This window comes from Blennius ocellaris (assembly GCF_963422515.1).
Source record: "Blennius ocellaris genome assembly, chromosome: 21".
Taxonomy (NCBI): Eukaryota; Metazoa; Chordata; class Actinopteri; order Blenniiformes; family Blenniidae; genus Blennius; species Blennius ocellaris.
Window position 1 is genome coordinate 1,728,935 of NC_137670.1, and position 138,033 is coordinate 1,866,967.

A 138,033-nucleotide genomic window follows, 5' to 3' on the forward strand; every position below is an offset into this window, starting at 1 on the left:
AAATGCATGAGGTTTTTCAGCCTATAGCCCCAAACTAAAGCCCTTATTTGAGCTGAATGTCTTTTTTAATGATCTTACAAAGCAGCATCACTTAAATTGGAGCGGAAAAGAAATACAGCAGCTCTTCTTTCCTGACGTTTATAACAGCCGACTTGTAAAGTCGCCGCTCTCGGACCGCCGTGGTCGTTGTTGACGTCGTGTCTGTTTGGAGCCGTCTTCTTGTTGGGACGTCCCGACGACGTCTGAACTCCCCGTTGAAGTGTTTGTGTTGGATATGTGGCTGTTGGCGAGCTTCTTCATCTCTACATCCTGATTGTTTATGTCGATTGCAGGCCACTGTGCGCTGTGCCAGACACCTGTCGATGTCCTTCGTCCCCAATAGAGGTCGATAAGTCAAGTCTCAGATTGCTTGCGCCCCTTTAACCTCCATGTTTTCCGTACATTCTTAATAATAACGGGCTGAAGCACCTGCATGTTTGATAATCTGTGACCGGCAGCGTTTAGGTCTGTGTCCTGATTTGAGTCGTGTCTCCGTCGTCTGTCCCGTCCGTCCATCGTTTTGACAGCCATCACACTCGCAGCTCATGAGATAGTCAGAGCACCAAGCTGCCACCGAGATGATGAGGATGAGGATGATGAGGAGGAGGAGGAGGAGGGGGGGATTCCCCGCGTCACTCGCCATCGTTGTTGCGGCAGTTGGCGACAGTTCAGATGTGCATGATGGCAAAGCCCCTGTAGCCAGACTTCACCACAGTGAAACCGGGACAAAACATATGGAGGCTCCACTTTGCCAAATCTGACACAGTGAACCAACTGAACCACTTAAAGCAAAAAAAATCCACCCCGAACCCTTTGTTTTTTTTAAAAAGTTCTTGGCGTTTCCACTGAAGGCGACGAACCGGGCCTCCTGATAGCGTACCGATCGGTCGAAGGTCAGTTAAGCCGCGGGAAATCCAAGACAATATTCCGTTTCCGCGTCTTGATCTCGAGATGAAAGACGCAGGTTCTTCTTCTCAGTCCAGGAAGGAAGAGGTTGCTCTCTTACGAGGCAGTAGCTTGTCTCTGCAGACGTTTGTGGCTTTTCTCCCCGTTAAAAGAAACGTTTCCCTCCAAACTGGTGCAAAGGTCCAGTTTCATGAGGACCGCCGTACTGTAGTGTCCCAGATATGTCATGTACGAGTCGTCAAATTGATCAAACTCACCTCTGTTTTTGCCAAACTGTAAAAAAAACCCCAGAAAATTCCAATTTACTGCGTGTTTGTCATATCGTCTCTAAAATCCCACTTTGGACTGCAGCGCTCGGCGTGAGACGAGCTCCTGCATCCCGACAAACACGTCCAGGTGTCCAGCGGTGGAGTTTTTCCTTTAAGACGTTCACATTTAGCCGTTAGCCCTGGGCTGCACCTCAAACTGGGCTCCACTCCATTATCACAAAGTGGCAATGATCTTGACCTCATGTGATGCACATCCAAGCCCGCTCCGTTCTGCGGAGGACCTGCGATGCGAAGAATTCACAGAGTGTATATTTAGCCCGTCTTTCATCAGCCTGCTATTCCCACATGCATTCCCAGTGGCTAAATCGAAAATGTGGACCAGCTCTGTGCTAATTCACACATGTGGACTTATTAGCATTGCCAGTGGCGAGATTTTCTATTATTGCACGTGTCTGTCACATACTGGAGTTTTCACGCCGTTCAAATCCTGTTAAGTTGTCAGTGAAATGAGACACAAGTGACCAAAGTTTACTCGTTTCTCTGCCTGTTTCCCCACAGCGTGTTTCTGAGGACGAAGCCAGTCTCATGGGATAGCCATGTTTTGTCTCCATGACAGCTGTATCACCCAGCCCTCGCTGCAGTGACCCCCCCCCCCCTGCAACGGCTAAGGATGCTGGGAAATAACGAGCACTTTTATCCCGGTCAGGATGACAAAGATGGGGAGGATGAGGAGGAGGAAGAGGAGCAGGGAACAGAAAACAGACACGAAGGAGGTGGCCGTGAAACGGAGAACGGAGAGTTAGAGGGTCTGGGGGAGCAGGAGATGACGGGAGGACGGCAGTCCTGGGAGGGCAAAGGCGGCGAGGGGACGAAGCCGGCGGCCATCGTGGTCGGCAGGCAGAGGGTGGACCGGCCGCTGAGGCCGGGCAACCTGGCCAACCGGGGCATCAACTACATCTCCAACCTGGCCTCGCTGCACCACCAGGCCGCCTCCAAGCAGCAGCAGCAGCAGCAGCAGCAGCTCTTGGCGGCGAAGAGACGGGCGCTGATGGAGCGCAGCATGACCACAGTGGCGCCGCTGGAGGACGTCTTCCTCACCATGATGGTGTTTCGTATCGGGATCCCCGACATCAAGCAAACGGTAAGCGCTGCCTCTTCTGCGTCAATCAAACTCATTCAATCAGTCAAACTTTATTTCTATAGCCCTTTACAATCACCTAGTGGCGTCCAAAGTGCTCTACAACAAAGCTGTATATTAAAAAAAACTAAACAAAATACAATACATTAAGAAATAAATACGAGAATAATACATAAAAACAATAAATAAAACACAGGTGCTGACTGTGGGAGGTGAAGCCTTCCAGAGATTCATAAAAACAGAGCATACAGAATAAAACACACTGCCCTAGACGGAGTTAAAAGCCAACTTAAAAAAAAGAAACTCACGGAGGGTTTCCACCCGTACAGTGCAACCGAACTCCGTTCAAGGAAGTTGCGCAGAAGAAGAAGAAGAAGAAGACCCACATGGAAAGAACCTATATAAACATATATGTTTTAATATAGGTTTTGATATAGCTTTTTAATATATGTGACATATATAATATTGGCCGTTTTCCTATATTATATGTGCATATATGCACACATATGTACACATATGTGTACACATATACAGGTACTTGTATAGGTACATATATGCACGTATATATGTGTGCATATATGTACCTATATGTTCTTGCATAATTGTGTTTTAGTTAGTTCTCAGTTATTGCCTTGATAATGTATGACAGTTGCCAATGAGAGATATATAGGGTGTGTGTGTGTGTGTGTGTGTGTGTGTGTGTGTGTGTGTGTGTGTGTGTGTGTGTGTGTGTGTGTGTGTGTGTGTGTGCGTGTGTGTGTGTGTAAATAAAGAAGCAGTACAGGAGACCTATATGGCCTGTATATTCACATATATGCACCTACATTTTGCCTATATGTGGCATATATATGCATGTATGCAGCATATATATTGTCATATATGAGCATATATTGTCATATATGTGCATATAAACTGCTTATATGTTTCATATATGCGCATATATCCTCATATAGGTTCTTTCCATGTGGGGAAGAAGAAGAAGTGTCGGGTGTTTGCCTCTGCACTCACAAGAAGCTCTCAGTCTGTCAGGCTAGCAGCACGGTATCGTAACAACCGTCCCTCACCGGCCGGAGACTTTCCAGACGAGGAAGTCGTTCCAGCAGAGTCTCGCTCAGATTACTGCCCCAGAAAGCAAAAGCTTCTGTTTTGACAATCTTAACTCGGAACGCAATCGAGTTTCACGCCAGTTGAAGATTTAAAGTCGTCCTGCGTTTGCATGACGGGACCGTTGCTCCTGTATGTGCGAGAAGAAAGCAGAATGAAGCCTACGAATGTTATTTCTGTGTCCGTGGAGGAGCGAAGGTGGAATCCTCTGCAGCCAGTCCCATCACATTGATGCAATCTTCCTAAAAGCAGCAGTCATGAGGAGCCCATCCCGGTGATTTGTTCTCCGCTTTCACAACGAGAAACCCCCTCAAACCCCTTAATGTTCCTCTTCTGTTCAGCAATCCTCTGCTCCCTCTGTGTCTTTAAGCTTGATTTACCTTTTCTCATAAATACTCAGACGAGCCAAGCGCCCTCCAAAGCTTTAGGTCGACGAATTAAAACAATTTGAATCGGTTTTTTTTGCCGCAGCGCCGATTTCGTATCTGTTTCAAGTTAGTGTGTGAAACGAACCCAGGGGTGTTTTCTGCAGTGTTTCGAAAACCCGTCCATCTGAACACGCCGGCTGCGATACGACGGCCTAACGTAGCTGACTGGTCCCCCCAGAGGAAGAAGAAATCAACACAGACTTGACGTGTAACATTCAGTCGCACAACAACATGGCCGAGGTCAGGTCCGTCGTAAATTACTGAAGTCTGTATTAATTCACACAGCTGCTGTCAGCGGCAGGTGAGAATTGGCCAACCCACACTAAGTGCATCCAGGTGAGAACTGGTGTCCACTGTCACAACCCCCCCCCCCCCACCACCCCCACGTCTTCATTTCTCCGTCTTCAACTCCCTGAACATGCCGACTGTTCTACATGTCAGCTGATCTGCCCTCAATACAGCAGTAATTGCTAATTATCTAATAGGGTTTTAATGAGTTTGGGGAGAGCTGCTGAAGTCTGACACTCTGGAAAAGGGAAGGGATGTGTGTGTGTGAGGCGCCGGTGTTGTTCTCATACGAGCGTCACGTTGGGCTCCCGGCACCCCGAGACCCCCCCCGGACCCCCCGGACCTCGCAGCCCAGTCGTTATCGAGCCGGAACGAAGGGAGGGCGTGAATAGTGGGAGCTGGTTAGAGGAACCCAGGGAGGAAATGAGTGTGATGTGCAGAGGGGTGGGGAATAAATAAATAAACAAAGAAAGAAGGGGGGGGGGGAGTTAAATATACGTCGTATAAATTGTTAATCCTGCTCGCTGAAGGTCTGAATGAGACGAATTCTGCCGGAGCGATCCGAGGAAATCCTCGATTGTGTGAAACGGAACATTGGGGAGAGAAGTGTCGGTGTAAAATACAGTCGACATTACATTACCCTTCCTTCCCAGGGATCAGACACTCCATCGCTTTTACACACACACACACACACACACACACACACACACACACACACACACACACACACACACACTCATTGGCATCATATGGTTTACCTCCCCGGGACCACCAAGACATTGCTACGGCAACGGGTGCCTGCCTCCACTAATGAACCGGTTGCCATGCCAATACAGTTGGCTACAGTATCAAATAGTGCGTCCTAGTGGGGGTTAGGGGAGGGAGGGGTGGAGGAAGGGATGGGGGGGGGTAGGATGAGGAAAGTGTGCTGAGCTGTGCAGTTTCACGATCCGTCCTGTGAAATGAAACAAAAGCACGGATGCACACATCCCATTCTGGCCACCTACCTTAAAAAGCTCACACTCCATTATGAACGACAGAATATATATATATATATATATATATATATATTTTCTCGTCGGGAAAATGGAATAATATCTGCATGCACAAATCACTGTGGACTCTAGTTTGGCGCACCGTGCACATGGATAATACATCCAAGGTATTATATTCTTTGTGACCATTGAGCCCCCAGAGAGGGTAACACACACACACACACACACACACACACACACACACACACACACACACTGAGATGCTAAATGTTTCCCCTGCAGACTAGTTATTTCCTCTCCCCGTGAATTATGGAGCAAGTTTTTATATTTTCCTCGAGAAAATTTGGAAAAGACATAATTGTTACCTCTTAGATTTAAAAAAAAATGAAAAAGTGTTGGCTATAGCCTGCAATCTAAAGAAAGACTAAAGGGTACAGCCCATGTCATCTCATTTCCACGCATGTGGCAGGTGATCAATTATTTAAAAGTAATGAATTCATATTCTGCACACAGCACTTTCTAATACATCCATCATTCAGCTGGTGATGAATCCGTTACAGTAAAATACAGTTTGCAGGTAAATTTAACCAACCCGACACACTAACTCTAAAAAAAACCTGTAAAAAATCAGACACGATTGAATTAGTTGTTGCACTTGGAAGTAAAAGTGTAACAAGCTGCAGACGGAGGTGAAGATTTGAGGTTATGGTCGAAGCCTCCAGAGCAGATGTGAATGGGAAGACGTTTACCTGATCTCCGTCTGGTCTCTCTGCGTTGTGTGTGTGTCAGAGGTGTCTCCAGTTTGACCAGGACTGCACGGTGTGGAACGCCAAGCAGCAGATCGTGGGCTCCCTCAGCGAGTCGCTGTGGGACGCCCACAACTACGGCCTCTTCCAGCCGGCTGGAGAAGGACGCGACGCCAAGTTCCTGGAGGAGGAGCGGCCCCTGCGAGACTACGCACAGTCCTTTGAGAAAGGGGTTCCTTACTTGGAGGTATGGCGGCGGACGAACGTGACCCACTCTGGGACTTGAGTGTTGCATTAAAAATCCAGGCTTGGTCAGATACCGTGAAGGTCTGTCAAGTTTCCCGCCAAGTCTTAAATGTTACGTTTGGTTAATTTTATTTAATTTAATTTAATTTAATTTAATTTAAAACTATTTAAAACTATTTAAAACTATTTGATTTAATTTAAAACAATTTAAAACAATTTGATTTAATTTAAAACAATTTAAAACAATTTGATTTAATTTAAAACAATTTGATTTAAAACAATTTAATTTAAAATAAAATAATTTAATTTAAAATAAAACTATTTAATTTAAAACAATTTAATTTAAAATAAAATAATTTAATTTAAAATAAAATAATTTAATTTAAAATAAAACTATTTAATTTAGAATAAAATTATTTGATTTAAAATGATTTGATTTAATTTAATTAATGCATGATGTAATCAAACTTTGCTGTCTGGCTCACACACAATTCTACTGCATGCAAGTGGAGGAATGGACTAAATGTTCCAAGGCAAAGGAAAAAAACAAACATTTACTCAGCTATGGCTAGTTTGTGACGCTTTGCTCTATAAAATCAAATTGTTATCAGTATTTCTTTTTATTGGTTAGAATAGTGTAATGTAATGTGGCCGTTAGCATTTGTGCACTTCCACATGATCAAATCCAGCTCTCACTGATAAAAACATTTGAACATCACATTATTGTTCATTACGATTTCAAGTAGGGATCCACCGATACCACTTTTGTAAAGAATGAGTACAAGTACTGACATTTAGCTACCTTCTGATATCAAGTACTGACGCAAGTACTTATTAAATGCCATTAAGCCTAATTCATACTTCGTACGCCAACAATGCATGAAGGCTATGCGACACAGGAAGTCACATGATACTCGCTGGGTTATATCAGGGATTTTTCACAGGAACAATGACAAGTACTCAGCGAGGTGTCAGACCTGAGACCTGATACTGGTATTGGTGCATCCCTAATTTCAAACAAGCTGAAAGTTCTGATAAAAATTTCCATTCAGGCGTTTCCAGAGACCGTCACTGCGACACCGTCTCAAAACTTGTTCTTAACTGAGTTAAACCGCCTCAAAACGGGAGGCGCTTGCAGAGAAACATATCAAAAGTTCTGCCTTTATTAAAATCCCCGTGCCCAACGCAGTAAATGAACTCTAAATGAAGTCTTTACAAAACTGGATGGACTTAATTGCATTTTGTTCATTATGCAACCAGCAAAATTGCATTACATCCCTCCTATTTTTGGTGAGACGTGAGACAACGGTCAGGTTCTCTTGCTTGTGGTATGACTGTGTCACAGCGCCCTCTGGTGTCCGGCTGCTGCAAGTGCCGCTTCGCTGGGTGTGGCTGGAAAAGCGTCCTGCACTCAAAAGAGTTTGGCTCCAAATCAAGAGCGTTTGCATTTTTTGACAAGGATCCCGATGAGAGCATGTCTGCGTACTCGCGACGCCTCGTAGCTAAATATTGCTCCACAGCGGAATGTACGGCATCCAGAGGGCTCGCTAAAATAATACCACGACTTAATAGTTACAAGATGCGAGATGTTCCTGTCAAAAATCATTTTTCTCTCCAATCACACACGTCTGTAAATCTCCTGCAACACTGATGAGAATCTACGTTTTTGAAGTTTCATTCTCATACTTTTAAAACGACTGCATGACTTCTAAGTTAGTAACTCCAGGAAACATTTGTCTCATTGAATGTTGTAGATTTTTACATCATGAGGCCGATGACTCTGTTTACGTTCCCTCGATATCTGAGGCGTGACGCATCATCTGCTGATTTACTCGCCGCCACAACGCGGAACTGACGTGTCGACTAACAGGAGCCACTTCAGCTCAAGCACTCTCATATTTTAAATGGGTTATATTTCACAACTCTCGAGTTTTGGCACTAACACACAGTCATTGATAAATCACAATCACTTTTTCATTTTCACAGCTGTTTTTTGTTTTTTTTTATTGTTTTGTTTTTAAAATGCCGTCAAAGTGGAGTTTGATAAATACTTACTAATAACACACATTTGCACTCTGGGCCACTAAATAAGAATAACATTTACAGAAGGATGTGTGCAATAAACACACAGTTTCTAGAACCCTCACATAAATCCTGCTTGTCCTGCTAAATGTTTTTTATATCAACCAGATTGGATGTATTAGCTGTGAAATGTTGTAAATTATATGTAGGAGCATGTCGTACATAAGCGCCTTCTGTGTAAATCGCCTTGTATGGACATGAATTGCTTTGCTGTTTGAATATAAATATAGAAATGAGTTGGTACACAATCATAAACCTTCTATATTAGACGATAAAAACACACAGAATGGCCCCGGGGAGCCTCTCCGCTACGACAATATTTACATTTTCCGGATAATTCATGCAGTTATTGCAGCGGATGTGTGGGAGAGCGGCAGCTGCTCAGATTTGGTCGATGCTTTTTTTTTTCACGCGTACGTTTTTTTTCTGGTCTGGTCTTCAGTTCCGGTACAAAACCAGAGTGTACAAACAGACCAACCTGGACGAGAAGGCTCTGGCCAAGCTCAGCACCAAGGTACCGTCTCCTCCTCCTCCTCCTCCTCCTCCTCCTCCTCGTCCGTCCGTCCGCCTTCAGCCCTGTTCACTCCCTTCCCTCCCTGCGACCTTCAGGCCAGTCTGAAGAAGTTCCTGGAGTACATTCAGACCGGAGCGCTGGAGAAGATCGTCAAAGTCCTCGATAAGGGTCTCGACCCGAATTTCCACGACCCCGACAGCGGAGGTGAGTTTCTGACCGTCCGACTCCCCCGGAGCCGCCGGATGATGTTAGAAGCAGCCTGAGAACCGTCTGAGACGTTCAACCTCTAACTGTCCTTGACCCCCCCCTCCTCCCCCCTTGACCCCCCCTCAGAGACCCCGCTGTCGGTGGCGGTGCAGGCGGGCGTGTCGGCGGAGGGCGTCAGGGTGCTGGTGCAGGGCGGCGCCCACCTGGACTTCAGGAGCAGAGACGGCTTCACGCCGGTGCACAAGGCCGTCCGGGCTCACAACCACGCTGGGCTGCTGGTAATACCTGGGGGGGGGGGCGGGGGGGGGGGGCTATGTCTTTATTACAAAGTAAAAGCACATCAGAATAAGTGCCTCTTCTTGTAACTTTGGAATGAATACCTGATCACTTCAGCGGGTAAAACTTGACTGAAGGACAATTCATTCTGATTGTTTTAAAACATTTTCTTTGATGCTCGTCACTTTCGATGTCGTGTTACGATTTTAGACGTAACTTTAATTGCGTGACGACGACAACAAATGTTAAAATGTGTCTTTTCCCGATAATCCAGGTGTAGAGACACAGAAACACGAGCGTTGTGTGGTTTGCGCCCGGTGTCTTCCAGACCCTGCTGTCCCTGGGCGCCTCCCCAGACTACAAAGACGGCCGTGGCCTGACCCCGCTGTACCACACCGTGCTGACCGGGGGGGACACCTCCTGCTGTGAGACCCTGCTCTACTACCGGCCCGGCTGGGGACGAGGGACGAGGACGGCTGGGACGAGTCCCATCAGGTAGTCCGGGCGTCTTCGGTTTCCCGCGTGGTTTCATTCATGTTCATGTTTTCACGTCAACTACCTCCGTCAACCCCCCCCCCGTCTTGTCCCTTGGTCGTGTCTCGTGCCGTCCCCCTCTTCTCTCACGCCGGTCTGCCTTCCTCAATCGCCTCTCCATTTTCTCTCTCCTTCCTCCCCTCCTTCTCTCTTTCATAGCACAGAGATGAAGAGGAGTTTGGAATGGAAGAAATCCATAAGGTAACCTCCACCCTCCACCCTCCATCCTCCACACCTCCAACCCTCCACACCTCCACCCCTCCACCCTCCACCCCCCCACCCCTCCAACCCCTTCACCCCCCTCCACCCTCCAACCCTCCAACCCTCCAACCCTCCACCCCCCCACCCCTCCAACCCTTCACCCCCCCTCCACCCTCCAACCCTCCACACTCCACCCCTCCACACCTCCACCCTCCAACCCTCCACCCCCCACCCCTCCAACCCCTTCACCCCCCCTCCACCCTCCAACCCTCCACACCTCCACCCCTCCACACCTCCACACCTCCAACCTTCCAACCTCCAACCCTCCACCCTCCACACCTCCAACCCTCCACCCCCCCACACCTCCAACCCTCCACCCCTCCACCCTCCACCACTCCACCCTCCACGACTCCACCCTCCACCCTCCACTTCACTGTAATGTAATTGGTCCCGTTCAGAAGGAGCAGTGATGGAGTCTCTTGTCTCATTGCCGCCACGAGCGCGTTGCATCGTCGCGTCTCTGTGACATTCAGGGAAATTCGCCTTTCGAGCCGCGAGCCGGTTGTCATGGTGTTTTATTTTGGTTTTGCCATTGCTCTGCGTTTTCCCTCTTTACTTTGCATGAATCTTGCGATATTTTAGACCTCGCGGATACAAATAAGAGAAAATCTCTCCGACTGCTGAAAGCTTGTCCCGGTTGTTGTAATGGGGTTTTGTGGGGTTTTTTTGTACGTGTGTGTCTTTCTCACCTCAGCGCAGCGTTTTCAGCTGATGGGGCGACGTTAAATTTCCACGTGAACGTTTCTCTTTGTCTCTGTTTCCACCTCATCATCTTTCACCAACAACCACGTCTTTGTTTTGTGTTAATATAACACTGACTTCCTTCTGAATGACTCCACGGCGCTCTTGGCGTCACAAGGCCTGCCAGAACGGCTTTGCACAGCACTTGGAGCATCTGCTCTTCTACGGGGCCGACGCCGCCTCCCAGAACGCCTCGGGGAATTCTGCACTCCACATTTCCGCCCTGTACAACAAGGTGAGCACGGCGGCGGCGGCGGCGGCGGCGCCTCGCGTTGAAGTCGACCGCCGCGTTAATGACTGTTGTCCTTTACGTCTCCTCGTGTAATGACCAGGAAAGCTGCGTGCGCGTGCTTCTCTACAGGGGGGCGAGCAAGGAGGCCAAGAACAAACACGGTCAGACCCCCTTTCAGGTAAACTGGACCCAGGAGTGCCGTTTGAAAATTGAAAAATGCAATTAATGCAAGACGTAGAGGAATAATATCTGTGTCTGTTTGCTTGTAGCTGGCTGTGATGTCGGGTCACTTTGAACTCGGGGAAATTATCAAAAACCACAAAGATTCGGACATTGGTAGGTCCGTCAAAGGTTTACCGTATTTTCCGCACTATAAGGCACCTAAATACCTCAAATTTTCTCAAAAGCTGCCAGTGCGCCTTATATATGGAAGAATTGCTCTACTCGAGACTGCTATTTGACAGCTGAACAACCAGAAGCTTTTATTTTGACAACTCTAACTTGGCAACTGGATCTTCAGAGCGGACGACACTCCACACAACACCTTCATCACTCATGGTTGCACACCAACATTCTAACAAACCAAAATAAACTAGATGAAATAATGACTCCCTAAACTGGGGGACAAAAACACATAAACACAATCAACACAACACCAAGCCCAACAACAACCCACAATAACCTCCAACAACACAAAACATGAATTCCCATCATGCCTTGCATCCTGAGCTCCTCAGTGCAGCCGGTAGCTGCAATGAATTATGGGAGTTTCTGTTTGTGGTGTTTTAAATGCAATTATTGGGGGTTCTATTTGGTTTGTGGTGTCGGTAATAATTGTGTTGTGTTGTGTTTTTGTTGCTTAGTTCATGTAGTTTAGTTTATTAGCGGTAGTTGTAAGTTGTCAACCAGCAGTGAAGAAGGTTTTGTGTGTAGTGTGGTACTGGCATAGGCTGCAGGTAGGACTATCAAAATAAAGTGTGCACCTCTCTGGGTGTTAGAATCAGTGGAAAATGTAACCTAATGGCTTTGAGCTATAAAGGTTGCTGACCACTGGTCTATTGCATGCGCCTTGTAATGCGGTGTGCCTTATATATGAACAAAGTTGTAAATTATGTCAATCAATGTAGGTGCGCCTTATAGTGCGGAAAATACGGTACTCTGATTTCTCGTACTTGTCTGCCTCGTGTTTCCCCGGATTCCTCTTGAGAATTTACCGACGTCCCTTGTTTTCACTTCCTAATTGTCCCTTTCTTTTTTCAATCCCTTCACGTCATCCCCCGCTCCTCCTCCTCCTCCCCCCCCTCCTCCTCCTCCTCCTCCTCCCACCACCTCTCACGTCCTCAGTGCCCTTTTTGGAATCGCCCAAGTTCGTCCCCAAGCGAAGAGAGAGTTCCCACACGCTGCCTCTCCCTGCACTGCACTCCCACCCCCTCCTGCGTGCAAACAGTGATAACGTGGTGACCCAGTCCGACCCCCTGGCCCTGCCCATCAAGGCTGCCACCAATCCCAACCCGGGACAGGTACTGCAGATCGCAGGGCGGTTTTCACCCTCCTGCAAGATCTCTTGTGACATCAGATGGGGTTTTTTCCCCCCCTGATGTTGCTCAGCTTTAACGTGTTACCGGACGCGCCCTGACACTCCTGTCCGCGGCGATGTGTCCCTGCAGGGACAGCGCCGGGCCTCGGTAGGTGTGAGGAGCTCCAGCAGCCCCAGGACCCGGACTCGTTCCCCCTCCAGGGGTCGAGGAGGCCAGAGCGACACGGAGGAGAGGCACCGGCAGCCACGAGGCAGACAGGGGTGAGGAGGAGCTCCAGCTCTAGTTATTTATTTATTTGTTTGTTTGTTTGTTCATGTCATGCCATTTCACAATATATATATATATATATTTGTCATCCATACATGAAGAAAAAGGAACAGAGAGAAGATTAATCTTGTGTTTTCTGTTCCTATTAGCAACTTTACAACAAAATCAAATCAATGTGATTCCCCATCGTCCTCCCCCCCCCCCCCCCCCCCCCGACTGTGATCCCCCCCCCCCGACTCACCAGGTCACACAACATAACAAAAAACAGCCTTTTGTCTTACAGTTCTACAGTTACAGTCAATTATTTTAACATTTTTTCATCGTCTCTCAGAAGTTTCTCTTTGTACATTTTCTTAAATTTGTAAAACACTTAAACAACATTTAAATTCCACACTTAAAGAGTTCCACAGTTTTACTCCATAAACAGATGGAAGTTTCTGTTTCAACAACGTCGTGCAAACATTGTTCTGGAAATTATATTTTCTCCTCTGGCAAACGGTTTGTGCAACAAAATAATTTTGAACATCGTTTGGCAATTTTTCTTGTTTTGCTTTCCACATAATAATCAACATTTTTAAGTCGACAAGGTCCTTAACTTTAAGAAGTTTATTTTCAATAAATAAAGGATTGGTGTGTTTTCTATAATCTTTCTTACTGATGATTCTAATTGCTCTTTTTTGCAACAGGACTGAGGGCTTAGTGGTACTGGTAGAAGTATTAGTGGTACTGGTAGAAGTATTAGTGGTACTGGTAGAAGTATTAGTGGTCCTGGTAGAAGTATTAGTGGTCCTGGTAGAAGTATTAGTGGTGCTGGTAGAAGTATTAATGGTCCTGGTAGAAGTATTAGTGGTCCTGGTAGAAGTATTAATGGTCCTGGTAGAAGTATTAGTGGTCCTGGTAGAAGTATTAGTGGTACTGGTAGAAGTATTAGTGGTCCTGGTAGAAGTATTAGTGGTACTGGTAGAAGTATTAGTGGTACTGGTAGAAGTATTAGTGGTCCTGGTAGAAGTATTAGTGGTCCTGGTAGAAGTATTAGTGGTGCTGGTAGAAGTATTAATGGTCCTGGTAGAAGTATTAGTGGTCCTGGTAGAAGTATTAATGGTCCTGGTAGAAGTATTAGTGGTCCTGGTAGAAGTATTAGTGGTACTGGTAGAAGTATTAGTGGTCCTGGTAGAAGTATTAGTGGTACTGGTAGAAGTATTAATGATACTGGTAGAAGTATTAGTGGTACTGGTAGAAGTATTAATGATACTGGTAGAAGTATTAGTGGTCCTGGTAGAAGTATTAGTGGTACTGGTAGAAGTATTAGTGGTACTGGTAGAAGTATTAATGATACTGGTAGAAGTATTAGTGGTACTGGTAGAAGTATTAGTGGTACTGGTAGAAGTATTAATGATACTGGTAGAAGTATTAGTGGTCCTGGTAGAAGTATTAATGGTCTTGGTAGAAGTATTAGTGGTCCTGGTAGAAGTATTAGTGGTACTGGTAGAAGTATTAATGATACTGGTAGAAGTATTAGTGGTACTGGTAGAAGTATTAGTGGTCCTGGTAGAAGTATTAGTGGTACTGGTAGAAGTATTAGTGGTACTGGTAGAAGTATTAGTGGTACTGGTAGAAGTATTAGTGGTACTGTTAGAAGTATTAGTGGTACTGGTAGAAGTATTAGTGGTGCTGGTAGAAGTATTAGTGGTACTGGTAGAAGTATTAGTGGTGCTGGTAGAAGTATTAATGGTCCTGGTAGAAGTATTAGTGGTCCTGGTAGAAGTATTAATGATACTGGTAGAAGTATTAGTGGTGCTGGTAGAAGTATTAATGGTCCTGGTAGAAGTATTAGTGGTACTGTTAGAAGTATTAGTGGTACTGGTAGAAGTATTAGTGGTCCTGGTAGAAGTATTAATGATACTGGTAGAAGTATTAGTGGTGCTGGTAGAAGTATTAGTGGTACTGCTAGAAGTATTAGTGGTCCTGGTAGAAGTATTAGTGGTCCTGGTAGAAGTATTAGTGGTACTGCTAGAAGTATTAGTGGTCCTGGTACAAGTATTAGTGGTACTGGTAGAAGTATTAGTGGTACTGCTAGAAGTATTAGTGGTGCTGGTAGAAGTATTAGTGGTGCTGGTAGAAGTATTAGTGGTACTGCTAGAAGTATTAGTGGTCCTGGTAGAAGTATTAGTGGTGCTGGTAGAAGTATTAGTGGTACTGGTAGAAGTATTAGTGGTACTGGTAGAAGTATTAGTGGTGCTGGTAGAAGTATTAGTGGTCCTGGTAGAAGTATTAGTGGTACTGGTAGAAGTATTAGTGGTGCTGGTAGAAGTATTAGTGGTGCTGGTAGAAGTATTAGTGGTACTGCTAGAAGTATTACCCCAGACTTCAGCACAATAACTGAAATAAGGGAGAATCATTGAGGAATAAATAATATTCAACAGGCTACAATCAAACAAATCTCTAACTTTATATATAAAATGCCGATACTTTTGCTGATTTTTCTTTTTACATAATCAATATGAGCTTTCCAATTAAATTTTTCGTCTACACCACCTAGAAACTTAACGTCCTTGACTCTTTTTATAATAACTTTTATACTTTTTAATACTTCACATTATCAGTTTTGCTGTGATGACTGAAAATCATCTAGTTAGTTTTGTCCCCTCTGATGAGGCCCCGTCGGTTCATCCGCCAGCGTGGACTAACCCGTGGGGTTGTGAATGTGCATTGTTTTGCACAACAAAGGGGAAATCAACAGGATATTTACAGCCACAAGTTAGATTTTTCAAATGTCACGCGGCGGTACAATCGCTCAGCGTCTTTAACTTGGTGATAAACGGTACGAGACCACAGCGACGCTGCCGTCAGGCTCAGGCCAGCGAAATGCCACTGTCAGCATGTTGACCATCAGACAGAGGGAGACGTGTGGACGGCCGCTGTGTTTGATTGTGTTTACTCTGTAATTCCGTATTTCGCCAACTCCAAAGCCAAATACGACGCGCACCGCGATCCACTTTGCTTTGCAGTGAACGGAATAATTAACAACGGTTCTGAAAGTGAACATTTTTACGATCCCGGAGCAACGGATTCTTTAAGAACGATCGTCTGAGAACATCCGTCATGGATATATTTAAAATTCTCCATCTGACCAAAGAGCCACAGCCAAATGTTCCAGGTAGTGAATAATCACCGGTCGGCTCCATGTTGGATTGCAGTCTGGGACAAATGCATTGAGAGAACATGCAGACACACATTAACCTTAAAGTATGTCGACTTTGTATTGTATGTTGCCGTGTTATGTGTATTTGTAAATATACATAACACATAAAATCAGTGAGAATGTATAAATATGGATAGAGGTATTTGTGATATCTGCATATGAAGTGAAAAATTAACACTGATAACTTAAAAAAGCAGTAGACCATGACAATAGCTAATGTATAACTACCTGGTGTTATTACTTTTATTTAATTTCCTTTTTTTTTGTATTTATTTTTCATTATTATTATTATTGTTAATTGTTTGCTTTTTTCTGTGCTAATTTATTAATTTTTTTTATTTTATTGTGTTGGTGTTGTTGTTTTGTTCTTTCTTTGTGTTTACTGTCAAGAAGAAAAATGAAAAAAAATGAAAATAAAGAGTTTAAAAAAAAATTAAAAAATATGTAGACTTGACTGGGATGACTGGACAAATTGGATTTGTGACGCGAAGGTCCAGTATTTGGAATCGCTGCTATTTAATATGCGTCCGACATACTGGATGCCAGACACTGTTAGTAAATACAAGCTTGCGGCGGCGTTCCTTCCTGTTGATCTGACGGGTTTCTGTGACTCAGCCACAGACGGCCTCCGACGCAGCCTGACAGGCAGGATGTCGTCTCGCTTTGGGTTTTTTTTTTTTTTTTACAACTCATCTGCCGGTTTCTGTCTCCTCCTCGCTTCTCCCTTCCGCAGCGCGACGGCCGCGGGCGGCGCGGGAGGTCAGATGAAGCGCATGTACAGCGCCGTGCCGGGCCGGGTGTACGTGGCCACTCGCGGCCACTCGGCCGGCGGAGAGAGGGAGCTCTCCCTCAGCAAAGGGGACAAGGTCAAAGGTGAGAGGCGTCCACGTTTCCCCGCGGGGACGCGGAGGACTGACGTTGGAACGTAAACTTATAGTGCGGCCACGTTTAATTGTGGCGTTCCGAACAGGGTGTCGAGCGTTTTCGCTCTGTTGTGTTTCCTGTTTAAATTCAGCGGAGAAAACCAGAGAAGTACGGGGTTTTTATATTTGTGCCAAAATTCCGAGCGAGCGATGGGAAAATTTGAGCGCAAAAAAATGTATTGTGTAACACTAATAGCATTTTGAGGAAATATTTAAATTGCGCAAAGAAAAACTTGAGATTGCGCTCAAAAGTCATTTCTGCACTCAGATTCTTTCTCTGCGCTCAACCTCTCTCTCTCTCTCTCTCTCTCTCTCTCTCTGTCTCTCTCTCTGTCTCTCTCTCTCTCTCTCTCTCTCTCTCTCTCTCTCTCTCTCTCTCTCTCTCTCTCTCTCTCTCTCTCTCTCTGTCTCTGTCTCTGTCTCTCTGTCTCTGTCTCTGTCTCTGTCTCTGTCTCTGTCTCTCTCTCTCTCTCTCTCTCTCTCTCTCTCTCTCTCAATCACAGAAATTCAGGGCAGGCGTTGAATTCTGATTGGTTACTTCAGTTTCTGGAAGTTCCTCGTAAGAGAAGAAGAAGAGGGAAAAACAAACTGTGAGGGAAAACAGAAATAAGGAAAACTAAAGATAATGATCCTGGATTACAACATGTTTTCCCCCGCAGTTTGTTTTTCCCTCTTCTTCTTCTTCTTCTTCTTCTTCGTTGGTTATGAGGCACTTCCAGAAACCGAAGCAACGTGCGTGAGAGATTTGAGCGAGCGAGAGAGAGAGAGAGAGAGAGAGAGAGAGAGAGAGAGGTTGAGCGCGCAGAGGAAGAATCTGAGCGCAGAAATGATTTTTGAGCGCACAATCTCAAGTTTGTCTTTGCGCAATTTAAATATTTCCTCAAAATGCTATTAGTGTTGCACAATACATTTTTTTGCGCTCAACTTTTCCCATCGCTCGCTCAGAATTTTGGCACCAATATAAAACCCCATAGAGAAGTCGCTTAAACCGGTGATTCTCAACATTTCGCGTGAGGAAAACTGAAGTTTGACCGTTGTAAGTGGAGCTGGCCCTCTACCGCCACACCCTGTACGATTACAAAATAAAAGCAGAGGGAAACTCAGAACACACCGTGTGTGAAGTACAGCTTCTGTAAGGACGACGAGTTTCTCCGAGGATAAAGTGTTTGAGTCTGACTCAGTTAATTTTGTCACCTGATTCAACGAAGCCACATGAAACTGTATTGATGCACTCGGTTTTTTTATTTTAATTCTACTTTAAACATATTCAATTTTCTCATTAGCCGGACACGCCTCTGCTGACTTTGCGAGTTTCCTTTGCGTATATTGCTGCATTCATTAATTAATAACATTTTTTATCATCCTCTCTTAATGTAAACATAGTAGTTTTTTTAAATAATTAAATACTGACTCCCTTTTTTTTTTTTTTTGCTATGCTTTTGGCTTTATGTACTTTATTGCCTGGTGTGTAGTATTTCACCAACTTTTCGCAAAAACCGTCGCCCCGAATTCCGTGAAATCGATGAGATTTTGAGCACGATTGGGTCAAAGGTCAAGGTCAAGAACCGGTGTCGCTCGGTTCAACGCGAGCAATAGCGTAATATCGGGAAGGAGGACGGGAGCGGCTCTAAACAGGCTGATGATAAACGTGTCTAGGCGTAACCAATGTATTTTGTGATGAAGTGTGTTTGTGTCAGTGCTGAGTGTAGGCGAGGGCGGCTACTGGGAGGGAACCGTGAAGGGACGCACCGGCTGGTTCCCCTCCGACTGCGTGCAGGAGGTGGCGGCTCCCGGCAAAGACAACCGACCAGGTGAGGCCAAACCCCCGCCGGCGACGCCGCAGTACTGCGCTCCAGCATGTTCCATCCTGTAGTACTCGGGTATGATTTATTTAACAATGCAAGTCCTGCAAGTTGGAATGTTTTCCTTTCTATTTATTCATTCTCGTACAAACGTGTCGGATTAACGAGCTACCGTTACCGTATTTTCCGCACTATAAGCGCACCTAAATACCTCAAATGTTCTCAAAAGCTGCCAGTGCGCCTTATAACCCGGTGCACCTTATATATGGAAGAATTGCTCTACTTGAGACTGCTATTTGACAGCTGAACAACCAGAAGCTTTTATTTTGACAACCGGATCTTCAGAGCGGACGACACTCCACACAACACCTTCATCACTCATGGTTGCACACCAACATTCTAACAAACCAAAATAAACTAGATGAAATAATTACTCCCTAAACTGGGGAACAAAAACACATAAACACAATCAACACAACACCAAGCCCAACAACAACCCACAATAACCTCTAACAACACAAAACATGAATTCCCATCATGCCTTGCAACCTGAGCTCCTCAGTGCAGCCGATAGCTGCAATGAATTATGGGAGTTTCTGTTTGTGGTGTTTTAAATGCAATTATTGGGGGTTCTATTTGGTTTGTGGTGTCGGTAATACTTGTGTTAGTGTTGTGTTTTTGTTGCTTAGTTCATGTAGTTTAGTTTATTAGTTGTAAGTTGTCAACCAGCAGTGAAGAAGGTTTTGTGTGTAGTGTCCTCCTGGCATAGGCTGCAGGTAGGACTATCAAAATAAAGTACATGCACCTCTCTGGGTGTTAGAATCAGTGGAAAATGTAACCTAATGGCTTTGAGCTATAAAGGTGGCTGACCACTGGTCTATTCCATGCGCTTTATATATGAACAAAGTTGTAAATTATGTCAATCAATGTAGGTGCGCCTTATAATCCAGTGCGCCTTATAGTGTGGAAAATACGGTAGTTTTTGCACAGACAAAGTTGTAAGGTGTGTTAATGAGACGTATAAATATAGACACGTTGGAGGGGCATGCAAGAAAATGGGTTAGATATTTTTCCTCAGGCTGGAATTCTGCTTTAGAACACTGTAACACCCGGCACATGTCACACTCGTGTTTACCAGCAGGCCCTTTCCTTCAGCTTTCACAGCTGCACTGTTCACGCACCGAGCAAACCATATGCCAGCGCCGAGGACTCAAAAAAAAAAAAAAAAAACCAGGGTGTAAATATATTTGATCTGCTTGCATGGCGGCGCCGACGACCCGACACTTCTGGCTGGGAGACGGAGAAGGTGTCGTGACGGAAGCTGAAATCTTAAATCAGACATATGGTTTGCCTTCATGCCCCCCTTTTGCAGAGACGCGCGGCGAGAAAGCCAAAAGGAAGCTTTTTCGTAACGTCACGGTCGGAGCGTACGATGGCACCGACGGCCCAAGGTAGGAAAACCCTCTCGCGGCCCGCCATCGAAAAACAAGAGCAGCCACTGAGCGAGTCAGCGCTTTGAGTCGGGAGTCACAGCTACTTCGCTACCGCAGTAAATCAACACTGTGCCCTCCTCAGTAGAGACTTCTCACCCCGGGATCTTGGTTGGCTGCAGCCACTGACGTAGTTCTAGCTCAGGGGTCGGCAGTGATTACGCAAAAACAATAGCATGAGGAACGTAGAATTGCTGGACAGCAGCTCAACTGGTGTCTGAGGCTGGTAGTTTCCTGTACCTTTCACAGGAAAACTACAGTTTTCTGCAAGTTTATTGCAAACTTGTTGAGAGTGGTGGAATTTGTGGTGGATCACACAACAACTCAACGACATTGAAGCCACACGGCTCACACTCATGGTTCTAACAATCCCAGCTGAGAGCTGCAATGCATTATGGGAGTTTCTGTTTGTGGTGTTTTAAATGTAACCATTGGGGGTTATGTTAGGTTTGTAGTGTCGGTAGTAATTGTGTTTTTGTTGCTTAGTTCATGTAGTTTAGTTTATTAGTTGTAAGTCGTCAACCAGCAGTTTATTCAGAAGGTTCAGTGTGTCGTGTCCTCCTGGCGTGGTCTTCCTGTGGGACCGTCAAAATAAAAGCGTGCGGCTCTTTGTGTGTTGCTTTCAGTGTTAAACGGGACCAAATGGCTCTTTGAACATGAAAGGTTGCCGACCCCTGGTCTAGTTGTCGTCAGTCTGAGGGCCTGGGGCCCGCTCCGGCGACACGAGGCTCTGCTGTGTACGAGGGCCCACTTGTTTCACCTCCTCCACCTCCATGTCGTCTCCCGTGCCGTCCCTGTCTGCTTCCTGCTGATCCCGAGCGCCGCCCGCTCTCCATTGTTGTGCCAAAAACCACGTCAGCGCTTAAAAGAACAAAGAGCGGCCATGTCACTTTCAGCTCTGCCCCCCCCCCCCCCCCTCCTTTTTTGACTCCACCAGATAAATGCACTTGTCTCTCCGATGCCCCCCCCCTCCTCTCTTGTTACGCTGAACACAATAATGTCGTAATGAAAGGAAGAGTGAGTTTCGTGATGCTCTGGGAAGCCGAGTTGTGACGACGTGTCACGTTCTTTTTTTTAGCGAGTGAGCATGTAAATGGCAAAAAAAAAAAAAAAAAAAAAAGGTTGTGTCTTGTGTTGTGCATTATCCTGCTGATGAGTCACGGGCAGACTGAAACACTCTTCAGGTCCCTGGGCGAGTGAGAAAGACTTAAGGTTTTTAGTCTCTCGCACTTTATAGCTGACGTTGCCCCCCTGTGGCGAGGAGCTTTTCCCCGTCATTGGGGAAGATTAGAAGAAGAAAAATAAAAAAAAATGTCATTAATGCGTCAGTGTTCCACATGCAAATGGCAGCCGCTGGGGTTGTATTACCTGCGCTTTAAGTTGGTTAGGCGTAATTGCGGCGCGGTGGTGAAGTGGTGCTCAATTAAGAGCGAGGCGACGGGACGCACGCTCTGCCGCTGCGGCCGGGCATTTGGGAGAATGTCAACGACCGTTTCGGCGAGAGATGGAGTGTTTGGTAGCCCCGAGTGCTGATGACAGAGGAGGAGGAGGAGGAGGAGGAGGAGGAGGAGGAGGAGGAGGAGGAGGAGGAGGAGGAGGGAGCGAGAGCAAAGTTGGCAGTTACGTATGTGTGTGCGTAAATCCAGGGTGGGAATCAGCTGTGGGCATATCTGTGATGCACCGAGCGGCGAATATTCCTCTTCCTCCCCGTGTTCACTTACATTCATACCCATCCCCCCCAGCCGGCAAAATCACCCCCCCCCCCCCCACCCCCCCCCCATTTCGCAATCAAACGTTCTTTCTTTCATCCACCGGCACACTCGCACCATTTATTCTCTCTCTCTCCCCGTGGTGATGATCACTGCCGCTCTCCGTCTTTCCCTTCACATTGTCTTTCCCTCGTCTGAAGTGTGTGCGGTGCAGACCATCGCCCTCTCTCTCTCTCTCTCTCTCTCTCTCCCCCTCTCCTTCCCCTCCTCTCTCTCTCACGCCTCACGCTCCCTCGCTCTCCTCCACTCTCGCGGCTCTCTCCGACGGAGCTCTCGCTGAAAGACCGGGAGGAGGGAGGGAGGGAGGGAGGGAGGAGGTGGTGGTGGAGAGAGAGAGAGAGAGAGAGGAGGGGGGGACATGGCAATGGGGGGATGCGGAGAGAGAGATTTCTCTCTCTCCCTCTCTTCTTCGTGGCCGTCACTGGGCCCCAGAAACAGGAGCGTGTGGTTCATTTACAGGTAGCGGCTGTTTCCTCATTCATTGGCTGGCTATGGATGTGAGGAGAGGACAATGGAGAGAGGGGAGAGGTAGATGATGCTATTGAGAGGCCTTTTCAAAGACAGACTAATAAGCTATGTATTCTTTGCGTGTGTGTGTGTGTGTGTTTGTGTGTGTGTGTGTGTGTTTGTGCAAACGTCTGTCTGAAATTGCTATTTTTTTTCCTTTGCATGTGCAGATCTGTGGTGCGGAAGTAGCTGGTGAATGGAGACTCTGCAGCATGTTTATTTCTGTGTCTTCCTCCCGTGTTTTTGAATGCAAAGTGTGTGTGTGTGTGTGTGTCTGTGTGTGTGTGTGTGTGTCAGTGCATGAAAGAGAGCACATATTGATGCATTTCAGTCAGACAGTGTGGGTGTATTTCATTCTCTTTGAGTCATGGTTTCTTTAAGCAGATATTTTTAATTCATCAGGACTTCCCATTTACCCCTGTCTTTCTTTCTTTCTTTTTTTTTTTGGGGGGGGGGGGAAATGCTTTAGTCCTATCTCATATTTTTGATGTATTTCCTTGTATTATTAAAAAAAAAAAAAAGTGTGATATTCTGACTGTACAAGGGATGAAAGTGAATATGTCAGTAAGTGGAAAGAGTGTGGATTATGGATTTCTGTTCCGCTTTAATTTAAGATACCAGTCATGCATCTGCATCTGTCTCTGTGTGTGTGTGTGTGTGTCTGTGTGTGTGTGTGTGTACAAGCATTTGTCTTGTCGTATGTTTGCATGTGACTCTACACTAAATAAAATATATGTGGCTCTCTACATCTGTGTATGTCAGAGTTCTTAATGAGGGAGTGTCTCTCCGTTCCGTGTATTTGTGTCTTCGGTCTGTAGACCACGTCTCCATCCACAATGTGCATCGCTAACATCTGTCAGGCGCTTCACTTGTGATGTGTGGGTAACGTCCGCACGCAGCCGCTCTATCTGCATGCACGCTCAGCAGGTGAATAGTTAAAAAGCTGCCCTTTTTTTTTTTTTTTTTTCCCCCCTCAGTGATTGTGGATAGAAGAGAGGATGACTCAGGAGGGTACATAATAACTCTCGTCTCTCGTAGGCTTAACAGCTTCATTGCAGCCAGTTCAGAGAGAGAGAGAGCCTATCCTGCCGGCCGACGGCGATCAACCACCGGCGACACGTTTACGCGTTTTTATGTTCCGTCGCGGCTGGACGGAGGTGGGCACTGTAGTGACGGAGGGAGGGAGGGAGGGAAGGCACCGTGAGTGCGTAAAGAAAATCAGGTGTTAAACTGTAAGCCGGCCCTGAAAGTTGGGATGCACCCCCCGAGGACCAGCGGGGCGGCCATGTTTCCCCCCCCCCCCCCCCCCCTCCCCCTCGCTCTCGTACCCGTAGACGGATGAGGAGCCTGATGGATGCGTCCACCCACTCCGTGTTACTTTGATCCCTCAGAGAGGGAAAGCATGATGGAGGACAGGGTGAGAGAAAAAGGAATGAGGTGTGAGGAGCAGATGGCTGGAAGGCGGCCGTGCGTTGGCGAAACAGTAACATTGGTGGAGAACACACACGAGGGACGGACCTCGGTTGGGGAAAACTAGCGATCGTCTGTTCGGCGCTAAAGTTGCGCCGTTGGAAGTCTGGAGGTCTGGAGGTCTGGAGGCCGGCGCTCACGGCTTTGTTGTTCGTCTGTGATTCCGCTGCCACAGACTTCTTTATTGTATCACCTGTTGGATTGATTACACAGGAAGCGGCTGGCTCCCTACTGTAAGAGACGGCGTGGAGGATATTTTCATTCTGCGGTGGTTGCTTTATTACCATTCAGTGGTTGAGAGAACATAGATGGACAGAGTCATATTGAATATACCGCGGCGAGCTGAAGAGTGTTTCTATTAACCTGCAGGCCTGATCGGCCAATCCAAAGTTTGGCTGTCAGTGACCATTTATTGTGAATTTAGCACCGCTACTGGAGTTGTGGGTCTGCTTATTCAAGCCATTGAGGCAGAATGTCCGTGCAGCTTTGCAGCAAGCAATGCCTGGCAGATCATTTAAGTCTGAGCCAAAAAAAAAAACAGTTTCTACTTCTCACAAATGTTCTGGTTTGAATGCACATATAATTTCGCCAAATGTTATATTTAGAAGATGGAAAAGCAACAAAAAAAAAAGAAAAAGCTTCATCCCGCTGCAGCCTGCGCTTCAGTAAACCGCAAGCAGCTGCACCGCATTGTTTCAGCAGTCAGGCTTTCACTGTATGTAGAGGAAACTCCTTGATTGGGCAACTGGTCCTGTTTGCTCACAGTGTCGCGCTTCTAGGAAACCCAATCCCTTGATTCGATTGTTGCCGGAGTGGCAGTTTGTGTTAACCCGAGGAGCACAAACCCGACACAGAAATGAGCTGTGGAAAGGAAAACATGTGGGATTTCTCTGGAATCGTGCGTCGTCGCCGAGGGCCCCCGGGGGGGGCTCTCTCTCGCATCGGCACGGCGAATTGACATTGTTAGAAAGTCAAGTTCCGAAATGAGTCATGGATGTTGGAGTCCATTTAACCGGGCCTGTGTCAGCGAGCGGCTCGGCCAAAAGTCCCAGACGCGGCCATTGAATAATGAGCGTAGCTTGTTCTGCAGCTTCTCCGATTGTCTCTTGATTGTTGTTCCTAGCCTCCTCTAACTGCAGCATCTGAGCAAGACAAGGGGGGGGGGGATTAGAGGCCCGTCCAACTTCTTCTCGCACGTAATTCGAAGTGTCACGTATGACCGGTCGTGGTGCACAGGAGTGGGCTGAAGCCGTCCTCTTGCAAAAAGCTGCCAGAGGCAGGCGAGCGCTAATGCGGCGATTTAAGGTGCATTTGGAAGTTTCCATTATCAGTGCATGTGCACATTTTTTTCCTAATGTGCCGTTCCTGCGGCCCTGGCGCTCGTCGGCTCGAGCTGGATTAGTCCACAGTATGCAATGTGCCATCTCGTACACAATTCCTCCCATTGTGACACTCACTGTATCCCTGCCATCAACCCCCTTTGTGCACCGGCCCCCCTTTTTTTTTTGCATGACTTTCTCAAGCCAAGCTATCTTTTTGCTGCAGTGTGATTTCATAATGTGATGCAGTGTGGCTATTTCTTACATTTAAAAAAAAAAAAAAAAAAAAAAAAAAAGCATTATTTGCATGTCAATAAGGCTTTTTTTTTGTTGTCGTCGTTGCTTGTGAACTCATACAGCTCTCCTCCTCTCCAACCGGCTCCGTTTTTTACTCTGTCTCTCTTCATCCCCATTTCCTCTTCTCCTCTGCTCCCTCGTTACTCTCCAAGTGACTACATCATTAAGGAGAAGACAGTGCTCCTGCAGAAGAAAGACAATGAGGGCTTTGGCTTCGTGCTTCGGGGAGCCAAAGGTGAGCAAAAATGTCTCCAGTGTCTTCTGTCTGTCGTCCAGCCCCGTGTCTCACCTGTCCCGTCCCCCCCCCCCCTCTTCTGCAGCTCAAACTCCGATAGAGGAGTTCACTCCAACGCCAGCATTCCCCGCGCTGCAGTACCTGGAGTCTGTCGATGAGGGGGGCGTGGCCTGGAGAGCAGGCCTGAGGATGGGGGATTTCCTCATAGAGGTGCGTGTACAGCGTACAACTAATACACTAACCAGGATCAAAAACACCAAAAAAACAAACAGTTCTCAACCATTGTGGATTGTGTTTATATCGTGTGTATAAGTACTCGCTTCCTCTGGTCAGATCGCTGGAGACAAAGTGTGAAAATGCAGCATGTTTGGCCTCCTTCCGTCACCACTTGAGCAAAAGTAACAAAGTACTGAAGATGTAAATCAGACCGGGTAGGAGTATTTGGGGCGCGCCGCATATATTTATAAGAATGTGATAGTGGTTCGTTCCTGCGGTCGTTCTGCAGGTTGTGATATCAAGATGGTTTCATTGAAAATACTCTTTGTTAGATTTGTTTTGTTTTAGGGACTGCGGCACGTCTCACTCCTGTTCCGCAGAATCAGAGCTTGTTTTCCACCTTCTACCTTTTAAAGTTCCCGTCTGCTGCTTTGGAAAGCTCACCTCTGAAAAGGGTGATTGTCAAACCTCTGTCAGAGCCGACACATACCGCTAATTGGTATTCAACCTAATATGAGTCACTTGTGTAGCTGCCTGAGCTTTTTGTAACTGTGATTTACTTGAGTTCCTGCCTGAGTCACTGCTACGCCAGGAGCAGGCCCAATAAAGTACTTCACTTCAATCGAAGCCTTCAAAAAGATCTGCCATTGTGTGGCGAAGACGGGAAAGCGCCATTGTCAGAGCTGAGCCAGTAATCACCGGGAGAGTCCAGCCGAGGCCTCGTTCCCGAAAGGGGGCCCACTATTTGTGGCGCGAGTGGATTTCTGGATTGAATTTTGTTGCGTCGCTTCTCACTCTGCACTCTTGGTGTCCGTCAGGTGAACGGCCAGAACGTGGTGAAGGTGGGCCACCGGCAGGTGGTCAACATGATCCGCCAGGGCGGCAACAGCCTCATGGTGAAAGTCGTGATGGTCGCCCGGAACCCCGAGCTGGAGGACACGGCTCGCAAAAGAGGTAGGACTCAAACTTTCCCCCACCCTCCGATGTCACTCCCACCCCGTGTTTATGGTGTGACGATGAAGTTGATTGCGTGTTTACTTCGCCCCCGAAAGCCCGCTGCAGTGTGGTTGTCATTGGCGACTGCGTGTTTATACAAGAATCTGAAACGTTAAGTCTGCATTTGGCCGGCTTCCCTTGGCAGCTCCGCAGCAGACCAAGAGACTGACTCCTCCCGCCATCGCCCTGCGCTCCAAGTCCATGACGTCAGAGCTGGAAGACATGGGTGAGAGGAGACGTTACACAAAAAAGCCTTTTTCTTTACGTCTTTATCTGTATAATATTGAGGTGGACTTCGCTGCAGCTTTTCGTGGGGGGGGTCACACTGGAAAAAGCTCGTTTAAGGCGGACCGGGCCTTTTCTGCAGAAGTTTGATGAATTATTTAATAAAAAATCCAAGTAAAAATAAGTCATTCAGTAATGTTGCAATATCTTTTTTTGTTTTTTTAAGGTGATAACTGATTGAATAAGATTTTTATTTTTTACTATATATACTAGTAGTACTATGTGGCGATGGCCACGGTCTGGAGATTCTTTAAAAGTAACGACAGTGACAAAAGTAAGACGGACTGTAAATTACTTTCTGCCAAAATATCAAGAGGAGGAAGTTAGTTTGTACAACAGCAGCAATTGGGTAAATTAGGATTTCATGGATTTTGATTAGTCCTTTGTAGCGTCGGCAAGCAGCTATAAACGCTCGTATTCATACTCGTCCTTAAAAAAGTGATATTGGTGCATCCCTAGTATCTTCATGGTATGCACAAAAAATAAGTAAATGTGGTTACTAGACAGTAGGGTTAAAAGATGATTTGTGAAATGTTGAATTTGACCTTTCTCAAACTGCCGTGTGTTTGTCTTTTCACTAAATGCGCCGCGTGCAGTGGACAAAGGTGGGAGAACCATGGATTTGTGTGGTCTCGTGATCATTTCAGTCCCCCGTCACCTTCCCCCTCATCACACCTGCATTCACACCATCACGTGTGTCCGAGTATGTATTTCATCCTTTCGCCTGCCTTCCATTCTTCAATATATATATATATGTATATGTATATAGTAGCCCTGGTTACATCTGATTTCTGTTTCCCAAATTATGTATGCAACAGCGGCCTCTCCCTGGAAAAAGAAAGCAGGTGAATATCTTCCTTTATCGTCACCTCCATCAGCCCCCGGGCTTTTAATTAAAAGTCGGCCTGTTTGATGCTCTTTTTTTTTTTTCTCCAATTGTTCCAGAGTATGAGTCCGCTCAGGGTGCTGATAAGAAGAGGACAGTTTATCAGATGGCGTTAAGTAAGAAATCACTCTCTCCACTCTTGTCATATTTCAAGAGGGTGTTTATACCTGGAGGGTACAGGGGGGGGGGGGGTCTCACCAGAATCCTCCTTTCATGTTTCCTAATCGTGCTTCATTTCACTACCTCTGTCTTTCCATGCCCTCTCTCTCTCTCTCTCTCTTCTCTGTCTTTGTTTCAGATAAACTGGATGAAATCTTGGCTGCAGCCCAGCACACCATGACACCAGACAACCAGGGCCAGAGGGGTCACGGAGGCAAGAGGGACCGGAGCAAGAGCATCGCTCCCAACGTCCCCAACGAGGTATTATAGCGAGTTGACTGGGGGGAAAAACAAAAAAAAAAAACGTGGAGCTGTAAACTGTGGTTTCTGTTTGCATTGCAGGCAGAATTACTTTATAATATATACAGCATAATGCATAATATCCACAAATATTGAACAGCGATCGACTACCCTCCCTGTGATGACGTGCAGCTCAAAATATACAACGGAGATACTCAGACGCTTTAGGAAAGTGAATATTTCACTGCTAGATGTGACTAATCCAAGCAAAAATGTAGCCTTTGGTAAAGAAACTTGGAGCTTACCTATTTTAGCTATGTATGTTTCCTTCCCTCACAGTACTTTAGATAAAAATGACTGACGGTGGACCACCCACACGATCCATTCGTTTAACTGTGAGTCAGGTTGTGCCCATTCATTTAACGCGCCGCCGATGCACAATCATACTTACCGCTTATATCCACATGATGTTTTTATAGCTTAGGAGCCGATCATTTCTCTCTTTACTCACTCTGTGTTGTTCTGCTTTCTAATTTTACTCCCGCTTTTTTTGCTCACCTGTAGCAACCGTATGAGCAGCAGCCCGGACCAGGGTTCAGCTACAATCAGGCTCACTTCCAGCCGGGCCACGGTCCTCAGCACGCCGTCATGATGCGCCAAAAGTCTATAGGTGAACAGTGAATCTCCGCGCAGAATCTGCGCAGGCTCAACGTTTGTGAGGTGTTGCTAACTTGCACGTTTTGTGTCCAGGCGTCACCGAGGAGGAGAGGCAGTACCTGCACCCACCCGCCATGAAGTTGGCCCGCAGTCTGTCGGTGCCGGGACCGGAGGAAATCCCCCCGCCCCCTAACACATCAGCCCCGGAGCCACCTTTGTCCGCAGGCCCTCATCCCGGGAGGGGGCCCGCTATGCCCATACCGCCTGTATCGCAACCCCACTACCAGCTGCACTCTCAGCAAGGGCATCCCGCTCCAGCCGGGTGGGAGGTCAGCGGACCCGGTGGGATGAATCAACCGGCCATGGTTCCCACGCTCCGCAGACAATCGGACGGCGTGTGCATCAGAGAACCGGACGTGCCCCGAAGAGGTGGTGGCAAGATGGGGGGGTTGAGGAGAGGCTACAGCAGCGCCACGCCGCCAACGAGTGCTAAGCCGAAGGCGCCGCCGGCCCCCCAGCATCACCCGCACGCGCCCAGCCGGGAGCAGGCTGCCGCCGCTGGCAGGGGAATGGCCCGGAGGGGAGGCCGGGGGGCCTTGATGAAGCAGTCCAAGGTTGAAGACGGGCTGAGGCAACCTCGGGGGAAAGGAGGCGCGAGCAAGGAGAAGAGCTCCATCCCCATCCCCACCATTATTGTGAAAGCGCCCTCCACTAGCAGTAGTGGCCGGAGCAGCCAGGGCAGCAGCATGGAGGCCGAGGCGTCGCACGACCCGGAAGACCACGCCCCCGAAGACGTCAACTCGGAGAGCCCCAACGCCAGCCTGCCTTCACCGCTCAGCTCCGTGCCGCCTCAGCCCCCGACATCCGCCTCCGTGCCTCCGACGAGTGTCGCTCCCTCCGTTTCCTCGCAGCAAAACCTGGACAATTTGGATTATACTTCGACCTATGGCACTGCGTTTGGAGGGGGCGGGGGAGGGGGAGGGGGAGGGGGAGCTCGCAGGGAAAGGGAACGGTTCAAAGAAATGAGGAGAAAGAGTGCTTCGTTCTACCTCTCGTCTGAAGAGGACATCCAAGGGGAAGCAGGAGGAGGAGGAGGAGGAGGAGCAGGAGAGGGAAGCCTCCCTCCAGGAGTAAGAATTCAACCTTTGCAAGGCTCACAAATGGAAGTACCCACTCCTCGACTTCGGCCCTCGAAGTCCATCGACGAAGGCATGTTTTCTGGAGACAACTACGTGAACTACTCCAGCAGCATGCCCCCCGCCTTCGGTTTGCCCGAGTATTCGTCTGCCGTGCTCAGTCAGGACGGCCAGCCCAAGTCGGCCCCGTCGATGTATGGCTCCCAGCCCACGACCACCTTTATCCACCCACTTACGGGGAAGATCCTCGACCCCTCGTCACCGCTTGGCCTGGCCCTCGCCGCAAGAGAGCGGGCGCTGAAGGACGACCGCAGGACGCGAAGAGACGAACGGCATTTCGGACGGCAGATGTCCACGGTGGGAGCCTTTCCCACTCCCGTCCAGACCCCCACACCTTCCCTCTTTGCCACACCGACACAATCAACTTACACCTCTCCGGTGTCACTCCACCTGAGCTCCCCCACCACGACCACGTCGCCTGCATCTCACAGCCGGCCACAGTCACCAAGGATATTGCGTTTGGGAGGAGGAGGGGGTGGGGAGAGGATCGAAAGAGAAAAGGAAGGAGGACCCAGGGAGGGTCTCAGAGTTCGCTTTTCCGAGGACAGAAACAGCCAGTATTCAAGTCAGTATTACCCGCAGAGTCCCAGGGAGAGAGACAAGGAGATGTATGACAGCAGGCCTGCTCCACCCATACAGCCCCCGCCCCCACCAGCTCAGCCAGCCCCTCGCAGACCTTCCTTTCTGCAGATGGACAGCACTCCTAACACCAGCTACGTTCCTCAGTACACTGTCCCCACAGCCCCGGCACAGACGCAGGAAGCGATGGGAGAAATGAGAGGTGGAGAGGGTGGAGGCCTGGGGCTGATGGTTTTACCGCCACCGGCTCCCTCAATAGATGTGGATGATGAGTTTGTCTTTGCCGATCCGCTACCCCCTCCTTTACAGTTTGCAAATGGTAAGAAGGATCGAGCGAAGGAGTTCGCTCACCATCATCACCATCACCATCACGGTCAACATCCTACTTCTGCTGCTCCGCCTCCTCCACCCCCGCTGGTGTCGTCTAAGTCCCCGAGCGTTCCCCAGTCCTCATCACAGGGTGGAGACTCCGCTGCTTCTAGCCTTACTTCTTATGACAGCGAGGTGGCAAACCTCACACAGTCTGCCCTCTCACCCTCTTACCCATCCCCACAGATATTTCCTCCACCCTCCGCCAGCCCCTCCACCACCCCTGCTGCTCTGCCTGCCTCGTCGTTGCACAGACCCCAGCCAATGTCCCAGTCGCAGCCCTACTACGGTAATTCTGACCTCTCGGGAGGGGTTCACGCCCAGGACAGAGGTACGGCTGCCCTCACCACCACCATGACCTACGCCACCACTACCATGACCGCAAGTGCAGCTGCTACCACCACCACGACCTCCCCGGCGTCCTCCGACTACGGCATGACCACGGCGGGGCCCAGATTTGCAGCAGGCACTGTGGGAAGGACTGCCGACCCCAGTGCCCATCACACCGCCGTGTCGTCCAAGAGCGGAGACTGGCAGGACGCCGTGGTGGACTCTGGGATTGAGGAGCTGGACAGTCACAGCAGCAGCGACCATCATTTGGAAATGCTGGGGCTGACCGGGTTGAGAGGCGAGAGGGGAGGGGTGGGAGGAGAAGGCCGGGGCTGCGACGCAGACAGAAGCGGCGAGCATCAGGATCCACACACAACCTACTCAGGTGGGCCAACAGCTGAGGTTCATGCGACCAAACTGGCAAACCCCGTGTTTCCAAAGATGACTCATTACAAGGACGGAGGGGGGAGGGTCCCGCCCGTTGCACTTCGGCGGCAGAACAGCACCAACCCTGCGCCACTGCAGTTACATAGGCAGAGTCTCCCAGAGGACCCTGGGTTCGACGGGACTCTTGTCGACGAAAGGAAGCACAAGCAGAGCCGATCCAGGATGGAGGATGGCTTCAGCACCGCCCTCGCCGCCTGTCTAGACAGACCCATGGACAGTCGGTCTATTGGCTGGGGTGAGGTCGGGGAGCACGAGCAAGACCTGAGGGGGGCTATGGTTATGGAAGGCCGCAGACTTCACTCACCCCTCTCAGGTGTTAAAGCGAGCATCATCAACGAGCTGAGCTCCAAGCTGCAGCAAATGAGCGGCATGAAGAGCATGGACGACTGGAGCCACATTCCGAAGTCGCCAACCATGCATAGGTTTGTATGTTTCCCTCATGACGTCAAATAAAGCCATTTTTTAACCATTTTTTATAATGATGATGCGTATTGAAGACCACCTCTTTTTTTTTGTGTGTCTTTCAGATACTCAGCCGACTACACAGACGTGTTCAACAGCCCCCCGACCGGCCGCTCCACCTCGCCCCTCCCCACTTCCTCCCCACAGCATCGCCAGGTCTTGACCCCCAACCTCTCCGCCACGCCGTCCGTCTCGCCGTCTCCTCAAGTGCAGCGCAACTGGACTCGGTCCCCGTCCCCGGTGATGCCCTCCTCTCCGGTTCACTCGCACCCCCCCCACTCTCCGACCTACTGCCCTTACCCGACGTCACCCAAACACAGGTCCAAGTTTCGCAGGCAGACTTTTGATTTTCAGTGCAGCCCCACCAAGGAGATGCGCTCTTCGGTTTCCCGCCGCCGGGCGCCCAGCCCCCTCATCTATACCACCGAGCAGCCGAACCCCAGCCCCCCCAGACCTTCCTCCCTCCCCATCCTCCCCAGTACCCCTTCCTACAGCAACCCCTTTGAGTTCCCGGGGCCCCTCACTCCCCCTTCTCCTGGCCTGCCCTTAGGAGACCCGTACAAGACCTCAACCCCTCCCCTGTTTTCCCCATCCGGTATGACCAGTCCCAACCCTCTGCTCGTCTCTCGCTCTCTCTCCCCCACCCATTTTCTCTCCGGAGCCTCGTCCCCGATGCATCTACCCCCAAGCCCATCCTGCCTCAACTACCCCCACCTCAATCCTCCCCCGCCTGCAAAACCGTTCGCCATCAAGCCGCTACCCTACTGGACCAAGTACGACGTGGCTGACTGGCTGGCGTACCTGAACCTGGGCGAGCACAGGGAGCGTTTTATAGACAATGAGATAGACGGATCGCATCTGCCTTCACTTACTAAGGACGACTTCTTGGACCTGGGAGTGACGCGTGTAGGACATCGAATGAACATCGAGAGGGCGCTGAAGAAACTCACTGACAGGTGAGGGAGGACTAATAGACTCTGGAACATCTAAAGGCAGTGGAGTCAAAAGGTCATAAAGAAAAACCCCCCGAGTGATCAAGAGAGTCAAAGTGACTCATTGCATCATCCCACGTTAGCTCAGCCATGCTCCCCCCCCCCCTTCTTTAAACACATAGAGTTTGATAAGTTGCCTCATCTCGTCCTCACCCCCTCTCCCCTCCCCTTTATCACCCCCTGTTTTATCAACCCTGTTTAGTTTGCTCCACCTTTTTCTTAATTTTCACTTGTTCTCATTCTTTTTAATTTGGCCTCCTTTTCTCCCCAGGCGACTCTCCTCTCCTTTGCATGTCACTGCTTCTCCCCGAGACACAGACTGAGGGAGTGAAGGGAGTGATTCAAACATGACAGGAAAGGGGGGGGGGGAAACAAATTGACAGAGATGAACTTTAACAGAAGATTGGCAGGAGAAGAAAAAGGTTGGACATCAGCAGGTTGCGCCGGACTGACGCTTGAGGGATTCCCCGTGTGCGGAAGCTTGTTTGCAAAATGTTTGTTGTCCCTGTCGAAGGATCCCGGTGAGAAAGTGACGGGACGGTGACCGGTCAAGAAAAAGAGTTTCTAAAGTGAAAATGTACTTTATAACTTTTCATGGACAGGCATTTAATTAACACCGTTTTGTGCTGTAAAAGATTTAACACACTCTCACACACACACACACACACACATTGACAGATGGATTATCACACCATCTGCTGCTTAAACAGCAACGAGAAAACTCAAGTCTGACTTCAAAGAAAAGTTGCTGCTTAAAGGGTAAAGCCTCCCGCCCCCCCCCAAAAAAAAAAAAACAACTTTATTTATCGTGGCTACGCCAGAAACTTTGGTGAAGAAGGAACCATAAAGGCCACATCACATCCTGACGTGAGTCTTGTAGCTTTAAGCAGATCTGAGAACCAGAGCCAAAGTCCAAGAGGATTTTGTTTGTAAATGACAATAGAAGAAAATGATAGACAATAGAATTGTTTTTTTATATATATACATATATATATATATATATATATTTGCCATATTCCCCAAAAGAATGCCCCAGTAAGCTTTGTATGTATGTACTTTGCGAGCGCTTAATATATCTTACATGTTTAATCGGGATTCACTATTAGTAGAACCATTTGTTTTGTACTAAGTGCTGATCACAATCATTCATTCCAAACTGGTCAGGGTATTTATAATTGTCGAAATCAAGTTGTGAATAATGAGGATTTAAAAAATATTAAGAAAATATTGTGACATGAACCTTTTTTCCTTTTTTTTTTTCTTGACTATTCTAAAAAGGGGAGAGGGATTGGAAAAAAGAGCATGTGGTTGGAGATCATCTTTTCTTAGGCTTTATGTATGGGTGTTTCTGACCACAGCGGAGGCGGAGGCGTGGATGCACACCCCCCCACCCCCCCCCCTCCCGTATTGCCATAGCGTTGACGGCTCTCTCTCTCTCACACAGCAGGTGCAGTGATCAAAAAAGGGCTTTTTTACTGCGTCTCTGTCTGCCTGAATTCCTCAACCTTCAGCCTCCGTGAGTCAGTGTGTCTGATTTTTGTGCGTGTGCGTTCGTCAGCCTGCCTCCGTGGTCAAACGCTTCCCCCTGACTTTACACCTTCCTCTTTCTAATGCCTTTTCAAAAAAAACACATTTATAATGGTGAGAAAGCATCATTCAGTTGGAGTTTTTTTTTTTTGTCTTTTTCCCCACCAAGGTGACAATCCCACTGTTTCAGTTTCACGCGAACTCTCAAGATGGAACGCTCTGACCCACTTTTGAAGATTTAGTTTTTTTCTGCGTTACCGCCAGGTGAACGCGAGCATCCTGGGGTTTTTTTTTAACGTTTTGTTTTGTTTTTCCTTCGCCATTTCCTGCAGTGGATTCAACTGTAAGGCAAAACACATCATATATAGCTCTGTATGTCATGGTGGTGGTGGTGGTGGTGGTGGTGGTGGTGGTGGTGGTGGTGACAATGATAACATAAAACTATAGTATAATAAAGATTCTAATATTAAGTATGTAAACATTTTTAAGAATCTCCGTCTTCCAACTCGTAATGGCAAATCCTTTGAATCAATGTTTACTTTGGGTTTTTTTGTTGTTGTTTTTTTTTTTAATTCTTTTATTTTGGGTTCTCTGTAAATGCTTTCTCTACTGCTCGCCCTGTGGTGACCCCCGGTGAAACTGACACTTAAGTTAATGCATATTTTTCACATGTGTGTTTCAGATGATGAACCTCTATTCTCATGCTGAGCTGCCTCAGCGCTCTCTCGCGATGGCTGATATTCAGGGAAGTGAAAGGACTGAGCAGTAGCGTAGAAAGCATTATTCACTATGATTTAAAAGAGTATTTAGGTCTAGTAAATTGCATAATGAATATGACTACATACAGTATAAGTATGCAGAAATGAAAGACATATATATATATAAATAAATAAATATATATATATATAAAAGATATATAAATTTGTTTAAAATAAATGCAGTATTTACGAATAAACTATGATAGAGGTACAACTAAGGTGTTGAAATAAACGCTAAAATAAACTGTCGTGATTCTCGTTTCTCCTTTTAATTCGGTCTCCTGACAAATTCGCATAATGACCCAATTCAAAGTGCTGCGTTTGAATGGAGTCATTTGGCAGCAGCTCGTCTCCGCCCTGCAGTGGCTGAAGGCAACAGTGGGTTTTTTTTTTTTCAGGTCCTGAATTGTTTTCCCATCAGGCTCGGTGAGCTAATAGGACAAAAGTTTAGCGCTCTCGGGGAGGAGGAGGAGGAGGAGGAGGAGGAAGATGAGACGACTTAATTCGAAGCAGGCAGCGGCTGCAGTCATGCAGCAAACCAGGAGACGCCCGCCAGGCACAGAGAGCAACGTTAAAAAAACAAACTTGAATAAAGATGCATGTCGGGCCATTTGCCGGCGTTGCGACAGGTTTAATGTTTAAACGGGGAGACGTTTGTAAACGGGATGCTGTTTTTGGGGTCGGTGCCGCTCGTTCTCCTGCAGGGGTTCTTGCTGGTGTGTTCAGCAACGACTGCAGAACATCTGAGAACCGTTTCCTTTCTGTGGAAGGACATAGAATGCCTGGATTGCTCACAGAGAGGTTGAGCGTCGCGTTAAGAAGTGGGGATAGTTTAAAGCGCGCCTCATGATTTGTTGTTTCCATGGTGTTGGAGGAGGGAGATGTTGAAACACTTGGAACATCTGGGTGGTGTAGTGGAGGCCGGAGTGTATCTGCAACCATGCTGACATCAGTTTTTACATCGCGTTGCTCTGGTAACTGCAACTTAAAACTTTAAAAAAAAAAAAAGGCTTGATTCATTTTCTCAGGTGGAAATTCTTCACAGCCCCACACACAATATTAATAATTTACAGTAAAGACGGTGAAAATGGAGAGAATAATAAATATGTAAATTATAGAATATAATTTAGAAAAGAATTGAATAGTATATTTCAATATGTACTTGTTAAAGGTTGAAAATTAATTAATTAGTTTAATGTTTACACAGAAAATCGCTTGATGATAAAAAGATGATTTGGATGGATCCTTGAGACCAGCGACTTAAACAGACCACTGATCCACCCACAGTTATCGTTTAAACGTTAAAATGTCGTGAACACCACAAATTGTTTGGAGATGACAAGATCCTATCAGACAACCATTTCCACAAAGAAACAAAGGAATTAAGATGAAATTACTCTTTAATATTATCTGTTATATTTCTAAGTAAATGTAAATTCCCGGGCAAAACAAGTGCTTGTGCAACTATGGCTAAAACATAATCGTTAATTCTTCTTTAAGAGGTAGTTGAAGTTGTTTGCCGCATATTAAAAAGTGTTCATACGAATCATTGTCCAGCTCTTCGAGTGATTTCCTTGTTCAATTAGAGAAGACGCTCGACAATCTGCATCTCCGTAGAAAAGAAAGAAAATCTATGAGCGAGAACAAAACGGTGATTCTGGAGATTGTCGCATGTGAATGTTTGGGGACAGTCTGTGGTCTTTTGAGCTCGATGAGTCCAGGATTAATGAAGTCGCTGCTCTTACCTGCAGACAATGAGGATGTGGAACCAACAAGCTGCTCTCACTTAGAACGTCGTGAGACGTTGAAACTCACCGTAGCCGAGTCTATGATGTGTCGCTGCCTTCAAGTGGTGCTATCACACGCCTTCCAGCTCTTTATTCACAGCACTGATTACAGTCTAATGTCGCCTCGCATGGAAACATTCACACACGTGTGAATCCCGTCAAACTTGACATTTGATATGAAAAGAGAAATAAGGCCGGCGCCACAATACTCAGACCACAAATCAATTCTTACCTGGTTTGAATTGTACTTTTCATTTTCTTTGCTTTTTCCGTTTACAGTTTCAAGCCCAGTCGATGGTTCTAATGAAACGATTCCCATCCCGCGAGTGAATTTTGATTAACGTCAGCAGAACAGCGAGTGGCCCGACGGCGTTCCCGCCGGTGGAGCGTCGGCAGCCCCTACGTTTCATCGCTGATGTTCAACACGTGTTTCTTTCGCTCCCAGAAGGCCCGGCGAGAGCAGAGAGAGGGAGAGCGAGGCGGCGGCGGCGGCGGCGGCGGCGGCGGCGGCGGGTAAACGCACGGCGGCTCCGGACGACTCCGCCGAGCTCTTTTTTTTTTTCGGGGCTCCGGGGCTCGTTTCCAGCGGAGGACAGGGCAGAATAATAAGTAAACAGTGTGTGTGTGGGTGGGTTTGACGTGTGCTCGTCTTTCCAGGCCTGCAGCAGAGAGAAAGGCAGGTGACAGAGGAGGGCTAAAGAGGGAGTTCATTGGGAACCCCCCCCCCCATTCCCCCCACCCCCCCACCTCACACTCAACCTCCTGCCGTCACACAAAGTCACTAATAAGCTCACATGACGGTGTGCCACACTGACACGGTTCCGTGAGCAGTGGCAGTGAAGGTCCAGCATCTCATTAGCACCATATGGAGAGAGGCGGAGGGAGGGCCGGGCCGCCGGGGGGGGGGGACGGAGGGGGGGGGGGATTTCTTCCAGCTGTTTGTCTAATAGCAGAGTTGGAGAGAAAGTGAGACGGTGAGAGTCACTGAGAGCTGCAAGAGCTCGACAACCTGATAGGGGGAAGCAGGGGAGTGTTAAGGGAGCGAAGGATGGGGTTAAAGTAAAGGAACAAGGGGGGGGGGAGGAAAGGGGAAGAAGAGCTCAGCCTGGCATGACTGCAAACTAGAAGAGAGGGGGAGGAGAGCGAGAAAGGTAAGGTTCCTTCCTCCTCCGATGTTTTTTTTTGCCCTGGGGCCAATTGGAATCAACGTAATTACCGCGCAAAAGCTCATATTTGTCTTCTCTCCCGCCGCCGGCGCGCGTTATCTCAGTGTCGCACGGCGGCGTTGACATCAGCAACTTATGTGCATGTAACTTTAAATACCAGGGGAGAAGTGGGTCAGTGAGAGAGGAGAGGAGAGAGGGGAGAGAGGAGAGGAGAGGGGGGGGAGACAGACATGGAGAGGAATCCTCAGCAGCCCTTGAACACTAACAAGTGGTCAGTTGAGTAATCACTGGTGATTCAGAGAGAAAATGTAAGTGCTGGTTCTCCCAGGCATGACCGCTCTGCTGCCACATTCTGGCTTCTTCTGGCTTGTGAATGAAGTTTTCGCAGAATTAAAAAAAAAAACCCTTCGATGGTGCTGAAGTGAAATCTGGTTTGAAACTGGCTCGCGCTCTCTTCTCTTCCTCTGCATGGACGGACAGAGGCAGGACAGAGGCAGGACAGAGGCAGGGCAGAGGCAGGACAGAGGCGTCCGACACACAGAATCTAATCAAAAGTAAGAATTTATAGCACGACTTTAATAACAGAAGCCAGAAAGGCGGCGTTGCAGCCGAGGGAGAAGCAGAGTCGAGGTGAGCCTGACTCTCAGTCATGCTCGGTCTTGTGATGAGGTGTGGTTAGTCACTGTCATGTTACCCAGCAAGCAGTGTGACAACACGTTCGCCAGACACAAATAGGCCTGAATGTGAGCGTCTTTTTTTTTTTTTGCAAGTCTGTGCATGCGTCACTCTTCTTTTGTTCAGCTTGCCGGCTCCCTCTCGCCTGTACGACTTGCCTTGATTGAACAGAAATGCCTGCTATGTGAGCAATTTAGTCCATTTTCAATCTCCCATTTGTTGCCGGTTCACAAATCTGCCCCCCCACCCCACCCCATTGCGTTCCTGTGGCCTCAGTGTGCCTGAAATGGAGAACGGCGAGAGTCCCAGCAGAAGACAGTTGGTTCTAACCGGCCTTGTGTTAGTCAGAGCAAAGGGAAAGATGACCTTTTGCTGGTGTTTATTTTGGGAAAGCAACAGGAAGAATGCTGGAGCAGCTGTTCTATTCCTGCTGGCAGATCCCACCCCTCCCGAATACCACCCTGCCACTGGAACGACACTCCCCTTCACTCCCGCAGGAGGCCTTTGGGCATTGTGCACTGTAAATAACACCTCGTCAGAATAATCTAAGGCCGCGACGGCAACGCACCAGGCGACACACTGCAAGGCTGCAGCCTGCCAGTAATTTACACTTAACCCCGCCGCCTGCCAATAGAAACTGCCTTGTTATGCATCTGAACCAGTCGAGCAACTATCCATATGACGCGCAGACGTCTTCTGCTTTGCAATGACAGACGCGTTCCCGAAAATGGCGAGTCTCCCCAGAGAGCCGCCGGAGGAGGACAGGAAGCGGAGCTTCTGGATGGTGAGGATGAAACCGGTGACGAGGTCCTCGGCTTGTCGGGGAGCGACTGTTTGGTGTGCGAGTCGGGGACTGAGAGGTGTTTTCTTTGTTCCCTTCGTCTGCCCCGTCCCAGCCGAGGAACTATGTGCGGACGGTGCGTCGAACCGATCAGTCCTTCCAGGCGTGCAACGACCTCGTGGCGTGCTTCACGGAGAGGGCCAAGGTGGAGAAGCAGTACGCCCAGCAGCTCAGCCAGTGGAGCAGCAAGTGGAAGTCCATCGTGGATTCTCGTGAGTACGACGCTCAATTCATTGTTTTTTCACGAAATAACAACGTCTGGATTTTTCCCCCCACTGAACATTACTGCTTTATTGGTATCGTGACTCCCCGTTCGTTCCGTCAGTCTCTCTTTGCTTCTGCGTCCGCAGGGCCGCTCTACGGCTCCCTCATGAGGGCGTGGCAGTGCTTCTTCACCTCCACCGAGCGTCTGTCCGAGCTGCACTCGTCCATCTCTCAGTCGCTCGTCGGCGAGGACGGCGCCCGGGTCAAGACCTGGCAGAAGGAGACTTTCCCAAAGAGGCTCTTCTGCGGATTCAAGGAGAGCCACGACAACAACAGCAGCTTTTCACGTGCGCAGAAACCCTGGTCCAAAAAGCTGACGAAGGTCCAGCCGACACGCGTCGTTGCCATTTGTACACGTGTGTCTGCACTTACTAACAGAGCTGCGTGTTTTCAAGTTGCAGTGCGGTGAAGGACTGACGGTCTTTAACCGACTTTGACTCGTGATCCTCGTCAGAAATTGAGGAAGACGAATTTCGTGAGCATTTCAAAGGCTCGTGGAAGAGGCTCGGAATACCTGTGATATTTTCTCAGCAGCCAGGAGACCGTTTTAACACAAACACTTGGCAGGGGAAAACATTTTTTTTTTAAAATCTGCAGAGAAGCAGCCAGCTTTTTGTCCAGACATAACAGAATCTGACAACCGGCAGCTCTAAAGCACACAAATTAACATGTTGCACCACATTTCTCACATTCTTGTGATGTAGTTGTTGTTTTTTTTTTTTTTTTTTTTTTATAACAGTGGGTAATCACTTGCAGATAAAAGCTTCATGTTTTATGAACAATAGAGGTGCAAGAGTGGTATTGATTTTCTCACCTCAATTACAGCAAGACATCAAATAAGCGCATACGTGTCAAAACAGCATTGTTTTTCCACCGACTTTAAGAAAATGCAGCTTCATGCTTGTGGCCTGTCAGTGTGTCAAATTGATGGACGGTGATTTGAAACTAACTTAAAGGGTAATCTTTAAAGAAAAACTCAAATTTTAATCCAAAATAGAAATATGTTTCTACTTGGAAAGGAGAAAAAAGGGAATGTGATGTCACCCTAACCCTTTAAAGGACGAGTACTAGTACTAACCTGCAGACCCAGGGACCGACCTCGCTGCTAATGAGTGTATCACTTATATGTTAATCATATTTAGCATGTAGCATCGTTGGCGAGTGAGTGCCAAAACTCATTGGCATGTAGCATGTAGCATGTAGCATGTTGTGCATCTATTGGGGAGTATTTCTTTATCCCTATTCAAGATGGATTCAGAAAATGAGCTTTCTATGTCAGGATGTTTCCCGAGATCATTTTGAGTTTCCATTTTTGCTGATTTTTCACCCCAAAAAATTATTCTTTCCCCCGCAGCTGGAGAAGGTCCGAGCCGATTACCACAAGTTGTGTCAGAGGGAGCAGGCGGCGCTGGAGAAAGAAAAACAAGCAAATGAAAATGTGCAGATGAGTGAAGAGAAGAAGCAGAAGTTCGTGGAGGCCAGAGAGAAGGCCTCGGAGGAGAAAGAGAAGGTGAGAAGAGAGGCGGCGCTTTTTCTCCAAGTGAACCAAACGTGAAGAGTAAAGTAATGGTGCCTGCTTCCCTGGACGCTGCGACCGCAGGGAACAGCAGAGCATGATGGGTAAATCCATCGTGGTGGAGAACGATTACAAATTCTGGACGAAGCATCCAAGTGGCACGAGAGGAGCTCCGCTTCCTTATTGCCCACAGCGTCCGACATTATTACCTTACGAGGTGGAAAAGATGAAGAAGTCTGACATTCAACCAAAAATGACTGCGTTTTAATTTTATTTTTTGTGTGTGTCTGTCTGGTTCACCGGTCGGGGCTCGTCTTCCCACACTGTGACGACCCTTGAAAAATATGTTCCGCCTTTCATGAGTCAGTCCATTCGAAGGAGTCCGAACCGTTACGTCACAGGAGTTTTGCGTCATGTGGCGATTGTTTATTCACTCGGGGAACTATCGGCTGTAAACATGAGTATCTGCTGGGAGCACTTCCCTTGTATGGCCGTGTGCGACCGCCACCGTCCTCGGCGTTTGTGGAAACCCAGCAGGGGTCCTTCCTGGACGTGGCAGCCAGTCTCTCCCCACATGGAAAGAACCTATATAAACATATATGTTTTAATATAGGTTTTTAATATATGTGACATGTATAAAATTGGCCGTTTTCCTATATTATATGTACATAAATGCACATATATGTACACATATACGTGCATACAGGCACCTATATAAGTACATATATGCACGTATATATGTGTGCATATATGCATCTATATGTTCTTCTTGCATAATTGTTTTTTAGTTAGTTCTTAGTTATTGCATTGATAATGTATGACAGTTGCCAAATTGAGATATTGGCTTTATATATGTGGAAATAAAGGAGTACAGGAGACCTATATGGCCTGTATATTCACATATATGCACCCAAATTTTGCCCATATGTGGCATATATACGCATATAGACAGCATATATGTGCGTATAAACTGCTTATATGTCTCATATATGCGCATATATCCTTGTATAGGTTCTTTCCATGTGGGTTTTGTCATTTTTTTCTTTTTTTTCTTCTTCCTGCAGCATAGAGATCGATACGAGAAGATGCTGGAAGACGTGTCGTCCTACACGCCTCGCTACATGGAGGAGATGGAGGCCATCTTTGAGAACGCCCAGGAGGAGGAGAGGAAGAGGATCAGCTTCCTGAAGCAGACCTTCCTCTCCATCCACAGACACTTGGACATCACCAATAATGAAAGGTGGGCCTGTCCGTCCGTCCGGCCGGGCGTCGTCTCGCTGTGTCCCCGGCGTCCACGCGACTGACTTTTCTGCTTTGTGTGCTCAGTGTGAAGGCAGTTTACAGCGAACTCCACCAAACTCTGATGTCCATCAATGAACAAGACGACCTCAAGTGGTGGAAGAATCACCACGGGCCCGGCATGCCCACCGACTGGCCCAAGATTCAGGTACGTGCAAAGATTTATGCAGTGAGTCGGATGAAAAGACGCTTTCAAAGACACATTTAGAGTTCAATTAAAACCATTAAAAAAAAATGTATACTCAATTTTTATTAAACAGTTTTACACATAGCACTTACAGCAAAGTCGTCAGCATATAAACATTGATCAACATTAAGCAGCATTCATGTAACAATAATCTTGTATCTGTTGTAATGAACCACTATGGAAAGTAAATGGGTAACTAGATGATCTGCATTTCCCGCGTCAAATGCATGGTAGTGTGAATGCTGGTGGCAAACTGTAATGCACAATTTTCTAAAAATTGCACGATTTTCCAAAAATTGCACGATTTTTAAAAAGTTACACAATGTTCAAAAAAGTGCACAATAAAAAAAATGGCACGATTTTCAAAAAGTTTTACGATTTTCAAAAAGTTGCACAATTTTCAAAAAATTGCACGATTTTCAAAAAATTGCACGATTTTCAAAAAATTGGCACGATTTTCAAAAATGTTTACGATTTTCAAAAAAGTTGAAATAGTTGAAAAAGTTAAAAAAGTGTCAAACAGTTGAAAAAGTTGAAAAAGTGTCAAACAGTTGAAAAAGTTGAAAAAGTGTCAGTTGAAAATGTTACAACAAGTTGAAAAAGTGTCAAAGTTGAAACAGTTATAGCGAGGTGAACGGGCGAAGACTGCCAGAGTTTTAGCGATTCGAAAAACGTCCAGAATAAACAGAAACAGAATCTCAAGAGTGTGAAAGTCTTGCATCACACTAATGAGGTGCCAGCATACATCAGTTATCTAGACATGATAGCAATTATATGTTGGGATACACTGTCCATTTTGTCCATTTTGTCCATTTTGAAGAGTAAATATCCGTCTGCAATCTTAAAACAAAAGTCAACCTTTCCATCTCGTGTATGTCCTTAATGATTTCAAGCCAATTATCCACTGTGGGGGGGGGGTTTAATTTTAGGACAATTCCAAGAAAATATGATAGTGGTGTGCCTCGGAACCACCACAGGACCTCCAACATTACATGTTGTTTGATAAAATGTCAGTTTTTGGAGATATGAAAAAAAACGGACCAGGTTTTTCCAGCAAAATTCACGCCAGTCCGCAGAACGTGAAATTGAAACCATTTTTAAAAGAAAAACAAGTAAGAAAGGTGGCGGTTTGCACCACACTGACTAATCTCCAATTGTAACGTCAACTTCCAATACTTTCATACGTCAATGTGTCTTCGTGTGGTTCCTCCTTGTTTTTAAGACGTCTTGTCTCGTGTCTTCAGGAATGGGTCCCGCCAGTAAAGAAGCTGAAGAGAAGGAAGAGAGACCAGAAGGGTCAGGGAAGCCGACCGTAGGTCAACCGCAGGGGAAATAAATATAAAAAAATAATATATATATATATCTTTATAATGTTTTCTAAGTTTTTTTTGTCTGTGTGATCAGTGTGATGATTGGCGGCGTGAAGGTGCGAGCTCTGTACGACTACGCCGGGGAGGAGGGCGACGAGCTGTCCTTTAAAGCAGGTGATGCTTTTTTTTTTTTTCCAGTCCTCAAAATCTAAACCAGCGATAATGGAAATTGCATTCTTTTGGAAATAGAAACAAGCGAGCGGTTTATTGGCGTTTCGTTAAAAGATCTCGGCGTGGCGTCGCTTTCTGCTCCAGCAGCGTGAATCTTCAGTAGCAAATGTCAAGACCTCCACATCCTCGCTGCACTCTCGCCTTCGGCACCGATGCTGTGGGTTTCCGTGACCTTTCTGCGGAGAGCTTGTTCTTTTCTATACCGCAGCTTGTTCCCACGACCCAGACATGCTTTGTCCGTTGAGTCGGTGACTCTCCATTCGAGGACTGTGTGTGGGTGACGGACCGTCAACCTGTCTGGATGCGTCCGGCCCTTCACCAAACGCTCGCCACGATAAGTCGCAGAAGTATCGACGCTGATGTAATATCTTCACCTGCTTGGCTTGAGTTCTTCAGTATCGCTTGACTTGGATGGCGTGCTTTATATATATATATATCTGCCAGGGCGTGTCCAACAAATACAAGAGCCTTTCTGCTGCAGCTATTGGTTTGTGGGTACAAGGAAAGCAGAGCTTCGTTCTCCACGATGACTAAAGAACTGATGGTATAAATCAGCAGCAGTAAACTTTTCTTGTTTGGACTGAACATCAGTCAGAATTAGTGAGGTCCAGAACCTAACCTCTCTTGCTCAGAGGGGAGATATTCTGCCAGCAGAACTTGTGTTTATGTCTGTCTCTTTCATTTGGCGTGACGTGCCGGAGCGTTCGTATCTCGCAGCAGAAAATGAGACATGGCAGCTGCAAGGTTTCTGAGGGGGAATGTTTTTGAGGCCTGGATTTATCTCTTGGCTTGGAGCCAATTGTTTGAACGCCAGAAAACCCATATGTGGACAACTGGGTGACGCCGGGGTGAGTGTAGCAACGATCACAGTCGATTAAGGTGAACAGAACAACCAAAGGCGAAGCACGTCTCCAAACATTTTCCAGAAAGCAAAACAAAATCCACCCTAACTTGTGTGAAACGAGCGAGGGGGAAGTGAACGCGGGTGGTTTGTTGGGGCGGACGATTATTTTCACACTGATGCCCGATGGAAAAACAAAGACTGCTCTTGAGGATCGAGCCTTTAGGTTTTAACTCAGTTCAGCTCAACATGTGTGAACAAAAAGTTGCACGCTACTTAGTTTTGACATCGTTTTTCCTCTTGCAACAGTCAAATTGTTGTATTACTTTTGTCTGATCATGGTGATTTTGGAGTGGAATCTTCCAGCACGACCCGCCCAAACTGGAAAACAAAGATGGAAACAACCAGAATAAATTAAACGTATCTCGAGTTAGGAAGTCATGTTTAAAGCTGAAATTATCTTGAGCGCCATTTCATTCAGCTGCTTTGACTCGTGGAGGACGAGTGCAGCTTTGGCGCCTGTGGGGGGAGGGGGGGGTCGAGTTCCGGTCAAGGACAGCCACCATCATGCATGACTGACCGACTCCGCCGCGCCCACATGTTGTGATCCGCTGGTTGTCAGGATTTCTACGCTGTTTGATTTTGACACAGTTGGTGAAGCGACGCCGTTCCGTCGGGATCGAGGGTGTTTTGCCGTCTTGTGACCAAATACTGAATCGAATTAGTTCAAATTCAGATTTAAAGTCCAAGTGAAATGAAAATTCGACCTCCAAAACACTCTGGCTGTTGCTTCTAGGGACATTTTCATGCTAACTGGCCCGAGGGTAAAATGCTAAAACACGACAATCTGCGAGAAAATAGCCGATAAACGGTGCTATTTGAGGCTCCTGACTTTTGGCAGAACGACCGGCTTCCTGGATCCAACACGTCGAAGGGCTTTTCCCACTGCGCGGAATCACCAAAGACGAGTCCAGGTATTACTTGATTGTCTACTAGCTGCCCGAGCTAGCGGCTCCCGCTAGCGGCCCGAGCTAGCGGCTCCCACCGCCCGTGCTCCTTTCCTCCTCTCTCGGTCTCTTCCAGGCTCAATCTTTCATCAAGGCTCAAAAAACGCCGACTATAACTTCAAAACACTGTTAAAACTTGGATATTTAACAGGGAAACAAGCCGATATAAACACAACAGATCGAGATCTGCACAACTCGTGACGTCACACATAGGCTCCGCCCACAATGGCCCACGAAGGAGAAGGATTCCCCCGACTTCCTCGGCTGGAGATTCAAAATTCAAATAACTTTGTTATGCGACAACAGTGGCGGGGCAGAGTCGGAGGAACCTTACAAGTAGAACCCCAACTATCGTTTTTTTTGCAAAGTAGTGTGTTACATTTCACTGGGACTTTAAGTTATGCCGACATATACGCTGATAGTGGTGTTCTTTATAAATCACGGAAAGGATTAATTTTTACAGGCTTTTCTTTTAGTGTGAAGGCGACTAAACTGAAGCCTTCTTGTCTGTGACGGCAGGCGAAGTGTTCCTGAAGGTGGAGGAGGAGGACGACCAGGGCTGGTGTCGAGGAGTGCTGAGCGGCGGGAAGGAGGGCTTCTATCCAGCCAATTATGTGGAAGTCGCTGAGTGACGTCGCCCAGCGCCGAGCGTTATGTGCTGGACTTATTTCCCCACAGTGTTGGTTTCTATAAACTCTTCCGAGAATAACAAGTATTATCATTTAATGTCTGAGTTGATGTTTGTACCCAGCCTTCTTTTTCTTTTTTCTTTTTTCTTTTTTAAATGTACAATTTCCGAGGCCTTAATATTCTAACCTATCTGGTTTGAATACATCTACAATTAACTTGTGAAAGACTAGAGTGTACCGTTTGTACTGAATGTGAATATGTCCGTGGGTGTTTGCATGCAAGTGTGCATGTTATTACAAAACAAAAGAGAAGATATTTATTTACTGCCTTCCTGTCTGAGTCACTGCGATGAAGATAGATTGGAGCTACCCTGGCAAAGGTTTACAATGTTGTGTGCACATAAGGTTAATGTTTACTTCTCAGTTAATATGTAGAAGCACACAAAAGCTGCTTTGAATGAGGAAAAGGCTTTTCGAAATAAAAAAAAACCATAAGTGTTTGGGCTCCAGCTCTTCCTGTTGGTACTTTCTTTATGTTTTCAAACCTTCGGCTTTGCCTCAGCGACGTCTTTTGTCTTCCCATCCATCGAACGCTCGGCCTTCAGTCAGTTTTCACATCCTTTTGTTCGGGAGGGAGCTCGTGTCTTTGAAATATTAACGTTAACCCCTTAAGGCCTGTCGTAGGAGATCCGTGTAAGTTATTTTAAATGGTCCCCTCTTATATAAACCTCCACGCCCAGTCCGCTGCGTTGTGATCCGATTGGAATTACATCTGAGAGGAGACACACTCACAAACCTTGAGAGCGATCATTAAATGACACACGCAGACTGGAGCCTGTGGCTTGAATGGCTTCGGTAATACGAGGGGAACTTAAGCCTCCTGGGCACACGTGCTGAAAATGGTGCTTTAATTGCAGATAATTACATATTTGCACAACTACTCAAATGAACTATCTTTAAAACTAAAATATATCAATGACTGACAAACACGTTAGCCATGTTTTATAATGCTCCGTCCAATCGCGGGCTCGCCTGAGATTCTCTCTTCATCGGGTCAGAAGATTATATATATTTATATACCATTCATATTTTAGATACTTCTGAAAAGTTGGTGGTGCTTATAAGAATTTTCAGGATTTTCAACATGTACATTTGTGATTTACAAGGAAATATTTAATCCCTTAGTGGCGAAAAAATGAAACAATCTTTTAGAATGTCCATTATTTTTATCCATTTAAACTGCTGAGACACCATGATGACGCGTTTAGAAAAAGCACATTAACTAAGTATACTATCTTAATTTGTTGATACTGGAGAATGAGCTAATGAAACCCTGCGTGGTCCGGGGTTAACCGACCCTGAAGTCGGTTCAATGACACTTCAGCTGCTTTGGAATTCAAAAGAATCCGACTTTTTTTCATTTGTAATTGTGATTTGCTTTACATTTTTCCCTGTCAATTTCTATCGGAGCACGTGGTTGACCGAGTGATTTCACGTTGACGCCTTATTATCGATTAATCACTGTGACCTTTATTCTCAGACCTGCTCTGCTCAGCCCACCCAGTTCACTTAAAGCCATGAAATGTTTAACCAGAGTTGGGCAACGTGCAGGAAACGTGTCTCTGACAGCCCGAGTGCATAACACTGAGCTCGTTTACCGAAAGACCGTGGCGAGGAGATTCTGTGGAAAAAGAAACCTGTTGGATGGGATGTTTGTGCTACAACTTGTGAATGGTGTGACGCCGATCTGCGGCTCGTGAGACCTCAGAAGATTTCATGTTTATGGCTGAAGTCAACATTCGCAGGACGGCGTCACGTATGTAAGTATTTGTTTTGTTTCCGACGCTTATATCTTGATGGAACGGTTCAAGTTGTGTTGATCCCACCGGGCTGTGGATTTAAAGTGGGGAATTAGGAATCTTCCTGACGTGGCTGGATGGAGGGGAGTTATTTCTCCCTCGCTACACCGTCTGCTTTCTGTCACCGGCAGGAAGAAGAAGGATGGAGTTTGCCTGCGGGTTTGTTTACGTGCCGCCGTCGTCGGGTCAGAAGGACGGCGATCGGTCGGCCAGAGTGATCAAAGTCTCAGGTGTGATCGAATTCAAACACTGCATCAATGTTACATCAAGGACGGCGCAGTTCTGACGCCCGTTCATGTGCTTGCAGACGTTTTCTCCCTCAGTTCCACAGTTCACCGAGCAGGCGGCCGCATACTTTTCCGTTCCACTGACGTTTGATAAAAGAAACTATTTCAACTCTCCAAAGCAACAACATCAAACTGTAAATTTCTCTGTCAGCCAGAGACTCAAGTAGCTTCTTTCATGACTCACAAGATGAAAGAAATCCATCAAAGAGGCACAACGCTGTCGCTTTTAGGAACGTCTGGCACGGGGAAATCTGGGAAAAGCGGCGAGTCGTTAACGTCATGACGCGACGTAAATAAGATTAAAGTCCTGTTTCGAGATGTATTTTTTTTTTCTCTGACTATGAAAGACCGATGATGCATAACTATGAAAAAAAAGTATCTGTAGGTGGATTTTTTTTTTTTTTCTTTCATCTGAGCTTCCTGGGTTGCTGTTTGGTCAAGTACCATTATCCATTATGTAATCAGTGACACACACAGCTTCTCCCGCCTGTCTTCGACAGCGGAGACATTCCTTTCAGATACTTTGCTTTACTCAGTAAAAGCCATCTGCCACCTGAGTCACATTTTCTACACAGCACAAAGGTCATCGCTGCACCAGTTGTTTTGTCTCGACTCGCCTCAAAAAACCGCTCTTGAATTAACAGGCCATGCATATGACTTCTTTTTTTTTTCCCATGCTTTTTAGCCCTCCTTCCGCCTGCTAGGCGGGTCCGTCCTCGCAGTCCTCCTCCTCCACCCCCAACAAACCCAGCAGGAGACAAGATGTCTAAATCCATCAACGCTGTCCCCGAGATTATCCTGCAGTTGGAAAACAAAGACGTGAAGAAAGTCACAGCGCCGGCTCCCTTCTACCAAAACGCCGAGTTTCATAAAAAGCTGCTGGAATCTTCCTCCGTCAGCGTCGCCCGTCAATGCACTCCCCCTCCCCGACGAGCAGGTGCGGTGGACGTTCCCTTGTTTATGTGGAAACGGCGCTAAAGCGTCGCATCTGTTTACTACGGTACCTTCATGTGCCACATCCAGGCCAACTCAACACTGGGGATGGGAGCCGGCAATGCCCCTCCGAGTGTTGGGACCCGTTTACTAAATTTGCCCGCGATTCCCTTATCCATCCCAGTGGGCGCGAATGACATCATCGCGTACGTTGCCTAGCTTGTATAAGCTGTAACGTGTGTGGCGACGTCATTCACAAACACTCGAGTGAGTGTGTCCATCAGTGTTTGGCTTCACGGCAATGTTTTGGTCAATTTTGCACAGGTACAAACTGTATTTACATCCCTTGGCGTCATTGGATGGTGTGATAACAACACACTCAGACAGTCCTGGTACGCGCCATGCATTTAAAGTACCGGCGGTAAATTTAGACCTTAAACTCTGTAGAAGAGCCAACTGTCTGTCTGTTCATATTCTCTGTGCTTGGCATCTGAACCAGTTGATTCATTTATTATTCTTGTACATTTGTCCAAATATATTCCTCTGACATTTCTTTGGTTTGTTTTTTTTTACCAGCTCTCCTCCCACCTCATATGAGGCGTCGATCATCAAGCCAGCCCCCTTCCTACAGCCGGCCATTTGCTCCCCCCAACACCAACGGTCAGCTATCTACCTATGACCTTCCCAAAGATGAGCCAGATTTAAATACCCAACCCACAGATCCAAACTACTCCTACAACACACCAGAGGGCTGCGGGGGTGACGTGACGCTGCCGGCGGGCCACCACAATGCAGCCTCAGCACGTAAAATATTTCCTTTTTTTTTTTGCATTTCCACTTAATTCCATCTGATCAAGTCACCCAAATTTCTCGTGTTTGCACGTCGGCTGATAGTCCCAGCACTCCCTCCCAGACCTTCGTTTATGAGATTCCTGCCGGAGTACCTGGTGGTGTTGCCCTCGTCCTCCACCTCGTCCTCCACCTCGTCCTCTGCAGGTCAACCACCTGCCACATCAGGTCCGTTTAAGATTCCCTCCCAATCCATATCAAAACTTGAGAATGTGATCAAATTGTGATTTTGACTTGTCTGAACTCATGACCAGTGGACAAGGGTCCTCTGCCGGGAAATCCGAACGTGGTCCTCGTCAGTCTGGGGAAGCTGCTGTCAGATGAGAAAGGTCAGTGAGAGTTTAGACTTTACTGTGACCACGTGCCTTCAGAGTGTCACTATCAGGCACTTCACGTGTTTTCCAACGATGTTTTCCTCCAGTTGATCGGATGGAAGGGGAGCCGACCTGCTGCTCCCACTGTGGCTCTCTGCTGGACACAAACTACGACAATCTGGTATCGTGTGGATTTTATTTGTATGTTGAAAAGCAGCACCAGAAAAAAGGACTTAATGATTAATTAACTGTAATATAGTCACAAAATGATAAACTCCTCCAGGCAATCTAACAGTAATATCACTGATGAATCGACTGGTTGCGGTTTGATTCACTCTGTCCGCAGGAGAGTTTCCCATCAGACTCACCTTGATTCCCTTTGCCGTGTTTCAGGTTAATGTGTGTTACTTCTGCCAGTCCCGGGATTCAACCGGCGGCCCCGGCGTGCTGGACGACCAGCTCAGGGGTTACGAAGACGGCCTCTTTGTCCTCAACCCCGGTGACAAACCCACGTGCGCCTCCGACGCTGTGCTGATCTTCTGCATCGACGTCTCGGGATCCATGAGCATCACCTCGCAGGTGCAGCGCCGCTCCACACACTCCCCAGCGTATCGTGGCGCCACTGTGAACCGAATGCATAAATACAGGCTGGGGCGTTCAAAGTGATCAATGTGAGTTCTTTCAAGGTGTCGGAGGGAGAGCATGTTTCCTACAGATCGCGTCTTCAGGTAAATAATGTTGTGACACGTGCTTTGTCACCCGAACAAGTGAAATAAGGTCAAATAAATGCCTGTTTTCCAACTAGTCTGTCCAGGAGGCTGTGATACAGTGCGTCCACAAACTGAGTCAACGGCAGCCTGGCGTACGAGTGGGACTCATCACCTTTAACTTTCAGGTACAAACTGGGCTGTCGAGGAGACGTCACCCTGTGTCCGGGTCATAAATCACATGAAGCCATAACTCCTTTTTTTTTTACATTCCAGGTGACGATGCATGGATGTGAGAACGTCACATCACGTGTCTTAAGCAACGCAGAGTTAGTAGAGAGCAACTATCTGAAAAGAGCTGCAGCCACTTTCCCGACTCCGCCTCCACTTTCACAAACCAAAGACTACTTAGAGAGACAAGTTATGGAGTAAGAACCAGCGTTTGATGCGCACTGGCCAGCATCTGTGCTTCATTGTATGGATTCGCTATGTTCTGTCTAGTTTTGATTTCTCCTTTTATTGAAAGATTATCTGCAGACGGAACCACAGCTCTCGGTCCAGCGGCTCTTCTTGCCATCGCGTTGGCCTCCAGGCAGTCAGGCTCCAAGGTCGGCTTCACCCGTCATCATACGTGGACGTAGAACGTCTCACGATCGAGTTAACAGGATTATGTGGATGCCATTCAATATAAAACCACAACTACTCTGTGCCAATTATAATGTTTTAGAACATATGAGATGAATGACGGTAACACGTCTGAGTTTTTAGTAAGAATGCTAATAAGGTGGATATTGTTTCTGTTGTTGAGAACGAAACCTCCCGGTCCTGATCCGCTGTTCCTGTCGCTCTTGAAGGTGATAATCTGTACGGACGGGAAGGCCAACACCGAGCTGGGGAATCTAGAAGTGGAGGACAACGACGCCCGGACACTTGTTTCATCCGCCATCTTCTACGAGGAACTGGGAGAGTATGCTGCCAGTCAGGGGTCAGTACATTTCTCCAAATCTATTGTTTGATTTTAAACAAGAAGGCCGTTGCTCGGCTAATCCCCCGCCGGAGGGCTTTATATTTTCTCACAAAGCCAGCTCTAAGGCAGCACACTTGGTACACTAGAGGGTGTTCCATGGGTCCTAGTAGATAATTATGTAGAATCTGAAAGGTCTTCTTCATAAGCTATGTCAAAATACGTCTCCAGAGCCCAAAAGGTGTTTTTTATGCACTTAGTGACCCTGTGACCTGATATGCAAATTAGGTCATGGTCACCATGGTGCCCCTTCTCCCCAGGTGGAGTGTCCATGTGTGAAGTTTGGTGACTGTGGGCCCAGGAACTGCTGAGAAATGAGGAGAAATCTTTATATGAAAATACATGTATTGTGCAACCATGACGAGCAAACTTCAGACCCTACCAATCTTCAAGGTCAAGGTCAGGTCACTTGGTGTACTGGAGGTTATCCCTGGAGTGTGTATCATGTGTGTATAAAATTTCAGAGCCCTAGCTCAAAAACCTAGGCCTCCAGAGCCCAAAATGTGTTTTTAAGCACTTCGTGACCCTGTGACCTACTTAATATGCAAATTAGGTCAAGGTCACCATAGTATCCCTTCCCCCTCTGAGATGTATCCACATGTGAAGTTTGGTCGCTGTGGGCCCAGGGGTTGCCGAGATATAGGTAGAAACGTTCGAACGGACGGACGTACGGACGTACGGAGACTGTTTCAAGATCCCCCTTCGGGGTCTATCAGCCACGGCGGGGGATAAAAAATAGGCCACAATGGAACTTGCAGTTCCACATATGAGGGTGGAGACAGGGACAATAGGCTGAAGGACAGTCGTTGCTGAACCGATGTCGATGTGCTGTGACGGGACTCATGCTGATAAATCATCCCTCCGTCAGTGTGACGGTGTCTGTGCTGTCCATCGAGGGGACAGACTGCCGGCTGGACGAGCTGGGAAGACTTGCTGATCGCACCGGAGGGAAGGTAAGTGACCGCATGACACCGCGACGTGAGTCACGTTCATTCGTTGTGCCCGTTACTTCATCCTGCAAAGCATTGTGTGTTGTCATTTCGGGCCTGCAGGTGTTGATCGCCAGCCCCGACCGGCTGCACCAGGAGTTTGAACAGATCATTGAAAACAGGACCATCGCGACGCGGTGTGCCGTGACGCTGCTGCTGCCCCAGTCACTGTGAGCTCATCACACTCATAATACCAGTATTTGCTCCGTGAGCTTCTCTCTGGAGGTTCTCGGGCACATGAAAGGATTTTAAGCACTTTAAGTTACATTAATAACGCACACAGCCCACGGCGCATGACTCATGTTCCGCGTTGCTGCAGGCGCGTGAGAGGAGAGAGGGAGGCAGGACACAAAGCCAACAGGGAGGTGGGAAACGTGGACCCGGATACGGAGATCACCTTCCGGTTCGGAGCCGCTGCACGAGACGCAAGAGGTGAGAGCAGAGGGCTGGTGGGGCACCACCGCTTTGGAGGTGTTTTTGTCTTTTCCAGTTTGCGTTACAGCCGTACTGATTATCAAAAAAACCCACAAAAAAAACAAGTCGATAAATAAATAAATAAATAAAAATCCTCTGTGCTACTCGATCAAGAGAAAACTGCAAGATGTGTTGGTTATTTCTGATGCCAAGAAAATCTTCAATCTGAAATCCCAGGGAAACACGAAAACACTGTAAAAATGAGTCATTTCATTCAAACACGACTCGTCCACTAACAAGTGAGGACAAGGATGAAGTGAATCATGCAAAAAAAAAACAGTTAGACGACAGCAGAGGTTCACAGAATAACGTCCACCTGGATTCATCAGTCTGTCGATTAACTGTTACCGCAGAATCTGAGAAAATAAAGGAAGGACGACACACAAACGTTTATGTAGCTATCAGAGGAGTAGTAGAAAATATGATTTATAGTCATCACTGTAAATCTCAACCCCAAATGTCAAATGAACATGCCTGCGAGTCCTGTGAGGACATGCTTGTTTTTCTTGGAAGAAAAACTTGAGTGGCGGCCAAAACTTCGCTTCGCACAGAAAAAAGTTTGGAAACGATCGAAGTTCAGTGTTGATCCAACTGTGAAATGTTGCACACATATTCATTCCCCCCATCAGAATTCAGTTATTTGAACTAATGAAAACGTCAGGTTGGGTTTTCATAGTTTGTCTGATTTTTAGCATGTATTTAAATGTAAATACTGCAGCACTGGATTACTTCTAATATAAGACATGAAATATTTAGGAGTTTTCTTAAAGCTGTTTTGGGTTCTTCGGGACATTAGTAATTTTTTTTAACTCCCTCTGTAAGATTATTTTTGATGTCCTAAACAGAAGGAGGAATTATTTCTGTATCATATTACTTTCGAAGCTATTTTAATACCATTGATTGTCAAATGGAGAAAATCCTCAGCATGTTGAATAACCCCCCGCGGGGCCGCTGTCTCAAGGGCAGACCAAGTGTCCTATTTTTTTTTTTTTGTGAAATTTAAAATATGGCCACCGCAGAGAAAAGAGCATCAGCTGTTTTAGAAATGGGTCATTTCAGCCAGTTTGACCACTGAGTCATCATACATACGAGCCTGTTGGACCTGTTTTACCGCCACACTATACAATATGTTTGCTTAGACTCTTTCCTTTCATAACAAAACGTAAAAAAGAGTCATCTTCCATCTCTGTCCCTTATGTGTCCACGTGTTATAAGCAGCCTAATGATGACTCAACCATCACCACCGTGATTAAAAACAACGAATCCAAAGAAACCGAAGCCGAACCTTGTGCTCGTGGCGTGTTTATTTGCAGCGGCGGCTCCGGCCTCCGGCAGCCATGTTTCCATCCAGCTGCAGCTCAGGTACCAGAAGAGGAACGGACAGAAGATGCTCCGAGTCCTGACCGCCCAGCGGGAGGTGACCGGCGACAGGTGAGGACGACGCCGCCGCGATCGCGACATCAAAGACTTTTCTGCTTTGTTGCAACGAACCATCTCCTCGCCTGCGGCCACTCGCATAATCTCAAATCAGTTATTAGAGTCTGACATCTTTAATCGCTCCTCACCCCCCCCAGGCTAACACTTGATTGGATGTATTATTTTACACTAATCTCAGAAGCTCAAAGCAAAACGTTTTGGAAATCCAAGGACACCGCCTGTTCGCGCATAAGCGGTTGCACCGTGTAAATATGTTTTTTTCCCCCTCTAATATAGTTACACAGTTTAATGAAGCACTCGGCTTGATCGGGCTGCTTTATACGCCGAGTGAAGGTCACCAGATTCATCGTCGGAGTTGTGTGTGTGAGTGTGTGTGTGTGTGCGTGTGAGTGTTTGCCGAGGACGATGCTGTAAATGTCTCAAAGCGGCGGTGTGATAACGCCGTGCCCTCCTTCCTCCCTCAGCTCGGCGGCCCTGTCCTCTCTGTCCGTGGCCATCATTCAGCTCAACTCGTCGCAGGCCAGCGCCGCCCTGGCCGTCAGAGGACGGCTGCTGGACGCCCGGGGCGAAGGAGAGCTGCAGAGGGAGCTGATGGAGCGAGCGCTGTGAGTAACGGGGGGGACGACCTCTGACGAGAACCCTGAGAGCTGCTCCGAACGCAAGTCTGATGAACGGTTGAGAAAAATCAAAGAAGAAAGATCTGGAGAAACACTTGGCATCCAAGGGCTTTATGAAAAAGACAAACAGAACAACACTGTGTAGTTGTTGCTTTTAAATCAGTTTACTTTATTATTTGGTGAAGATTTCGATCTAAAACTTTATATGAATTTCAGCCTGATTTTTCTGCTTGATAAAATAAATTATCGAAAATAAGATTTCCTTTATTGGTCAATCGGAGCGGGAATGTGAGCGTCACAGCAACACATAACAATAATATAAATAGAAACAGTGCCTCGAATTAAAATATTGCAAGGAAAGACATAGTTTTAATAAAATGTTCTTTTTATAAAAGTCAAATTGACAGAGGATGTGTTCGGCACCTCTGTGGGACGATTCACTGGCTGAATGTCCACCAGCCACTAAAACTCTATTTAACTTGAATATATGGGCATGTTGACTGCAGACTCCTGTTGCTCGATCGGCGTCAGTGAATTTATGCATTTGCGTCAAATTGCAGAGAGCACAACCGCAATGCAGAGGACAACGAGACGTACCGAGGATGGGTCAAAGCCATGGCGCCGCTGTACGACAACGTACACAACTTCACCAGAGTGAGTGTTTGCACTGCTTCTTTTTTTTATTGGATTCAGTCTCACCTGAGAGTCACGACATCAATTCACTTTCTTTCCAGAGAAAAACCGTCACGTCCGACTCACAGGTAATTTGTTCTCCTCCTGCCTTCGGACTGTTTTCGCGTTCTCTGATCTCTCTCTCTCTCGTCCCGCCAGTCGCTAACAGACGCCGGTGCGGCTCTGCTCTACGCCATGAAGAACAGCAACAGGAAGTCCATGAAGAGTAAACACAGTTCGTAGCCAAGCGTCCCCCGCTCCGCCTCTCTGGAAGCAGACCAAGTCAGACCAGGCCCAATTCATACCCTCCCGATATTTCACAGTGTAAACAATGCAATGACTTTACAGCACATTTCTCACGCCGGGGGGGGGGGGTTCTTGTCTTGCCTTGTCTGCTGTTGCATTTGAAAACTGTGGAGGGAGTGTACAGTAAACATGGGCGTGTGTGTTCTTCACGCTGTGGTACATTTCGTGCCCAAAACACACAGAAAAGCCTGATTCAGAAACACCCGTCATGCAACGCTAACTCAGATCCTTTAGCGTCAGCAAAAAATTTTTTAAAAGGCTCTCACAACATACGTGAAGCGATGAATTTGAAAAAAAAATAATTCCTAAGTGAAGCCAGGAAAGAGGCTTTGGGGTTTTCTCCATTTTTTGCACAAATACCTCAGTGATGTTACCGTCAGATACGTCATTGTGACGGTTTTATAACTCCTAATGGCATATAATGGACGTATCCTACAACTTATGGTCATTTCAGTTTATTATAAAGGTGAAATATTGAATGACAAATTACAAGGGAAGATATCCGATTATATTCTGGGGTAGTTTTTTTCCAAAAGCATTGTAAAATAAACTTTCCACTTTTAAATGGTTTTGTTCATAAATCTGAACTGCAGACACACACAGGAAACATAAATAAAACCCTCAAGCGCTTGTATAACATGTCACATACTGTATCGGCCAATTATGCAGAAGTACGACACCTTTCGGTTTTAAAATGCCCCATGTAGACATTTACAAATGTCACAACAAATACAGTGTTTTCTGTGTGTGTGTGTGTGTGTGTGTCTTGATGTGCTGTAACCACTCACCTCTGAGAGCTGCAGCGGGCTAATGGAACTGAATTACTCTGCTTTGCATTCGGACTTTTATGGATGCTAGAAATGTCACCGTCATCAAATATACACATTACATCTTTTTGTGTTCGTCTGACTTTGCGGCGTTCAAAAGTGCCACAGTGCAGCCATTGATCCACGACGGGAAGTCGTCTCTGCTTAGAACGGCTCGTTTTATTCAAATTAAAACAATTAGAAATGACAAATCATATAATATAGAGAGAAATTGTTACGAGGGACTGTAAATTCCAAAAAAAGACATTCAGCTTTAGCCACAAGGATTCATTTTATTGGTGATTTACAGTGGTCATTATATATTTTGACTACAACAGAAGGGACACAACATGTACAGTATATTATAATATGAGCAATATAAGTAACATACAAAACAATGACATCGTATAACGTTAATAATTTACATGACGCAATTTCATTTTCTTGGGAAGTGATTTTGAAAAATAACATTTATCCACATGGAAAACAGACCCGTGATCTAAAAAGATTTAAGGCCACCGGCTGAATGTGATTAAAAGGGCAGAAGAGTCATTTAAAAAAAAAAAAAAAAAAAAAAAAAAAGAGCTTAAAGAACCTCTTCCTTGACGAGGTACCCTGGCAGAGTGTGAAACGTCGTCACGGGAACCGTGAGGGATATGGTGCCGGGTTCCACGGTGGAGGTGGGGGCGTTGCCGCCGCCGCCGCCGCCGCCGGGCGGGGGAGGGGAGGGGAGCGGGTCGGTGTGGAGGATGTTCACGTCGGCGAGCGGCGTCGCGGGCAACGCGGCGTCGCCGTGGGTCCGTAGGTGCTTGCGGAGGTAGGCCGCGAACAGGAAGGCCTTGCCGCAGTGCGGGCAGCAGTGCGGCTTGCTGCTGGAGTGGATCTTCTGGTGCTTGCGCAGGCCCGACTTGTTGAGGAACGCCTTGCCGCAGTCGCCGCACGCGTGCGGCCGCGGCTTCGGGTGCTGCTTCTCGTGCTCCCGCAGCTCCGTCAGCTGGGCGAACTCGGCGGGGCAGGACTCGCAGGCGTGCTGGCCCAGCGGCGCCGCCTTGGCGGCGGAGGACGCGGCCGGGTCGACGGAGTGCAGGCTCTCGTGGGCCTGGACCTCGTCCCACGTGCTAAAAGTGGCGTCGCAGTGCGTGCAGGAGAACTGCGGGAGGGTCGTGTGGGCGGTGAAGCCCGGGGCTGATCCGGCCTCCGTCTCCTGCTGCTGCTGCTGCTGCTGCTGCTGCTGCTGCTCAGCCTGCTCCGCCAGGTGAGTCCTCTCGTGCTTGCGCAGACTCGACGACACGACGAACGACTTCAGGCACTCCTCGCACTTGAAGGGCCTCTCGCCGGAGTGCACGCGCCGGTGCTTGTTGAGGCTGGAGCGCTCGGCGAAGGACTTGTCGCACTCCGTGCACGAGAAGGGCCTCAGGCCCGTGTGGACCAGCATGTGGCGCCGCAGGTCCCACGACGCCACGAAGGCCTTGTCGCAGCTCTGGCACTTGTAGGGCCTCTCCCCGGAGTGGACGCGCTCGTGCACCGCCAGGTCGGCCGGCTGCCGGAAGCGCTTGGCGCACTTGTCGCAGGGGTACGGCTTGAACCCCTGGTGGGCTCGCTGGTGGCGGCGGAAGCTGGAGGGGTCGGAGAACATCTTGCCGCACTGCGGGCAGAGGAAGGGCTTCTCGCCCGAGTGAGTGCGGAGGTGAGACTGGTAGGACGACAGCTGGGTGAAGCCCTTGCCGCACTGCTCGCACTGGTAGGGCTTGTTCTGCGAGTGGATGCGCTGGTGGCAGGCCAGGGACGAGGAGCGCGAGAAGGCCTTGCCGCAGTCGGAGCACAGGTACGGCTTCTCCCCGGTGTGCGAGCGCTCGTGGTTCTTCAGGTCCTTCAGCTCCGTGTACGTCTTGCCGCACTCGTCGCAGGCGTACGGCCGGTGGCCCTGGTGGTTCCTCCGGTGCTTCCGGAACACCGACGGGTCGGCGAAGCTCTTGCCGCACTCGGCGCAGAAGTACGGCTTCTCGCCGGTGTGAGAGCGCATGTGCACCTTCAGCTTGGACAGGGTGGGGTAGCTCTTGGAGCACTGCCGGCAGGAGTAGGGCCTCTCGCCGCTGTGCTGGGTCATGTGGATCCTCAGGCAGATGGCCTGCATGAAGGCCTTGCCGCACTCCGTGCACACGAAGGGTTTCTCCCCCGTGTGGGAGCGGCTGTGGTTGCGCAGCTCCGTGGGGGTCTTGTACGCCTTGTGGCAGTCGGGACACTGGAAGGGCCGCTGGGCCGAGTGAGTGCGCTCGTGCTTGGACAGCTGAGCCTTGCTGGAGAAGGTCTTGCTGCACTCGGGACACGCGTGCTGCTGCGGACGTTCCTTCGCGTGCGCCGACGCCTTGTGGCCGCGCAGCGCCGACAGGCTTTTGAAGGATTCCGTGCAGGCGCCGCACTTGAAGACGGGTTTGGCTTTGGGAGGCCGGCCGCGGCCACGCTTCTTCACGGGCGGTTCCCTCGCCGCCGCCGCCGCGTCCTCCTCCCGTTGGCCCTCCTCGTCTTGTGCATCAGGGGTGTACTGCTCTGCAAGAGGCGGACTGCCAGGCTGAGGCGAGGCCATCTTCGTATCTGCAGGGAGAGAATGTTAAAAAGAGACTTTAAGAAAAACAAATAAAAGAAGGAAGTTATGACACGGTACGCACAGAGATACCTGGGATACCTGGACTCAGCAGAGTCAACGCCAGAACAGATGGACAATCAAACCACCAACCTCCGAACTGGAATACAAATCAGTCTGAGCAGGAAAGCGCAGGCTTAAATTGGCTTCACACACACAAAATCTTTGAGAGAAACCAGAGTTTCCAGAGATGTTTTGGGAATAATTGGACTAAAGGGTTGCGTAACAAAAGTATGCAACACTGGATAGTAAAACAGCTCGTGGCTCCAGCTGTACCCTCATGAGGTTCCACGTCTGGACCGTTTAAAAAACAAAAAAAGAAAGGGAACATTATTGTTGCCAGGGGAACGAAAACGTTCTTCCAGACGTAAAGACAAGGAGGTACAAAAAATTGCACCGGCGTTCAAAAGGTTGACTGTACCCCGCTGGGGTACGGCTGCGGCGACAAGGTGTCTGTGCTCAAGTTGGCTGGTTGGAAGTTCGATTCTCCATCGATCTCCACATCCAAGTCCACGAGTTTAAGTTCCCTTGAGCAAGACTATGAAAAGCACCACGTGAGTGAGATCCCTTTCCCAAGGTACATGTCTGTACTGGGATTTCTTCGTGTTGTGGCGAGAGCCCGGTGTCCGGGTTTCGCTTTAAAATCAGACCGAGTTGATCTGGTTCAGACTGCTGGGTGGAACGAAGAGGACCGATTCGACCAAGGCACCATCAGTGGGATTCAATCAGGAGGTATTCTGGCACCAGGAGCTGGTTTGATTGGAAGCTGTTCCACAGAGGAGGCTTGTTGGGTTTCCTCGGTCATTGGGGAACCCTAAAAACGTGGGTCTAGGGTGCAGGGTCCTGCCTGTGCTGTCACCACAGCCCTGCCACACAGGAACAAGAAATATGTGGGTGTGCATTTAATCACAAAATGGCTGGCATTAGGACCTCAGGGACAATAAGCTAACCGCCCCGCTGTCAGGGGAAGTTCGATGCCACCGATCGCAGGCAATGCGTTCGACCGGAGACAAAGATCGGGGACCGCGGCTCGCATCGGCCCCGGCTCAGTCCGGATCCCACGGCCACGGCGTGTAAAGGTAGAGCCTCCGGATCGTCGCTCCTGACATGTTTTTTTTTTATTATTTTTTTTAGTCCCTCTCTCAAAATGGCTGGCTTTAGGACCGGCTGCGGCTAGCGCTGCCTTCATCATCATCATCACCACCACCGCAAACACGCCGGACGGATTCAGCCGCCGCTCGCGACACGCGCGCCCCTTCGTTCGGGAAACGAAAGCGGGTTCTTACCGGTGCATTAACTGTGGGGGGGGGGGACGGCTTCGGTGAAGCCTCGGTGCGGCTGGTTGCTGCCGAGAGTCGGGGGGTTGCTGTTGACTGGCTGCGGGCTGCAGCAGGACGGCGCTAGGACCATGATGACGACAGCTTTCACACCGCCAGCACGGTGCAACGTGTTCAATGCATTCGATTGGGGGGAGTGGGAAATATTGACCCAGCACATAATATAACAATTAATGCACAAAAGTTACGGCGACACCGGAAATGTTTTCCCAACTGATTGCGTGTAATATTCACGGCGATCCTCGACTGAGTCCGCTAAGCAGCTCAATGAAAGCAACTTCCCAGTGGTTCGGGAGGCCCGCAGTAGTTTGGTTGAATTTTATTTGCTTCTGTTGTTTATTCTTCACCTTCTGACCGGTGGTCTGTTCGCAGTATTCCCTCTGAGCCTACGATCATCAGTTATACAATTTAGCCGAACTGGGTTAGCCAGTCGGAGGGGGGAAGTATTTCACTGTTGCACATTTCCTGTTTCCTAGCAACAAGAGCAATGTGGAAATGGGGATGGAATAAAAAAAGACAATTGAGAGAAGGGGGTTGCCCTTTTTCACACAGAAAGAACCTTTCTGTAATGATGAACAGATATATACGTCACCGGGATTTATTCTGAATGAGCACGGCAGCAGGTACTGCGTTTTCGGGCGTTAATTCTCGGCCACCGGGACTTTGTGCTGCAATGTTTGTTTAGCTGGGTCGATGCTAGCTCCTAGCGGCTAGCGTTAGCTCGCTGGTGGCTTGTCGATATTCTCACTTCACTTCCTCTCTCTTCCCGAAACACCTGACCGTTTGACATACGTGCGCCTCGTTTCGGCCAATTCTAACCAATGCGGAAGTCTTTGCTCTGACAGTTTATTCGGAATCGTGGACTTCATTCGACCGGTTTATTGACACAGCTCGCGCTGTTAGCCGGCTAATGCTAAGACTAGCGCAACATGTCGGTGTGTTTACCTCCGAAGACTCCTATTATTCACTTTATGGTTCATGTGAGCTCATCGTCTTTAGAATTAAAATACAGCAAAGCGACACGAGCGAAACTACTGCGTTTATTAATGTTGTTGAATCGGTACTTTCGCTATGTGACTCGCCCGTTTCAGAATTCTGCTTGTTGTACTCGTGAAAGTTGAAATAAAACATTTGATAATCATTGTTATTAAACAATTAGTCTGTGCGATATTTGTTTACTTGTGCACAACTTGACCACATATTAGATTCCAATAAATACTGCCAAAACGTTATAAATGCCAGCAATATCCAATGCTAAAACTGGAAAAATGCATATGTTGCTTTAATTATGCTGCCTAATATCAGATTGAACAAATCGTTGCTCTTTTGTATGTTAAAGTATCGGTGGCTCTTGCCTGTTATGTAACATCCAATGTAATACAAGTTACTTATCTGTAAATCTAATCTTTGTGTAACAAATCACTTAAACTGTTTGATAAAAAAAAAACTTATCTATAATCCTCCCCTTATTGTTAGGTTCTTAAACAATATAAATCTTTTTTACTGTCTTGTTATCACTTGATTATACAATATATAATCGGCAATTCATTATTTGCCAGAAACAAAAGGTGCTGAATTATTCACCCTTCAATTAGTTAAACACGCATGTATTCAAAACTTTTCATTTAGATTTCAGAACGTTTCCAACATTCTAATACTTTGAGTTGAGATTAATTGAATGGTACGATCGACACTTGATTTCTTTTCTTCATGGTTTCCTAAACAGAGAAAATTAAGTCAACCTATTTTTATTCAGTCTGAAAGAAGATTTAATTGTTTACTGTTGATGAAGTACGGAGTCATTGTGTCACAAATTTCAGTTACCGGATGGCTGAAAATACTTTTTGTTTACATTTCACTCTCATGACACCTGTAACATCCTACAACAATGAGATTAGTCACACCATGGAATCAAATGTTGTTTTAAATTATTTGAAGTTGTCATTTGCAGCGCTCGCTAATCTTTGTTTTCCGTTCTCAACAGCCAAACTCAGCAACTCCTCCCAAACTGAAGTCACTCTCCCGAACCTGGATCTCGACGTTTTTTGTGTTTTCGCCTCACTGGACATTCCTCGGACCACATCGTCGACGACTGTTTTCTTTTAATACAAACCGCAAAGTCATCTAATGCCTTTCTGTCTTGCACATTCCCACGCTTTGTGTCTTGTGCACTCGATCCCGTCGTCACCTTCTCATGGCCGTTCAGGACCCTAGCACGGCAGCAGGATTCCCCTGCCAGCACTGTGGCATGGTCCTGTCCGACATGTCCAGTCTGCTGGAGCACATGGACGCTCATCTACACCAAGAGGACGAACGCAAGTTCAAGTGTGACGAGTGCGGTCGCTGTTACAGGCACGCGGGGAGCCTCGCCAACCACAAAAAGACTCACGAAGTAGGCCTGTTTGAGTGCGACATATGCGGTAAAGAGAACTCCAACGCCTTGGCCCTGAAAAGTCACCTTCGGATCCACACCTCTCAAAAGAAATACTCCTGCGCCGAGTGCGGGAAAGCTTTTCGTCTGGCAACGCAGCTGGCGACACACGAGAGGGTTCACCTCACCAGGAGGGGAAAGCGACGCTCATCCGGGAAGGGAGATCTGGACGGCTCGGCCGACGACGACAGACAGGAAATGGAGGAATATCATCCACAGTTTCAGAGTGAGCGCGTGGACCAGGTTGGGATTTCTGCAGACTGTAGTCCATCCGACGACAAGGCGGAGGGCGTTTATAACACGCAGTCTGAGGCGTCCGACGACGATGCCAATCGACCATTCAAATGTGACTCGTGTGACAAGTCGTACATACATTATCGGAGCCTGACCAATCATAAAAAGACTCACCAGGTGGGGAAGTTTCAATGCAACGTGTGCTTCAGACTTTTCAACAACATGGCCACCCTCTGCAGCCACCAGAGGACTCACAAGGGTAGAAGTGGCACCGACCTCAGTCCACAAGACGAATCAAACACAGAACCGCCAGCGGATCAGTTTTCCCCTCAGAACCAGGATGCCGCAGTCAACTTCTGTCACTTGTGTCAGATACTTTACACCACCGACGAGGAGTTCCAGGAGCACATCCAAATGCATAACTGTTCGTCTCTGACATTCGAGCCCGAAGACACTTTGTTAGAGAACCATAACGCGTCATATCACAGTAGTATCCCTTCCCCCGACTCTAATTTCTACCTATCGCCCACAGACAATATTCCTTCTGTATCGTCACTCGATCCGCATGGAAACTACGAGCGCCCGCAGGAGAAGGTTCGAGGTAATGGCCAGACTTACTCAGACTACTTCAATAATCAAACCTCATCGTCCAATAGCTCTCAGGGAGAACCCCAAGTCATGGACACACACACAGTCAGTCCGAACCCAAGTTCCACGGACAATGCTACTGATCTCGACGAGACTCCAGCTGTAGGTTCTCTTGACCGTCCCTTCAAGTGTCACACCTGCGGTAAAAGCTACAGGCACTCGGGGAGCCTCATCAACCACAAGCGGTCCCACCAGGTTGGGATTTACCAGTGTTCCATTTGCAGGAAGAGTTATCCTCACCTGGCCGCGCTCAAAAGTCACCTCCGCCTCCACAAGTCTCAGCCCTCATCCTTTGGCCTGGATGCTGAGGGAGACTGGCTCTCCTCCGAGCCTCTGACCTTAGAGGCCCAGCAGGGCGGCTTCTCCCCCCACGAGGACTTGAATCAAGAGATGAATGAGGAGGAGGAAGAGGAGGAGGAGGAGGAGGAGGAGGAAGGGGAGGACGCCGCCGTGCTTGGTGAGGTTGAGGGGAACCAACTGGGCCACAGCAACGGTTCGCTTTACCACGAGCAGTTCAATCAGGGCTTTTCCCAGGACATGACTCTGGACCTACCTCACGACGAGCACCTGATGCAGCGGCACATGTGTGCGGACTGCGGCGAGACGTTTCCCGACATTGCGGGGATTAAGTCTCACAGTTGCCCACTGCTGCGGCAGCAGCACGACGCCACGAGTGGCAACTACGACGGTAGCTTAACCTACGAGGCCGGCGGCAGTAGTCGTGCCGCCGGAAACGCGGAAAGGGGCGTGGAGTCGTACGGTCTGAATGGAAGCCACAACCAAAGTTACTTTGAAGAGAATTTCCACGACAACGCGAGCAGTGGTCAGCTGAATGGCGGCGCGGGAGACGACGAAGCCGAGGAGGAGGAGGAAGACGACGACGGGGATCTGTATCAGTGTTCTATATGTGGCAACAGCTACACGAGCATGAGGGCTCTCAGGAGCCACCTCCGGGGACACACGCACTCGCACGGCACTCCCTCCAGCTCAGGGCCTTCGTCCATGTCCTCCCACGAAGGAGCGAATGACGATTCCGCCGAGATCACCATCTGCAGCACGTGCGGCGAGAGCTTTGCCACTCGACAGGACATGAATACTCATCAGCTTCTACACAACAGTCACCAGGCGGACGACGGTGACCCGTTGCTCGCGGGCGTCGACGTCCCTCATACCAAGGAGGAGGCGGAGAACATCATCTGTGGCGGCTGCGGGGTCTTCTGCTCCAGCTCCCATCACCTACAGAACCACGGCTGCCCGGCCGAGAGGACGGAAGAGCCGCCGCGCGGCGAGGCGGAGGCGGAGGACGACGCCGCCGCCGCTCCGAACGAAGACGCCACTCCGGTCAGAGTGTCGGTTCACGCGGAAGGCCGTCAGTACAAGTGTGACCAGTGCGGGAGGTCTTACAGACACCCCGGTTCCCTCCTCAACCATAAGAAGTCCCACAAAACCGGCGTGTTCCGATGTCTCGTCTGCCAGAAACGCTTCTACAACTTGTTGGCGCTTAAGAACCACCAGAGATCCCACTTTGACATCAAGAGGTAAGTTCACACATTTCTAGTCGCTCCTGTTTTTAATGTATTTAAACAATGTCGGTTCTGACAGATGTGTGTCTGTGGCGTTTCGCTAATTCCGATGTCATCGCGTGTGTTCTCTCCTCCTCCAGGCATACGTGCCACGAGTGTGGGAAAGCCTTCAAGATTCAGAAGCAGCTCTTGACTCACTTGAGGAGGCACAAAGAAAACCAAGCCAAGATCCAGGAGCTCAATAACCAGATTCAGGCTCTCATGCAAATGAACGGGACTCGGCCGGATGGAGGAATGCAGCCCGTGACTTCGGACGCCAATCAGGATTCCACCGCCTCTCGGCGGCGCCGCACGCAGCGCCCGCCGCAACCAAAGGCCCGGGAGATCAAAGAGGAGACGCCGGTCAAGTTGGAGGACTCGGGCGACCAGCGTCCTTTTGCCTGCGACCAGTGTGGGCGTACGTATCGCCACGCCGGGAGTCTGGTCAACCACAAGAACTCCCATAAAACGGGCGAGTATTACTGTTCGGTGTGTAACAACACCTACTCTAATCAGCTGGCGATGAAGAACCACATGCGGACCCACTTTGCGTTTAAGAGACACCCCTGCCAGAACTGTGGGAAGAGGTTCCGGGGGAAGAAGCAGCTTTTGTCTCACGTGTGCGGAAGCCTCAGGAAGGACCGGGCGGCGGGGAGGAGGCTGCTGAAACCCAGGTCCTTCAAGTGTAAAGCCTGCAGGCGGGTGTTTGTGTCCAGTGACCAGCTGGCCGCTCACGCCTGTGACGGACCTCCGGCCGGCGGCGGCGGCGGCGCCCGGACCGGCGCGTCTCCAAACAAGGAGGAGCGTCCGTTCACCTGCAACCTCTGCAACCGCTCCTATCGGCACGCCGGCTCGCTGCTGAACCACAAGAACACCCACAAGACGGGACACTTCATCTGCACCTTCTGCTCCAAGCCCTTCACCAACCCCATGGCGCTGCGCAACCACACGCGCATCCACACGCAGAAGAAGAAGTTCGTGTGCCTCACGTGCGGGAAGGCCTTCCGCCTGGCCAGCATCCTGCACAACCACCAGAAGGTGCACAACCGCGCCGCCAGCCACCTGACCTGCGCCGAGTGCGGGAAGAGCTTCCTGGGCCGGTCGGGCCTGAAGAGGCACCGCTGCCGCCGCGGGCGGGAGGACGGCGCTCCGCAGGGGGTCCTGCAGCCCGACAGAGGAGACAAGTGCTTCATGTGAGTCCCTCCGGACGCCACACGACCTCACTTACTGACGGACACGTCGTCTGTAATCTGAATGTGTTTCAGCTGCTTGGAGGAGTTTGTCGTCACACGTAGCAAAACTGGTGAACACCCAGTTAAAGTGTAATTTTTTATCTAGATGCTTAAACATTAATCTTAAATCCGTTCATGGATGGAGAGTCTCACTTTGTATCTGCTTCACTTGCAGCAGCTGCTAGTTTTTATGTCGTCGATTAGATTATTCAAATCATTTCCAGAGCAAAGCCCGTTTGAGAGAAACGCTTATTGTTGTCTGATGTTACACAACCGTTGTGGTGACGCGTAGGACGGAATACAATAGAAACACTTTATTAATCGCAGAGGGGGAAACAAGCGTTCTCATTCCCGATCACAGATGTGACAACTGCATTCATATTAGAGTCGTTGTTTTTGGTGAAAACTAGTTTTTAGAGTTCACGAATCGCCACATGCATTAAAAACCGACAGTGTGAAACGGTCGAATCGTCACAGCCTCCTCAGACTTTCTGAGTCCGAATCTCTGTCTGTGCTGCAGGTGTGACCTGTGCGGCCGCTCGTACCGCCACGCCGGCTCGCTGCTCAACCACAAGAAGACGCACTCGGAGAACCTCCACCACTGCGCCCTGTGCCTGCAGACGTTCCCCGACGCGCTGACGCTGCAGATCCACTCCCAGATGCGGCGCCAGTGCTGCCCCGAGTGCGGCAAGACGTTCTGCCTGCTGTCGCACCTGCAGAGCCACATGGAGGTCCACGCCAAGGACCGCGCCGCCGCCGGCGGGCTGCCTCCCTACGAGGACGACGCGGACGAACCGGGACCCGACGGCCTCGGCTGGGACTCCGACGCGGCGCCGTCGACGGACGGCACGCAGCACGGCGACGTCCCCCCGCCGCCGCCGCCCCTGTCGCACCTCGGCGAGTCGCCGAAAACCGAGGAGGCGCCCGGCGCCGAGCCCAAGAGTCACGTCTGCGAGCACTGCGGCCGCGCGTACCGCCACGCCGGCTCCCTGCTCAACCACAAGAACAGCCACAAGACGGGCTCCTTCTTCTGCGGCGTGTGCCAGAAGGAGTTCAGCAACCTCATGGCGCTGAAGAACCACCGGCGCATCCACACCGAGCCCAAGCGCTACCAGTGCCAGGAGTGCGGCAAGGCGTTCCGCGTGTCCACGCAGCTCATCTGCCACCGCAGGATCCACACCAAGGAGAAGCCCTTCGCCTGCCTGCTGTGCGACAAGAGCTTCTCCAGCAAGTCCAACCTGCGGCACCACCAGAGGATGCACCAGAACCCGCAGGGCTTCGACTCCTCCTTCAGCATGGACGCCGGCGCCTTCATGGACCTGGACATGGGCTCCTTCCTCTGAACCCCGCCGCTCCTCCCGGGACCTTTTTATTTATCAGTAATTGTAAAACAGGTGTTTTTTTGTTTTTTTCCCCCACGACTGAAGTTCCTTTCTTGATTAATGAGCGTTTAATTTCTGACTTCTAGTCTTACCTCCTCCAGCAGAAACATCGCTCTGCTTTTTAATCCCGTTTATTTTTTTAGTTTCATTTAATTTTTTCCGCCGACGCCGACGAAACGACTCGTCCGCTCTCGTCCCGGCAGCCAAAGCGAAGAGAAGTAAAGAGCGTCAGCATCTTCTTTACTCCCAACTCAAAACTATTTATAACGGCGTTCAGTGCCTCTGTAAGCGAAACGTACACGACTTGTATTAATCTCCGGATCCTCGTTCGTTCGCGTCGCCGTCAGTATTGAAGGACGGAGGCTTCAGAGGACGAGCCCGTTTCTTTTCCCGCCGGACGCCGCCGAAGGTCATTTAGTGAAATATTAATAGGTAAATAGTTGTACTGCTAATAATATTCAACTTCACGCTGAGTGACATTGTATTCTGCTGAAATGGATGTATTTATTAATTTATTCCTCTTTCACGTGCACATTTTATCCGAAAAAAAAAAACAAAAAACTATGAATGTTGTATAAAGAGAGAGAGAGAGAGTGTTGTTGAACTCATGTAGCCTTTAAGGAACTCGTGGTCAGTCGGTGTGGAACTCGTGGGTCCAGGACAGGAAGTTCTCAGCAGCATTCAGGGTGAACACCTTTAAAAGGAGCCTGAAACATCGGAGGTGAATCGGTTTTCTCTCGCTCTGCTCATGCCGTCGTGACGCTTTGCTAGTTTAAATCTGGGTTTGGTAAAGGATCCGCCGAACCGCTGACAAATATCAGTTTCGTTGAAGTGCCAGTGCCTCAAATTGAAGTAGATTGTAGCATTTTAATGTGAACAAACCTCGTCATACTGTAAACCACTGAGATGTGTGTATATATAAATATATATATATATATATATATATATCTTCAGGTCTGCATCTTAGTCACACTGAAAATGGTTTCTTTGGGTTCTTGTCTCCATGGAAACGTTTCCTCAGATAGAAATCAGGCGTCGCGTCTCATATATGCTAAAGCACAAGTGTTAACACGAACTACTCAGAGATTTATTCACAAGGAGAAGAAAAAAAGAAGCTGTTTCATCATCACTGTGCAACATTAACCACTTGATGTCCTGTTCAAAATGTGCAATTACTGGAAAATCAAGGACGACCCGTTTTCAGTTTATGTTTGTTTTGCCAAGTCGTGTAACGTGCCTGCAGAAGTGGACACTCGGCCTTTGTTCTTCTCCTTCCTCCCCCCTCCTCCTCCCTCCTCCCTCCTCCCCCCCTCCCACATGTTTGTTTGGCACCGCTGGAACGTATGAAATACCTCAGAAGCCCCGCCTACCTAAGCAACCGCTCCGGATGCCTCACGCAGCTTCGTCGTAGGGAAACACTGTAAATCAAACCAATCAGGAGACGCGGAGGAGAAAAGCGTGACTTCATCCGACATGAAGGTCGGCGGCGGCTTTTTTGGAAACGCTCGCCTCCGCAGCCCGACGAGGACGAGCCGCCGCGCTGTTTGGATTTTGTTGTTTTTTTGTTGTTGTTGTTTTCGTGGGCGTCGACCGCCCGACACTTCACCTCGGACAGTTTGCGGGTTCTAATATTTGAAGCAATACTTTTGGAAGTGTGGTTTCACTGGACGGTGCAGATCAGCGGGGGAGGGGGAAGAAAGTGTCACCATGTGCCATTTTTTTTTGTTGTTACATCATTTACACTCTGTACCCACGTTGACGTCATCGCTGTATTTAAATGTAAAAAAAAAAAGAAGAATGAGACCCGTCACGTCCGCCCCTCCCCCCCCCTCGTGTGCTCACACTCCCGTGTCACTGATCACTGATCAGCCGCCGGCGTTACGGCGTACGTTGTACATACTGGGAACCAACGTGTCGGTTGGACCTCCGGACATTCTTGCTGCAGGATTTTTCTTCGGCAGGAGAAAACTGCTAGATTAGCTATTGTGTAATAAAAAATGAAAATGGACGCATACCACACTTTTGATTTCTTTGGGTTTTTCAGTGCTGGAAAATATCGGACAAGTATTTAATTCATATTTATATAACTATTTTGTCACTCTATTTTGTTAGAACTTTAGGTTTAGGTTACGAGAAAGTTATTTAAAATAGTTGACCTTAATTAAAATACTTGCAAACTACAGCGTGTTTGGGTTTTTTTTGTTTTTATAGGTGTGTGTGTGTGATGGATGATGCCCCAGGATCACCAGATCACAATCCTTTACAGAAGAAATGGAAATTTAAATTACACAATAAAAAAAAAAAAAAGACACAGTCAAGTATTTTTCTATGTAAATGAAGAAAATATTCCGGGTCAGTTTAATTTATTAGTGTGAGAATTAATCCTAAAACAGAAGTTTTGAAAAGGACGTCAATATTGTTCTTGTATCTATATTCACATACAGAGAGGGTTTTTTTTTTTTTTTCCAGTAATCCAGATTAACGACACGTTAGAAGATAATCCAAGTTGTCAGTTTTTTATTGTGAAAATACATTTGGTACAAAGCAGTTTATAAGATTGCGTCTAGTAAAAGAAGCCAGTGCATGTACAGTATATACAAGAGGTTAAAGGAGGCGAGAGGAGGAAGCAGAAGGTGTTAGTTTAGTTTAGTTTCGTTAGTTATTGCTCAGTAACGTCGTTGGCTGGCCTGCTGGAAGTTTGAACAAATCTTCACTGGAGTCCCTTTTATATAAAAAACAAAAACATGTGCTTGTTCCTCGCGTCGCATGGCGAGATACTAGAAAAATAAATACTATAAACATCTCTGGAAGTAAAAAACAAAACAAGATGTGTGTGACGTGATGTCAGCAGAGTGAGGAGGCGACCTGGAGCGGGTCGAACGGCGGGAAAACAAACTAAACAAGAGTTTTAAAAACAACACGAGAGTTCCTGCTGCTGCAAAAACTTTTTTTTTTTTCCAAATAGAATAGAATTGAGACTAAATGATTGGACTCTAAAAGCAAAAATGTTTCTGAGGTAATCATCCTGGCAGTTGTTTTTTTTTTTTGTTGTTGTTTTTTTCTAAAGGTATTGGATATTTGTACACGGAGCGCGAAGCCGCGGCTTCCCCTCGCAGAGCATTCCACCCAGCATTCCCACATGTTAACAGTTTGAGATCGGGAGTCTAGTGTTTCCTGTCCCTCCGAGCACCAGAACAATCCTCAGTGGGACTGAAGGAGGAGGAGGAGGGTGGAGGAGGGCGGAGGAGGGCGGAGGAGACCCGGGACGGCGGCGAGGAAGCAGCTACATTCAAAAGGCCTCGATGTGCCGGACAGGCCGTCACCTGACGGAGGCCGTCTGTGGCTAATGGCCCGTGAGCCGGGATCCAACCGGGTTACATTCACTGGAGTCCGGGTGTTAAATGTCAACGGGGGGGTTGGGGGGGGGGGAACTTAAGGCGCACGAAGACGACGCCACGGGTTACGATGCAGGGCGAGAGGCCACACCCACAGCGTGAGAACCGAGCTCCACTCCGCCCAGCTAATAACTTCAAATGGTCCGATATGTGGTCCGGGTGCGACCCCCCCCCCCCCCCACGGGGGTCAGAGAGTCCACAGTTCCTGGTCCAGAAGGTTTCCTCGTCCCGGCGGCTCGCCGGTCGCTCCGTCGGGTCCGTGGCGTCTGCGTCCAGAGGAAGACGAGGCTGCGGGAAGGGAAACGAAGCTTCGTCGTTAGCGTCGGCGCAAAGACAGGAAAAAAAACAAAAACAGATTTCAATGTTTTAACAGAGTTTTTTTTTTTTAGATGGATCGGGCCGGAGGGGGGAGGCGTCAGCGAGGCAGAAACAAAAGGCGGGGGTTGGGGGGGTCGGGGGAGGGGCGTTAAGTAAACCAAACTTTAACACCATTAAAAATTCTGAATCGTTGTCAAAAGTAAATCCACGGAAATGTGAGTCTGAAGCCTCCACAAGGAGTAATCCTGAATGACCCCCGTCCACCTGACTCATCACATGACTCATCACCTGACTCATCACATGACTCATCACATTACTACTCTCCAGATCAACAAGGCCGAGCAGCCAGAGCAGTTTTTTTATCCTTTAATCTCAACGCAGCCTGTTCAAGGGTTGATTTATTATTTATACTATGAGTGCTTTTATACTGTAACATATATATATATATTAGGGACGCACCAATACCACTCTTCTTCCTAAATGAGTAGTGTGTAAGTACTTGCCCATACCGAGTACTGAGGCCAATACGTGTGTGTGTGTGTGTGTTAAACAACACTTACTGAGCAGTTTAAGCTTGATAAAGAGGCCCGGCCGTTTCCTCAATAGGTTCTGCAAAAGAAGAAGAAGAAAAAAAGTGATTATAAACCTTTTTATTTCTTAAAGTTCCGGATTTTTCTGATAAAACCAGACCGGCGGCTCCGTGTTTCACGGCAGACAAAACCAGGGCGCCGCCCCGCCGCCACTAATCCGCCCGGTTACAGGTTTCAGGCCGTTTTGGCTGCAGCCTCACGTTCACGTTGCCGACGGCGACGACTCAGCGGAGTCGCCGGCGTGGCGTTTATGAATCGCGAGGGATTAACGGAGTCCCGTCGAGCCCGAACGCGCGCCGGAGGACGAAAGAGGAAGCGGCGTTCCTGCGGAGCTTCACCTCGTAGAGGCCGCTTGTGTGACTTCCTCCGATGCACCATGACGCCGATGATGAGCGCGGCGCCGACCAGGACGATGGCGAGCACGGAGAAGCTGGTGATGGCCGCCAGTTTCCACACGTCACGCGTCTCTTCCACGGCGTTGCCTGAGGAGGAAGAGTGACGAGGTCAACGTTAGAAAACTGGATCCAAACTAAGTGATTCCAAAGAGTCAATTAAAGCAGCAAAGTGATTTCAGTTTAGTCCACATCAACCTGATCTGACCTCTGACCTCTGGAGGGCCAACAAGTCAAACATCACATGTTAAACTGCAGATATGGACAAATGCAAAGTCTTTCCTTCTTTTGATCCTTTTGCAAGAACTTGCCAGTCTATTCTGAAATTTACATATTAAATTTAATCAGATACTATAATAGTTGCAAAAAAAAAAAAAACCCCTCAGTCACCTGTATCTGGATATCGAATTTTTATTCAGGATTAAAACAATTTGTCATCATCTGGACATTTTTTTTTTTTTTTTTTTTGAGTTTACGTGTCTAAAGTATCACTTCACATAAATTGGACACCTTTATTGTGAAAAGTGTTGCGTCATGTGACCTCCACAGATTCTTTAATAAATTCTGACCAAAGGACGGTTTTGAATGTCATTTTTGACAATCTAGTGTTTTTAGATCAGCCTCTGTCAGTTTTCATATTTATACTTTCAAAAAAAAAAAAAATGGCGGCTGGATTAGATCCTCTGGCGGGCCGGTTCTGGCCCCCGGGCCGCATGTTGGACCCCCCTGAATTAAAGTTTCATCTGAGTCCGAGGCCTCTCCGTGTTTTAAATCCTACCGTGTTGTTTTGACTAAAAAAACCAACAGTTTCGATATCAACAGGCAAGACGTGGTCACATGACGTCTGACCACCGACGAGTCGGAGTCTCACATGTGTTGCAGGACGGCGTCTTGGGGTACTGCTTGCAGGACGAACACGACACGCACACGTCCAGATCCGAGTTCCAGAACTCTGTGATGCGACACTCACCTGCACAACGAAAAACATGATATTTAACACAACAACAACAACAACAAAAATAGGATATGAGCAACACGTTGAAGGAATAAGAGCAGAATGACGCTTCACGTTCCCGTTTCCACGTTCATCCATTCACGCCAAACGACACCAAAAACTACTGAAACGGCGAAAGAAGGCGAAACTGTGACGACGGAATAAACGGCGACGGCTCATACGTTCACTCAATTCGCAGTTTAAACGTCTAGAAAAGTTTAAATCCAGTAAAAAAAAAAGGCGGAAAAAGATCATATCATAAGTAACTGTCATCAAAAATCCACAATTCTGAGATTAACTAAATATTTCTATTATATTTTGTGAAACTCTCCAAACGCAACCAGCCTTTGAATGGAAGTAAATTATAAATACAACTTAAAGAGCATGTTGCTCACGGTTTCAAGGTTAAATGTGGATGTAAAGGTTTTGGTACGGTGGCCTGGAAGAGCAAAGCAAATAAAGAAAACAGAGATTACATAGAGAGCGGGATTACTATTCCAACGACACGTCATCGGTACCGTCAAACTAACCGAGTCTCGTCCCGACGGGGGGGAAAATCCAACTTTTCTTTCATTTGTAGTGGGTTTTGGGGGGGTTGTTAGTGTTTGCTCCTCCAGGCCACCGTAGTTCAGTGTTTTTCAACCTTTTTGAGCCAAGGAACACTTTTTTGTTTGGAAAAACCACCCAAAAATGTTAAAATATTTAACTCTGTAGCCTCTATTAACAATATAAAGTCTTTCTCATCAAAGTTTTATCAACAGGAATACAGTAAATCCAGAAAGCAAGGACTTTTTTTAATAGTGCCTCCCTCAGTGTGAAACCTGGATCTGATGGATGAAGAGCTGAGATCCTGGTTTTCAAAAACTTCTCCATCACTGTCACTGACACAGTACTTTGATACAAGATGGTAGCAGGAGGTGGAGATGAACCACACTGACGTCTGTCACTTTACATTTCACCGGCAAAGTTCTGTGCTGCCCTCTAGTGGTGAAGAGTATTTATACATGATTACTCTGCAACACACCGTCGCTGTGAGAGCAAAGGTTTTTTTTTTAGAAAAAAATTTGAAATTCACTCCAATCACATCTGACGAGATCTGGAGGAAACACCAGAGGTTGAAAAAGGAGCAGCAGGAGGAGACAATGGAGGCTCCGTCTCTTCTCCCCCCGCCGCCGTCGCAGGACAGACGAACAATTAAAGCCGGGCACTTCCTGGAGGATGGGAAGCGACCCCGCCCCGGACAAAACAGGTTTAACACTGTTGTTTTCTCTGCAGGATCCACAGATTCACAACATGTAAACAACACAAGCAACCGAATGAAACAACACCAGACATGATTTCACTGCACGAGGAGGAGGGAGGGCCTAGAGACGCTGAATTATAAAACAATAATAACAATAATAATACTTCCCTTCCAGTGGGACACAACAATTCCGTCTAGAACAGTGAGAATACAGAAACCGAGCCGAGCGCTGACTCATCGTCGGCGGCGACTTTTTTTCATGCTCAGACTGGGAGCTGGAAGCAAAGACACGAAAACCCAAAGTGGCTGAATGACTGGGCAGGAAACTGCGACCGCTTCACTGACAACATGAACATCGTGGTGACGTCAGGCTGCAGGAGCAGCGAGGCGAGAGAGAAAAAACTGTTGGAGCAAATAAACAGAAACTGGAAAGTACACGATGAGTTTACTGGCAAACGAAACAAAGAAGTAGCAGGATGAAAGGCTTTGCTGATAGCGTGGCGCGTGTGTGTGTGTGTGTGTGTGTGTGTGTGTGTGTGTGTGTGTGTGTGTGTGTGCAGGCCGGCGTCACATGTTCACAAGTCAAAGTCATAGAACTTTTCGCCGTCGGCAAACAAAACCTGATGGAGTCGTGAATCATTACACGACGCACTGATTCCCAACATTTCATTCATTAATGTCACAAAAACGACTCCGACTCAACATTTACACGAACAGTGTTTTGATTTAAAGACAGTTTTTTGGGGAGAAATTTCAATTTAAAAGTTTTAAAATACTGTAAGGACATGAATGTGAACTTCCTGTTTATATATATACACATACAATTATATGTAATTGTAATAAGAACACCAAGCATAGTTGTTTAACTACTTTATTTCTCTTTGTTTCTTTGTATTCAGACCACCTACACACTTCTATACTACCTGCTGCTGCAAATACAGTTAAGAAATGATAATATAATGTGATCTACGCGGGTAAAGGAAGCAGCAGGAGGGAGAACGGCGGCGAGAGAGAAGGACGATGGGTCACAAAGAAACAAAGAGTGACATAGAATTTGGCTTCTCTTCAAGCGAAGGACAGAAATTAGAGCTGAATGCGTCTTTTGTGGAGGAAAAAAAAAAAAAAGTGATGAATGAAAGTTTGAAAGTTCCAGTCGAAGCGACACCAAAGAACCAGAGAGTTTAATCCTCAGAGGGAAGGAGGAGAAGAAGTGACCTGGAGGTGATCTGTGGTAAGTTAAGGTCGGGTAGCGGAATGAACCCGAGACACTCTAGTTACAAAGTAGCAGAAAGTACTAGTTGACCAGTTTGTTACAAAGTAGCAGAAAGTACTAGTTGACTAGTTTGTTACAAAGTAGCAGAAAGTACTAGTTGACCAGTTTGTTACAAAGTAGCAGAAAGTACTAGTTGACCAGTTTGTTACAAAGTAGCAGAAAGTACTAGTTGACCAGTTTGTTACAAAGTAACAGAAAGTACTAGTTGACTAGTTTGTTACAAAGTAGCAGAAAGTACTAGTTGACCAGTTTGTTACAAAGTAACAGAAAGTACTAGTTGACTAGTTTGTTACAAAGTAGAAGAAAGTACTAGTTTGTTACAAAGTAGCAGAAAGTACTAGTTTGTTACAAAGTAGCAGAAAGTACTAGTTGACTAAAGTACCATTTTTACACCCTGAAACCTCCTCTGTGTTTTAATGAGACGTTCAGAAACGTGAAACTACTTGATATTCATGAGACACATTAGTAAACTCCTGCTTCATCTTCATCTTCATCGTCACTAAACTAAATGAGGAAGAGTCGCTTGAAAACCTTCTACTCACTTTCAATTATGTCGCTGCTCCACTGGAATTACATTCAGTTATAACTGAACTACAATAATGATAATAATAAGAGTTTATGTATCGTAACAGTAAACGACAGAGGATTAATAGATGAAAGAATGAATGGAACGCACAAAACTACCGGGATATGTTGTGGAAACAGTCGGAACTAAAACTTTAAAATCCTAAAAAAAAAAAACATTTTGCCTCTCGTCCAGCATCTTCTTCCAGATGTTCTGTAAAAGAAGCTGCTGGTTTTAAAGTGGTGGGGTGAGAATACCCCCCCCCCCCCCCCCCCCCATTCACTTCAACCTCATCAAAGAACTGCACATACTTTCATTAAAAACACAGTTTATGTCGTCGTTTTAATTAATTGTTGCACTGGAATGTCACTGTACGGGTCTGTTTGGTCCTATGGGGGGGGGGGGGGGGGGGGTCGCAGGTCCTACTGTAGTGGAAATATGTAATATTATCAAAATTAGGTTAAAAAAAAGGTTATAGTAAATATATAAAGCATGAAAGTCATTCTAGAAATAAAACTGTTACTGTTGATTTCCTTGCTGCATTTATGAGCGATAAAGAGCCGCTGCACTACAAAAAGGGTGATTTTAAGCCGCAAAGCAGTTTTTTTGTTACTTGGTGGCAAAAAAAGATCAACTTGATGATCCTCTGAGGATAAACGCGTCTCTAAAGTTTCCCCGTCCTCGTCCTCGTTGATGCTTCAGAGCAAACCGAGCAGGGTGAGTCTCCACTGTGACTTTCTCTCCGCCGGTCATTAATAAAGCTGCAGCCAAAAGCACACCTGCTGGAAAAGTCATGTTTGAGTCACTTTGACCTCCGACTCCGGTCGTGTCGACGCCACCCTCCCCGTCCCCCTCCCCCCCCCCCGTCCCCCCCGCCTGACTCACTCCCTTCTCAGGCCCTGGTCACAGCACAAATGTGTCACAGCCCTTGTAAACATTTGTCCTGGTGATTCCAGCGCTACATCATCCTGCTGGGCTCCGGAGGCCCGGAGAGGAACGGAGGAACTGAACCTTGACCGCCGGTTGACCTCGGCTCACAAAGAAACCTGAGGAGGGAACTTTGCTTTGCTCCTCCAGGGCAAACGGACAATAAATATAATGGATAATGAAAGTGTTTTATTGGGATTCTTCTTGTTTCGTTGCTTTTAACACATGATGTTTTCAGGACCACACACATGTTTTGGGGTTTTGTTTGCCATTACAAGCAGAACATGTAATGGCTGAAGGTCTGCAGAGCTTTTTTTTTTTTTTGCTTCATGATTAGAAGTCAAAAGCTGAGCTCTGACTGTAACAAAGGGTGTTTCTGGGTGTGGGGGTTCTCTGTTTTGTCATGAAGTGGAAGGGGGTGGGTGGATCAGCAGCTGATGGCCAGATGTAGGGAAAAGCTCCACACACAGAGCCAAGAGCGCAGATCAAACGTGTTTTCAGTTTACGTCGTTAAAAACAAAAAAAAAACAACAAATGCACTTGGTGACTTTTAATGCCTCAAGGAAACGATCTGAGCCCATGTTGTGTTACTGGTGCAATCCGAGTCTGTTGGGATTAAATCCAGACTCCTGGGGGATGTGGAAACACAGTGAAATGCTCCTCTCGGTTGTTGTTTTTTTTTTTTTTTTCCAATGCGTAAAAGTGTGTAAAAGTGGACGGGACCGTGCGCCGTTTCCATGCGGACCCGGACAGGGTGAAATAAGGCGATCGGAATGCGGAACCGGTGAGAAAATGCGGCCGGTAAAAGGAAACGGTCCTGTAAAGCAGACCGTCCCGTTATCTGGCTCCATTAGAGGGAATCGAACCAGACACTTTACCCACTTTATCCAACACGAAATAATAATTAAAAAAAAAAGGGGGGGGGACGAGCTGACAAGCGGTTTATTCCTTAGCGATGTTTCTAAAAGTTGCTATAATAGACCAAAAAAAAACTAAAAACCAAAACAAATAAACGTGCGTAAAAGAGCGAGCGGACTTACTTTTCTGTGCGCTCGCGCACTGGAGGCTGGCCGCGGCCGCGAGGATGAGTCCGCACAGCGCGCGCACGGAGTTCGAAGCCACCATGTCTGTCCCCGGCTATTCCCGAACGTTCATCTGCCTTCAACAGAACCGCGAGCTGGCTGGTGTGCGCGTGTCTCTCTCTCTCTCCCTCTCCCTCTCTCTCAGCCCTTGGAAAAGCGGCGGCGAGCGTCGGAGTGAGTCACCCGCAGGAGCCTGCGCCTTGTTTTAAGAGGCGCACACACCCACGCGAACTGTTCGACTCCGATGAGTCATTTCCGATGTGCCGCGGCGCTCATTCACAGGAAACCCGCCGTCTCACTCACTCTCCAGCCCAAGCGCCTCAGGTGGGACACCTCCAGAGTTGACTTTATATTTTTATCAACACCTTAAAGCATGCACTTTTTGTTTTTGGGGGTTTTTTCTCTCGTGCGTATAAGTTTTTGCGTTTTATTTTTCTCTCTCCCCCTGCGTCGTCTGGAGTTAATAGTGTTCTCATTTGTTATTACCACGCCTGTCGACGTCATTCCCCCCGCGGCCTGCCAAGAAACACAAGGTTTCTGGCCACAGTGTTGGTCCCACACACAGGAGAGAGGAGCAGCAAGCTGAGGAGAAAACATATGACATTCTCGAGGAAAACTTATCTGCTCCTGCAAGCCTTTAGGGAAAGAAAGAGAGAGAGAGAGAGAGAGGGAGAGAGAGAAGCTCCATGCTCTGCAGAAAACAACAGCAGTGATGGTCTGACATTTGCAGAGAGGGGTGGTGTTATTAACCGGGGCTGGGTGTAGCCTGCAGAACAAATATGCAATAACAAAAGCCAGCGGAGAGACAGACACACGCTGGCCTCGGCCACCGCCGAGGGTTTTATCACTTCATCCCCGGAGCACAGAGTGAAAAAAAAACCAACAAAAAAAAACCCCTCACTCGTTGATTCCCAGCAGCCTCGGCCCAGGTGTGATCACCGATCACCTTGCAGCAGGACGGTTCCCCCGGCGCCCGGGAAATCTCTTTTTCTGCAGCCTGGAACATTTTCTTTTTCTTTTTTTTTTAATGTGGGCCTTACATGGTGTGAACTGCTTTTCCCACAAGAGCTAACGTCAAACAGACGTTAACCAACCTCCCAGTAAATAGTTCACATCAGAAGGTGGGGGGGGGGGGGGGGTGAAAAAGGAGGGTTTCATGGGCTCAATTAGGCCGAGAGCATGTTGCGGGACAGATGTTTTTGCGCTCGCCTGTCACGGCTAACCTTTAGGACGGCGGGGCCGCGAGGACCCGGAGCCGCTAAGGACACCCATATGAGCCCACTTTCCACTGGAGTGATTTCATCAGTAATGAGGCACTATAAGCTGCAGATGTTGTGTCAGGCGCTCCAGCGGGGGAACCATGGCAACGGGATGAACACACAATCACACACACACACACACACACACACACACACACACTCACTCGCAGGACCTTGCCCAAGGTGATCCAAACACTCCTGTATGTGGCGAGCGGCTGCCAAGCGTCTCCCAGGCATTGTTAATACTATAGCCCGGGTGAAAGACGTCAGAGCTCTTGGCTGCCGGGGCTCCTCGTATAAAAAAAAAAAAAAAACATGTTTGGTTTGAAACATGCGACCGGCTGCGTTTAATCCGGATGTTTAGAATTAAGCCTCGGTGGTTTTATGGCATCTTTTTTTTTTTTAAACGCAGCAGGACAAAACAGTTAGAATAAACACTCCGGGACCATCCAGCTTGTTTTCAGTACATTAGAAAGAAAAAAAAAAACAACAACTTTAAAACTGGGGGTGTTTGTTGAAAAGAGAAGAGCTCTGACATGAACTACATGAGAGACAACGTAAAGAGGACAGACGGTGCAGGAACGTCCCCGTGTGCACAAACAACTGTTTATTAGCTACGACGACACGCGGTCACATGAGTCTCTATCCGTTTGGTCACTGAAACAAACGACGACGCAGTAAAACGAGTCCTTCCGAAGAGTCCCGCGCCGGGGACGGGCGCTCGTCCCCCATCCGCTTCTTAAAAATCCGTCTCCTTTGGTTCTGTCCGCCCCGTCCCTCCCGTCCCCCCGGGACGCCGCCGGCTCTAGGTGATGTAGATGCGGTGGAAGTCGTTGGCGCCGAAGGCACAGTTGCACTTGGGGCACTTCCTCTGCCGGGTGTCGTAGCGCATCTTCAGACACTCGTAGCAGAAGACGTGGAAACACTTGGTGAGGACCGTCTCCTTGTCCCGCGTGTTGCAGCAGGGGCAGCGCAGCTTGGCCTGCAGGTGGACAGACAGACGGGGACAGACACTTTACCGCCGTTTCCAGGTAATCGAGCTGCGGCCGTTAGCATCGCGCCGCGTCTGGAAGCGGTTAGCGTTAAATCAGATCGTCCCTGGTTCCTACCTTGTACTGATTGATCTCCTCCTGCAGGATCTCGTCTGCGTCGGAGTACACCTCCACCTTCTTCTGCTTCTCCAGCTTCCGCCTCAGCCGGGACAGGTCCTCCTGGAAGACAGAAGGGGGGGGGGGGTCAGACGAGCGGAGGCCCCGACGGCCCGAGGGAACGCCGGTAGAGCGCCGGTACCTGAGCTCTCTTCAGGTTGCTGCTCTCCCGCTCGCGGGCCGTGCGGTTCTCGGCCACGGACACCTGGATCTCCTTCAGCTTGGCCTGCGTGTGCTCCAGCTGCACCTTCAGGTCCTCCGCCAGCTGTGCCGCCTCCACCGCCTGCAGCAGGAAGACACCAGTGCTTCAGAAAACGCGACCCGGTGATGAGATTCCCCGAGTTGCACCGCTGAAACAGCAGTACGAGTACGAGTCCACCCCCGCCCCCCGCCCCTCCCCCGCCGCTCGGCCCCGTTTACCGCCGCCTGTGTAAATGTTCCACGTCTGACAGCGCAGCATTTTCCACAGCGGCTCACCGGCTCCGGCTCCTCCGGCTGCCAGAGCTGCAGTTCAGTCGGGAGTTTCTGGGCGGTGGTTTGGACGTGCCGGCGCTTCTCAGGCCTCATGGGAATTTTAGCTGCGCTGTTAGTTAACAGGTAATATTTCTAGTAAGTGCGTGTATTGCCTGCAGGGACGCAGCAGTGAGAGATTTTGGTTCCAGCTGTTTTTTCCCCTCGTGTGGACAGAATCTACCCACATGGCTCAGATCTCAGCAGCAGATTTAGGATTGAATACAACCACATTGTAGGCGACGTGCTTTACTGAATTTAATCTCCATAAAATGTCAAAACATTCGACGCCATCCCGTTTTGTTCACCGGGAGGTGAAAATAATCCAGAATGTTTAGCTGCCAGGGTTAGCGCTCTCGCCTCTAAAGCGAGAAGCTCCTGGTTCAAATACCAGCCGGAGCCTTTCTGTGGAGTTGGCATGTTTTTCCCCTGAGTGTCGTTTCCCTCCATCAGCTGCACCCTAACACTGCCACCGATGACTCCCTCCACCAGTGTTCCTAGTATGAGTATTCCCCTCATCTCTTCCCTCCATCACCTCCTGCCTCCTGAACCAAAAGCCTGAATCACAATCTAATACGCTGCAGCTAATTCAATCTCCAAACTGGGTTTATTTATTTATTTAGTCGTCTTCAGCTGAACGACATCCTTTATTGAGCTTTTGCTCCTTTCACACTATCTACTTTGATCTCTTCGGTGGAATTACAGCAGCAGGACGCTGTGTTTGTGTGGTTTGTGTATTTAAAATGACGTGGCGGAACACGAGCGTCTCATGTCACTGTAGCGTGAGAGAAACCCGACATCAGAAGGCAGAAGACGGCGAGTTGCTCACGTAAACACCGCGAGCTAATTAGCCCACCCTCTCCCACACATCTGCAGCCCTTGAGCAACGCTCGCAATTAACCAAAAGACCTCACAGGGGGCGGGGGGGGAGGGGCCCGGAGCTGCGAGGACCCCCTGCGGTTCTGGAGGACGGGGGGTGTTGATGGCCGCCGCTCCTCACCTTCCTCTTGTTGAGTTCCAGTGCTTGTGTTCGGACCGCCAGCTCCTTCTCCAGCGCCGCCAGCGTGCTCTGCAGGACTCCCTCCTTCTCCTCCAGCTTCTGCACCACCAGCAGCTGGGCGTCCACCTGGAGGGGGAGGCGGCTTATTCACTGTGCTATTGCAGGGGGAGGGGCGTCGCGGCTGCAACGTGCAGGTTGGTGCCTCACCTGGGTTTTGAACGTGAGCACCTGGTCGGCCAGCTCCTCCTTCTCCTCCTTCAGCAGCTTGTAGATCTGGTTGGATTTGATCCGCTCGCTCATCAGCTTGAAGTTGGCGTCGTCCTTCTCGCGGAGCTGCTGCAGCAGCCGGCTGTTCTGCTCCTGCATGTCCTCGAAGGCCTGCCCTGTGACGTCCATCTCGCTCAGCAGCGCCTCCTCCTCCTCAAGAGAAACGCACATGTCAGCGGTTAAAGTGTGTAGGCAGTCAGAAGAGCTTTGCGTCAAAGTGAGGAGCTCCCAATATTACCGTTTCCGCAAAAAGCTACATGTTGGAAAGCATGAGGACGTTTGAACAGTTCAAAACATGTTTTACCGATACAGACAATAAAGACCGACATCCCTTCTCATTCATTTCTTCCTCAAGACGTCCAAAGAAAACAAAGAGACGCATAATAAGGTCCCAGGAGTCGTTAAGTATTTAGCATGAATTTCTGAGTTGCATCACAAAAGGAAAGCGGATCGATCGGCTGCCAACGCGCCTCGATTTAAAATCCACTTCAGTGTTTTGTGATGTTTCAGCAGTGCGACAGGCGGCCCCAGTGCAGAGCGGCGTCCCTCGGTGCTTCCAGAACCACAAACTCCTCTCAGCTGCAGGATCGCTGCCAAAGCTTGACGCTTCACAACGAAGAACCTGGAGACACAGACGTCCCCCCGCTTGGCGGCTGCCGGGACCGACCCGGGAACCCGCCGTCCAGCTCCGGAGCAACGACAAAGCCCATAACCCGGCCGGATAAAGCTCACGCCGTCGTTTTGGCGAACTGTGAATCCTGGCAGTGGAGAAGTGGAAGGAACAAATTACACACATCTGACTCCACTCAAGTGTAGCTGCTGCGCTTTAGCTGCAGATAGAAGAGCAGGAAAAAAAAAAAAAAAGCAACCGGCTGAGTGAGTCACTGTCGGCGTTAACGTTGTTCTGCACGACCTCCCAAGCGTGAGCGGCTTCAGGGCGCCGCGTCTCCACATCTGCTGCGACCCCAAATGAGCAAAGAGCTCGACGCTCCCAGCTTGAATTAGGGGAAGTTGATATGTTTGTAAAGCAACCAGCCTCACAGAGCGACGCCACCGAAGAACAGCAAGTTGCACCGTAGCGTGGGAGCGCTGACATTTCTGGGGTGGGCGTGTCCACTATCTCTGACATCACCAAACCGCCGGACGGATCGGTCTCTCCATCTGATTCTCTGAATCTCCCCGCTCGTGAAATTCCAGGAACGTTTCAACATTTGCATAACGGCACAGTCGCATCGGCGAGCTCGGTTCCACTGATAGAAACACACGTTTCTCATTTTCTGATTCAAAACGTTTGACTGTCGTCGTCGTCGTCGTCGTCGTCAAGGATTTGATCACAACAACGGGACCAGCTGGAGTTTCAGAAAGAATAACGAGGACCGACTGTTTACATACCGTATTTTCTGCCCTATAAGGCGCACCTACATTGATTGACATAATTTATAACTTCATTCATATATAAGGCACACCGCCCTATAAGGCACATGGAACAGACCAGTGGTCAGCAACCTTTATAGCTCAAAGCCATTAGGTTACATTTTCCACTGATTCTAACACCCAAAGAGGTGCACATGCTTTATTTTGATAGTCCTACCTGTAGCCTATGCCAGTACCACACTACACACAAAACCTTCTTCACTACTGGTTGACAACTTACAACTACCGGTAATAATAATAATAATAATAAACTAAACTACATGAACTAAGCAACAAAAACACAACACAACACAATTATTACCGACACCACAAACCAAATATAACCCCCAATAATTGCATTTAAAACACCACAAACAGCTGCAATGAATTATGGGAGTTTCTATCGGCTGCACTGAGGAGCTCAGGATGTCCCATCATGCCTTGCAGCGACAAATTCATGTTTTGTGTTGTTGGAGGTTATTGTGGGTTGTTGTTGGGCTTGGTGTTGTGTTGATTGTGTTTATGTGTTTTTGTTCCCCAGTTTAGGGAGTAATTATTTCATCTAGTTTATTTTGGTTTGTTAGAACGTTGGTGTGCAACCATGAGTGATTAAGGTGTTGTGCGGAGTCTCGTCCGCACTGAAGATCCGGTTGCAAAGTTAGAGTTGTCAAAATAAAAGCTTCTACTTGTTCAGCTGTCAAATAGCAGCCTGGAGTAGAACAATCGTCCATATATAAGGCGCACCGGGCTATAAGGCGCACTGGCAGCTTTTAAGAAAATTTGAGGTATTTAGGTGCGCCTTATAGGGCGGAAAATACGGTACATGTTGATTTAAAAACTCGACAGATGAGAACTTTGGATTACAGCTGACGGCCTGAAAGATGCAAAAGTCACTGGTTCACGTCTCAAAATTCACAATTATCCAGGAAAAATCCAATTAAAAACTAACTTTCGTCAATGTGGAGTTAATCTTAAGCATATATAGTGTATTTATCTGAAGATTTCACTGAGTTCCAGACAACTATAGTGTATTTAAACGCAAAAAAAATCTAAACTAATGTGTTAAATAGCTCAGGGCACAAATAAAGTGAGAGTAAATGTTTGTCGCTGCAGCGAGGGGAGCAGCTTTCACGCGCTTATTGAAAAATCACTGCTAAAAACGCAGCAGCGAGAAGAAGCAGCGCCACGGCGAGCTCCGACGCCGCGGCGGCGTCTCACTTCCTCCCGTCTGATACGATCAGAAGAACCTCCGTCGTCCAGTCATAGCGACACTTTCAGCCTTCACACAGCTGGCGGTGTATTTTTATCTGCGGTGCCTTCCCAATCGCTGAGTCGTGACGGTTCATTTCCAAAAGGCCAAACCAGAGATGATGAAAAAAAAAAAAAAAAAACAGCAGCGTTTACGTTCAGAAAGTATTCGGCCCCGCTTGACCGGCCCTCGGGGCGTCACTGGGGAAATCCTCAATCAAATGAAAATCAGTCATTGTTGGCTTTCATTGCGTTACCGGTCGGGCCTGGCGCCTTACGCTTGATGAAAAAACGTTTTTTTAATTTATGTAACTGAGCTTGAGCTTTAGAAAAATGTCATCAGGACTGAGAAAAAGCGATACAGAGGAACTTGAGCTCAGGAAAAGTGTATTAAAAAAAAAAGGGGGTTTTTATCAAGAGGTAATTCTTGGGATATCGGGGTTGATTTTCTCCGGCTCTTCGCCTCCTGAACAGTTTAGAAGGAAATGAAAGAACGTGCAGGAGAGACGACTCGGTGGATGAGAGTTACAGCCGAGAGTCAAACTTCCTTCGCCTGCCGTCAACGGTTTGAAACGGCATCTCAGGAGAGACTTGAAATCTAAATAAATGGGACGTTTATACAGAAATCTGGGAGACGTTCCTAAATAGAGCAGAAAATATAACTTAAAGTACGTCGGAAATCTGTGAGTGGAAACAAAGATTACAAAAGACCAAGTGTGACGGCAGGAGGAGGTTGGAATTATGGGTATGAGGAGAAATACAGAAAATATATTATTTTAGTATAATACTAACTTACTAATATTTCGTGTGTGTGTTCATACAGTGTACATGAATAGCATTATGATGTGCCTATTTTGTATATTTGTCTTTTATGATATATCTGAAATTATAATTGAAAAATAATTCATTCTTATTGGGCAAAATTCAGCCCGTATGCATGTTTTGTGTTTTTTTAAATAACCTCCCTCCCAGTGGGAATCTGATGCAAATGTAATTTTGTGAGTCAACAAGGCAACTTTCAAACTCGCCGTCACTGAAACGGCCAGTGATTCACCTCGTGCTGCACAATATGTCTTTATCACGACATCAACAGTCGTTTCCATGAATTGTGTGTTCATGTTCTGCAAATTCTATACAAAAAAACCTAATTTTTCATTTGAAGGAAAAGTGTGGCGGCAATTCATTTTACAAAAAAGGGTCTTAACTATTAAAAAAAAATATTTAAAAAAATCTAAAATTAAGGAAAACTGACCAAAACCAACAGAGACTCCGGGTGTGAGAGTGTTGACACACACTGACACACACACACACTGACACACACACACACACACACACACACACACCTGCTTGGTGGCGGCCAGTTTCTTCTGCAGATGCTCGATGGTCTCCTCCGCCACTCGTATCTTCCTCAGAGCGTCTTCATCCGCCAGCTTCTTGCTCTCCTTCCTCTCCCTCTCCTCCAGCTCTCGCACTCGCATCCTCAACTCGTCCACCTGCGGTAGACGAGTTCACGTTTCACGCGTCGACATGACACGCGGGGCCAACGGGCAACGGGCAACGGGCTCAGCCGAGCGGGACGACGCTAACCAACCTCGGCCTTCGACTTCCTCTCGGCCGCCATCAGCTGCACTTTGTCCCGCTGCTCCTTGGGCGCAGACTTGTACATGTCCAGGAGGAGCTTCATCTCTTTCTGAGACTCCTGCGCTTTCCTGACGTTCACAATGAAGGTTAAGTCATGTCAGCGTTCTGCACCGAAAACCACCATGTTGGAAACGTGCAATTCAATTTCCATGTATTAGATTTGGAGGTTTCTTTAAAGCCAGGGGTGCTTCAATACGTCGATCGCGATCTACCAGTCGATCAAAGGTAGTAATAGTAGATCACATGACATTAGAAAAAAAAAAAAATAGACGCTGGTGTAACGAAACTAATTTACCTTTCCTAATTACGAGTACAATCGAACGCAGCATCAGATGACGGCTGAACTTTTCTGACCTTCAGGTCACCGCACACGCGCAAACAACGACGCTAAGTGTGGCGAAGCTAACAAGCTAGTCAAGCGAGTTACCGCAAATTTGAAGCCCCCCAAAAATAAGTGGGGGGGGGGGGGCTGGACCAAGTGAGAAGACGAAGACGCGTCACTTTGGAATGGGAGGTGGACTTTTTTTTTCACGATGTCATTTTCGAAGTGCGTTTGTCTCGTCTGCCCAAAGAAGGTAATCAGAGTAAACTCAGGTAATTACAAAAAAATTTTCATAGGTAATTATGTCGTGTTGCACAATATTGGCTCGTACGGTTTTGCAAGGTACATCATTATACATTGTACATATAAAGAATCCTCAATATATTTGAAAATAAATATATGTTTTGCGTTTTTGTAGTGGGTGGATCACTGTGACTTGGTGGTTTTATAAGGAGCTCGCAGGCTGAAAAAGTGTGGCCACCCCTGGTTTAAAGGATATTTTGCTTTTTTTTTTTACTGGTGTGAGATCCAGTTCAGACGGGGGGGGGGGGGGGGGGGGGGGGGGGGCTAAGGGTTCATCTACACTGCCATGATTTCAGAGGAAACCTTTATGCGTCCTTTTACATGACGGCGGTGCTCAGAGCCAATGAAAACAACACTTTTTGAGAACACTCTGTGTCGTTTTCACCCGTTCGCACGACAATACAGCCGATCTGAACACGGTTCCTCCGTCGTGTCGTGACCGCCAGTCCAGCTTCTCCTGGACTCGCCAGTTAATCACAATAATCACAATCCAACTCACTTTACCCAAATGGACATTACAATTCATCCGTTCACTGTTACCGTCTATTTATTCTATTTTATACCCATACTTTGTCACTTTACTGTTTATATGATTATATGGTGTATATATTTTTTTATTGTCATTTTTTTATATTATTACATGCCTTTTTGCACTGTGGATCTGAGAGGACTGAAATTTCATCTGTGCTGTACGTCATGCATATTAGCACACTTGACAATAAAGCTGAATTTGACTTTGGTCTGCCGACTCCCATTATTGATGTTTAGAGCAGATTGTTCTCTGCACACGTCTGTGAGTTCTATATAAAAACAACTAACAAGGCCAACGACATTGTTTTCACTGTCTCTGCTGTTAAAATGTAAAAAGTGATTGTTTTGGGGTTTTATTCACTTGAGACGTCGTCGTGTGAATGTGAAACTTTCCTGATACAAAAATGCAAAAACGATGCATCTTCCTGTGACAAAGGCTTCTGCTGCCCCTCATGTTTGTTTGTCGTCGGTTTTTGTTGAAGTTCTACCAAAATGTGCGCCGCGGAAGAAATTCTAATCCAACATTGAGTTGCTATGAACGACGGACGTACTTCAGTTCCACCCTGAGCATCTTCAGCGTGTCGGAGTCTTTCCTCTTCAGCTCGTCGCTGCGCTGCCTCTCCCGCTCGCGCTCCCTCTCCCGCTCTCGCTCGGCCTCCCGCTCCCTCTCTCTCTCCCGGGCTCGCTGTCTCTCCAGCTCCTTCCTCCTCTCCTCCTCCTCCTCCTGGTCCTCGTCCTCCTCCTTCTTCACGTCGGCGCCGTCGCTCGCCGCCTCCTCGAGGATGAGGACCAGCGCGTCGCCGCTCTGACAGCGCAGCTGCCAAAGAACAACAGTTGGTGGAAACGGGCCCTTCTCCGATCACGTCGCCAAGCGTTTCCCGGCGAGTCGCCCACCTTGTTGATCTCCACCTGCGTCTCCCGCAACTTCCTCTTGTAGCGCTGCACGTCGCCCTTCAGCTGCAGGTTGTGGTTCTGCAGGCTGCTGATGAGGTGCCTCATCTCCCTGTTGATTGGTCCTGAGGGAGAGGCGGAGGTTATTTGATAAGATAAGCTAAGCTAAGCTAAGAAATGCAAAGCTAAGCTAAGCTAAGAAATGCAAAGCTAAGAAATGCAAAGCTAAGAAATGCAAAGCTAAGAAATGCAAAGCTAAGAAATGCAAAGCTAAGCAAAGCTAAGCTAAGCTAAGCTAAGCTAAGCTAAGCTAAGCTAAGCAAAGCAAAGCAAAGCAAAGCAAAGCAAAGCAAAGCAAAGCAAAGCAAAGATAAGCTAAGCTAAGCTAAGCTAAGCTAAGCTAAGCTAAGCTAAGCTAAGCCTTTATTGATCTCACAATGGACAAATTTACTTGTTACATTCTGCTCTTAAGGACTCATGAGTAAGAAAGACAAGAAATGTGCAAACAAAAGAATATATACAATGACTATCAAGAACTCTAAGGGCCAAAAGTATTTACAGTAAAAAAGTAATAATAAGTAAATAAAATAGGACTAAAAAACAAAAAAATAGATAAAAATCACAAACTATAATAAAGTATAATAGGTTCTAAGGGGAGAAAAATATACAGTAAGATGAAATACAAGGAAAATAAACTATGATGGGGGGGCAAAGTGTAGAATAAAGTACAATAAACATACTATAGTAAAAATAATAATACCAGTGTTGGCAGTGCAGGTTCAGTCCGAGTACAAGTGGTCAATTAAGTGGCGTAGATAAAGTGATGTAGATAAAGTGGCATAGTTGCAGGGGTTATTGCACATAGTGTTGCATGTTACTTTACAGTCTTGTTTACAGTCGCTGATTGGTTTCAGTCAGTCAACATTCGGCAGTGAAATCAAGCTGTCGGTGATTAAACCAACGAGGCTGCACTGTGGCGGCACCGTGGAAATAACTCTTACTGCTCCACATCCCGCTCTCCTCCTGTAATTACTGTTTGCACCGATACAATCATTTCGCAGTCCGAAGAGCACGAGTGGAATCGTCAGGGGGGGAGAAGAGCCCAGCCGTCAGGTTACCTGCTTGCTCATTGGCTGCCAGGTTCTGCTCGAACTCGATGCGCAGCATCTCGTACTCCTTGCGGACCTGGGCCAGCGTGTCCTCCAGCTGGATGACTTCGGTCCGGAGCTTCTTCTGAAGCGACAGCTCGTCGCTCTGCGTGGAGGAAAACCGGAAAAAAACGTTAGCGACGGTGTTGCCAGGCGGGCGTTTCAGACACGTGTCGGAGCGACGCCGTCACCTCCATGTGCTCGATCTGCCGGAGGTGAGCGTTCTTGGCGGTGAGCAGCAGCGCCCGGGCTTCGTCCAGCTGGGTCTTCACCCCGAGGGACTCGTTGTACAGCAGCGAGAACTGCGACTGGAGACACTTGTACTCCAGCGTCTCCTTCACCACCTCTTCTGGAATATTTCGCAGGTCCATCTGAAAACGGACGTCGAGGCGACGGTGACGACGCAGATTCGCGACCTCGACGACGAGGGTTTTTTTAACCGGGTTAGAATCGGGAAACCGCCGCTTACCTTGAGCTTCTCGCTCTCCCGCACCGCCTCCTGCAGCTCCACCTGCAGCTTCTCCAGCTCCGCCATGCGGCTGTTGGCCAGCTCCTGGTTGTGCTCCAACTCCGCATTCAGACTCTCGAACTAAGAAAGAGGCAGAGCGACGGGTCACTGGAATAAAATCGACACGTCGGCAGACTTGGAAGTTGAGGCGAGATGATAAATGAAAGTGATCCATTTCCTTCTCACCTTCTGGATGTTGAGTGTGATCTGTCCTCCGGCGAGTCCACCGGAGCTGCCAGTGCTGCTGTAGCCAGACTTCAGCTGCACAGAGGAAACACACAAAAATGCATAAAAAGATAGATTAAACAAGAAGGCCGTTGCTGGGCTAATCCCCCGCCGGAGGGCTTTATATTTTCTCACAAAGCCAGCTCTAAGGCAGCACACTTGGTACACTAGAGGGTGTTCCATGGTTCCATGGGTCCTAGTAGATCATTATGTAGAATCTGAAAGGTCTTCTTCATAAGCTATGTCAAAATACGTCTCCAGAGCCCAAAAGGTGTTTTTTATGCACTTAGTGACCCTGTGACCTGATATGCAAATTAGGTCATGGTCACCATGGTGCCCCTTCTCCCCAGGTGGAGTGTCCATGTGTGAAGTTTGGTGACTGTGGGCCCAGGAACTGCTGAGAAATGAGGAGAAATGTTTATATGAAAATACATGTATTGTGCAACCATGACGAGCAAACTTCAGACCCTACCAATCTTCAAGGTCAAGGTCAGGTCACTTGGTGTACTGGAGGTTATCCCTGGAGTGTGTATCATGTGTGTATAACATTTCAGAGCCCTAGCTCAAAAACCTAGGCCTCCAGAGCCCAAAATGTGTTTTTAAGCACTCCGTGACCCTGTGACCTACTTAATATGCAAATTAGGTCAAGGTCACCATAGTATCCCTTCCCCCTCTGAGATGTATCCACATGTGAAGTTTGGTCACTGTGGGCCCAGGGGTTGCCGAGATATAGGTAGAAACGTTCGAACGGACGGACGTACGGAGACTGTTTCAAGATCCCCCTTCGGGGCCTATCGGCCACGGCGGGGGATAAAAAAAAAGCCCACAAAAGGACACTCAACTAAAAAAGGCCCCATAAAGTCAACTCTGGAGTGAATTTGCTTAATTAAAAAATTTCTATTCAACTTTTCTCAAATCTTTGATCTAATCAAATAAAACGACAATATAATCGTTTTCCGCAGCGCTTGTCTGTGTCGATCACCGAGACATTAACAGTGCGGCGCGTTACAAACTGTGGAACCCCGAGGCCGATGACATCAGCGGACGATAATTGGACTCAGACGTCAAAAATAATGGGAGTCCAATAGCAGAACGCAGGACTGGGGGTGTGGATTACAGTTACTTCGCTCAACTGAAACACTTCTAACAATTTGCATCTGCTGACCTGAGTCATACGCCAGAACAGGAATTCCCAGAAGGTACGGCAATGCAAATTGTATATTTACACAAAGTCTTACAAAGTTTGGGCTTTAGATCGACAGAAGGCAAAGGTTAATACTCGTTTTTGATCGTTGATCACATCTGAGAGTCCATATACCTCGTCAAGTCACAATACAAACATCTTCAGTTCCTGCCAGCTGGGCCGAGTAACGAAGACACATGTAGAGAGCGAGACGTCTTTCAAAAAGAGCAGCTGACGAGACGCTGCTCGCTGCTGCAAAACCATGCGAGTGAGTTGAAGGGACAGACGGACGACGGGCCGGGTCCCACCTGCTCCATGGCCTCCGCCAGGTGCTTGTTGAGCTTTTGTTCCCTGTTGCGCAGCTTCTCGATGTCCCACTGCAGGTCCTCCACCGTCGTCTCCATCTCAGACACTTTGGTCTCTGAACTGGTCACCTTGTCCACCAGCTCGTTGTACTGCGGGAGGACGAGACGCACAGAGAGCTCCATGTGGCCGCCGGAGGTACAAGAGACAAAGGTTCTGGTACGCGTGTCTCACGCGTGGACGGAGACGAGACGCCGTACCTCCATGGACATCTTGTGGTGTCGTCCCTGCAGGACGGTGGTGAGGTCCCGCAGCCGGCTGTTCTCCTCCAGCAGACTGTGGTTCACGTTGCCGGTCCCGGACTGGCCGTCGTTCTCGAACGCTTGCCGGAGAGGAAGTCGGGACGAATGCGGAGAATTGAGACGTCGAGAACCAAACAATTTCTGGACGGACGTTCGTGGAACAACTGCAGGAAATTCTTAACTGTACATTTGTCTTTGAAATGAAAACTATGGTTTTTTTTGGATGTGTACCACAGAACTGACTGGTAGCAAGCAAAACAACTATAACTAAGAAATGGTTATACCAACTTTAAACCACATTGGAAATCTATAGGATGGAAGAGTCGACTGGTTCATGATAAACACGGTTGGTTTGACGCATGTCGGGGTAAGAGGGCGACACACACCAACGCGAAAAGGCCCAATTATATACTCAGAAGGTAGATTATAGTCAGTCTTTCTTTTTCTCTCTCTCATCTTTTCTTTAACTGAGAATGAATTGTTATCTACTGGTCACTCCCCGTGTCAAAATATAAAAACTCATAAACATAGAGAAGTCAAGAACCCCGTTCATATCCACCGTTTCTGCACAAACACCAAGTGAGGAAATAAAATGTGCCACTGCGTGGTTACCTGTGTCCTGCACCACCTTGCACATGTCGTTGATGCGACTGTGCAGCCGGTCGAAGACGCACACCAGGCAGGCGATGGCGCCTTTGCTGAACTGCATGCGGTCCTGGAGCTGCAGGGCGAGTTCCTCCTCGCTGCTCTGCTCCAGCGTGGTCAAGAAATCCTTGGCCTTTTCACTCAGCGGCGGCGGCGGCGATATTGAATCTGCACGGAATTTGGACAAGGGACCTTTAAAGATTACCGACGGGAACATCAGAAATGGTTCGATTTTAATTTTAATTAAAAAAAAACAACCTTTGTGGCTGCTCACAATTAAGCTGGTGCACCTACTGACTCACAGTTTAGTAAAGAGTAGTAAAGAGCTCATAACACAAACTTCTATCATGAGATTCGTACCAAAAAACGAAGAAACAGCCAGACAGAAATGGCGAGGTTAATGTTGTTTAACAAGTTATCAGAAGTTCTACGATAGAAATCCATCGTGTCTCAAGCTTTACTCTTCAATCTGACAGATTTAAACTAAATGTCTGAGAAAAACATGACAGGCCCCGTTCACAAGACAACGTTTCAGGTGAAAACGAATCATTTTCATTACAAAAAAGTTTCATGTTCAGACGGCAACATTTTAGAAAAGGCAGAAACACTGAAAACTGTCGTTTTTTCCCATTTTTACACAATAAAACCACTATATATGCAGCACGCAAGGAAAAGTACACTGTAACCATCAAAGCTCCTGTAAACTGTCTTTCTTCGTGGTTTTCTTCCACTCAGTATCTGTTTGTAAGAAATAAAATGTGTCTCCACCCATCATCCAGGCGACGATTTAGTAAATGTTCACTTTATTATAGAAGTGCTGTTAAATTCAAGCGCGGACAGGAAACGCACTGAACTCATGGCGGGTGTGCGCGGCAGCAGCATTTCAGAAAAGTTTCCTTTTCTTGTAGCGGAGAGACGGAGTTGTAAAGTTTTTTTTTTTAAGTCCCCATTGGGAGTCATTTTCAAAAAGTTGCATTTCCAGTGGCTCCAAGCAGCACTGTCATGTAAACAGAAAAACTTTGTGGTGTAAACGGAGCCCAATAAAGACGAGAACAGCTGTAATTAAACCCCGAACGAGGATTAGAAAGCCCCAACATATACGATGAGCTTTGTGCCGACCTGTTTTCAAATCTGCCGCCGGCTCTGCTGGTGTCGCCGGCTCCTCGGAGCTGGCGGGAGGCGGCGGCGGCGGCGGCGGCAGCGGCTCCTCCTGGTGCTGCTGCGGCTCCTCGCCCTCCTGCTTCTGTGGCTCCACCTGCTCGGCCTCGCTCTGAGCCTCCGGCAGGGGGGGCGGGGGCGCGGCGGACGACGGCGGGGCCGGGTCGACACCATCCTCCTCCATGGGCGTGGGCTCGGGGAGCGGCGCCGAGGGCGGGGCGGGGGCGGGCGGCGCCGGAGCCTCCGGTTCTATACGTTTGCGGAGAACGCGCACGTTCTCTTCCATCTGCGAGACAGACGCACGGAAAATTGAAAGCGATCGATCTCAAAACAACAAATGGCTGCGGGGTTATATCGTCATTCACTCCAACATTCCTGCAACTTCTGGCATTTTTTGATAATAAATATGTATCAACTGCTTCTGAAAACTGACCTTGCGACAATAAATATCACTAACAGAACAAGATGACTGAAGGCAGAGCTCTTCAACGGGTGAAAGTGAAGGGGGAGCCGTGAAAATGTTGACAATTTTAGATATTTTCTTTTAGTTTCAATTAATTTCTTAAACAATGTTTCCCCTACAAACTAAAATGCTCTTAAACACACAATAACACGACTGCAACACATTACTGATTTGATTTCGTTGGGTTTATGTCCGTTAAAAGCACCGAGAAATGACTGTGTCGTATGTAGTGCCATATAAATAAAGTTGAATTGATTTGCACCGTCTCTCCATCAGTTCGGCGGTGCTTGGCAATAGTACAAGAAGACAAGCAGGAGTCGTGACAAAGGTACAACTTATTTAAAAAGTCATCATATTGTGCCAGACAGTAGCACCGCGAGAAGAACAGCTTTGATTTACTGATTAAAAATATGATGACACAAAGCTGTTCCCCCATGATTTACAAAACAGGTAAGGGGGAAAAAACTATCCTGCATTGCTGTGGAAAACTAAAAAAAGTCTCATTGCCAACAACCAGTGGCTGTCACCTAAGACATGTTTTAGTCGACACCATCGCTTGTCTGTTTGTTTGCATTTAGATCGATGAACTTAAGAACAAGGATTTTTGAAGCTCGGAGAAAAAAAGCTTAAGGAAATAATCCTTTGCAGCCATTTCTAATATGCAGTGTGACTGCTGGGCGGCGTGGTGGAGCAGCGGTGGAGTTTCGTGGTTCAAATAGCTGCCAGAACCTTCTGTGTTCTGCCACATCTTGGGGCACTTGAACGTGCGGCAAGAGAGTAAAGTGACGGGTTTATTTTGACGTCCAGGGTCGTCGACTCAGACGCGTCAGTGTACCTGTGACCAGTAGCGATTCACTATCAGCAGGGTGGTGTCGTCAGTGGCTTGTCTCTTCTCCAGCTTTTCGATTTTCTCCCGCAGCTCGTCTTCCATCGCCTGCCTCTGCTCCAGGCGCTCGCACAGCTTCTTGTTCTTGAACTGGAGCACCTTCATGTCCATTTCCTCCTGCGCAGAACAAACACAAACACAAACACACACACAGGCAGCAAGTGAGCGGCATGAGAAAACGGCGACTGCAGATGGGTGAAAACTCTGAATGGGTTTAGAAAGAGGCCAGGAAGGGGAGTGAACAGCAAACCACTGACCGTGGACGAGATTCCAGCTATTCGTATGGGCTCAATGAGGGTGGTGGTGGTCTTCTCCTCTTTCTTGCTCTTCTTTTCAGGTGGGCCAGGGGGGCTGTCCCCTCCGAGGGGGCGCTTACCTCCCCCGGCACCCGACATCTGAGGGAAATGATAAGACAATATGATGAATACGGAATTTAAAAAAACTAAAAACTAAAAAGTCAAATTCATGACAGGTCGCAGCAGCATTAGCGTGACATTAAACCCGCTCAGTTGCAACGAGTTTCGCGGATTTTCTAACCTTCAGACGCGTCCCCTCGCCCTTATGTATACCTCGTTCTTAATGAACGTCTTCCTGGTGTTCCATAAGCAGTTTTTAATTCGAGATATCTCTCACGATTCACGGACTTTTGCGAGCTTGCTAACGCTAGCTATGCTAATGCTAACGCCTCATCTCTCAGTGAGCTGAGCGGCTCTTTGTCCACAGATTTCTCCTCGGGCTTTTCGTTTTATTTCGCCGGTTGAACCCGCTTTAGAGTCCCCGTAAATGGACGCCACACAGAGACAAACGCATGTAGCTTTCGGAAATGTTTTCACGATACAAACCTTTGCAAGGAGCAACTGAAAATGCAACTCCTGCAGGAAGTAGCGGCAGCGCTTCTTCTTCGTGTGAACCGTGAGGTGTAACCGGGGAACACGACCGCCACCTGCTGGCCACGGCTGCCAGATATTTTCCGATAAAGAGACGAGTGAAAGAAGAATTTAAGATTACGAATCAATTTGATTTCAATATTTCAAACTGAAAAAATATTTCTACAACTTAATTTAGTTTAAAAGAAAAATGTTTTAAAGCGCAACAATCTTCAAAAATATACCCCTGCATACTTTACTCTTACCGCATGGGGGCGCTGTTGCCAGTACTCGAAACAAGCACCGACGGCAGTCGTGTAAAAACGTAAAGCCAAGTAAAAAATTTAAAATAAAATAAAATTCACTTCGTGAACATAACATTATATATTTTTTTTAAATGCTTGTAACTTTTTTTTAATGTTTTAAAGTTTGTGAGTCAACATTTAAATCATTTGTCATACAACTACTCAAATTGAACCTTTGTATTAGAAGTGTATAATTTATCCATATATTCAAAAGCAGCGAGAGAACGTGTGGTAGCTTCTCGGGCTAACAAGAATTAAAAAAAGTGTACCAAAAAGATAAAAACAGAAACAAATATTGGGGAAAAAAAGCAGATATTAAATCTGGTATAAAAATCAAGTATTAAAGCAGGTGTAAAAATTTAAAGTAAAGTGATGGGCAGAATCAGAGCTAAATGGATCTTTTACACCGAAATCACAATTTTAATAAGAGCAGGTGTTTTGAAACAGATGAGTTTTCGGTCGCAGCCTGCAGGGGGCAGTGTTGCTCTGCACGCGGCGCCAGCTGGCGGCTAAAGAGCGCAGGAGAAGAAGAAGACTCGGTTTGGAGGAATGTGAGCAGAATGTAAACAGCTCAGGTTCAAGCTTCAGTCTCACACCGGACTGGAGACCATTTCCGCACCGAGTCTCGGGCCCCGATGGCTTCGCGGTAGACGGACCGAGAACCGAGCTCCGGTTCCCGCACGGGAGAGATTCTCAGTCCCGGTGAGTCGCGGCTTCCTGTCGGGTCAGTGAACCTGCTGAGGCCGGAACACGGAGCGGGTTATCTAACTGTCTGGATGGATGAAGGACACACTGGTATTCTCATTATTCTCATATTCTCACCCGCGACAGCTCAGACTCAGAGATGCGCGTGTAGCACGAAAATGACTCCAGTGATGTGGGAAAGAGAAGCCGAGGACACTCTCTTCCTTGTTTGTACCGGAGTTCCTGGAACCCGAGTCACGTGACAGGCCTTGGTAACGCTGCTGTTGCTGTTGTTGTTGTTGTTATAGGTTTATGTGCTGCCATCATGACTAAAGACATTGTTGTTGGAGAGGAATTACCCGACTGGGTCGGAGCGAAGGAGTTTTACCAGAAGTATGATCCTAAAGAGGTGATTGGAAGGTGAGTCCAGAAAGATCAATGACTGTCAATGTCCTTTTGATTAAAGATCTCCTTTTTCAAACTCCAGTTTCAATTCAGTTCAGCTATATATATATATATATATATATATATATATATAAGCCAAATACAACAGAGTCATTTGAAGACAGTTTTGCTGAGAAAAAAAAGCCCAAAAAGAAGACAGTGGAAAGAAAAGACTCCAAACTCCCTTTTGGTATGATGGTACCTGCAGAACCAGACTCAAAGGTGGAGATGGAAGTAGATCGCTGCAGACAGATGGGATGAGGCTCAAACCAGAGAGAGAGAGGAGGAGAAAGAGAGGGGGGACTATAGAAGAGAGAGAAATATTAGTGACATGTAGTAGTGAGGCATAGTGAGAAAGGTAATACCCTCAGTGTTTGTACACGTTCCCCAGTGCCCCTTTTCACTGCTGTTTGCATGTTCTAATTGCACTGAATTGGAGAACCACAATTACCAGTAGATGAAAGAGTCTGTGTTTCCACGGTGACGGTCATTCACTACCCGCAGTCAAGTCAGTCGCCCGGAGATAAATAAACCTCTCCAGGCGTTCGATGTTTACACGACTTGGTCAGGCACAGGGAAAGTGCAGGAGTGGTGGAATCGCCCCGCCGCCTTTCGCGTCAGACGTGCACGTCGTGAGTTGCCGCTGACGGGCGTGTCGCTCGTCGCCAGGGGCGTGAGCAGCGTGGTGCGCCGCTGCGTGCACCGGCACACGGCACAGGAGCTGGCGGTGAAGATCATCGAGATCACCGCGGAGAAGATGACGGCCCAGCAGCTGGACGAGGTGAAGACGTCCACGCTGAAAGAGATCCAAGTGCTCAACATGGTGAAAGGACACTCCTCCATCAGTACGTCACACTTCACTGCTCGGGGTGGGGGGGGGGCTTTGACTCTCCCATCCTGGAAATTGTGAACTGAAGCTGCTGTGCTGTCGTTTCTCCCTCCAGTCACTCTCATCGACTCCTACGAATCTACAACCTTCATATTTTTGGTGTTTGACCTGTAAGTATAGAATAAAGCCGGCGTTATCTACAAGTTGGTCTCTTAACAACACCGGGTGACGATTTGCCGTGTTTCAACAGCATGAGGCGAGGAGAGCTGTTTGACTACCTCACAGAAAAGGTCACGCTCAGCGAAAAGGAAACCAGGTGAGCTCCAGCATCAAACCTTCGTCCTGCTTCTCCTCGCAATCGATGCAAAATCAACTCGCAAACTATTCACAATATCTACATTTATGTTTCCGCCACATGCTTTTTTAAAAGAATTTCCTTCGTTCCCTCCAGGTACATGGTGCGAGCGCTGCTGGAGGCCGTGCGGTACCTCCACTCTCTGAACATCGTGCATCGGGACCTGAAGCCGGAGAACATCCTCCTCGACGACCACGGACACATCAAACTGTCCGACTTCGGCTTCTCGGTGCAGCTCCAGCCGGGGGAGAAGCTTAGAGGTGCGACAGCGGCTCATTTCAAGTGAGGACTCATGGGGAGTGTTTTAGTTTGTATTACCGGGAAGTGAATATGTTGTTTTTTTTTTTGTTTTTTTGTCCTTGTCAGAGCTCTGTGGGACGCCTGGTTATTTAGCCCCTGAAATACTGAAGTGTTCCATGGATGAGATGCACCCGGGCTACGGACAGGAGGTCGACCTGTAAGCTTTTTGTTTGTTTTTTTGGCAGATTAACAAGCATGAATTCTCCCGTTTCTTTTTTTTTTGATATTTGATATTCTGTGTTGCTCAGCTGGGCGTGTGGCGTCATCCTCTTCACCCTGCTGGCCGGCTCGCCGCCCTTCTGGCACCGCAAGCAGATGCTGATGCTGCGGATGATCATGGAGGGCCGCTACCAGTTCAGCTCGCCGGAGTGGGACGACCGGTCCGACACCGTGAAGGACCTGGTGAGCTCGGCATGTCCGGTGTGCAAAAAAACGGACCACGTTCCGATTCCCGCGCCCCCTTAAAAGCTTGTTTTTTTCCTTTCGTCACTCAAGATATCCAGGCTGCTGGTCGTGGACCCGGCGGCCCGGCTCACCGCCGAACAGGCGCTGGCGCATCCCTTCTTCAGGCTGTACCAGAAAGAGGAGGTGCGGCTGTTCAGTCCCAGGAAAACATTCAGGGTGAGTCCAGTGTGTCTTATCAGGTCTTATCAAGGAAGCTGATTAAAAAAAAAAAAAAAACACCCGACTGACGGTCGCCTCCGCTGCCGCAGGTGCTGATCGTCAGCGTCCTGGCCTGCATCCGGATGTACAGCCGCTACCGCCGGACCCGGCCGCTGACGCGGGAGGTGCTGGCCCGGGACCCCTACTCCCTCCGCAGCGTCCGCAAGCTGATCGACGGCTGCGCCTTCCGCATCTACGGCCACTGGGTGAAGAAGGGCGAGCAGCAGAACCGAGCGGCGCTCTTCCAGAACACGGCCAAGATCATGCTGCTGGACCTGGAGGAGTTCGAACCATAACCACTCGACCTCATTTCCCCGCCGCCTGTTTTTAATTTAAATTTGTTTTTTTGGGTCGGGACGTGTGTGTGTGTGTGTGTGTGCCTCGACGCACGCCAAGTCCCAAGATAAGCGTGCACAAAGTGTTAATCCTTATCTCTGTTCCGATTCCACTTTGTGGCCGTTTGAAGGCCTTCTTGCCGGCTCATCGTGTTTCCAGTGCTCTTTGCAGTAGAGCAAACGTTGCACAATCACTGTTCACGCACGCACACACGTTTATACACTCATACTTATATTATATAAGATGTTTTCAGGAAGCATGGGTTTCCTAGCGCGGTGTAGAGGGAGGAGGGGGAGAAAAAACGAAAGCACTGTGAAAAGTTGTTTAACAGATTCTTAAGACGTATTTTATTGTCACTCGTGACAGAAACTAAATTGGAGCGTGTAAAGAGTGGCGCGTTTGCAGTGCGTTGGAACATTCCTGTGGCGTTCGTGCATGTAAACATTCCTCAATAAGAAAAGCGATTCCAGCTAACTGTGAAGGTCTTTGTTACTGTATTACTTATTAACGCCACGTCCGCGCAGAAGAATCGCGTCGAGGGAGGATTTCTGTGCGAGTGCTACGACGTGACGGACCAATACGTTAGGACTTTTATTTACTTTTGTGAAAAGAAAAGAAGAGAAAAAAAAAGACTCGAAGCCTAAAAGAAATATGCTTTGCCTCTGTCAAGTGTCGTACAAATTTACCTTGTATTGTTGTGTGAGTCTTCCGGGTTTTAACGCAGAAGCCTGTTCTTCCATCCGGTACACGAGGCGGACGACTGTAAAAAAAAAAAAAAACAAACAACAACAAAAAAACTTTCCGAGTAGACGCCATCCGATCACCATTCCCATTTATTTCATTCCTCAAAAGAAGCACCTTCCTGAAATGAGGTCTTTGAGAAATGTACAGTAATTGTACAAATAAAGGTGGATAGAACAGCAGAAAAGTGATTATAACAAAGGAACAAATGTTATATTTGCCCGATTTCATTTGAAGTTAATTTAACGCATGCTGTATATAAATAAAAACAAATTTAAAGGTGGAAAAACAAAAACACGTGTGTCCTCTTTTATTTTGTGGGTTTTGTGGCTGGACTGTGACGAATCTGACGTGTCGAGACGTTACTTTCCTTCCTCCGCTGATCCAGTTGACCAGAAAGGAGAAAAAACTCGCTGTCGGACTTCTTGCTCCATCAAGGAGAACCTTGAAAAGGAAAAAGTGTTGCATGTGCAGTAAAATAACAACCGCTAAAGGCAGTGACGTTCAAGCCATTTGTCATTTTTCAAGTTCTTTCTTTCAAATACTTTGCGCTTGACGTTTTTCTCAGAAACCCGGACGCCGTTTGAACAATTCAAAACATGAAACCTTTGAGCTTTATGCTCGTAAAACACTGAAATATTTACCCGCCATCGAGGAGTCCTTCACGTCGGATGGTTCCTCTTCTGTCGTTTCAGGATACGTCAGAGACAAGTCAAGTTTAACCTGCTCGAAAAAAAAAGCGGTTAAATACAGAAAGACAATTCCTGTTATTCTCATTTTAACCCAAATCCTCACAGGAGTGAAACGGAACTGAACAAGGAGGACTTAAATGTCATACCTGAGGGGTGAAGACGTGTCTGTAGAGTTTGTAGTGTCTCATGTAGCCGCTGTGGACGTATTCAAACACCCAGTTCACCTCCTGGGAGGTGAAGAGGTCGATACTGAAGGGAGGCCGCTGCAATATGGACCAACGTGTGTTTAGAATACGTCACGACGATGGAAAACTAAGAGTTCCAAAGGGGAACTTACCCTGACTGAGTGGCAGAGCAGGAGCTCCTTAAAGTACCGGAAACACGCGTCCATGTTGTCGAGCGGAGTTCCTGCAGGAAAAGGTTGTAAGTTCAGAGATAAACTGACGTTTGATTTGAAAGCAAGAGGGTCAAACACACTTTCGTGCGGCCCAATGTCATCTTGAGTGCTAAAGTAGTGTCGCAATAACCTTTAATATTAAAAGGTTTTCATTGTTGTGGTGCAGAATAGACCGTAGGTGATGAAAATATTCAATATTCTCACTAAAATCAAACGTTCTGGTGCAAAAATAAAGTGAGGTGTCGAAAAAAATCATCTCAGCCTTGGCGAATTTGTTAAAACATCAATGTTTTCTTGGAAAGTTTGACCATTTGCTTGGTGTTTAAGAAAGAATATAGATTGCAAATGTTCTTTTGATCACAATATTTTCAAAAAAATTGGATTTTTCTCTGAATTATTAATAATCAGAGCATGTTTTGTTGTTTTCTCTCACCAGTTCTTCTTTTATTTCTTTGTTAAAAACCTTAGTTAAACAGTAAAACGGACAGAGAGGCCGTCACTTTTGAAATGTAAAATATAACAAAAGAAAACATGCATGTAATTTTGATTAAAGCATTATTCCATTACTGGCTGGACCTTTCTGTGTGCAGTGCCCACATGGAAAGAACCTATATGAGGATATATGCGCATATATGGAACATATAAGCAGTTTATATGCACATATATACTGCATACATGCGTATATATGCCACATATAGGCAAAATTTAGGCGCATATATGTGAATATACTGGCCATATAGGTCTCCTGTACTGCTTCTTTATTTCCACACACACATATATATATATATATATATATATATAGCCTATATATCTCACTTTGGCAACTGTCATACATTATCAAGGCAATAACTAAGAACTAACTAAAAAATAATCATGCAAGAAGAACATATAGGTACATATATGCACACATATATACGTGCATATATGTACCTATAGAGGTACCTGTATGCACGTATATGTGTACGCATATATGCACATATAATATAGGAAAACGGCCAATTTTATACATGTCACATATATTAAAAAGCTATATCAAAACCTATATTAAAACATATATGTTTATATAGGTTCTTTCCATGTGGGTGGGAACGTCACTTCCTCCAACATGCTGGCGGGGTTAAAAGAGTAATAATCATAATTACTGTACCGATATTGGCCTGGTGAACGGATCTGAGGATGGACAGGAGAGCCGACGTCTGCTCCGGGTTAAAACGTCGCTCTCTGGCGAAGAGCACAGCCTGGACGTACAGCTCCAGCACGACTCCTTTCTGGGGTTCGGGGAGGTCAAGGGGAAACCTGGTGCACAGAAGCCTGCAGACGAGAGGGCGGGAGGTGAGGCTGAGCAGCCAGGGGCGTTTCCTCCTCCTCCTCATCATCATCATCATCATCATCATCATCATCCGCCGGGGACGCCGACCTCTCCAGGTCGGGGACCGACTGCATCTCGTCCATCTCCTCCATGTCACGCTGGCTGAGGTCTGTCCTGGAGACATGGAAACAACCTATGTGAGGATATATGTGCATATATGAAACATACAAGCAGTTTACATGCACATATATGACAAGATATGTGCATATATGACAATATTTAAGTGGCATATATGAATGAATGAATGAATGAATGGTTTATTTCGGTTACAGTTTCAGTATAAGTGCAGTTGATGAATTTTTGTGCATTCAGTTCATATGTACAAGTTCACACACCTGTGATTTTTCACTGTTTCCACAATATACTTGCAACCGAAATGTTTATAGGCTGAAGCCAAGGCTTATTTTAGCCTCTCCCTTAAAAACCCGTGCGGTTACCCCAGACACCAGTGACGCAAAAAATATAATAGAATTTTAAAAAAGCAACTGGAGAAAGAAAAAAAATAAATAAATAAAATAAAAATAATAAACATAGCAGTCGTAATGCGGGAGAAAAAAATAATATGGAACATAACAGAAGTAATACGTGAGAAAAACTCAACCAAACAAAAGGAAGTAACAGAAATTATTGTTCATTGTAAACATTAATTATTTTTCTTTTTACTGTTTCTTTGAAGCAGAGCGGTGATTTGCACAGTTTTAAGTTGTCACTGAGACCATTTATGTATATATGTGTATATATGCCACATAGAGGCAGAATTTAGGTGCATATATGTGACTATACAGGCCGTATAGGTCTCCTGTACTGCTTCTTTATTTCCACATATATATAGTCCATATCTCACTTTGACAACTGTCATATATTATCAAGGCAATAACTAAGAACTAACTAAAAAACAGTCATGCAAGAAGAACATATAGGTGCATATATGCACACATATATACGTGCATATATGTACCTATATAGGTGCCTGTATGCACGTATATGTGTACATATATGTGCATTTATGTACATATAATATAGGAAAACGGCCAATTTTATATATGTCACATATATTAAACACCTATATTAAAACATATATGTTTATATAGGTTCTTTCCATGTGGGGAGACAAACAGAAGCAGGGATCGTGTGCAGCTCCTCACCACATCATGAGCCTCGCTTGCAGAAGTTGTGGTTCCTGCAGAGGAAAAGACAACATCTGCGTGTGACAAAACTGATTTATGACGCTTAATACTTCAATGATGTTGCAAAAAAAAAAAAAAAAAAAAAAAAAAAAAAAGACCGACAGACGCTTTAATGACATTTTTAAAGAAATGAATCGCGTTTACCTTGACGTCAGTATCCATCGTGGGTTTTTTTTTTTTTTTTTTTTTAATCTTCCAGCTAACAGCAGAACAGCTGATAAACACTTAACACACTTACTAAAACCGTTCAAGAAACTTTAGACGTACTTTCAAGCTCAATTCTGATCAGGAACGTCGCTGGACAGCTTTCCGGTTTGTAGCGCGGTATCCTAGCAACAAGCCGCTTTTTCATTTCCGGTTAAAGAAAGCGATATAAAAAAAAATATCTAAAAATTCCAGATGAAATTTTCTGTGCTTCTTGCTGCACATCCTTAACTTTTAGACCCCTGGTCCTGTCTGTGTCTGCAGTGTTTCCATGGCGACAGATGCTGATCTCCTTCAATCTAAGCTACAATATAATATAATATAATACAATATCACATCATATCATATCATATAATATCATATCATGTATATATTTGGAAAAAAAAACCAACAAAAACTAATTATACCTACATATTATTAAATGTTCTATTTTATTATATTACACTTCACTCTCGACACTGCATACCATGAAAACACTCCTCAGCCTCTTAAATGTACATATACTTCAACGGCTCTTTCTCTCCATCGCGCCATGGTGATCGTAACCATGGCAACCGGATACGCCGCATGTCCTGCTGAAAGCCAGCCTCTGCCCGTCTGTTTGTTTGTTTGTTTAATTGTAATGTTTTGAGGGAATTTTGATGAATGGGAATTAAAGTGAGCAGAAGCGAGCGAGTCTCAGGAGTTTCCAGGACGACGTTGCGTCGACCGCCACCCAGCTTCACGGTTTGCCATGCGGGACGTCGGCGCCGCTCCAAATGGCTGCTCGCGCTCCTCCACCACCACCACCTCCACCACCTCCACCGCCTTCCTGTCTGTGCTGCGACAGCAGGCCCCAGCATCTCCATAAAGCACCCTTGAAAAGCCCGTTGAATAGACAGGCCGTCCACTCTGACTGTAGTTTAAGAACATTATCCCCCTGTAATCCACTTTGCCTTCTGCTGCATGCAGGTGGACAGACGGGCAGATGGAGCCGGGGAGCTCTATCAACACATCCACACTTAATTGTTCCCAGTGTTTTTCTCTCCTCTGGACATAAACAAACATTTTTTTTATTTTAATGAGCTTTTTCATACTGAGTCATAAGTCTGGCTCTCATCTGCTGTTGTCAGCGTCTCGTAATTTTCCACCGATTGTTTTGTAATAAGCCGTGCGTCTTCACTCGGACATGGAGGACCCGGACATACGACAACAGAAGCTGGACAACCAGGTAAAACTCAGTAAATTGTGTGAATTCAGTTCTGCCTGTTTCATTTAAGATTTACACCGAGATTTTGAGCTAAAACATACATGTAGGAGGAAAGCTGTTAAGTAAGGCAAATTTTGTGTTTAAACATTTTCAACAAAAGGCCAAAACGAAGGCAGAGCTTATAAATAGAAAATAGAAAATAGAAACACTTTTCAGACTCTGACAAGGTCAAGGCGACTTGTGTCAGAACCACCTGCTGTTTGGAGCTCTTGTTCAATGTTTAAGCCCCAGTTTGTGCTTTCCAGTGTTTCAGCTTCTGATTTTAACCCTTAACGTAACAAAAAAATAGATATATATAAAAAAGATAAGCTAGTCTACCAAAGGAATACTAACAAGTGATAGTAATCCAGTTTGATTAAATACTTGTCTTATTGCTCATAATGTTAAAAAAAACAACCTTCCATAATAGTCAGTAATGTTATTGTAACATGAAAAACATGTCCCATGATGTTTTTCCAATGTATGAATTATTTTAGTCGTTTTGTAGATGTTTAGAAACGGCAGCCATATCGTCTATTGTATTCCAGCTGTCTGTACTCGGACAGATCGCTCCGTAGACAAACCCAGTGGAAGGAGGTCGTCTACAGAATCATTAAATATAACGACGCCATGTCAAAATGTCCTTTGTGCCCAAAGCTGGTCGTCGCATGAGCTTTGCTGTTTGGGAGCGGCGGCGGCGGCGGCTTGTAAATACGACCAAGCGTAAGACGTGACGGTTTGTACGCGTCTCGTTGTCCCGCAGCGAACCCTCATGATCAAGAAGCAGCAGAAGAAGAGGGCCGACTCCCAGATGGTCGTCGCCAATCGGGACGGTCGCCAGAAGAACCGAAAGCACAAAGCCCGCTCCGACGAGACGCCTCTGCTGATCAGCCAATCCCTGAGCAACGCTTCTCTGAGTGGTCAGTCGGAGATCCCCCCCCCCCCCCCGTTAGCGTCGGGGGAACTGTTTGGCGACCCGTGTTGAAGAGTGAGTGCAGTTTGGTGTGTTTGTCTCGTTTGGAGATCAAGTGGAGCACGCTCACGACAACCCGCTGGACGAGATCACGCTGGGCGAAGGCGACGTGGCCGCGGACGCGACGCTAGCGGAGACGCCACCGGGGAAAGCCGCCGCTCCCAAGAAAATGAACCTGGAGATAGACAAGGGGCCCGAGGTGAACGGCGAGCAGGAGAACGACGGCCGGCCGGACGCAAAGAAGACGAGGAAGAAAGACGGCAAAAAGGAAAAAGCCAAAGGTGAGACGTCCAATCAAGACTTTTCGGGTCGCAGTCGTGTCCGCTGATGTTTTTATAGATGTTTATCAAAAACGATGCTTCAACGTCAGCGACTGTCTTTTCAGCGGTGGAAGAGACGGAGGAAGATGATATAGAAAAGGAGAAGAAAGATAAGAAGCCAAAGAAGAAAGACCAAGTCCAGGAATCCGGAGACGCACAGAAGACGAACAAGACGACCAAGCAAGACCGTAAAAGTAGGCTCATAAGTAACTCAAACACTGACTTGTATAAGATGCCGATGATTTTCTGATTCGCTTCAACTCCGTTCTCACAGAGAAGCACCGACAGGAGGCTTTGTCGCCCGAGATCGATTCGGTGGTTGAAGAGGCGGGTCCGAAGGGGAACAAGGACGATGAGGTGGACGGCGAAGGGGAGGACGAGCCTCCGGGGCCCGGTCCTCAGTCGCCCAGGAAGAAAAAGCAGCTCGACACGTGTGAGTGATCGTCTGGCCCCAGTGTGCTGAGTCAGCAACGCCGCCGCGAAGTCGAAGCAGGCGGTGACGCCGTCTGTGCTCGTCCCCGCAGCCAGGTGCCAAATAAGCGAGGAGAGCAAAGACGATGACGTCCGAGAGGAGGAGGAGGAGGAGGAGGAGGGGGAGAAGGAGGAGAAGAAGAAGAAGAAGAAAAAGGAAAAGAAGTCCGGCAAAGCAGAGAAGAGCACGCGAAGTCTGGCTTCCCTGAACTCCAACTACAGGGAAAGTTCGCCGGCGAGCAGCGACTCTAACGACAGAGTGAGGCGCCGCGACGGACGGATGCACGTTGTCGATGATCCGAAGAGGAGGTAGTGGTGAAGAGGGGTCTCAATTCTCAATTCTTCTCGTTCCAGTCGTCTTCCCCGCTGTCGGTGGAGGATCTGGAGAAGTTCGCGGTGCGTCCAGCGCCCAGAGACGTGACCATCCAGTGCCGGGTCACCAGGGACAGGAGGGGCATGGAGAAGGGGCTCTACCCAACCTACTACCTCCACATGGAGAAGGAGGACGGCAAGAAGGTGGGAAATTCTCAACCAACCTTGGTGAACTTTCACGTGCTAATATCAAGATTCTGATCCGCTGATCTGCTCTTGGTTGTGCGTCCTCCCAGGTCTTTCTAATGGCGGGCAGGAAGAGGAAAAAGTGCAAGACGTCCAATTACCTCATTTCCACTGACCCAACGAATCTGTCCAGAGATACAAGCTGCTACATAGGAAAACTGAGGTAACGTTTTATTTCCCTTACGTGCCCCAAATATTTCAATTCAATTCATTTTCCAGACGAGGTCCTTCGTCCCCCGGTTGTCAGACCTCTGAGACGCTTGTAACCCAAGCAAATCTTCTGGAAGTCTGACAGGTTGCTCTTGATAACGGGATTGTTGTGACGACGACAAGGGGAGGAGCAAAGGCCAGCAGATATAAACTAGATTTCCCCATAAAGCCTGGCGACACCGAGGCGGCACATGGCGGGTTTCAACAGTCGACAATCGTGACTGCTGTGTTTCAGGTCCAATGTTCTGGGTACAAAGTTCACGGTCTACGACGGAGGGGAGAACCCAGAGAAGAAACCCTTCATCAAGGAGTGCGAATCTGTGCGGCAGGAGCTGGCAGCCATCTGCTATGTGAGTCGAACGCGTACACACTTCACGCGACACCGAATTCACTCCGACCAACGAGACGTTGTGACGCGAACGTTCCCTCGCCTCCCAGGAGACCAACGTGCTGGGATTCAAGGGTCCGAGGAAAATGACGGTGATCATCCCCGGCATGCTGGAGAACGACGAGAGGGTGACGATCCATCCCAAAAACGTACGTCCCCCCCAAAACAATCCAACCTGTAGGTGTGGTGGGTTTCTGATGGACCGACGGTTCCTCTCTCTCTCTCGTCTCAGGACCTGGAGACGCTGCTCGTCCGCCACGCCAACGGAAACACCGACAAACTGGTGACCCTCGTGAACAAATCCCCGAGCTGGAACGACCAGACTCAGTCGTACGTGCTGAACTTCCACGGACGCGTCACCAAGGCCTCCGTGAAGAACTTCCAGATCATCCACCCCGACAACGGTAACCCGGGGGCCTCTTCGTCTCCCCGCCACCGTCAGACCGCCATCGTGTCCCGTTTGCTTTTCGCTGCTTTAGCGCCTCTCTCTCTCTCTCTCTCCTGCGTTTTCCAGACGACTACATCGTGATGCAGTTTGGCCGTTTGGCGGAGGACGTGTTCTCCATGGACTACAGTTTCCCCATGTGTGCCCTGCAAGCCTTCGCGATCACCCTCTCGTCCTTCGACGGCAAACTGGCCTGCGAGTGACCCAAGCTGGTGGACCTCAAGTGCCCAACAAGACCCCTCGTGTGGGTGGAAACCTGTGGTTTGAACTAAAACTGTACCCATAACGCTCCTCTGGATCGTTTTATATCAATCTTTTTGCATCCCGGTGGATCCATAGCACTTTGTGTACAACGAAAAAAAAAAGAAAACAACCACAGCCTTCAGATTCTTTTCAGGTCCTGGACTGTTCTTGTGTCACCCGTTTAAAATGTAAATGAAGCAAAGTGTAAAATAACTTGTGCAATAAATAACCCGAAGGTAAACATTAATGTGAAATAAAGACATGCTGTATGACTTATCGTCTTCGTAGTAAAGTGGTCCTATACTGCAGTCTTTTCTGTGTTTTAGCTGTTTAAAAAAAATGTAAGTTTCCTTTACTGATAAAGAACTTTTCCACATACTTGATAATTTGTGTTTTTGACGTCGCAGTCGTAGCCTCAGATCTTATCAGCGTGACTGTCGACTTGAAGCGCAGCCTCTCACGATTCCGACGCCTTCGTCACACAAAAAGGGCTTTTTTGGACAAAAGTTGTTGGGAAAACCAGCAAAGTGGACGTGTGGTCAAGTCAGACATAAACACAACGTCATGACATCGACGTGACACGCAATACTGAGATGTTCAAATAGAAGTTCACACAGTTTTCACAGCTGAGGCGAATGTCATTTCAGGTTGTGTACAAATAAAAATAGGCCTTTGAGAACTTTGTGGTCCACGAAGACGACCAGAAATGCACAGATGGTTTCTGTAGACGGACCTAAATTCGACTCGGCGACGTCGCCGTGTCTGAGAGGCTGAATCTATAAAGAGTGTGTCCTGTTGAACGTGGGGCCTTGAGGGGCCCATTACTGCTGCTCCCCCGCATGCAGGGCTGTACATTTACCCTCAAATCACCGTCCCCGCAAACGGGGAAAAACAAAACAGAGGCTCCTGGCAATACTGAGAACGCCGACTTGTTTACAGGCAATGAATCAATCAATCATCTAAACCATCAGCCTCAGAGGAAGCGATTGACGCTGCTGCTCCCTCTTATCTTTTCAAGATTCGCCACGAAATACGACAGAAACTCAGCGCATCCGCCGCCGGTGAGCTGGATGACGCGTTGCGCAACTATGTCGGCCGCTGCACAGACACGAAAGTCGTCTCGTCGTCGCGACTCAAAGCGGCAATGATGTCATAAACCCCGTGTCCAGCGCCGCCGCCATCCATCCATCCATCCATCCATCCATCCATCCATCCATCCAAGAAGGCCCAGCAGGTGGATGGATGGCGATGAGACGCCAGCAGGTTTTGGTTTGCTGAAAACTGCAGCGGTAAACTTCACTCGCACGCTCTAAAAAAAAAAAGAAAAGAAAAGAAAAAAGGACATCCTCCCCACCAGAGCCACAGGAGTGATCGCTATCAACATGAAACGGCTGCCTGCCGTCAGTCAGTCCCGGATCGGCGTTCGAGCGGCGGACATGGACGGGCGTCCTCCACCCGGGCTGAAGACGGTGCAGCTGACGGTGCTGCTGACGGTGCTGCTGTACACCAACGCAGGCCGGCCGCACGGGAGTCAAATCACAGGTTATACCTCTGCCCGTGTTAGTCTTTGCTTTTTCATCGTCGCGTCTGCTGAGGAAAAAAGATGCTGAGAATCGTCAGGCCTGCATCTCGTGTCTGTGGCATTTTTTTATTTTGATGAACAAGAAATGAGAAAAGCGAGCTCCCGTCCGTTTACCTGTTTGATTCAGGCTCCAGGTGAGGGAGCCTGAGGGACCTCACACTTCACCAATTCAACATTAATTAGCTTTTACAGATAGTTTAATTGTGAGATATTGTGATAAATAAAATTGCATTGTGATAGAAGACAGACTTCCTCTCACGCTGGCATTTTTTCTTTTCTTTTTTGTTAAATGAAACCTGGATGCAGAGCAACACAGAGGCAGTGACGGACTTTATCATTCAATATGAGAGCCTACAGATGAGGAAACGTTGATTTTGAAATGTGTTCATGAGTATAGAGCGAGGAGAGGAGATATTGATTAGAAATCAGTTTGCAGCAAGAATCCTTCCAGGTCATTTTTAAGAAGAAATCAATGTCATACGAGGCTGAGAAAGAAAAAACAAAAAAAAACGGGAAGATAAACGCTTCAATATAGTTTTGTGACACGTCAAATCGTGTGTGTGTGTGTGTGTGTGTGTGTGTGTGTGTGCACTCCAGGGTTGGACCATGGTCTCCACTGTGTCAACGACTACTTGTTCACCGTCAGCTGCACTCTGAGCATCACGGCGGACGACAACAGCTCCTACTGGCTCACCTTCACAGAAACTTACTTCCTGTGAGACTCGTTTCTTTTTTTTTTAAATCATCTTTTACTGTAAAAGCCTTAAAAGCGACGGAAGGACGTCGTCTCACTCGGGCCTCTCGTCTCCTCGCAGGACAAAGTACGTGTGCAAGCTGACGAAAACCAGAAATTCCCATTTCTGCTCTTTTCAAACGCCAAAAGACTCGGACACATTCACGGACAGCGACGCGTTCAACATTTCACTTTGCCACCACGGCGAGGAAGGAGAGGAAGGAGAGGAAGGCCCCGACGGCTGCGAGCTGCTGGACGACGACTACCGGCCGGTGGAAAACAGTGAGTGGTGAAAACGACGCCGGGGGGGGGGGGGAAATAGAGGGACGACGGTGGTGATCACATGCAGGTCTGCACCCTCTCATCAGTCCAGCCCAACCCGCCCTGCTGCCTCGCCGTCGTCCACAACGCCAGCCAGTACCACTTCGCCTGGAACAGCACGTACGAGGAATACGGCCCCTACACCGGCCTGACGGACGACCTGCAGTACCAACTCCTCGTCCGCAGGACCGGCGACCAGGTGAGGCGCGGGGAGGCTCACCTGTGTCGCCATGGGGTTATATTTGTGCCAGAATTCTGAGCGAGCGATGGGAAAATTTGAGCGGAAAAAAATTAATTGTGCAAGCGCACTAATAGCATTTTGGGGAAATATTTAAATTGCACAAAGAAAAACCTGAGATTGCGCTCAAAAGTCACTTCTGCTCCCAGTTTCTCTCTCGCTCGCTCAAATCTCTCCACCTCCGCTCAAGTTCTGCTGCGCGCTCGCTCAAAACGTGCAAAGCCCAAATGTGACAGACTTCGGATTCCGGCAGTGCCTCATAACCAACGAAGAAGAAAAGAGGGAAAACAGAAATAAGCAAAACTAAAGAAAATGATCCTGGATTAGCATGTTTTTCCCGCTTCTTCTTCTTCGTTGGTTAGGAGGCACTGCCGGAATCCGAAGCAACCAATCAGAGCTCGACGCCCGCCCCGAATTTCTGTGATTGGTGGACAACTTGTGTCCGTCACATTTGGGCTTTGCACATTTTGAGCGAGCGCACAGCAGGACTTGAGCGGAGGTGGAGAGATTTGAGCGAGCGAGAGAGGAACTGAGAGCAGAAATTAAGTTTTTCTTTGCGCAATTTAAATATTTCCTCAAAATGCTACTAGTGCTTGCACAATAAAAAAAATTTGCGCTCAAATTTTCCCATCGCTCGCTCAGAATTTTGGCACTAATATGACCCCGTACGTCGCGTCTAATTCTGTCGCCAAGAATGAAACCGTGTGGTCGCTTGGCGGCCGAGGTGAGAAACTTGCTTTAGTTGTGAAACGTAACCGTATGAGAACGACCGACCGAAAGCCAAATGATCGGTCGTCAACCTGTTGGTCTCCAGGAGTCACAGATGAGCTCTTCTCAGGGAAAAACCTGACGGAACGACGTACAATCGCCTGAGCACTGGAACATAACGTCACTTAAACGTCGGCGTTGCAGACGAATACTTCCCCGGAGACGACGCGTCGGAGAAATAATCGTATTTGCTGTCATTTTTGGACTCAAACGAATAATTTCACCCGCATTCTACAGTCACGCGCAAAAAAAATATGAACATTTTATCTGAATATGTGAGGCAGCCTATCAGTTTTCACAGCATTTCACTTTTTCCCCATTTCTATAATATATTATAACTATAATATTGTTATAATAAAGCCTTTAGCCCTAAAATAGCCCTTTTTTTTTCTTCCATTTTTAATAAATTTGCAAAAAAATCTAAAATAAGCAACTCTTTTTCACATCGTCGTTATTTGTTTGTCGGATTTTGAGGGAAAAAAATTTACTTTAACCCATTTTGGAATAAATCTGCAACATAACTAAAGGTCAAAAACTAAAAAAATTAACGTGAGGCAGTGATATAATCTCATTTTCTCTGCCTCTACATTTCACCCCAGGTGATTTTGCATCGCATCAACTCGGACGAGACGCGTTTCTCCATGGAGGCGGAGGTTCTGGAGGAGGGCGAGGACTACAGCGCCCGAGTGAGGAGCCGCCCGGGCCGGGGCCACTACGGGGGCCAGTGGAGCCACTGGTCCCCCGGGTTCCAGTGGAGGGCCGAGGAGGTCGAGGCTCCCTCAGGAGGTTTTGGTGGAAATAAGATTGTTCAACTTCACGTTGTTCCAAAAACACTCAACCTGTACTAACGCAGGTCGTATTTCCTAATCGGTCAGATCTTCCAAGAAACAAGTTCCTCTCCGAGCCGGAGGTGGTGGTGGTGTCGTGTGCGGCGGTGCTCCTCCTCCTGCTGCTGTGCTGCGTTCCCGTTCACAAGTAAAAGCTCGATTCCCTCGTCCGTCCATCACGATCCAGAAACGACGATTTAAACGCCGTTAATCCCTCCGTCAGGTGGAGGAGGAGCGTCCTCATCCCGACCCCGGCGCCGTACTTCGACACGCTGTACGGCGACTGCCGGGGAGACTTTAAGGTGAGTCGTTCTGCCCCGGAGGGGGGGGGGGGGGGGAGGCGTCGTCTGACCCCCCCCCCGCTGTGACCGCAGAGCTGGCTGGCGGCGCAGGAACGCCCGGCGGAGCTGCTGAACGTGGAGGAAACGCTCCGGATCGACACGGTGACAAAGTGCGAGGAGGAGGAAGAGGAAGAGGAGGAGGAAGAGCGTTCCTACCAGCGTCCCTGGCAGCTGACGGAGGGCGACCACTCGTACGGCAACGTGAGTGCCCCGGGCCTCCCGTACGCCGGCGGCGGCGGGGAGGAGCCGGGCCGCCGGCTCTACAGCAACACGCTGGCGGAGGACGAGCCCCCCTGGTACTGCAACCAGACCTGCAACGAGTACTGCACCCTGAGCAGCCTGCCGCCCCCCGCCGGGCGCCACGGGGGCTCCTGAACAAGACGCTTGGGGCCACGGAGACGAGCGGAGGTCAGGGCCGACTGCTGACATACAATATCCTGCATATATATACATTTAAAACGACTCAGAACCGTTGAGCCTCAACTCAAAACTTCCCCTTTTTCTTTTTTTTTAAACGAGCATCTTCACTTTTAAACCCTCCAATGTCTCTGCTTTACTGCTGCACACGTTTCCTAGCCTTCAGGTGCAAAATACAAAAACTCCCTACATCTGTTTGCACTTTCTTTTAAATCTTTTACAGTTTGTTTGGGCTCGTCTGACACCCGGTTGCAGAGAAGAAGTGTTCCTGTCATTTCCTTTCCCCCCCCACACGGCCGCTGGTATATCGATTATTAATAATGCAATACTTTCCCTCATGACTGCAATGTACTAAACTTAAGCTTTCTCACTTTTTCTACACAAGAATAAAAAAAACAAAACAACAACCATCCTGCCTCCAGATCCCTGCAAACACAAACTTAATAGATTTAATTATGGTTTCACAAGAGGAGCTACTGCGATTTACACACTTTAAATCCTTTTATCTGAAAATCTGCGAACCAAATTTAATCTAAAAACACACGGGGGAGAAAAACCAAAATACATTTTGTAGAAACTTTTATTATTAAGCCAACACAGACATGAACAAAGCACCATATAACCTTAAAGTCTGATACAGAAGTAAGCCTACCTGCCTCAGTCACTCTGGCCATTGTTATTTATTTCCATAGCAAACACTCTGAATAACAAAAAGACAGCCAAGGCAGCGTCATCTATGGTATATTACAGCATGCTGAATAGAAAACCTGGGAAAGAATTAGACAGAACCATCTAGAGACACTAGTGAGATACAACAGTATAAAAGTGCCATTCATTATACAGCAGTCGAAATACTGACAATGAAGTAAGCTAATTTTACATTAAATTCAAGGAAAAGATAAAGGGGGTTGGGTTTGGGGGTTAAAGGAAGAGACCCTGTGAAGGAGGGGCGAAATAAAACGGGACACGCCTTTTCCTTGGACGTGGCGTTCGGCCTGCTTGTTGGACGTGACGAGACGCGTCCGTCTCGCCACACGAGACAATTTAATGTTTTAAAACAAGTGGCCAGGGTGCTCGGGCAACCGCCCCCCCCCCCCCCTCTCACAAATTAAGAGAGAGAGAGAGAGGGGGGGGGGGGGGAGGAAAAAACAAAAAAACAAAAAAGGTTGGAGGAGAGCGGATGGCACAGAATGTGTGGAGTTTAAATAGAAGTCTTTGAAGCAAGTCCCGATGTGAGAGGAGCACATTCATTGAGAGACGGGTGGGGAGGTGATTCTTGTTAAACCCATTCCTTCTGCCGGGGGCCGGCGCCTTACGACGGGGAGAACTTTTTGGCTTGTGCTCGAACTCTTTTTTCATATTCTACTCTGTTTTGGCTGCAGAGGGAATTAAAAAAAAAAAAACAAACAAAAAACAGTTCTGAGTAAATCTAATCCACACAAATACATTAAAAACAAAACGCCGCCGGAGAGAGAGAAAGCGAGGAAGGAAGGAAAAGACGCCTCACCAGTAGATTGTGTACGCCTCTGCTTGGGCTGGATCCTGGATATTTGGCTCGTTTAGCAGTTCCTGGATACCTAATAAGATCTGGAAGAGGAAGCAGATAAAGACGCTTTAATTCAACATTTCTTTTAATGGCCGCCTCATATGAAGAACGTGTTTTTACAGTTATGAGGTTTTAAATCGCCGCCGGCGCCAAATCTCATTTGACAAAGTCGACAAAACAAAGAATTGTGAAACTAAACACATAAAAAAAAAGCAGGGAAACCACATTTGAAAGGGGAAAACTGGGGATTATTCAAGTTGAGAGAAAGTGACGAAGACAAAAACAGTTAAACTGATAAAAACCAGAGGAAAGACAATGAAAATTAAAGAAACTTGAATTAAAGGGGAAGGATTTGTTAAGTTTACTACCCCGTTCCAGGCTTGTTAATTAAATGTGTGTGTTTATACTTAAATACAGATCACCCCTTTTCTCGGAAAACATTTTCATATGCTGTGATTTATTCATTTAGATTATAATCAGAGGGACGTGTGTATACAGGCTATATATGGACGCTGCTTTGGTTCCAGTGTGTGATCGTACACGCGTGTGCAGAACCAACATTTATTTTATATTTAAAGGTTCTTCCACCAGAAAACCCTGGTTGAGATCAGAAGAGTCCCGGCAGCAGCACATTAAAGCTTCAGACAAAACAGTTTCACAGAAAACATACGAGAAAAATGTCAATACAGTAAAGTATTCCATTAGTATATATAGAAGTCTTCTATATTATACAACATTCTTACCGTTATATTACTAGTTCATCTTAATACAGAGATAATAAAAAAATAAAACAGATATTGGAGAAGAGGTAGATAAGTTTACCTCTTTTCAGGCGTATGTGTGGGTATAATTAAAACCGACAATCCATAAGCTATAATTTAATTATTCATCATCAAATGGGTTGGATATGTAGGTGAATATAGGCGTATTGGTACCAAATGTTTGAAATGTGACAGGCCTGAAATAAAATAATGACTAAAAGACATGAAAAATTGAAAAGGAATGAATAAAAACAGAAACGTAAAATGCGACGATGCAGGGAAAGTGATACAAAACATGAAAACTAAAGTTGTGAGGAGGCAGTCGGGAGTTTCGCAGGCAAACAGTGGCTGCAGTGTTTCTGTGTGTGGAAATCCAAACCTGCTTTATTGTGATAGCGGGTCTCCAGTCCTTGTCCTCCTCTAGAATAGATAGGCATACCGTCCCTGATGGATACACGTTTGGATGGAAAAGCGGGGGCTCAAATTTACCTGGAACAAGAGAAGAAGAAGACACCGAGTTCACCCCCGACCTGGTTTCACCAACTTTCCCCTCTGACTTCTGTTATTTGACGTTTATCTCGTGACACACGGCCAAAACGCCGGTTTACTGCTTGGACTGCAGACGTAACGTCGGCCTGTGATTACACTCTTCTTCCTCGTGCTGGAAGAAGGTCGTTGTAATTAGTGATTGAAGTACGACGTTACGTCACGCAGCTACACATTAACGCTTCGCAGGAGTGTTTGTTTGTGTTCAGGGAGTCCTATTAAAACGCACACCAGGCAAAAAAAAAACTAAAATAAGTTTAAAAACAAAACGGTTTACAGCCAATTTCTCAAAGGAGTTTTAATCTAAGCAACTCTGCGGCAGCACGTTATAATCTTAGGTTAGTCCTGCATCGGAATACGCATCCGATCTAGCTACTCACATTTCGGAGGCGAAGACGGATAGTCGTCCTTGAACAACATGCGCAGTTTGAACAGGCCTCCTTCCCACGGAGTCTGCAAAACAAACGAAACCACCAACATCACTGCAGAGTTAAAATCCTCCACACACGGAAACCCGGAGTTCTACGTACAAACAGCGACGCGCCACACTGAACTGATTTTCAATTTTAGATGGCACGACGGTTTTAATGGGTGTCCTTAATATGCAAAGTCAGCAGAACGAGAGGAACCTTACCCCCTTTTTCCCAGGAATAGCACATTCCCAATTCATGAGGTTCATGGTTCCGTCTGGATTTTTCGTGGGCACGGCAACAAATCCCTGTGAACGGGTCAAAATACGGACGTTGACTGAAGCGGCCAATGGGAGAGCTCCGGGGCCACGTTACATTAAGAAAGTGGATTTCCTGGGATTGCGACTTACAAAGGGATGGTCCTTCCGCCAAGCCTTGCGCTCCTGGGCAAGACGGCTCAATGCAATGCCTGACATGATGTGTGGACTCCTGCAACCAGAGAAAACAAAGACGACAACTATGAAACAAAAGACGAGGATCCATCAAAATTCATTGCTTTGTTACTTTGCATTTTAAACGTGTTGTTTTTGAAGGATTTCATTGATTAGAATGAAGAAAGTTTAGCAAGCAATCTCAACTCTTAAAAGTAAAGACAGATTAAATGACTTCACACATAACTGATATACAAATATAGCAGTTTGGAAAATCATGATTGGTTTATGGGTGAAAGTCACGTGACCGTGATTCTGATTTGAGGCCAAACTTAATTTCCGTGCAAGAAGCTTGACAGAACTTCCAACCAAGCCAAAGTCTGTTAAGACACTAAAAAAAAAAAACCCCAGATAACTTCATTTACGTGGATTTAATCGCTTCACATCGCGACATTACGTGCAGTTTGGCTGCAGCTTGCATGGAAACACGGGAATTCTGCACGGACTTATTTGGAATAAATTAAAACACCATCTTTCACGCAGGAAAGTATTGAGAGCGCAATAACAGCCACGATCGTTAAAATCGTGGGGTTAAAACCTAATGTTTACGGCTGATAAACTTCTAATCGAGAGGCTGTGAAGGAATGTCCATTACGTTGATCGCTATAGCAACGGAGCGTTAAAAAATAGGTTCCGGCAACCGAGCAATGCAACTTAAAACATCGCCAGCAACCTGCAATTCCCCACCAAGTGTCTGGCAACTCGAACGGGAAGCAGTCGGACTTGTGATACTGTTGATTTCCAGCCTTTCGAGGGAATATTCTGCGATAAACAACAACACGTTCCGGGGGAGCTAACGGGGGGGGGGGGGGGGGGGGGTGCTAGCCGTGCTACCCGGCGGAGGCTACGGCTCCACCTGCCGTTTACCCGCCTGCTTTTGAAACCCAGACGTAGCCGCAGACGTCTCGCCTCAGTCCCCCACCGCTCGGGACGAACTTGTCGCCGGAGGGACGGGGGGACGGCGGGACGAAAGGGACGCTCGGCGAGCTAACCGGTTAGCTGCACGCGCTAACTCATGTGCGCCAGAACGGCGCTCGAGCCAAACAGGCGCTTTGCGCTGCTCGCGTCCGCCACGGCCTGGTGCGGCAGCCACAAATGCGCAAATGCACTCGATTTGAATGGGAGAAGTGATAAGATTTCACCCGAGTCCCAGTGACTTCTGTCGTGGACTAACAACCGGGGACGTGGAACATTTGGCAGGAATGAAGAATCCCACTCTCCCACCCCCCCGGACCACGAAAGAGCAGAGACAAAGAACGGCAGAGCTAAAAAAAAAAAAAAAAAAAAAAAAAAAGGCGCACATTTATGCATTACCAAACTAGCGAAAATGGCGCAAACTGAAGCGGGTAAAAAATATCGTTGTACACGACACATTTCAGGTCCCCGTGGTCGCGGCGTGCTCCTACCTTTCAGTACGGCCGCAGTGTCTCTGGTAATTGAGCGAAATGAATTAATCGTGCACAAATCCCGTTAAAGCTGGTAAAGTTTCCCTCCTGAAAAACCAGCCGCTCCGATCCGAGCCAGACGCAGCGAAGCGAGATGCTTCCCCCTCCCGCACTTCCGCTTTCGCTTAAATGCACAGAGGAAGCTCCGACTGCGCAGTTATCTTCGCAACTGCGATTATTCTCAAAACTGCTCCGTATTAAAGAGAAAAAAATAACAACGAATCAACTGTGATTTATCAGTCGCCGTTCTCATGATAATCACTGCAGTTGATGGTTTTAATTTCGACTTCGAGGCATATGTTTGTTTGTTTGTTTACAATGTGCGGCGAAAGTTACTTGTTCACAAACAACAAAAACAAGTGTCCGTTCTGAATATAATTGAATGGATAGACGAAACTGTTATTGTATACTGTTTAAGTAAATGGTATAAATACATAAAATGTAACCCAGTGTTCGCCTCGGAAGAAAGAAGTGTAACACACTGATATTATCTTCTCTTGTATATCGTCTTTGTGCAGGCGGCTGAAGACCGTTAACCCAATCGCGCCCATCGCGTCAAAAAAAAAAAAAAAAAAGGTTTTGTGTACAATTACAAAACTGTCAGCCAACCAACCAGCAATTAAATGTACATATCATTCCAATATATTTGGACGAATCTATTTTAAAAAAAAAAAGACGTCAACATTTAATCAGGCATTAGTTTAGACTACTCAGTCGTAGAGCAAGTTATGCAGTGACGACACGCGAGGACGCTGTTTATCAATTATCGCGTTGATTATCTTTGTTATAGTTTACATGAGATGTTCTAAATGTTATTGAGTGACTTGTAGAGATTAATCTTAATATTACATATGAGTGTACAAAGCAGTGCGATCCGACAACCAAACCATGAGACGAAAATAAATGCACAGTGAGATGAAAGACATTTTTTTATTGGGTTTACCTTATGCAAGACCATTTAGATCTATCCCCTTAACCACCATACTTAGTTTGTACATTTTAAACATTGCATAAGATCATATAGAAGTGATCCATGTGGTGATATGATAACCTTATTCATGTAATTGTTAGACTGAGGAAAAATGACATTCATTCCCTCTGATTACAAGTGTGATCATCAGTCATGCATTACAGTGGTCTGTGGTTCAATGACTGAAATGTAGAAACAAGCTGGGCACTTAAAAGTATTAGGCTACAGATTAGATATGCTTGTCCATCACATTAAAAGATCACCAGTGCCAGATAATCGCTCGTGAGGGGCAGTAAAAGGTAATGTAGCTGCTAAAGTTAGAACACCTCAGACCAGAGAATGTCAAACAGGATTACAACCGAACCAGGCAAGTGGAACACAAGTAACATTTTAAAATCACAAAATCTGAACCTCAAAAGATTATTCAAGAAAATCTGAGCTCTGAGCCAACGAAGGTAAGTTAGTCCCATTATAAAAGTGAGTATTTCAGCCATCCAAAAAACGGGAAGCGAGATTGTCTGCAACGCTCAAGCATCAGCTGTTAGAAACGGAGAATAGTAAAGTCAGTCAAGATGTGGGGAGTGATTGCATCTCGTGGGGAGCGCTAGTTGCCATCGGTGCAGTCACACACAGAAGGTTGATGCGTGAGGGAGCGCAAGACAGTACATAATTGGAAGGCTTCAGAATACTATAGCAAATGTAAACATAGCCTAGCTCTGGCAGGAAATCCAGTCTACTCTGATTAAACCTCTTTGCAGATCTCAACTTTTGCACTTTGAAAGCCCTTGTGTGTGTGTGTGTGTGTGTGTGTCTGATATAGTTATAAATGTGTTGATTTCAAAAAACATGCATTCATACTTGTTTCTCCAACGATATAAAACAGTTTTAGTCAAGTGTATATGTGTGTACATGTGAGTAAATGGAGATTTGTGTATTAATAACAAGTTTCTATATACAAAGTGTGCCGGCATTAAGAAAAAGTTTACTCATCCCTGACACTAAGATCGATGTGTACAAATACACATAAGACATTGGATTTTGGTCACTGGGGGCGAAAAAAAAAAGGCAACACTAAATGATTATTTGTGAATGAAATATTCAACCTATTAAAACCACACATCAAACCTGAAAAAAAGGTCTACTTTTTCCTAATAAAAAAGAAAAAAAGCATTCTAAAATGTAGTATTTACATCAAAGACATTACAGGCTGTAAGCAATGTGCACAGTGTGTCCCACTGTAGTGCTTGTAATGCTGTGTGTGTGTGTACAAAATCTACACAATTCAAAATGCTAGGAAGAATCTATCTGCACTGCAAAAGAGGAAAAAAAAAAAACATGTCTTTTTTTTTTTTTAATAATGTAACAGTCAACTTCATAGCCAGCCAGGTATAGCTTTGTTATTGGTTTATCAAAACATGTTCCAGGCATGTTCTCAGTGAAAGACAGCGTATTCAGCATTCAGCCGTTTCTCAACCGCAACTCGGGGGGAAAAAAATCTCCGGTCCTGTACAAACGACGCAAAAACGAGAAGTCGACGTCGTCACGAGGTTCTCGCTTCCAAAAGATCCAGTATAAACAACTTCCATCCGAAAGCTGCGTTTTCTATACAGTGTACAAAACGTGCAGTTTTTCTTAAGAGTTAAATATTAATATTGGATTTGGACTATTTACATGAAAATGGAATCCTTTTTTTATTTATTTTTTGTTTAATTTTATTTGATATGAACAAAAAGTCCTTCACCACGTCTTTGAAATCAACAGTTCCAGTCCGAGACGAAGCAAATGCTTCCTCCCTCAAATGACGAAAGACCTTAAGAAAAAGAAAGATGTTCCCTCAAATGCAAGAAATAAAGAGTTGAAGAGAACTCGGATGTCGGTGGAGAGAAAGGAAAAAAAAAAAAACTGTCTTAAAGACGTTTTGTCCAAAAACGAAACAGGAGGGTGATGGAGGACAGAGTTCAAGTTAAATACTGTTCTATGAGAAAATTCACATTTCTGTTGGCAGTTGACTTCAGATTTGTGAACATGAGGACGTCACAAAGTGAAATGGGAGAAGATTTTCTGTAAACTCACTTCAGAGGAACAGTTTGGTTCTTAAGACACGGGGGGGTTTTTAAAATTTTATTTATACAGTTGTTGGTCTGTTTACCTGGGGGGGCAATTTATTTTACTTTATAAAGAGTGGTGGGTGAAACTATAACGTTTAGGACTGGAGACTAACGCTTTCGTGAAAAAACTAAAAAAAAACGCTTGCGACAGTTTCAGACTTATTTCCCATTTCAACCAAACTCGTTTTGTGTGTATTTTATACGGGCACATGATGAACACCACGCTACTTGTTTAGTTTGGATATATAATGCCCTTTTATTCAGTCAAATCACAGTGACACTAAAGATTTCCTTGTACGCCGACGATAGTTGATCTTTTCAGATTCAATATTTTAGCGGGAAACACGATCCTCCGATTCCTGAAACGCCGTGAAAACATTGTGTTTGTTGTCGAGATCCTCATGCTCACAAATCTCCGTAAAACTGAAATGTTTTGGATACATTCCAGATCAATATTTGAGGGTGGGGGGGGGGGGGGGTTGTATTGAATAGCCTGATGCTTTAACATGTGCCGAGTAAGAGCACGATTCCCTTCTTTAATATCTGTGAACAATGATACTCAGTGATGGAGGCTGTACTGATCCCTTACCAAGAATTAACTCATCAGATGACCCTGAGTGAATCATTGGCCTCGAATGATGTCGGCCACGTCTTATAGCATAAAACATTTGTAGATTACAGTTCCTTTAACTTTCAGTTAGAAAAAAACAAAAAACAAAATCGCCGCGATTCAAAAAAAAGGTCCAGTTTAAATGTACAGGCACAAATTGTCAGTAAACAGACTTATTTACATCGAGAAATAAAAACAAAAGTGGAGGGAAAACAACAAAAAAACAAAAAACAAAAAAAAAAAAAAAAGCACCCCCTCCCCCGTCTTAAAATCTCCATTGTGCCAAACGGTCTTCTACAAAGATGATATGTTTGCATCGTAACACCTGGAGCTCATAATACTGAGTCCTTCTCACATCCGGGAGCCCCTCTCCTGGAGGATCTGCAGGGAGAGAAAACACACAATGAACAACTAAACTCATGACGAAGAGTCGGGAGTCGTCGGCCGAGAAACTTCACGGCCTGCAGAGTTTTTCCTTTTCCTCGCCGACGTAAACCGGATACGGGAGAAGCGACGAGTGTCTAAAGGTTTGGCCGATCGGAAGAAGACAAGGTACAGAGGCTGAGGAGGGAGAGCAAACATTATCCAGACTCTTCTAAGGGGGGGGGGGGGCTTCACGTCTCCAACCAACCACACCTACACTCCTGAAAACGAGGCGATGGAAACTGGAGGATCGACTTCCACTGCAGTGGCTGGAAATCTATGAGGAGCCGGGGAGATTATTTAGAGCTGAAAAATTGAGGGAATTATGGATTACGACTCCCAATCCTGCCGAGTGCCGCATTTAATTAAATTTGATAATGAGTGAAGACGCTCGCGCCGAAACTGGAAGAATTTGAAGTGTTATTCCAAAAATAGCAGATTTAAAAAAAAAAAAAGTCTGATTTGTGGGTAGTGCAGTTAAAAAGGCTCCTGTAGTGAATTAAACTGATCATATTTGCTGTGCATGTTTAGTTCAATAACGTCATTTACACTTTGTTTTATTACCGTATACTAGAATGTGTGCTCGTTATTCAGGCGGCGTTTCACTATTCAGGGAGCAAAAGATAAATGTTGAAGAGCTCTCGTCCGGAATTATTAATCTATAATTATTTGATTATTTGCACATGAAAAACAAAAACAAAATCGAAGTGGAAGATCGTTGTTGCGGAGGTGCGACAAGCAGATGCATCAGTCTGGATGGTCGTTTGGTTTCTCTCCGTTAAAAGCGTCTAGAAACGACTGTAATTAATTAATTGTTATATGAATAAAGTTAAATTGAAAATGGTTGAAGGAGAGCGTTAAATACCCCCCCCCCCCCCCCGTTTCTCTTTCAATGTCATTCTGAGGGAGAAGGAGTCAAAGCGCAGCGGCTGATGACTCGACATGGCCGCCGCTAACCAAAGGCTGCGAGCAGGTCAGTAACTACGAGGGTCTAAAACAAATCTTCCCACCTGGTTTCAAAGAGCTTCACCTACAGGAACGTGTCCCGACTCAGCAGGGGGGGCATCGGACCCCCACTGGGAGGCCGACAGTCTGGAATCAGCCTCACTCCTTCAATACCGACTGCTGAAGTCTTTGAAAGCAAAATGGGAACTTCTAGTTTCAACAGGGAGGCTTGACAGCGTGGATGGGAATGGAGAAAGGAAGGAGGACACACTACGGGGGGGGGGGGGGGGGGTGGAGGGGTGGGGGGGGGGGGCGCGAGGAGCAGTTGGGCGCTCACCAGTGAGTCACAAGTGCTCAACCCTAATCAGAGTCATTCATTTCACAGTCCGTCTCCTCGTCGTCGCTCTGAGCGACATGCAGCATGCAGACGGCACAGAAGAAGAAGAAGAAGAAGACAAGAGTTTGTAAAACAACGGGAAGGAATGAAGGTGTCAAGATGCTGGAAGGGAGAGTGAGGTGAAGGGCAAACTAATTGGATTCGACTGCGCGGCGTATAAATTCAGATTCCTCCCGTGAACCTTCACCGCAAGAGGGAGCGACTCCAGAAATCTTTTCACAAAAGACACACGGCGACCATGATAAGGAGCGAGCGGGAGAATTCCTCCTCGTGTCAAAACAAACACCTGCAGTGATCTGCACACCTGTGCTCTCGTAACGCTCAGCGCGGATCAACAGCTTCAGTCCAACACGACAAAGTTAATTCACTGCGACGCCGGGTTTTGGGAAGGCTGCGCCAAAAGAAAAGCGTTCAATGAATTTTACTCCAGATTTATGCCGAATAAGCATTTTCACAACCCGCCGTTCCCTCGACCAGTTGAGATCATTCCCGAGAGGGCGGAGCCTGCTGGCGTGAGGCGTCGGGTGCATGTAATTTGACACCAGCCCGAGGAACCTGTGATCACGCTAATTCACTGCTGACATTAAAGTCGACACTCGATATTCCTTCTCCACCGGCGAGCCGAGCGTCCGCACTGAGCTCCTTTATGAGGAGCGCTCAGCAAACTGTGGCCCATAAATGCAACACATTCAGACAACATGCAGCACAGGCCGTCTTTCACTCCGCCCCCCCCCCCTCCCCAACAGGGCTCTCCACATACTCACCTTGGCCTTCTCACTGGGCTCACTGTTCGTCCCGTACGACTGGTTGTGCAGCTCCTTGGAGACGACGCACAGGAACTCCGCCTGGTCCTCGTTGCCGTAGTTGTAAGACGAGCCGATGCTGACCAGCTGGAGGGACGACAGGCGAGAAGAGCCGGCGTTAAAAGTCACGCAGCAGAGGGTCAAAGCAAGGACGCGTATGGAACGGGACCCAAACAACCGGAAAAAGGGTAAAAAAAACAAAACAAAACAAACACGACAACATGTGAGAGTCTTGCAGCTTCAGTTGAGGCGAAAGTTGACATTTATTGTTCTAATTAGAGGAAACGGCCCCGACAGGAACTCTGAATTATTTACCTCGCATGAAAAATGCCATAAAAAGTGGGATCAGTTGGATGCGATGCAGATTCAAACTGAGGTTTCCATGGCGACACAATGACCTGATACGCAGAGCGGTAGAACGGCAGCACACCTACAACCTGTACCATCAACCCGCTGACGTCATTTGACGGAATTAAGACGCTTCGACTCCGTCGGACCGGCTCGTTTGGAGTAGAAGTCAAACTGGGACGTCTACGACAAAGTCCAAACCACAGAGACGCCAACTTCTAACCACTTAGGTCTGGTTTTACACCCTTTGAATGAAGCTTTTGTCCGTCAGCGTGATGCAGATTTTAAAACATGAAAAGCATCGGTGAAAACCTTCAGATCCACACTTTAGATCACGGCAGACTAAAAAAAAAAAATTAAAAACAAGAAAATGGAGCAATTAAGAGAAAATTCTACAAATTACACCTTGAACAATTTAAAGAATGTAAGTGGGTTTTCTTCACGTCGGTCTAAAAATGAAACTCCACAAACACGCACACGTGGACAAATTAAGTGAGATCATTCAATCAAAGCGAGAAAATAAAAACAGAACCACAGCATGCAACAACAAAAACAAAACAGCAATTTTCTGTTGCTGAAGATCGAGCGCATGTGTCCTGCAGGCTGCACGCCTTCCGCCTGTGCATGTCCAGACATGCACCGCCTCATTAAGCCGCCGCTGCAAGAGACTTGTTGTTGTGAAGCGATCGCCGTGTAACACTTCCAAGAGACCAGATAAGATCAACTGGCCGTCTTGGATTCCACGTGTCGGCGAGACAAACACTCCAGGTGGCTTTCCCTGGAAACGTCGGGTTTTATTTGATCCAGCAGGTTCGGGAAGCATTTTTTATTTTTTTTTTATCCCCACAACACTCCGTGTCAAGGTTCATACTTAATACACCTCTGCATTAGGTGTGTTGTTTGTTTTTTTTTAATCCGTCTTGTCTGTTGAGGTTCAGGGCTGCACAATTTGTAGAGTTGGAATCATAATTTTGGCTGTCAGGATTAAATTAACGCAGATCGTCTTCATTGTTATTTAAATTGGAAGCTTTGCTGCACATCAAATGAAAATCAAGCATTACTTAACGTTACTGCTACACTGGACCAGACAGCCTCCATGTGTTTACAGTGAAAGCACTAGAAGTACATGTATATGCACTTTATCTTCCATATTTGTTGTTTAGCTTCTTTTTTTTTAAAGATTAAAGGTTTGAACTTTAATCACGTTGATCAACAGTAGGTAATAAAATATACGTTTTCCTTATGCTTGAAGAACAACTGATTTCAACTGGATTTAAATATCGATGGACATATTTGTCATATCAGTTTGGCCGTAATTGTGCAGCCCTGTGGAGATTGGTGAGATTTCAACAGTGGTGGGAGATTTTAAAAACACCCGCCGTCACACATTCAGTCCCACAAACAAACACAACATGCCTTTTTTTTTCTTACGTTCAGTTGAACGTAAAAGTGGGTTAAATTTACCCATCATGTTCACGTACAGCACCTCCTGTCTCTGCACCACACACACACACACACACACACACACACACAAAGGGCTACATCGACGCACAACTGAGGACGCTGCTGACAAACTGTGAATGCACAAAAACAAGAGATACGACAGGAAACCACAGACGGGAACAGAAGGTGTCAGGTGGTCTGAGCAGCACAAATGAAACAAATTCGGAAATATAAACGGAAAGCTACGCGTCTACTGGAGACGGACATTAGCTAACGGTAGGGGGGGGGGGGGGGGGGGTTGGGAGGGGGGGAGGGGGGGGTGTGTATGGACAACGTGGGGACCATGCAGTGACCAGCCCATGGACAGAAATTTGTGGGACACACCTCTCCGCTGTTGTTTGGCAAAGCAGACTCCTCTCCCTTCACCTCCCTTGACACAATCAGCAGAAACTCTGACTGGTGGGCCCGCCCGTAACCTATACTGACAAGCTGCAACGACCAATCAGAGCACAGAGGGGATGCCCGGATCACGTATGCGGACATTGAGGAAAAATGCAATTTGTTGTTTGGCTTCTTCTTCTTCTTCTTCTTCTTTTATTATTATTACTTTCTTTTTTTTTTTTAAATATCCAATAACGAGGATTGGAGTTTTGGGTTAACGTGAGCATAGCGGGGTGGGTGAAGCACATGAAAGGAGGGTCGCCGCCGTGGCCCAGCGGGCGGAGGGTTTACCTGCTCAAACTTCCAGCCGTCCGACATGGTGGAGACCATCTGAGTCAGCTCCTCCTCCTGACACTGCAGCACCCGGTACACGTGCTTCACCGGAACCTGAGCCACACACCGGACACGTGAGACGAGACGAGACGTTTCCACGGATCAAGTTAACGTTTCACGAAATCCATTCCGACGCTTATATATATATATATGTATTACCTGTGATGTCTTGCAGTCGCGTTCCCTGATCTTGTCCTTGATGAGTTTTATTAGCGATGTGATGTTGTAGAATTCGGCTTCTTCCAACACGCCTAGAAACGCAAACGGAAACGTCATCCCGCTTGCCTCCGCCGGCGACACGGATAAACCACGACTCGGGACAAACACTCATAGGCAACTTCATCAAGGCCCCATTTAAACAACGACGTTTCAAGTGAAAACGTCGCTTTTGCTTTTTCACTTCCGGGAAAGTTCCACGTGGGCCCACTAGTGGGTGCTGTTGTCTGTTTTATGGAATGAAAGCACACAGTTGCAGTAAACGCGTTACCTTCTTCTGCCAGATCCCTGTTGAGCACCAGCTTGCCGTGCCTCAGGTAGTTCAGCACCGGCCCAAAGTACGTGGGATCTCTGTCTATGAGATAGGCACCGGTTTCATCCTGCAAAACACAAACGGAAGAGATTTCATTGAAAAAAAGACATTTTTCAATAAACACACTTTTTAAATCGACCAAATCTAAAATGAAAATTGTGTTTCTGTATTAATCCGATTAAATAGGAAGCTATAACGAAAAGGTAGGTCAATCAATGAGCGTGTGGACCTTGACAGAAATATAATCTGGGCGGGGAACAAAACTCGAGGGATGAAAATTAGGAGGTCAGATCTCCACGGCGGCTGGTTGCGAAAACACACACACACACACACACACACACACACACACACACACACACACACACGCACACACACACACCTCTATTCCCACAGGCCCTGGGTCTGATCCCGATTCCTTCACAACCAATGGGTATTCCCCTATTTCTGTAAGTACTGTGATTAGAGCGTCTTTGTCTCGTGGGGAAGAGGAGGATAAAACAATTAGAGCAGAACAGAGAAAAAAAAAAAAAAAAGAGGACCTGGAACAGCCGGCTGAATTCACCGAGGGGGAGCAGGAGAGAGCGCCTTGGCTTCCGGCACAACAATTAGCCTCGTCTGCTCTGCCGCGTCTCCCTCAAAACAGGAAAGTCGGTTTGCGCGGCTCTCCCAAGCACAGGTTTTACGCGGAAACGTTATTTAACGCAACGTGACATTTGGCGAGTCAAGCGTGCAACGTCATTTAGTAAAATCCTTCGGCACACGGGAAAAGGCCCTAAGCAAGTTCGGCGTGAACGCTACAGGATGTTTGCCTTCGCGTCAGTTGAGCGCGTGGCTTCGGGAGCAATCCTGGCGGGTTCGTGCAGCTTGTGATGTTATTAGCGGCGGAGAACAGCCGTGTTGTCAGAACCCTCCAGGCGGAGGAACAATCACAAACAAGCCTCGCCTGACAGACACATGTTCCTGGACTGGACTGGACTGGACTGACGGCTACGACTCCAAACCCATTAATCTTTTCCCATAATGAGAAAGTGCCCCAGTGTGTCCTCTTTTTTTTTTGTAATGAATCTGGGAGCCCCTCTTGGCAGGTCGACCTCTTTTTTCACAGCACAAAAATACTTCGGCGGAGCCCAGCGGAGCTTTATTCTCGTCTCGCCGTGTCACTTTCTTACACGTTCACACCGTCGGTGTGGTCCGAGCTCGCGTACAGAGGACGCGTCGTCGTCAACATCCCCCTGCAAAAGCTGCTTTGCGCGACACGTCCGCACTTATTTAAAAACACGGCCACCCGCTTCACACGCGCCAGGCTGTTTCTATTAAAACAACCTCCAGTGCGATCGGGGTTCAACGCTGGAGTGTGAACTCGATGGACACTCAGCTGAAACGGTGAAATGTGCTATTTAAGTACAGTGTGTTTCTCGTAGCTCTGTTTGAAGAAGAGGAAACACTCCGATACAAACCAGAGACCTCTGGGTGATATTAATGAACGCACCAGAACAAGACTGTTCCCAAACTGTTATCGAGGTTTTAATCCCTCATGAATCCCAGAGATCCAAGCTTACTGAACTCCAGGAGTCGAGCAAAGAGTCCAGTCTGCAATAAAAACCCCAACATTTAAAAAAATAAAGCAACCAAAACCTCTTCAAGCGAGACGACAGCTTCTCCTCAGTGGGTCACAATGACTCAAAGCACAGTTGGACGTCACAAAATCAACAATGGCTCCATTCAATCTGCACGTTACCGTTGGGTACATTGGCTGCGTGGCGTAATCCAAAAGCAAGCATTTGAGATTAATTGGTGACTTAGAACCTGTCGGAGTGAATGAGAGTCGGCGTGATTGAGTGTTTTGCAGCGTGACGGACCGACGGCGTGTGAAGGTGTCGGCCGGGATCAGTTCCTGCCCCTCGAACTGGTACAGAGGATTTTAATGGGACGCTCTGACAAAAGAGCTATTCAAGCCCAGAGTGACTCTCGTTGCAACGGGCCGATAAAAAGGACACTTTGCCACAAGAACTTGGGAGGCTGCTTCAAATGCTCGAGCTCACAGGTGAGGAAGTGGTTCACGGTGAAGCACATTCACGGTGAACCACATGACGGGACATTTCCTCATTAAGAAGGCTGAATTGAAACCACCACTCATCAAATGTCTGCTCTAAAAAGGCCAAGCGCACACCGACTAACCCTAAAGGGTACAAACTCCTGCTGAAGATGGCCGAATGCAAACACCCTGAACGTCGGTCCTGTAATTCTGCTGCGTGCCGACCGGCAGCGCAACCAACAAGCCGGTCGCTCTGGTCCTGCGGGAGCAACATGTGTGAACGGGGGACCCGGGGTGACTGTGACCCAGTTCAGAAAGACCGTTCTGGGGGCTTTGACACGGGGTCCGCGTACACAAAGAGGGCAGTGTTTTTAATTAAAGACAAAAGGCTGCGTCTCTGGGGGCCACGGGCTGGGGGAGCACTGGGCAACAAGCGGGAGGGGCGGGGACAGTGAGGGAGCGGGAGGAGGAGGACGGCTGCTCCTGCTGCCGGGATGCACTGAAGACGTTCCCGTCTACGAGCGGCACCTTACATTAGTGAGCATAAGCGAGCGGGAAAGGAACCTTTCCACTCCGCAGCAAAAAGCGACAAACCTCATTCATACTTTATTGATGCTTAATTAAATAAAAATGTGAGGCCTGCATGGCAGCAACCACTTTAACCAGAGACCACGTGAGTCAGACAAACTCCCCGGATGAGCTCCACCACCACCTATAACATCCAGCAGCTCCATCTGTACCGACGGACACCAATCCGATGGCAAGGCTTCAGAGGGAAGTGTTGTGTATGAACTTTAATCATCCATCTCTCACGCACAATACATATCCTCCCACAGGAAATGCCACGGTGACCCACCCTTCAAGCGCACGATGTCCAACGAGGCCTTCTGCAGAAGCGCCAGCGCTGAAAGTCAATCCTTCATTCTCCAACAACAACAACAACAAAAGAACAAGCTTCTGCATGTCGGCTGGAGTAAACAACAGTGGGTGTGCGTGAAAACTTTGGATTCAAGTAAAGAGGAGGCGCCGACAGCGAGATTTCAGTGGACTTAAGACTAAATTGAAAATGGTAAAATAGTAAAAGGACAACGCAGAAAGAGCAAAAAAGGGGAAGCCACTTCACACATTTGTGTCAAGTTTATTCAAGTTGCTCCGTCCAACGACGAGCTTCCTCTCCCCAGCAGCCCGTCAGGAGCCCCCAGCAGGAAGCAGTGGGCTTAAAGATGCTGCAGTAGATCTAATGCATCACATGACTGTGGCTACTTAGCCAAGTGGAAGTCTGATCCTTGTAGAGCAGGAGTCCCTCCGGAGTACAAGTAGAAATGGCACAGTCTCCTATCTTTTAAATAATACACACCACAGCTATATTACGTCAAACTCTCTCACTCCAAAAATATCCCCGACGCCCGACATTTGAATACGAGCGACAAGCCATTTCGCCGTGGCGGCCAGGAACTTCTTCTCACTCTCCGGTTTTCAGTTCTGCAAAGGAAACGCCACCAGCGCTCGCTGCAGAACAATTCACGGCCGAGTGGTTTTTTTTTTTGGCACCGTGTGACGAGCAGCTCCTTTCGAGTCCCCAGAAAGCCGTGGCGCCGCGACGAGAGGCAGCTTAAGCAAACGCTCGGCGGCCGTGCTGGCAGACCGGGAAGTCACTGCAACCTGGAGCTTTCTGGAGACAGAAATGGAAGCTCAAGAGCGAGAGATTAGTCGTGGCGACTCGCCATCCGGGTGCACTTTCAGCTAACTGCAGAGACAAATTTGGGTGTGTGACTTTTCGCCAGCAGAGACAAATCAAATAAGACTTCAGTTGCACATATTCTGTCACCAGCATTCTGAAACGTCCCACTGAGCACTTAGTGTGAGAAGATGGTGCAGCAGGCGCCGGTATCGCCGTTAAAATATTTACATAGATTCCCACAGTGTGCTCAGGCATGACGTACAACCTGAATCTGGCATTAAATGCAGCCATATTTCTGTCCCGCATGCCGCAGAGAGAACTTCTTCGGGCAGCAAATGGATATGAATATGAAAAGAATAAGATGTTAACCCTTTGTGATGGGTTGCTTGAAAAATTGATGCAGCTCTCAGGAGCTGGAAAGCTGGGTTTGTACTTGAGTGGTCCTGAGCAGGAGTCCACCACGGGGACAGATCCCAACTGAAGATTGGGGGGATGAACTGAGGCAGACGATAGATAAATATAGGACTACCTGCCGGTGTGGCTGTAAAAAAGGGACGGCACTTTCTTCCCGGTCCGCCCCAATGTGCAAAAAAAAAAAAAACAAGCTCCAGTCAACAACATGAATAATGCAGTTCTCCTCAAGAGTCCTGCTGAAGCACGTCAGCCTGCGTGACTGAGAACTGAACCACTCATTTCCTTGGCTCCGAAACACAATACTGCATTCGGCCAAAAGCAGAGCTCTCCGTCAGTCTGCCGGGTTTCCTGCTCACATGCACAGTTGTGTGAGCAAACGACAAAAAAAAAAACTGCATTCTTTATGGCTCACTTACAGTTTGGGTGATGTCATGTCACTTCTATAGTTTGAATTAAAGTTGCAGGTGAAACAGGATGTAATCGTGCCGTGCACGGGAAAGGGAGCGACGTGAACCTCCTGCAGGAGAGTGTGATGTGATGCACTCTTAAGACGAGAGGATTGAGATGGACTGATCCGACGCTCAAGCAGGATAAACTGACAAAAAAACAAAAAGCAAGCTGATTATTCAGCGATTAAGATATTTGCATGAAAATACCAGATGAGCCATGGCTTGAGGGGGTTGAGGGGGGGGTGGGGGGTAAGAGGTGAGGATTAAAGCATGCATGTTGACATCAACAATGAACACTGGAGCAGCAAAATGAACAAAGAAAGCCAGTGCAGGATGTGATGGGCTGGCAGATTGTGTTGGTGAAATGGACAAACAGGAGAGAGAAGCCTGGTTCTGGAGGGTCAACCGGGGAAACGAGGGACTCCGTCAGTTGTCTGCAGCAGCTCACCCCACCTGTGCATTTATTAAGTGAGCTTCAGTAAGAATGATGCAGAGCAAACTGAAAAAAATAAAATTAAAATGTCTGATTAATCCACAGTCCAACATTAGGGACTAGATGGGGATTTAGAGGAAATGCTGACAACAACCTCATCGAGTTTAAAGAGAATAGCAGCTCCTGGTCGACATTAGTCTGCCTCGTGCACAATATCGGGCACCAACTTGCAGCGAAACCGAAGTGAGCGGAGCACCGAGCGGGTCACAGTTTGACATCCGACACCTCCTGACTGACGAGCGGCCTCGGAAAGTTTCCAACTGCCGGGGCGACTTGATATTTCCCCCCCTCCACACAAAGCCTGCCAAAGTCGTGCGGTTTATTCCCGGACCGGGACATTAGCTCGCAACTCAAATTAAATATTTAAAATAATAATAAATAAAAAATACAACAGAAGCGAGGAGATCGGATGTCATGTGGTGACTG

The 138,033-nt window shown here is 47.3% G+C and overlaps 13 protein-coding genes across 18 annotated transcripts in view; 7 read left to right on the top strand and 6 right to left on the bottom strand.

Moving 5' to 3' along the window:
• Nucleotides 1-1,884: 1,884 nt before the first annotated feature.
• LOC308145738 (SH3 and multiple ankyrin repeat domains protein 1-like) lies at nucleotides 1,885-33,962 on the top strand (the record flags this gene model as incomplete). The annotated part of the gene is given in 27 exon segments (XM_080517266.1): nucleotides 1,885-2,355; nucleotides 5,957-6,160; nucleotides 8,684-8,755; nucleotides 8,851-8,959; nucleotides 9,089-9,240; nucleotides 9,567-9,684; nucleotides 9,687-9,733; nucleotides 9,932-9,973; nucleotides 10,893-11,009; nucleotides 11,107-11,184; nucleotides 11,276-11,342; nucleotides 12,351-12,526; nucleotides 12,674-12,804; nucleotides 16,747-16,886; nucleotides 18,634-18,747; nucleotides 20,111-20,189; nucleotides 25,743-25,825; nucleotides 25,911-26,035; nucleotides 26,860-26,995; nucleotides 27,183-27,263; nucleotides 28,141-28,167; nucleotides 28,268-28,324; nucleotides 28,507-28,628; nucleotides 29,172-29,277; nucleotides 29,358-32,607; nucleotides 32,713-33,603; nucleotides 33,911-33,962. Coding segments are annotated over 27 exon segments (7,047 nt in total).
• A 4,818-nt stretch (nucleotides 33,963-38,780) lies between these two features.
• LOC308145747 (protein kinase C and casein kinase substrate in neurons protein 1-like) lies at nucleotides 38,781-48,192 on the top strand. 4 transcript variants are annotated; one of them, XM_080517281.1, is made up of 10 exons: nucleotides 38,781-38,862; nucleotides 40,266-40,336; nucleotides 40,449-40,605; nucleotides 40,744-40,979; nucleotides 42,012-42,167; nucleotides 43,238-43,413; nucleotides 43,500-43,620; nucleotides 44,904-44,971; nucleotides 45,064-45,143; nucleotides 47,568-48,192. In XM_080517281.1, exons 2-10 carry the CDS (start codon nucleotides 40,280-40,282, stop codon nucleotides 47,678-47,680), a joined length of 1,164 nt encoding a protein of 387 aa, XP_080373407.1. In that variant the 5' UTR covers nucleotides 38,781-38,862; nucleotides 40,266-40,279; the 3' UTR covers nucleotides 47,681-48,192. The 4 variants fall into 4 exon arrangements, with proteins under 4 accessions (XP_080373407.1, XP_080373408.1, XP_080373409.1 ...); XM_080517282.1 differs by lacking the exon at nucleotides 38,781-38,862 and adding an exon at nucleotides 39,055-39,185; XM_080517283.1 differs by lacking the exon at nucleotides 38,781-38,862 and adding an exon at nucleotides 39,369-39,431.
• Nucleotides 48,193-49,678: 1,486 nt separating this feature from the next.
• Nucleotides 49,679-58,154, top strand: LOC308145500 (circularly permutated Ras protein 1-like; the record flags this gene model as incomplete). Its single annotated transcript, XM_080516958.1, has 20 exons — nucleotides 49,679-49,766; nucleotides 50,509-50,760; nucleotides 51,333-51,560; nucleotides 51,651-51,773; nucleotides 51,860-51,934; nucleotides 52,027-52,100; nucleotides 52,313-52,498; nucleotides 52,606-52,647; nucleotides 52,725-52,814; nucleotides 52,903-53,054; nucleotides 53,153-53,234; nucleotides 53,481-53,611; nucleotides 54,519-54,603; nucleotides 54,703-54,809; nucleotides 54,959-55,071; nucleotides 56,427-56,544; nucleotides 57,015-57,155; nucleotides 57,728-57,821; nucleotides 57,902-57,928; nucleotides 57,999-58,154. The coding sequence occupies 20 exons, from the start codon at nucleotides 49,679-49,681 to the stop codon at nucleotides 58,080-58,082; spliced, it is 2,292 nt and encodes a 763-aa protein (XP_080373084.1). The 3' UTR covers nucleotides 58,083-58,154.
• Nucleotides 58,155-59,534: 1,380 nt separating this feature from the next.
• On the bottom strand, nucleotides 59,535-61,595 carry znf668 (zinc finger protein 668). Its single transcript, XM_080517277.1, has one exon. The coding sequence runs from the start codon at nucleotides 61,533-61,535 to the stop codon at nucleotides 59,538-59,540; it is 1,998 nt and encodes a 665-aa protein (XP_080373403.1). The 5' UTR covers nucleotides 61,536-61,595; the 3' UTR covers nucleotides 59,535-59,537.
• A 1,823-nt stretch (nucleotides 61,596-63,418) lies between these two features.
• Nucleotides 63,419-72,426, top strand: znf646 (zinc finger protein 646). The gene is made up of 4 exons (XM_080517267.1): nucleotides 63,419-63,552; nucleotides 64,914-67,780; nucleotides 67,906-68,997; nucleotides 69,557-72,426. The coding sequence occupies exons 2-4, from the start codon at nucleotides 65,124-65,126 to the stop codon at nucleotides 70,377-70,379; spliced, it is 4,572 nt and encodes a 1,523-aa protein (XP_080373393.1). The 5' UTR covers nucleotides 63,419-63,552; nucleotides 64,914-65,123; the 3' UTR covers nucleotides 70,380-72,426.
• A 494-nt stretch (nucleotides 72,427-72,920) lies between these two features.
• LOC308145754 (uncharacterized protein) lies at nucleotides 72,921-81,721 on the bottom strand. Its single transcript, XM_080517296.1, has 5 exons — nucleotides 81,156-81,721; nucleotides 75,985-76,083; nucleotides 75,060-75,203; nucleotides 74,692-74,740; nucleotides 72,921-74,101 (listed from the first exon to the last, which is right to left on the bottom strand). Exons 1-4 carry the CDS (start codon nucleotides 81,238-81,240, stop codon nucleotides 74,700-74,702), a joined length of 369 nt encoding a protein of 122 aa, XP_080373422.1. The 5' UTR covers nucleotides 81,241-81,721; the 3' UTR covers nucleotides 72,921-74,101; nucleotides 74,692-74,699.
• A 1,157-nt stretch (nucleotides 81,722-82,878) lies between these two features.
• On the bottom strand, nucleotides 82,879-99,451 carry rnf40 (ring finger protein 40). 2 transcript variants are annotated; one of them, XM_080517269.1, is made up of 20 exons: nucleotides 99,394-99,451; nucleotides 98,809-98,946; nucleotides 98,501-98,668; nucleotides 97,164-97,488; nucleotides 96,012-96,212; nucleotides 95,358-95,479; nucleotides 95,103-95,249; nucleotides 93,573-93,647; nucleotides 93,348-93,467; nucleotides 93,070-93,249; nucleotides 92,849-92,984; nucleotides 91,734-91,855; nucleotides 91,391-91,656; nucleotides 89,634-89,751; nucleotides 89,386-89,535; nucleotides 85,322-85,531; nucleotides 85,115-85,240; nucleotides 83,747-83,887; nucleotides 83,566-83,667; nucleotides 82,879-83,438 (listed from the first exon to the last, which is right to left on the bottom strand). In XM_080517269.1, exons 2-20 carry the CDS (start codon nucleotides 98,944-98,946, stop codon nucleotides 83,262-83,264), a joined length of 3,024 nt encoding a protein of 1,007 aa, XP_080373395.1. In that variant the 5' UTR covers nucleotides 99,394-99,451; the 3' UTR covers nucleotides 82,879-83,261. The 2 variants fall into 2 exon arrangements, with proteins under 2 accessions (XP_080373395.1, XP_080373394.1); XM_080517268.1 differs by having other exon boundaries at nucleotides 82,880-83,438; nucleotides 85,322-85,534.
• An 821-nt stretch (nucleotides 99,452-100,272) lies between these two features.
• phkg2 (phosphorylase kinase, gamma 2 (testis)) lies at nucleotides 100,273-103,948 on the top strand. Its single transcript, XM_080517279.1, has 10 exons — nucleotides 100,273-100,517; nucleotides 100,715-100,826; nucleotides 101,520-101,695; nucleotides 101,795-101,849; nucleotides 101,930-101,995; nucleotides 102,131-102,294; nucleotides 102,401-102,491; nucleotides 102,583-102,736; nucleotides 102,830-102,955; nucleotides 103,048-103,948. Exons 1-10 carry the CDS (start codon nucleotides 100,499-100,501, stop codon nucleotides 103,291-103,293), a joined length of 1,209 nt encoding a protein of 402 aa, XP_080373405.1. The 5' UTR covers nucleotides 100,273-100,498; the 3' UTR covers nucleotides 103,294-103,948.
• Nucleotides 103,949-104,689: 741 nt separating this feature from the next.
• Nucleotides 104,690-107,881, bottom strand: cfap119 (cilia and flagella associated protein 119; the record flags this gene model as incomplete). The annotated part of the gene is made up of 7 exons (XM_080516959.1): nucleotides 104,690-104,797; nucleotides 104,913-105,029; nucleotides 105,104-105,174; nucleotides 106,311-106,474; nucleotides 106,581-106,646; nucleotides 107,678-107,712; nucleotides 107,864-107,881. 7 exons carry the CDS (start codon nucleotides 107,879-107,881, stop codon nucleotides 104,690-104,692), a joined length of 579 nt encoding a protein of 192 aa, XP_080373085.1.
• Nucleotides 107,882-109,091: 1,210 nt separating this feature from the next.
• LOC308145502 (tubby protein homolog) lies at nucleotides 109,092-112,719 on the top strand (the record flags this gene model as incomplete). Its single annotated transcript, XM_080516960.1, has 13 exons — nucleotides 109,092-109,133; nucleotides 109,915-110,071; nucleotides 110,175-110,405; nucleotides 110,510-110,632; nucleotides 110,719-110,877; nucleotides 110,969-110,972; nucleotides 111,069-111,174; nucleotides 111,270-111,431; nucleotides 111,524-111,636; nucleotides 111,919-112,033; nucleotides 112,122-112,220; nucleotides 112,304-112,475; nucleotides 112,586-112,719. The coding sequence occupies 13 exons, from the start codon at nucleotides 109,092-109,094 to the stop codon at nucleotides 112,717-112,719; spliced, it is 1,617 nt and encodes a 538-aa protein (XP_080373086.1).
• Nucleotides 112,720-114,141: 1,422 nt separating this feature from the next.
• On the top strand, nucleotides 114,142-117,944 carry LOC308145503 (uncharacterized protein; the record flags this gene model as incomplete). Its single annotated transcript, XM_080516961.1, has 8 exons — nucleotides 114,142-114,260; nucleotides 114,988-115,056; nucleotides 115,157-115,356; nucleotides 115,443-115,594; nucleotides 117,001-117,187; nucleotides 117,277-117,376; nucleotides 117,452-117,530; nucleotides 117,603-117,944. 8 exons carry the CDS (start codon nucleotides 114,142-114,144, stop codon nucleotides 117,942-117,944), a joined length of 1,248 nt encoding a protein of 415 aa, XP_080373087.1.
• A 621-nt stretch (nucleotides 117,945-118,565) lies between these two features.
• Nucleotides 118,566-123,283, bottom strand: ube2ib (ubiquitin-conjugating enzyme E2Ib). Its single transcript, XM_080517295.1, has 7 exons — nucleotides 123,147-123,283; nucleotides 121,660-121,738; nucleotides 121,474-121,557; nucleotides 121,220-121,292; nucleotides 120,673-120,782; nucleotides 119,494-119,573; nucleotides 118,566-119,362 (listed from the first exon to the last, which is right to left on the bottom strand). The coding sequence occupies exons 2-7, from the start codon at nucleotides 121,723-121,725 to the stop codon at nucleotides 119,299-119,301; spliced, it is 477 nt and encodes a 158-aa protein (XP_080373421.1). The 5' UTR covers nucleotides 121,726-121,738; nucleotides 123,147-123,283; the 3' UTR covers nucleotides 118,566-119,298.
• Nucleotides 123,284-124,097: 814 nt separating this feature from the next.
• The window catches only part of kctd5b (potassium channel tetramerization domain containing 5b), a 14,483-nt gene continuing 547 nt past the window's right edge, over nucleotides 124,098-138,033 (bottom strand). The window contains exons 2-6 of one of the 2 annotated variants that reach the window (XM_080517294.1): nucleotides 132,494-132,602; nucleotides 132,166-132,257; nucleotides 131,965-132,060; nucleotides 129,403-129,528; nucleotides 124,098-127,254 (exon numbers count right to left, since the gene is read on the bottom strand). In XM_080517294.1, coding sequence (XP_080373420.1) covers nucleotides 127,225-127,254; nucleotides 129,403-129,528; nucleotides 131,965-132,060; nucleotides 132,166-132,257; nucleotides 132,494-132,602 — 453 coding nt within the window. In that variant the 3' untranslated portion in view covers nucleotides 124,098-127,224. Of the gene's footprint in view, nucleotides 127,255-129,402; nucleotides 129,529-131,329; nucleotides 131,722-131,964; nucleotides 132,061-132,165; nucleotides 132,258-132,493; nucleotides 132,603-138,033 lie in introns of those variants that run through there. The other variant, XM_080517293.1, reaches the window with a different exon arrangement.

Excerpts from the sequence above, each read along its gene's own strand:
- LOC308145747 (XM_080517280.1), top strand. The coding sequence starts at position 40,259 with ATGACAGACGCGTTCCCGAAAATGGCGAGTCTCCCCAGAGAGCCGCCG. Across the intron at positions 40,980-42,011 it reads GGTCCAAAAAGCTGACGAAG|CTGGAGAAGGTCCGAGCCGA; the intron begins GTCCAGCCGACA and ends TTTCCCCCGCAG. Across the intron at positions 43,621-44,903 it reads CCGACTGGCCCAAGATTCAG|GAATGGGTCCCGCCAGTAAA; the intron begins GTACGTGCAAAG and ends TCGTGTCTTCAG.
- znf668 (XM_080517277.1), bottom strand. The coding sequence starts at position 61,535 with ATGGCCTCGCCTCAGCCTGGCAGTCCGCCTCTTGCAGAGCAGTACACC.
- znf646 (XM_080517267.1), top strand. The coding sequence starts at position 65,124 with ATGGCCGTTCAGGACCCTAGCACGGCAGCAGGATTCCCCTGCCAGCAC. Across the intron at positions 67,781-67,905 it reads TCCCACTTTGACATCAAGAG|GCATACGTGCCACGAGTGTG; the intron begins GTAAGTTCACAC and ends CTCCTCCTCCAG. Across the intron at positions 68,998-69,556 it reads AGAGGAGACAAGTGCTTCAT|GTGTGACCTGTGCGGCCGCT; the intron begins GTGAGTCCCTCC and ends TCTGTGCTGCAG.
- LOC308145754 (XM_080517296.1), bottom strand. The coding sequence starts at position 81,240 with ATGGTGGCTTCGAACTCCGTGCGCGCGCTGTGCGGACTCATCCTCGCG. Across the intron at positions 76,084-81,155 it reads GTGCGCGAGCGCACAGAAAA|GTGAGTGTCGCATCACAGAG; the intron begins GTAAGTCCGCTC and ends TTCGTTGTGCAG. Across the intron at positions 74,741-75,059 it reads ACACAAGCGGCCTCTACGAG|AACCTATTGAGGAAACGGCC; the intron begins GTGAAGCTCCGC and ends CTTCTTTTGCAG.
- rnf40 (XM_080517268.1), bottom strand. The coding sequence starts at position 98,946 with ATGTCGGGTGCCGGGGGAGGTAAGCGCCCCCTCGGAGGGGACAGCCCC. Across the intron at positions 97,489-98,500 it reads TGAATCGCTACTGGTCACAG|ATGGAAGAGAACGTGCGCGT; the intron begins GTACACTGACGC and ends TCTGTCTCGCAG. Across the intron at positions 83,439-83,565 it reads AGGAGATCAATCAGTACAAG|GCCAAGCTGCGCTGCCCCTG; the intron begins GTAGGAACCAGG and ends GTCCACCTGCAG.
- phkg2 (XM_080517279.1), top strand. Across the intron at positions 100,827-101,519 it reads CCTAAAGAGGTGATTGGAAG|GGGCGTGAGCAGCGTGGTGC; the intron begins GTGAGTCCAGAA and ends GCTCGTCGCCAG. Across the intron at positions 102,956-103,047 it reads GTCCCAGGAAAACATTCAGG|GTGCTGATCGTCAGCGTCCT; the intron begins GTGAGTCCAGTG and ends CCGCTGCCGCAG.
- ube2ib (XM_080517295.1), bottom strand. The coding sequence starts at position 121,725 with ATGTCAGGCATTGCATTGAGCCGTCTTGCCCAGGAGCGCAAGGCTTGG. Across the intron at positions 121,558-121,659 it reads GGCGGAAGGACCATCCCTTT|GGATTTGTTGCCGTGCCCAC; the intron begins GTAAGTCGCAAT and ends ACCCGTTCACAG. Across the intron at positions 119,363-119,493 it reads GAGGCGTACACAATCTACTG|CCAAAACAGAGTAGAATATG; the intron begins GTGAGGCGTCTT and ends TTCCCTCTGCAG.